Raw genomic sequence first — 144,179 nt, 5'->3', positions numbered from 1 at the left:
TTGGTGACGTGTGTGGGCAGACAGGGCTACTTTTTGCCACTTCAACCGACTGAATACGGCCTGCGCATGGGACAGGAGCACATCTAGGCTAGCCATGCCCCCAAAGCAAGGCTGAGTCATATTTGTACGGTACTGACGCACTGCCTAGTTCACTTACCCAAGTCTCAGTATGCTTTCTTCTTTGGGTTTGGTGGCTGGATTTTTGTATGAACAACCAGTGCGCATGCAAGAAGTCTCCCTTTCAGCATGCACCCTCTAAGTCAAGGGACAGCAAACTTTCTGTAAAGAACCAGATAGTAAATATTTTAGGCTTTGTGGACCGTACATTTTCTGTAGCACCTACTCAACTGCTGGTATAGCGTATGGGGAAGCAGCCACATGTAGCGTGCAAACCAATGGGCTTGGCCTTGTTTTCAGGAAAAGTTTATTTGCAAAAACAGGTGGGCCTGCAGGCTATAGGTTGCCCACCCCTGCTCTGGAGTTGAAGAGGTGAGGAAATTCACTTTCCTGAGTGTGCCTTCCTTCACTCTTTTCGGGTGAGCCTGAGAATTATGTATTTGTTAATTTGTGTATCCAGGGACTTCCCTGGTCGTCCAGTTGTTAGGGTTCTGTGCTTCCACTGTAGGGAGCATGGGTTTGATCCCTGGTAGGGGAAATAGGATTCCACATTCCATACAACAGAGCCAAACCACCCGCCCCCCCCCCCCAAATTCATGCATCCATTTAGCAAATGCTTATTGACAGCCCACTGCTATGCCAGACTCCATTGTGTGAGCTTTGGATACAATGGAGAATAACATGTACAGAGCTCCCTGCCTCATAGAACTCAGATTGTAGCAAAGAGGGGCATGTTCTGGGGTGTGATGGAAGAAAAGGGTTTGAGGATGATAGTGGTGGGGATGAGGTCAGGGAGATAATGGGAACTGATCTTAATGCCTTATCTATCAGTTCAGTTCAGTTTAGTCAGTCAATCATGTCTGACTCTTTGCGACCCCATGGACCAGCATCACCAACTCCCGGAGTCTACTCAAACTCATGTCCACTGAGTCAGTGATGCCATCCAACCACCTCATCCTCTGTCGTCCCCTGTTCCTCCCACCTTCAATCTTTCCCAGCATCCGGGTCTTTTCAAATGAGTCAGTTTTTCACATCGGGTGGCCAAAGTATTGGAGTTTCAGCTTCAACATCAGTCCTTCCAATTTAGCTTTTCCTCTGTGTGAAATAAGGAACCAGTGGAGAATTTTGAACAGAGAAGCAACATGATCTAACTTAAACGTGTTGAAAATACATGTCAACTGTGTTGATGAGAGACTAAAGGATGGGTGCAGGGATACCTACCAGGAGGTTGTAACAGTCCTCCTGAAGCGAGGGTGTGGAAGCCTGAACCAGAGCACCACAGGAAAGGTGGCAAGAGGTGTTTAGATACATGGTATATTTTGAGGGTAGACCTGACATGATATCCTAACGTCTGCATGGTGTGTGTGAGATAAAGGAGTCAAGAATGTTTTTGGCAGTTGAAACATAGAGTTGCCACTAAATGGGATGGGGAATTCTCAGGGTGGAAGCAGTGTTAAACTTGTGAATTTGAAATTTCTCTTTGACGTCTAAGTGGATGCGTCCCAGCTTACCATTTAGAAGAAGTCTGAGCTGGAGATATATATTTGAGTGTTGTCAGCATAGGAAAAACGCATGGTATTTAAAGCTATGGATTGATGAAATCACCAAGGAAATGAGAATTTAGAGAAGAAAGGAGAACAAAGACCCTTGGGCAGTCAGGCATTGAGAAATTGGGGAAAGGAGGAGGAAACTTGAATTCAGGGTCCCAAATGACCTCACCACACTTGTCAGGAAAAGTATACATGAGAACATTGCATACTAAGTGACCATAATCTTTAAAAAATCTTGCTTTTTCATTCTATATCCAATGAACTGCTCTGACTCTTTTGACTTATTTGTATTTCTCAAGTTGGATTCAAGTAGGTTAGTGTTAGTAGTCTTACTATGTAGGGTTTGTTTTCTTTTTTCCTAAGTAAAGAAAATAGTTTGCTTGAGATTTTTTCAGACCACATTATAGATTCACCTAATTCAAGATTATTTAAGCAGACTGCTTTGCACATATGCCTCCCTCTCTTTGTGCTGTGTCCATTGTCTACAGTTGTTTACTAGTTTACTTTTTGCAAAATACAGTCTAATCCAGCCTCTACCTAGTAAGCAAACCTCAGGTACTTAATTCCTATGAATCAGTCTCTGCATTTTAGTTCCTGATTCTGACATTCAGAGAATGGTAGGTTGTTCAAGATCTAAGAGAATCTCCACCATCTTGTGCTTGGCTTAAGTTGCAAAAATAACTCTGGGAGTTTCTTATTTTGTATTTTACTTGAAAAATTTGGTTAACATCATTTTTTTTGTTTTGTTTTTCCATTTATTTTTATTAGTTGAAGGCTAATTACTTTACAATATTGTAGTGGTTTTTGTCATACATCGACATGAATCAGCCATGGATTTACAGGTTAACATCATTTTTAAAGTGAACAATCTTAAAGGTTTGTTTTCTTTAAAAAAAAAAAAAATCTGTAGAATGCATCCAATATCACAAAGGACTCGTGAAGCTTGTAACAATTCCCATCTTATTGTTGATGGATCTGAGCTTCGGATGAGAATGTCATGCAGTAAGAAGAGGCCTGGTCTCTTCCTTAGCTCAGTGCTCTTATCACAATGATACACCTTTTTCTAGAAGCATCATGACAGATTAAGGGCTCAGGCTAACATGCTAGCCAGATTGCTGTCTTAGCAAAGCCTATGTCCTGACTCTTCCAGTTGTTTGCTTTCTTTGACCCCATTTCAAGTAGGACTAATACCCAGAACATTAATTGGATCACCCTATGGTTGGTATAGGGCTTCCCAGATAGCACTATATGGTAAAGAAACTGCCTGCCAATGCAGAGACGCAGGAGACTTGGGTCTGATCCTTGGATCGGGAAGATCCCCTGGAGAAGGAAATGGCAACCCACTCCAGTATTCTTGCCTGGAAAATTCCATGGGCAGAGGACTCTAGTGGGCTACAGTCCATGGGGCCACAGAGTTTGACACAACTGAGTGACTGAGCGCACCATGGTTGGTATAGTTGAAGAAACACACAAATTAAACAGTCCTTTCACAGATATGGGTCTTTGGGCAAGTCAGATGCAAAATGTGATACAGCCTGGGCTCTCTTGAAAACCAGAGCTGTTAATCACTTTTAGGGTGCATAAGCGTGGGCTCTGCCATCCCTCCGTGCCCTGTTTATTGACCTAGCCTCTAGGCTATTAGTTTGCAAGGTGGAAATTATCTCTTCAACCTACACCTACTGTGGGCTTATGTAAAAAGTCAGATAATAAGCTACAGACACAAATTCAGTATTCACGGGAAAGGCTGGGAACATTTCACAGAGGACTGCTGGTTGCCTTGGCAACCTGACAGCCCCCTAGGACAAGGCTCCAAATAGGAGGCGTGGACACCAAGGCCAAGGTCTGTAGGAAGATGGCTTTGTGTGCTTACGGTCTCTGACAGCGTTTATCTCTGAAACACGAAAGCCCCAAGGCCTGTGCTCAGGAAGGCAGCCTGACAGTCAATAGGAGGCCAAGACTGATCTGATGTGATCTGCCTGAGTAGAAGAACACATCTTGTTTTCCCTTACACGGCTCCACAATTTGGATGACTCCGGAATAAAAAAAGCAAATGGAGGCATAGCTCTTGTCCAGTTAGTTTACTACCATCCTGAAAAGTATGATTTAGAAAATGGAAGGTGATCCTTTTTCAACATTTAAAGAAGTATTTAATTCATTTATTTATTTGACTGTGCCGGGGCTTGGCTGGGGCATGCGGGATCTTCAGTTGTGGCATGTGAACTCTTAATTGCAGCATGTGGGATGTAGTTCCTCGACCAGGGATGGAACCCAGGTCCCCCGCATTGGGAACACAGTCTTAACCCCTGAACCACCAGGGATGTCCCAGGAGATGACCTTTTTAACAAACACATAAGAATTTACCTATCCATATAATGATTTTCCTTCAATAGGGGAGAGCAAGGACACGACTGTTGCCTAAAATATTAGTGGTGCTGAATATGTTCCTTTTTAGAAAGTACCTTTGTGGACATTTGCTAAACATACAAGACAAGATCAATGTGATTAGCTTTGGGGAGGGGTCACACTTCAAGTCTGTTAGTTCTTGACTGGAAAATGAACTGTATATTGATATGTCACTCCCTATGAAAGGTTGTTGCTGAACGATAAGACGCTGGGGTTCTTGGCCTCCGGACGAGACGAATTCAATCCGGGGCCAGAGACGAGGCTGCATCGCTCAGAGCTTTTGTGTAATAAAGTTTTATTAAAGTATAGAGGAGATAGAGAAAGCTTCTGACATCGGTATCAGAAGGGGGCAGAAAGAGTGCCCCCTGCTAGTCTTCAGCTGGATATTATATAGTCACTAGCAGTCTGTTAGTGAAAAGAAAGGAATGTCTTAAAACTCAGAATGGCACCAGGGCCCTCATCCATAAATTGCATTTTGTGATAATCTTGGCACCAGATGATTCATCCCAGGCCATAAAACGATTGACTTGAATCTTATAGAAGGGAAGATTATCATACAAATAGTTTTGTTTACATAGATTAGGGGAACAATATCCAAGTATAACATACTGGTTTGTCAAGTAGGTTCTGAGCCATTTGTTGGAACTTGAAGACAGAGTCTGGGGTACATCAACGTAGCTTAAGACAAATATTTCCATAAGAAAAAATGTATTGGTTAACTCAAGGTTTGAGAATAGTTAGCTTCAGGTGAAACCAGGTGTCATGGCAACACAGCATTTTAAGATAAACCTCCTTTTAAATTTGTATAGAAAAGGAAAAAATATCGCCAGTTTGTTTCTTCCTGCTGCTTAAGAGAGAGAAAAATGTCTGGCACTTGCAACCTATTTCCTCCATTTGGAGACCCCTGGCCTTCCTGCCTGTTACCCTCTCCCCTATTGCCCAACACATACTGGTGGTGCATGAAATCTTTAATGAGTGTTGTTAATAATCCACCTCCATCCCTGGATTGCCCCCAGATCAAATCCATCTTTAAAGACTCACCAGCACCAGTAAGTCAAAAGGACGTTCAGCAGAGTCTAGCTGGGTTTCCAAAAAGGCGCTCCCAGAAAGCTGGGAACTTTGGATTTCCCAGGTGGGTAAAGAATCAGTGGTAAAGAATCCACCTGCCAGTGCAGGAGATATGGGTTTGATCCCTGATCTGGGAAGCTCCCCTGGAGAAGGAAATGGCAACCCAGCCCAGTATTCTTGCCTGAAAACTCCCCAAGGACAGAGGAGCCTGGAGGGCTACAGTTCATGGGGTCACAAAGAGTTGGACGTGACTGAGTGACTAAGAAACAACGACAGAAATCTGTGAGCGAGGATGATAGCCCTGGAGCGTGTAGATGGTATCCTTGTGAGACTCCTTTGAAGGAGGCAATAATCAGTTGGTGTTCACTTGAACGGGGGCAATAGTCACTGGGTGCAGTGATTTACAATGACGTATTAATTTTGGGTGAACAGCAAAGTGATTCAGTTATACATGTGTGTATGTGTGTGTGTGTGTATATATATACACACACACATTCTTTTTTATATTTTTTGCATTATGATTTATCATAGCTCCCTGTGCTGTACAGTACGACCTTGTTGTTTATCCATTCTATATATGCTAGTTTGCATTGGTGCAGTGGTTTTAAATCATGGCCACATATCCTTTGACACTTTGCCCATGAAAGATGGGGTTTGTGTTCTCTTGAAAGTGAGCAGTTTTATGACTTCTTTGACTAATAGGATTCAAGAAAGTGACACTGTGTGTGTGTGTGTGTGTCTTAATTGCCCAGTCATGTCCAGCTCTTTGCAACCCTATGGAATGTAGTTTTCCAGGCTCCTTTGCCTATGGAATTCTCCAGGCAAGAATACTGGAGTGGATAGACATTCCCTTCTCCATGGAATCTTCCCAACCCTGGGGTTGAGCCCAGGTCTCCCGCATTGAGGGCAGATTCTTTACCATCTAAGCCACCAGGGAAGCCCCAGAAGTGATACTATATGACTGCTAAGGCCAGGTCATAAAAGCTCATGCTGCTTCTGCCTTGTTAGCTGGGTATTCATTTTTAGAGTCTTGAGATGCCGCCTAAGAAAGCATGACTACCTTGATTCCACCCTGTTGTGGGCAAGCTCAATATCCATGGAGAGGTCAAATGTAGATGCACTAGTCAAGAGCCCAGGCTTTGAGGCATTCCAGCTCAGGCGTCAGACATATGAATGAAGACATCTGCAGATGATTCTAGTGCCCAGCTGTTCAAGCTGCTTCCGGCTATTTGAGTCTCCCCAGCTGAGGCCTGAGACATTGTGGAGCAGAGACAGGCAGTCCCCGCCACACTCTGTCTAAATTCCAGACCCAGAGAATTTGTGAGCACAACAAAATAGTGTGCTAACTTTAGGATGTCTTGTGTAAAACAGTAGGGAGCTAGAGCACTTGGCTTGACAAAACACTGAACAGCTATAAGTAAGTCATATTATTTTATTTTATTTTTTTCACATATGATAATTCACATGTTTCAATGCCTTTCTCCCATATCATCCCGCCCTCGCCTACCTTTTAAAATATTATTTTAAAAGCCTACCTCTGCTATCTGTTCTAGATAAACTGAACAAAGATTATAAGAATAGTTTGCTCGCTTTTACCATGATTGTACCAGATCGTGAATCTAAGTTTTAGATCTCATGGTATCGGTGTCTCCTGTTATGCCTGCCACGATTGAGGGGTGGGTCTTTCTGGGCCTTTGTTTCTTCATGTGCAAGGTGAGCAATGGGTAATCTCCAGTGATTTTATGGTTCTGAGGTTTCAGGCATGAACTGAGTGCAAAAAGTATTATTCCCACACCAGTGTTGATAGGAGCATTATTCACACTAACCAAACAAAGTAAGAGATAATGTGATGCAGACATATAACAGAACAGTATTTGGCCTGAAAAAGGAGTCAAGTACTGACATAAGCTACAATGTGGGCGAATCTTGAAAACATTACCTTTAGTGAAATAAGCTAGACACAGAAGGAAAACATTATATGACTCCACTTCAATGAGATACCTAGAACAGGCAAATTCACAGACAGAGAAAGTATTGGGTTGGTCAAAAATTGTGTTCAAGGTTTTCATATGACATTACAGAAAAACCTGAACAGACTTTTTGGGCAGCCCAATAGAGGGGAGGTTATTAGGGGCTGAGAGGAGAGGGGACAGGGGATTTAGTGTTTATTGGGTACGGAGTTTCAACATGGGAGGATGAAGCAGTCCTGGACATGGGGAATAGTGGTGGTTGAGCAATACTGAACATGGACTTAACACCACTGAATTATACATCGAAAAGTGTTTCAAATGCGAATTTCTATGTTGTGTGTATTTCACGACAGTAAAAACATTAAAAAAAAATTTTATTCCCATAACCTTTGGTGCTGAAGCCCTAAACCTCTCATCTCTATGAAGAATGAAGATGTGTGCTCCTGCTCACCTTCATATAGTTATCTCGGTGGGTTGGAAATATTCTCAGCCTTCTTTGTGGTCCCAGGATGCAACCCAGTCCTTCATGACATCAACAGAGATTTCTGAATGCTAAAAGGAGCCTCCACAATTCGGTGGCCCATCACCCTCACTTGACAAGTGAGGAAGAGGAACTAAACCTCAAGGAACCACCTTCTGTGGGAATAAAAGTAATCCAGCTAGATAGCTTCAGTTCAGTTCAGTTCAGTTCAGGGGCTTAGTCATGTCCGACTCTTTGCGACCCCATGAATTGCAGCACGCCAGGCTTCCCTGTCCATAGAGTCATAAATAAACTACATCTGGCCTTCTTCTGTCTAGGATAATAACTCTGCTTTTCTCTAAAAGTCCTATTTTTAACTTGTTTGTCGTTTTTGTATTCATCTCTAGGCCATGGAGGTTATAGAGCCCAGAACAGGACTCTAGTGAGATTATTCTCTTGAAGCTCTAATTTGAAATCTCCTTCTCAACCTAGTCATCCAAGCAGTCACCACGAATTCACTAGAGTTGGCTTGAAAGATGAAATCTATTTGCTGTTCCTGTTACAATGTGCTTTATGGTGACATGGTGGCAGGGGCACTGAACTTGAAGTCCAATGACCTGAATTTAAATCTAGATTCTGCCGTGACCTAGGGCAGTCATTAAACCTCTCTGTTCTTCAATTTGCTTCATCCATAAACAAAGCAATTGGAGGAGGTAAATCCTAAAATGCCCGTTAGCGTCTGTGACTCTGTAATTACCTGGTTATTCATTTGTTTTTGTTTGTGCTTTGAAAATTAGGAAGTGACCCAAATACTTGAAAGTTAAGCATCGATCACTTCTACTATGTTTTCCATGTGAAGATGGAAACTTGCGTGGGCTGGTGGGCAGTCTCATTGTAGTGGATGTTTTACTGCATTCCCCAGTCTTCACTCCAGACTGAAGGGCTTGTTCCACCAGCAGCAGGACTGGTGCCTGCAGACCGCTCTCTGGTGTCAGCCCCTCTCAGGCTCTTGCTCTTGACTGAACCCCACATTGCCTGATGCATCCTGCCTTCCTGGGTGCAGCCTGTACCCAGTGCCTGACTCATGTGCGTTACAGAGGTCTCTACCCCAACTTGGGACAACCCGGGAAAGGTTTGACAAGGTTCAGAACTCCTTGCAGGGTTGGCTGAGGCCTTTGAAGAAACTAAATCACAACATGGCATTTCCCTCTGTCCAGACTTTCTTCCTCGTCTTCCCTCACCTGAGTCAAATATATATACAAGCAAATCGCTTTGCTGTACACCCAAAACTAACCCAATATAGTAAATCAACTATATATCAATTAAAAATAAATTAATTTTAAAAGCAAAATAAGTTACCCCAGAGTTAGGAACCTAGGGAACAACAGAGCAGTCCTACCTCTGGTGGTGGTGGTTTAGTTGCTCAGTCATGTCCGACTGTTGCAACCCCATGGACTGTAGCCCATCAGGCTCCTCTGTCCATGGGATTCTCCAGGCAAGAATGCTGGAGGAGGTTGCCATTTCCTTCTCCAGGGGATCTTCCTGACCCAGGAATCAAACCCTGGTCTCCTGCATTGCAGGCAGATTCTTTACCAACTGAGCTAGAAGTGCTACCTCTAGCCCCTGCCCAATTCTGAAGACAGAAACGGGGACAAGACAGGAATCCCGTTGGCCTCCTACACGGGGAGAGAACAGGGCAACCCTTGTGGCACGAGGCAGACAGGAGAGTTCTCTCTCCACACGCCTGAATTGTCATTTGCAGTTCCTTCCTGGGTCAGGAAGATCCTCTGGAGAAGAGCATGGCAACCCATTCCAGCATTCTTGCCTGGAGAATTCTGTGGACAAAATAGCCTGGTGGGCTGCAGTCCATGGAGTCGCAAAGAGTCAGACACGACTGAGCAACTAATGCGCGCGCGCGTGCGCGTGTGCGCACGCACACACACACACACACACACACACACACACCAGTGTTGGGGCAGTGCCAAGCCTGGGACCGTGAGGGTTCCCAGTTGAGTCCTGTGCTGCCTGGACACTCTCTCCCCCGCTGTCTACCCGTACTGTTGTTCTCTGCCACTCGCAGAGACCATCAGCTGCAGAGAGGTTTTCTGTTCTGAGAGGGGATACACCTGATGATCCCCACATCCCAGGGAAGCCCATCAGAGTGGCCGTGTGGCGTGCGTCTGGGGTAATGACAGTAGACAAGGTTGTAGCTTCAGCTCCACTCCCGCCACACTCAGCCTCTTAGGGAAACTGCAGACCTCATTTTGCCTCCGTTTTCTCATCAGCCTGTTGAGAATGATAACATTTGTCCTTCCTTCATAGAAAGCAGTTGTGAAAAACAAATGTGATCATCATTATAATAGTATTGCTTGGAGGTTACAAGTGTACAATCCAAAACCTATTTTTACATCTTCTGGAAGCAGAAATAGAGAATTGAGATTGCTGTTTGTTAATTCTAAAATTAATTAAAAAATTTTTTTAATATCTCATATCCTTTTATTTCTTATCACAGGTGACTCAGAGCTTACCCATTTTGCTAAATGGCTTCATGTTTTTCTTCCTTGTGTGAGGTTTTGTTGTGGATCTGTATCAGCTTAATAGTTATCTAATCCCCAGTCCAAAGATCTCAGAATAAAGGTCAATCAAATATGTTCAGCTTGCAAATAGAATGAATTTTGACTCCCATAATGTTGTGGTTGTTTTTTAAACATGAATTAGCTGACAACACAAATCCAGGTTTCCAGCTTTGTTAAAAAAAAATATCAGAAGATCTGCCTTCTTTTCCACGTTGCAATGATGGCTGGTGCAGAATAGCAGCTGCTCCTTAGGCAGGTCACGTGAGCTCTGGTTTGCCAGTCTCCACCACTCCCTATTGCCAGTCCTGACCAATGCCCCCAAATGCACACTTTATTAGGTGATGTGGATTGGTGGAGACCTTGGTGTTCTCAACTGTTCAGGTTGGTTGAGGAACTGGGATTAGTGAGTCTAGAGGATTGATAGGGTATTTGCAGCTTTTACAGCTCAGATCTTAGACATCCTCAGATACACCTGGATGCACTGGTTGTTTCTGTTGGTTAATGGTGCCCTAACACATTCTTTATAGCCTTCCCCTGAATGTCTCTGAGACCAATTCCATCTTGGGATAATCTTTAAAGTCTTGTTCTGTTTCCTCATTCCTACTGCTATAATTAACACCTTTCATCTCATATTTATATTATAATTATATCACTATAATAATATTTACAGTGATATAAGGTATCTCAGCTTGTAAAGAATCCACCTGCAATGCAGGAGACCCTGGTTCAATTCCTGGGTTGGGAAGATCCCCTGGAGAAGGGATAGACTACCCACTCCAGTATTTTGAGCTTCCCTGGTGTTTCAGACAGTCAAGAATCCACCTGCAGTGTGGGAGACCTGGGTTCAATCCCTGGGTCAGAAAGGTCCCCTGGAGGAGGGCGTGGCATCCCACTCCAGTATTCTGGCCTGGAGAATCTGCATGGATGGAGGAGCCTGCTGGGCTACAGTCCATGGGGTCACAAAGAGTTGGACATGACTGAGCGACTAAGCACAGCATGTCTCACATTTACAATTATATCACCGGTCTTTTTGTCTCTTTCTTTCTTCTACAGTCTATTTGCTTTACTGGAACAGTTAATCTTCCAACACAACATATATAATCAGCTCTCTCCTTCGCTTATAAATCCTTACTGGTTCCTGCTTCCTGAAGGATAAAGTCCGAGCTCCTTCGGAAAGACCCTCCCCCGTCGAACCCTAAACCACTGCTCTGCCCCACCCCCCCACACACACTGCACTCCTCCCGTTCTCCGCATGCACCCTGACCTGTCCCCATAGAACAGCCTCTGCATTATCCGTCTCCTCAACTGGCACTTCATTACCCGCTCATCTCACATCTTAAAATTTCAAAGACCAGTACATTTTTTTAAAAGTGTGGGTAATGTGTGTTATTTTTATTTGGGTCAAATAAGAGATGCTTGAAGTCATAATGGTACACTTTGTTACCATCTTTATTTCATAAGAAAAAGAAAAACTGGCATATTTCAAAGATAGAAACAAACCAAAACTTCTTCAAATTGAGTATATCTAGCTTTTGGAAACATTTACCCTTATTTTTCTTATTTTCCTCAGACTGGTGATAAAATATATCACCAGCATCTGTCCAGGGCTTGCTTTTGAAACCCACTTCCCTACCCATCTTTTTCTCTCTAGAAAATTCCCACCCACCCTTCAAGATCAAGTCTGCAGGCTGCTTCTTAAGTCTTTCCTGACTCCCCAGGTCAGAGGTAGGCCCCGTCCTCTTGTTTATATCATTTTACGGTGTAAAATACATGAATTTTTAATGGCCACTTCTTTGGCCTGTGGAAGAGGGCTTTAACACCACAAACCACTAACACCCCTTAAAAACCTTCTGAAACATAAACCCCTTCTCCCAAATTTCCATACCCTATGGCAGCTATTCCCCCTCAGTCTCTCTTCCTCTTTTAATAATTTACTAAAAATAATTCTTAATCACAGTAAATTTGACATCTTATGTTAATTTTAGGTATACAACATAATGACAATATTTATATATATTGTGAAATAACCACCACAATGTTTAATTAACATCCATCGCCATGCACAGGTATACTTTTTTTCCTGTGATGAGAAATTTTAAGATCTACTCTTAGCAGCTTTCAAATGTACACTGTATATTATTAACTATCGTTATCATGCTGCACTTTATATTCCTGTTTTTTATTTTATAACTAGAAGTTTATACTTCTGATCATCTTCATCCCATTTCCCCGCCCCTGCCTCTGGCAACCATCAGTCTGTTCTCTATGAGCTGTTGTTTTTTTCCATAAATATCACATGTAAGTGATATCATATGGATTTGTCCCCTCAAATTCCACTTCACAAAAGCCCTCAAGGTCCATCCTCTGTCCATATTGCTGCAAATGGCAGGATTTCATCCTTTTTCTAATGGGTGACCTCAATCTCTCTTAAAGGTTCTCCTCCAGCCTCTCTAGGTCCACTCCTCCATCTCTATTACCTAAAGCAGCACTGGAACAGACTTCAGTAAAACCTAAATCTGTCTTCAGCCCAGAGATAAACCACTGTGCCTTAAGCATTCCTTTAATCCAGCTTGCCACTCATCCATGGACTTAAAGTCTTGTGGCCTCAAGTAAACTGGTAAACAGCACAGAAAGAAGTCACCTTTGCAGGCGGTGCCTCACGAGTGCACACACACACGTGCGCACATACATGCACACACATATACACAATGTGAAAAAATAAATCAATGAATGAATGAATGAGCGAATAAAAGTGCTATAGCCAGTATTGATACAGTAGATGCCACTATTCAGTTCTTAGGGATATCCCTGCCACCTTCTCCCATTTAACACAACATTTTCTGTTCCTATGAATCGTCTCCTTCTCTAGAATGAGGAATAAAGCATTTTAAGACACTAGGACACCAACATCTGGCAATCCAGCCATGATGGGAAGCATGCTGCAATATGGATAAATGCCATGCTGTCTCCTTTGTGCACTCAGTCACTCGGGGTGTCCGACTCTGCGACCCCATGGGCTCTTTGCTAGCCCACCAGGCTCCTCTGTCCATGGGATTCTCCAGGCAAGAATACTGGAGTGGATTGCCATTTCCTCCTCCAGGAGATCTTCCTCACCCAGGGATTGAACCCGTATCTCCTGTACTGACAGGCAGATTCTTTACCACTGAGCCACCAGGGAAGCCCTACTCTCGCCCAAGCCCCCTTCAAAGGCAAGGATTTGTAATGGTGGAACAGAATGGATATGAATGTGCTTGTAAATGTGTTCCCCACGCACCAGCTGAAATCAGCTGCATTCAGTACTTGTTCCTGTGACCCCTTTGGCCAACTTCCCGGCCCTGGCTGTCAGTTCAGTTTGAGAAGTCAGAGAGCAGAGGCTCCATGCTGGCATTGGTATGGGGACAAATTAACACAATAACTGTACCCTGGAGTTCTTAGAAACTGCCCGTGGCTCAGCCAGGACTGTGGGAAGGGTCTCATGCCAGCTACACAGATTGGCTAACAAGCAATGAAATTCTGGGACGAAATCACACCCTCTGTGCTCTTTCTGCTCTTACAAAACATGGGCATTGTTGGTTCCCTGGAGGCCCCTTTACTACGTCCCTTATCTGTCTGGGGAGAGGGCTGCCCAAGCCATGCTGGTGGCCCGGTGGCTAGATCAGCTGGGAGAAGTATACGTGTGGCATATCCGAAGGTTTCTGTTCATTTGGTCCTTCCTTGGGTGTCTTGCTGCTTATTGGCAATTCTTATGCAGAAGGCAGTCTGTTTTCAAGGTGCTTGAGAAAAGAAGTACATGTGCCCCCTTTTAAGGAATACATTATTTCTCCCCTCGGGCTGTTTGTTCAAATCCACATCATGTCATCATTCAAAAGAAATGACATGATAACCTGATGATGAAAACATGGAGGGCAAATGATGTCTTGTGAAGGTAGCATTCAGGTGGCAGCAACCTGGGTGACAGAAATGAGTATGTTAAAAGAGGCCTTTCTCCCTGCAGCAGAGTCTACATCAGACCTTTCATGTACCTTATTGCTATTATTGTGTTTTGCTTTTATTTGTATGCATAAGGGGGCATCCACAGAGCAGAAGGATGTTTATTTAGTTTTTTATCAAGATCATCCAGTTCAAAATTTAGCCCCTGAAAGATGCAGTATCCTTTTTCTAGCTTCTCTGAGAGTAAGAGAAAGGGCTTTACCATCTGGTGGCTCAGATGGTAAAGAATCCACCTGCAATCCCCGGGTTGGGAAGATCTAGAGGAGGGCCTAAGAACCCGCTCCAGTATTCTAGCCTGGAGAATCCCCAGGTGGGCTACAGTCCATGGGGTTGCAAAGGGTAGGACACGCCTGAGCAGCTAAGCATGCACACGCTGAAGATAAGGCAAAGTGTGGTAATAAAGACAGACACAGGCCTTTCACAAATAACCGTGCTGTCCCTCTGCGGCCCTGGTTATCTCTCAACCCTGGGTGTCCCTGGTCAGGCCTGCTTCCTCCTGACTCCTGAGCTGCTCACATGGGCCAGCCACCCATGACTTCTGGTGACCCTGCGTGTCCGTTCTCCTGTAACCTGCCCTGACTCTGCTGACTTGCCGCTACTTCAGCCTGTGGGAGGGTCCCTTCCACCTCTCCAGTCTAGCCTTTTTAGCAGGTTCCTTATCCCAGGAAAATCGTCCTTTGGTTGTTAATTCTTTACAAGTACTCTCCTTCCTGGGGTGCCTGGGTCCCACTTTCGGGGTGAATCAGGGCACATCACCCACAACCCTGAGAGACTCAAAGACCCGGGCCCATCCTGCTGCTGACTCTGGCTCTCCCACCCCTACTTCCTCAGCGGTGGGGGGTTAGTCTTCTAGGGACTCAGTGCTCAAACCTCAGGTCTGTCAAGCCCCACGGAGCCCATCCAACTTTTCTGCACATGCGCTGGGATCCCAGCTTTGGCCAGGATAAAAGTTCCTTCCCATGGAGCTTCTGACAGATCAAGACTGGGGCTGGATGGTCTCTCAAGTGCCCTTTGACATCCCTTGATTTTAAGGAGCTTGGCCTGGCCCCGGCAACTGGACTGTCTCTGCATCTCCCCCATATCGGGGTATCTGAGTCTTTGGCACAATCAAAACTCTGTTGCCAGAGTTTCTGTGTTCATGTAACAGAAGAAACTGCCACCCTCTCTTTTTACATGAAATGGCTCTGGAGTCCTGAGACCCTCCTAGGGGAGGAGAAAGCAGACATTACAGGGGAATAACGTCTTTTGTGATTCCAACAAGAGATTCCTCAGAAGAACATCAGAAACCCAGCTCTTTTCCATTGAGGGATGGAGACCACCAGCTTCAAGAGCAGAGTGAGGGCTTTGTTAATTGAGGAGCTCCTCAGAACGGGTTCAGCTCTGCTGTGTCCGGGAAGAAGAATCGCTTGTCACTGAGAGGTGTATTTGTCTTACTAGATCAGCTAGAAGAACCCCTCCAGGCCTGTGGCCCTCCTGGCGCGCTGAGTGTGGAGAAGCACCCACCAGCGAGGGCGCACCCTGTGGGCAGGAGCGGAGTTGTTCAGAGGATGGGATGAATTTTTTAAACCGAGACAACACAGCAGACACTGGGGGCTGTGTTGGAATGAAGGGAGCAAGGGGGTGCAAACTGAGGATGAGATAGCCAGGTTTGCAGGGGCAGGAAGGGCCCTGGGCACCCCCCAGGGGAGACTAGGTCGCTGGGTGGGGCCAGGAGGGGGACTGTCTGTAGGTGGAACCTGAGCCCTCACTCTCTTACATTGTAATTCTTCTTTTTTTTTTTTCCCCAAAACTTTTTTTTTTGGTAATAAAATATATGTAACATAAAATTTGCCATGTTAACCCTTTTTAAGTATAGGATTCGGTGGCATTAAGTATATTCACGATGCTCTGCAGCCATCACTGCTACCTACTGTCTTTCCAAAGCATTTCATGATCCCAAAGAGAAATTTTGTACCCATTAAACAGCACTTCCCCTTCCCCAACCCCTGGGAACCACTGTTCTACTGTCTGTCTGTATGAATTTGCCTATTTCAGGGATCTCACACAAACGGAATCATGCAGTATTTGTCCTTTTGTGTCTGGCTTCTTTCTCTTGGGGCTTCCCTAGTAGCTCAATTGGTAAAGAATCTGCCTGCAATACGAGAGACCCGGTTTCAATCCCTGGGTCAGGAAGATCCCCTGTAGAAGGGAATGGCAGCTGCCTCCAGTACTATTGCCTGGAGAATTCCATGGACAGAGGACCTGGTGGGCTACATTCCATGGGGTCACAAAGAGTCAGACATGACTGTGTGACTAACTTTCCCTTCCCTTCCTTCCCTTAGCGTAATGTCTTCGAGGTTCATGTAGGTTGTAGCCTGTATCAGAACTTCCAATCCTTTCGAAGGCTAAATAGTATTCCATTGTGTATATATGCCACTTTTGTTTACCCATTCATCTGTTGATGGACATCTGTGTTGTTTGCACCTTTGGCTGTTATAAACAGTGCTGCTATGAACATCGGTAAGTCCTTGTAATTCCTTTTTACACTTGCCCCCACCTTGCAGTCTGGCGTGCTACTTTGGGGGAGATGAAAAGGGTCAGGTGGCAAAGGGGAGGCCATAGCCCTCTATCCTCACCTAGAACTTCTGCCCAGTTTCCTGCAGGAGGGACCACAGCCCGAGTCCCCACTCAGCAACACGGGCAATGGCGGAAGCCAGCGGTGGCAGAGGAGCATCCAGCAGGGACACGTGTGGGACAGAAAGTGTGGCCGATTTCCAATTACTTCTTTATGTAAAGAACACTGCAGAAATTGGCTACACTTTATCTCCCACAAAAGTCCCTGCTAGATGCCACCCGGGGAGGGGATGGGGGCCCATCCCACATCTATTTGGTGACTGCGTTTATGGTACATAATCTGGAAGGATATGAACCAAAATGTTTGCAGTGCTTATTTTGGAGGATGGAGTTATTGGTGATATTTACTTTCATACTAGACAAAAATAGAGCTATGTCTATTTTTAAAAAATGAATGTCACGTTGACTTACTCGGATTAAAAAAAATATCAAAATATTCTATTTTAGGGCTCACTTTCAAAATGCATTGTCAACAGTCCAATTCAACTGTCACTTCTAGCTCTGTCTAGCAGGAGGTGTTTCTACATTAGAATTGTCACCAATTTTATTGTTTCTTTTAAATGTCTATTTTAAAGACTCAATTTGTGGCATCAGCTGAGCATCCATTGCATGCATAGTGTGCTGTGTTAGGAAACTAAAAATAAGACAGATAAATATTTATACTCTTGAATTGTAATAAATCTATGTAACATGCATAAAAATATAAGATCTAAAATCAAATTTCTACCAACCTCAATGCATGCATGCATGCTAAGCCACTTCAGTCATGTCCAACTCTATGCGACCCTATGGGCTAGCCTGCTAGGTTCCCCTGTCCACGGGATTCTCCAGGCAAGAATGCTGGAGTAGGTTGCCATGCCCTCCTCGAGGGGATCTTCCCGACCCAGGGATTGAACTCATGTCTCTTATGTCTCCTGCTTTGGCAGGCGGGTTCTTTACCACTAGCACTACTTGGGAAGCCCAGTAGAACTGCTTTTATCATATGCTGTATGCATTTGGAAGGTAGAAAGCTTTATGTGCATCCACAGGGCCAGTGTGCTTAGGGTGTAGTTTTAGGGGATCCAGATGACCCAGCTACTCCTTCTAATCCCTGCAGCCTTGGGGACCACTGCCCCAAAGAGAACAGGAACATGTTGTAACCTCAGATGCTTCCATGGCAGAAACTTGGGTGGGTAAAGCAGGCGGGGTATAGGTGGTGACCGTGTCATTGATCTTCCAGATACAAACACTCTGAAAGGTGAAGAGAGCTATTAGTAACTGTGCAGAGATGATCGGCATCATCTGGACCATGCAGGCAAATCAGGATATTATGCTCCCCGATGGATAGAAGGCACATGGAATGAGGGACCTCCTGCTCCAGCTACAGCTGGTCCTTATCTGGAGGCAGGGAGGTACAGCAGTCTTTAAAACAGGCTCAGACCAAACACACAGCCACTGATTTACGACATCTGAGAGCGGATCCATCCTTAGCAGTCCCCTCGAGGAGCTCAGAGCAGGGGGTCCAGGCACACACCTCCTTTGAGATACGCCACAGCAGCTCAATCAGTGACACACATACACACCACTCTCCCTTATGTTACACTCTACCCTGAACACAACTGAAATGTTCAATAATGTGAACTGATTGGAGAAACCATGGTCCATTTGTATGAGCCTTTACTGATACTGTCCTTAAAGGTTTTTTTCAGTAAGATGGACAAAAACCTCATGTTTATAATGTTGAATCCAAAAAAGACTACAGGACACCATATATAATACAAACCCAATTATGTGATATATATATACACACACACACACACACATATATATACACACACATATATATATGTATATATATTCATATATATAACAAAGCAGGAAAGAGATATATAAAAGTGCAATATGCCCCTGGGAGGTAGGTGAGGTATGATTTTTGTTTTCTAAATTTTCCATGAGTTCTTTTTTCTTTTTTTTAAACAGTAAGTATATATTGCAAAGAACTTCCCAGGTGGCTCAGATAATAAAATATCTGCCTACAATGCAGAAGACCCAGGTTTGATCCCTAGGTTGGGAAAATCCCCTGAAGAAAAGAATGGCTACTCAGTCCAGTATTCTTGCCTGGAGAATCCCCATGGATGGAGGAACCTGGCGGGCTACAATCCATGGGGTCACAAAAAGTCAGACATGACTGAGAGACTTACGTGTCCACATCATATATTGCAAAATTGGGAAAAAGCACTTTATATGTGTGTGTTAAAGCTGAATATATATGTAGGCAGGTGTCTACTGATACTATTTCCTCATGTGATCTGTCCAGCACCAGTCCATCTGACCAGAAAATCCCACATCATCTTCTTACACCCGCCCCTCGATGGTACCCTATGTCAGGATTGTGCAGGGCCCATGGGAGAGTCGAAAAGGATCCTCAGAAAATATCTGCTCCCTAAATTTTCTGCCCAACCTGGTGCCAGGAAGGTGAAAGGGTAGAATCTCATTAAATATTTGCAGGAGTGACTGTGTACATATTTGTGGTGAAAATTTTAACCTATTCTTACACAATCTTTAAAAATGGGCTTTCCTGTGTGCAATCTGTTTTATCAATATCTCCTCTCTGCCCCACACCACCCCACAGAAAGGAAGGTTGTTGTTTGTTGGTGAAGCTGGATTCCACTGCCTGGCCATGAAAGGAGACCTAATCAAGACCCCTGTCCCTCATGTTCCACAGGCAAGGACGTGGGTCAGAGGGCTGTCAACACACAGTCTGGGAACAGAACCCTACTTTCTCTGTTTTGCTACCGATTCTTCAGATTAAAAAATATCACAGAAGCTGGCAAAGTTGCCGTGTTTTCCTCTTTGGATTCAATAGCAGGATATTGTATCTTCATGTGCAGTTTGTACTTCATTAGAAAGGCTTGGAGATGGCATAACAGCATTCATATTCTTAGGTTAGATTTCATTTATGAGTCTGTATTTATAATTTAGAGTTTATACTTCAATAAAAATTTTCAAATGAAGGAAAGAAATCAGTGAAGTGAAGTGAAAGTAGCTAAGTCATGTCCAACTCTTTGCAAACCCATGGACTATACAGTCCATGGAATTCTCCAGGCCAGAATACTGGAGTGGGTAGCCTTTCCCTTCTCCAGGGGATCTTCCCAACCCAGGAATCAAATCCAGGTCTCCCACATTGCAGGCGGATTCTTTACCAGCTGAGCCACAAGGGAAGCCCAAGAATACTGGGGTGGGTAGCCCATCCCTTCTCCAGGGGATCTTCCTGACCCAGGAATTGAACTGGGGTCTTCTGCATTGCAGATGGATTCTTTACCAACTGAGCTATCAGGGAAGCCCAAGAAGTCAGAGCAAAGGGGAAGTAAAAGTAGAGGAGCAGAAGACTGTATGGGAAATTCGTGCACAGGACACCTATGATGTGGTCACGCTGAATTACAGAGGTTGCATGGGAGGCTTGTCTGTCAGTCCAGTGGTTAAAACTCAGCCTTCCAATGCAGGGGGCATGGGTTGGATTCCTGGTCAGGGAACTGAGGTCCCACATGCTGCATAGTGTGGCCAAAAATTAAAAAAAAAAAAAAGTTTGGGTGGGACACTCAGCCACTGAGGCCCTAATGGTTAAAGAGAATCTCAACCCAAGAGTTGCCTTATAACTGATTCAGTGAAGAGAGGACTGTGGAGCAGTCTTCTTTATGGTTCTGATCGTTTTATAGCACTATCAACAGGGAGCTGTTACTGTGTGAAATATGGTGGTAAGGATGGCAGAGCTAAAAGATGGAAAAGAGACTTAAGACCTGAGTCACCTCCTGCAGAAAAGACGTCCACCTACCAGGAATTTATAGTCAACATTTGGGAGTTTGTGTGTTACAACAGTTAACCTGCCCTAACACACCCAAGAGGAGAAAATGTTATCGATTCATGTCATTGCCTTTTTATATGTTTGAGTCCCTTCTCTTAAGCCTTAAGTTCCTTTGGAACCTGCCCGTATTTTTTTTAATTAAAAAATTTTTTTATATTCCCTGAGAGTCTAGCATAGAGCTGTGCACACAATGAGTCTTCAGTACCTGCCGAATGATAGATTCAACAAGCTCCTAATGGGCTGAAAACTGAGCCTTTGCCGTGTGTTTCCTGTAGTACTTGGGACAGGATTATGTGCCCTTTGTGTTCATGCTCAGTTGCTCAGCCCTGTCTGACTCTTTGAAACCCCGTGGACTGTAGCTGCCAGGCTCCTCTGTGCATGGAATTTTCTAGGCAAAAATAGTGGAGCAGGTTGCCATTTCCTCCTCCAGAGGATCTTTCCAACTTAGCGATCGAATCCACGTCTCTTCATTTCCTGCATTGGTCTTACTGTTAAGAGACTTGAGACCCAATATTCTCATAAAGACTAGAGATCTAGAGGAAAGAGATAAAATGGATATGCCCCAAAATCCATTTGGAATTTCTCTGAGAGATGTTTATCTTTTTAAACCCTGCAGTTATTGAATGTAATGGAAGCTTCAATAGGACTTTAACAGGCCTGTGAGTCAGGCTTGAAGTCTCTTGGCTCAGCTCCACTACAAACTGTAACCTTCAGTTTCCTTGTCTGTAAGAGGAAAAGTGGTCCCCAAGGGAAATTCTATAGATTAAAGGAACACTGGCTGCCATTCAGTTATACATTTGTGTCTATATGTCTATATATTCTCCACAGGATATTGATGCACAATCAGGTATGTGAACCACTGGACAAGGTGATCTTAACCTATGAGTCTGTCTTTTATAACATGGCAACACAAATTCACATTCCTGACCTAAGGTTGTAGAAGTTAGAACTGCCAAGAGATAAAGGACTGAATTAATCCATCTCTTTGGGGGAAAAGAAATGAACAGTAATAACTGAAATGCACCTTTAGCTAGTCCAAAGATGAAATGGAAAAATAAACATGTTTTAAGATGATATGATAGAAGAAATATTTTCTTTGACAGGATATTAGAGAATTCGTCAAAAATTATTAAACAAGAAAGTCAAAGGTTCCATTGTAGGAACTTAATAAATATTTGTTGATTGACCAGTTGATGTGCTAATTCAAGCAGAGAAGGAATTTTGTTGCTGTTACAAAGCCAGAGTTTCTAATTGCCCATTCAGGGGGAAGATAAAAACCAAAACTCTGTGTTGCCCTTAGCAACCTAAAGGCTTTCCAGGTAGCTCAGAGGTCAAGAATCAGCCTACCAGCGCAGGAGACTCAGGCAACTCTGGTTCGATCTCTGGGTGGGAAAGATCCCCTGGAGGAGGAAACAGCAACCCACTCCAGTATTCTTGCCTGGAGAATCCCATGGACAGAGGAGCACGGGGGCCTGCAGTCCATGGGGTGGCAGAGTCCGACAGGACTGAGCACACAGGCAAGCAATTTAAACTATCTATGCCATTCATTCCAACAAACACCAAAGAGGATTTAATGTATCCTTTAGCAAAGGAAGCTAGAACTTCCACTCAAGCTTCTCTAAGACAGATATTCTTAGTCACTTTTAGTTATGAAGGAATGTTAACATGATCTATACCCTGTACTTGCTTCCGTGGTGGCTCAGACAGTAAGGTAAGGAATCCGCCTGCAATGCAGGTAACCTGGGTTCAATCCCTGGGTTGGGAAGATCCCCTGGAGAAGGAAATAGCTACCCACTTCATTATTATGGCCTGGAGAATTCCATGGGCAGAGGAGCCTGGTGGGCTACAGTTCATGGGATCTTAAAGAGGTGGACATGACTGAGTGACTTTTACATACCCTGTACTTGACAAAGTAGGTTTAAATGCTGAGTTCCCTCCAAGAATCTGAGGCAGAACACCTTACCCTTTAGGGGTAGCTTCATTCCCTGGCCCAGAAGAGAAGCCCAGATAATGAAGGCAGAGCTTTTCAAAACAGAAAGGATCCAAGGTCCTTTCAAAAGTACAGCAATCAGAAGAACTATTGATTCTGAAATTGAGCAATTTCCAGTGGAACCAAAGAATTGGCATATTATAGTAATTAGAGTATGTCTTCTATTCAACACATTCCAAATTATTTTCCATTCAAATATATTCAAAATGTACTTCATATTCAGCATGTTCCTTCTTCAAACAGTATCCCCCAATTAGCCTGCATCTCCCTTCCCCTCACTAGTTGTTCCCACCTTTATTCTATTTGGAGGGCTTAGCAGTCACTTGAATGCTCTTTGCTCCAAGTTGCTTTCCTTGAAACAATGCACTCAAATTTCATATAAATTTGAATTATGCAAATTTAAAACCATGCTGTGTAAAATAGTACTAAAATATCATGGAATGGGTGCCACTTGAAATCGTGAAAATTCTTTCCAGTTCTTATAACCGATCCAGAATGCCATAACAGATCCAGAGCACCAACTTAGGGAAGTTCACACCAGTCTGGTGGCCACCTCATGATACCAGTAAACAGAAACCCCCATGACCCTTGTCTTTGTGAATCAAGCACAGAGGGTTTTTGTGTGTGATTTTGGTGACTGTAGTGATGTTATTCTATCATTCATTGTTTTGATAGCCTGATATCTTTTCTACCCTGTGATAATGCCATCTAAATTCATATAAAATACTCTCGGTGAACATGTGCTGTAAATTACTATGTTCAGTTCAATTGCTCAGTTGTGTCCGACTCTTTGTGACCACATGAACTGCAGCACGCCAGGCCTCCCCGTCCATCACCAACTCCTGGAGTCCACCCAAACCCATTTCCATTGAGTCAGTGATGCCATCCAACCATCCCATCCTCTGATGTCCCCTTCTCCTCCTGCCCTCAATCTTTCCCAGCATCAGGGTCTTTTCATATGAGTCAGCTCTTCACATCAGGTGGCCAAAGTATTGGAGTTTCAGCTTCAACATCAGTCCTTCCAATGAACACCCAGGACTGATCTCCTTTAGATGGACTATGAAATGAAGTTAAATGCAAGAATTAGGGAAGACATTGGCCATGATCCACAGAGCTGTTAATATGGGAGAAAGGCTGCAAAATAAAAATGATACTGCCAAAACTTTTTTAAAAGCATCATTAAAGCAAAAATATGTTACTATTTATGTATCTGAGACCATACTCTCCACACCAATTTTGTGATTATAACTATAAGAAAATTATGCTTAAATTAGGCAAGTTTTGAATGATGTAGTTCTTCATGAATGCAGTTGTCTTTAAAACATTTTCCTGTGAATATAGATTATACTCCTCCTAGATTACAACCCTTTAAGAGGAAGCAAAAACCATCTGCTATTTGCATAGTCCATACTCCAACAACATAACAGTAATCATGGTAATGTTGTTTTAGAAGCTGTCTGTTTATAAAGCAAATTGTCTCCATTTGCCCTCATTCAAGGTGAGTTTTCTTATTCTCCCCATTTTACCAGAACCCAGGGGTATAGATTCCTTGATTTGCTCACTCAGCAAGGGATGGTAGGTAAAGGAACTGTCACTTTGAAATGGGACCTTAGGGGCATCCGGATGGACTTCTAACTTTGGCCTCACCTGATTCCTCCCTCTGAACATAGGTGTGTTCTAGCAACATGGAGGGTGAGAACACTCTGTTGGTTCATAAACTAGTCACTGTCCTCAAAGGAGAAGGAGAGGCTGAAGAAAGAGGCAGACACTCCAGACTGGGGGGTGACAGGTTTAACAGGCAAGGGAAGTGACATAGGGTTGTCTTGGGCCCCATAAGACAGTAGGTCTCCACACCCACCGCCAGATCTTTGGAGTTTATAGAGAGGCCTTCACTGGGTTCAGCACATATCTCATCCAGGTGGTCTCAACCACATCATCATCTCAAGGCTGTGTCCCTGGGGCAGCTTCTGGGAGCAGGGACGCAAGCTGAATGCTCGTTCTAAGGATGGGGACCTGGTGAGGAGCCTCCAGTCGCCCAGGGCCAGCTCTCGGGTCCACTGGCAGTCATTTTCCCTCTGAGACCTCCTCCCACAGGCCCCTGCGTCCTTCCTGCATCAGCTGTGACTGTGGGCCTGTTTCCATCCCCTGGAGAACCGCTTTTCAGGCAGTAGTTTTCTCTGGGGTCGGCTTGCCATGTGCATTGCTGTTCAATGTCTGAAGTGTGTCTCTAGGAGGGTGAGAAGGGCTGGGGCTCAAGCACGTCGGAGCAGGACTGTCAGAGCTTCGGGTCCCAGCGAGGGCCGCGGAGAGTGACAGGGGACTGTGCTGTTTCCAATCAGAGCTAGTCAGGAGATCTCAGGTCGGGCGCTCTCTGGGCCTTGATTTCCTCACCTGCAAAATAAGAGTAATACTTGTCCAAACTACTTTCAAGACTGCCGTGGACGAGGGGGGTGTTTTCCTTCTTACATAAGCCACCTAGAGCATGACAGACCCACGGGCATGTGTCCCCGCAGGTGGGAAGCGTTCCCAATGAGGCAACATGTCCACCTTCTAGCCCTCCACCTGCTCCCTACTGGGCACGGGCAGGATTTTGCTATTTGATTGTTTACTTTGAAAAAATAAACTCAGCTTCTCAAATTCAGAGAACAAGTAGCAGATATGATAGCTGGCCAAAGGAACAGAAATACATGTGTATAAGCAAACCTACATTGTTCATTTATACGGATTCGAAATTATGTCATCTTCTTCTGGTCTATAAATGAAAATCTGTAAAATTATTCAGGTGTTCAGAAGTAAAATCAGTTCAAAGTGTTTTATTGTGAAAATGCCCAGAATAGATCACTTCGATGCATTCTTGATGAATCCTCTCTCCTAGAGCTTGGCCACACCAAGGACCTGGGAGAGGACTTGTCTTGATAGATAGAAAGTGTCTTGTGGAGGTCACATGGAGGGCAGGAGGGGCCGGAAAACGCCTGAAGTTCCCAGGTGCGCAGCCCTGGGGAGGGCCCTGGACAGAAGAGTCTCTTCTTCCATACCTCCACTGAAAGGTTGCTGCTGAACAATAAGACCCCGGGGTTCTTGGCCTCCGGAGGAGATGAATCCAATCAGGGGCCAGAGACGAGGCTGGATCGCTCAGAGCTTTTGTGTAATAAAGTTTTATTAAAGTATAGAGGAGATAGAGAAAGCTTCTGACATCGGCATCAGAAGGGGGCAGAAAGGGTACCCCCCTGCTAGTCTTCAGCTGGATGTTATATAGTCACTAGCAGTCTGTTAATGGAAAGAAAGGAATGTCTTAAAACTCAGAATGGCACCAGGGCCCTCATCCATAAATTGCATTTTGTGATAATCTTGGCACCAGATGATTCATCCCAGGCCATAAAACGATTGACTTGAATCTTGTAGAAGGGCAGATTATCATACAAATAGTTTTGTTTACATAGATTAGGGGAACAATATCTGAGTATAACATACTGGTTTGTCAAATAGGTTCTGAGCCATTTGTTGGAACTTGAAGACAGAGTCTGGGGTACATTAATGTAGCTTAAGACACACATTTCCATAAGAAAAAATGTATTGGTTAACTCAAGGTTTGAGAATAGTTAGCTTCAGGTGAAACCAGGTGTCATGGCAACACAGCATTTTAAGATAAACCTCCTTTTAAATTTGTATAGAAAAGGAAAAAATATCGCCAGTTTGTTTCTTCCTGCCGCTTAAGAGAGAGAAAAATGTCTGGCACTTGCAACCTAGTTCCTCCATTTGGAGACCCCTGGCCTTCCTGCCTGTTACCCTCTCACCACCACGCAGGATCTTGCCCTTGGAGGCCAGCCTCTCTTTCCCCAGGCTGTCTCTAGCGTGCACAGATTTTACCTGAGTTCACAGATTTGTGGGGAGTGGTTGCACAGTGGGACTTGCTCCAGGGAAGGAGACCAGTGGGTTCTACCATGAGAATACTGCATTCTGCCTTGTGACTGACTGATCCAGCTACCTGGAGGGCCAAGTTAAAGATCAACCTTAGTATCATTTTTCTAGATTCCATGTATATATATGCTTATAACTGTTTCATGTTGCACAGAAGAAACCAACACAACATTATAAGCAATTATCCTCCAATTAAAAATAAAAATTAAAAAAAATGAGTCTCAGTCAAGACCTGGGTGGGGCAGAGAGTAATGAGCACCCATCCCTGTAGCTATATCACTTCTTCTGGGCCTCAGGCTCACTTAAGGATGGTCATGGCTGGCAGCCTATGGCAACTGAGCTTCTCTGTTTTATTTTAAACATACCAGAATTGGGCATAAAGCAAGGGTGTTATGTTAGAGTTCTTCATAGAAAAAGAATATATGCAGATAGATAGATAAAGAAATTTGTTCAAGAAATTGATTCGTGTGGTTATGGAGGCTGAGAATTATGGGTCAGCTGGTCCAAAGGTCCAAGAATTAGGAGCACCAGGGTCCAAGGGTGGGCGATGATGCCCCTGCTCAATCAGAGACAGCAAATATGCCCTTCCTGGTTTTGGTGGTGGTTGTTCTACTCAGGCCCTCAACAGAGTGGTTAATGCCCGTTAGTGAGGGAAATCATCTTTACTCAGACTACCTAGTCAAATGCTAGTCTTCTCTGGAGACACACTTGCAGAAGACACACACTTCTGTCACACCCAGAAATAGTGTTTTGCCAGCCATCTGGTCATCCCTAAGCCCAGTCAGATTGACACACAAATTTAACCATCACAATGTGCATTTGCCCATTGAGAACAAGGGCCTTTCATCTTATTCATGGTATAAATTAATTGTGCAAATGAGGAATTGGCAAAATCCTCAAATTGCAGAGGATCCAGGGGAGTTCTAAACACTCCCCCCATGCCTCCCCTATCTTGGCACTTTAATCTTTACCATTCTGAGTTTGAGGAGGGAGCTCTGGGAGACCACATGATTTGCCTGGGGCTACTTAGCCAATTAGCAGAAGAGCCTGGACTAGAACCCTTTCTCTGAACTCTCTGGTCTTGGGGCATGGCTTGAAGGACCTGGTTACCTGTCGGGTGGGAAAAAGATCAGGATCAGAACCTGGAACTAGTTGTCGCAACCCAAATGGGACAGGCACCTGGAACACACACATGGAAAGGCCTTGGCTTAGAGCAGGGACAGTCTGGGAAACAGAATGAGGTCTCTAAAGGCTGTGGCTACAGAAAGAGGTAGTATAACTAACGGACAGCTGTTGGCGCCCAAGAAGCTGGGAGCAGGTGCTGTTGGGAGACCTTTCAGGCAGGTGGTATTTGGTGCCCTAGTGGCAGTCAGCAGGACCTAGGCATGTTGCCCATTTCCAAGAACAGTTTTCCTGTCCCTGGGAGGGTCTCTGACACTTAGAAACTCAGTCCCATAAGGACTGAAGTGCTTGGCAAGACTCGTACATGGATATTTATACAGCCACTTGGTGCATGGATATTCAAGTTTAAGAAATAGGGCAGGAACCCACCAATCAAGTCCAAAATGGAGTCCACTTTGGGGGGTAAAGTGGGAGCACAGCAGACAGGGGCCAGGAGAAGGTGTTCGGGCCCCTAAACTCCGGACAGGATCGGCCCCGGAGGCCAGACTGAGGCTGAGTCTGCAGATTTAGGACATTTAAAGGGGGTGGTGCAAAGATAAGTTCTGCTGATCAGACAGAACTTGGCACTGACCTTCAGCCCAATGCCCCTTTGTACTGATTATTTATCTGTTAGGAGTTCTGCAGAGCTGGAGACTTCACCCTTTACCTAAAAAACAAATGAAAGGAAGGGTAAAGGAATATGAAGTTCCAATTAGCTCCTGCCAGTCTGGGGAAAGCAGCTGTATTTATGAAGATTTGGCAGTTGCATATTGGAGAACTCGAGCAAAGGAAAGCCACAGCCCCCCAAGAGTCTCCCATGGCTAGGCTTCGAGTTTTTCATGCTGACAGCTGACAAGTACTCAGTCGTGCCCATCTCTTTGCGACCCCATGGACTGTAACCCTCCAGCCTCCTCTGTCCATGGAATTCTCCAGGGCAAGAATACTGGACTGGATTGCCATTTCCTTCTTCAGGGGATCTTCCCAACGCAGGGGTCGAACCTGGGTGTCTGCAGCATTGGCAGGCAGATTCTTTGCCACTAGTGCCACAGAAAATGGGCACTTCACTAGTGTAATGTGTCATCCTTTGTAAAAAGCAGGGCATAAAATATGGGATCTGTCAATGAGGTGGGTGGTCACTGATGCTTGTCATGCGGGAAGAAGGGTTGAGGAGGATATCTGTGGCAGGATAGAGGTGCGGCAAGAACACTGGTCTTGGAGTTGGAAAACGTGGGTTCTGAGCAGAGCTCTGCCCTGGCGATTGCTCTGGGCTGTGTCCTCATCTCCAACCCGAGGACTAGATGCCTCGGAGATGGATGAGGAGCACGTGCCATCAAGTGCCCTGAAGGAAGTTGCAGAGAATCCTTCTCCTGGAATTTCAGTTCATAATCCCTTCCTTCTTTCTCCGCCATTCCGATACTCCTGGCTGGGTGAGAAGAGAGGACTCTACTTGACGTGGCCTCTGTAGACTGACCTCGGAACTACACCAGTATTCCACAGGAGCTTGGTGGCTGGTCCTCCTAGCAACGACTCCCCTTGTGTGTGATTGCACTCTCTCTGAGAGTAGGAGGGAGAGAGGCTCGAGTCCTCTCACTCTCCACACATCTGGGATGACTGGCATCACACTCTTTCAAACTCCCGGGGGAACAGGAGGCTGAGGTTCCCAGGGAGGCCACATAACTCCTTCATGACTCTCCTGTACCAACGCTCCCTTATCCCTAGTTTTCCCGGGGACACATCCATTGTCTCTGTCTGTGGGGCAGGTAACTCGTGCTGGACCCACTCCTGAGAGTCTTCCAGACCTTGCCCTCTGGAACTGGCCAAAGTCAGGAGGCAAGGGACTGAACATCCTAGAACTGGCATGGTCAGCCCAGGAATCAGAGAAGGGCCCCATGGGCCCTATCACGGCATATGGCATTCACTTCCTGGGCACACTGTCTATGTCTGGCACTGTGCTACCTGTGATCTATACATACCGAAGAGGTTGTCACTGTAGAGGTAAGATGAGGATGATAAAAGTTAAGCGGTTGCTCACTGTTGCAGCTAGCAGGGGGCAAAGCAGAATCCAAGCCCAGGTTGGCTAGAGAGCAAAGCCCTGCTATCTATATAATACCGCAAAAGCTCCTCCTCAGAGAGGTGCGAATTACCTGGGCTCAGGCGGTAGGGCTGGGCATGAGCCAGAGAATCAAAGGCTCACAGCGCACAAGAGCAAGCCCAGGGTCCAACAGTGACCACTGAGACCCTTCCCTCCCCTTTGCTTTACCCCTTCCCCTCCTCCCTCCTGTGCCTTTACTGGTGGCAGAGACCCCCAGAGAGGTGGAGGGAGCTTCAGCTGGGTCTAGAGGTACTCCCGGAGACCAAGGCTCTGCAAACCAAACCAGGGAACCAGAGCTGTGAATTCAGTCCCACAAGGACACGTCGAACATGTACCATGGGTGTTGGATACGGACAGCTAGCATCTTCATCAGGGAGCAGGACAGTCAGCCCCACATTGTTCTTGACAGTCGGGGCTGTGTCTGACTGGAGGCCAGGAGGGTGCCAGGCAGCGAGGGCTCAGTTGGCAGCTGAAAGCAGAGGTAAGCAGTGAGGATGCAGGGAAAGGCTCTCGAGAGACACAGGGCCCCCACTGCAGCCTGTGCAGTGACTGGCTTAGAGGGGTGCTTGTTGAATGAATAAATGAAATCTAAAGGGTGGTTTGAATTCAGACAGGAAGGAATGAATTGATGGCTCAGATGGTAAAGTGTCTGCCTGCAATGTGGGAGACCCAGGTTCGATCCCTGGGTCAGGAAGATTCCCCTGGAGAAGGAAATGGCAACCCACTCCTGTACCCTTGCTTGGAAACTCCCATGGACGGAGGAGCCTGGTGGGCTACAGTCCATGGGGTTGCAAAGTGTCGGACACGACTGAGCGACTTCACTTCTTCACTTCCAAAAATGAGGGAAAACACCGAAGAAGTCTTAGGGGCAGGGATAAGCAGGAAGAGGGAGGAATGAGTGGGGATGAAATTGGATAGAGGTGTGCGACCGAGGAACTCAGGGCTTCGAAGGCCTCAGAAGAGTCTGTCCCTGCCACAGTCACGTGCTACTCATGGGCACACTGGCGTCCCCTATGGATGGCTCATGGCCTCTCAGACTTTACTTGCTTCAAGCCAAGCTTTTGGTCTTTCTCAGCTACATCCCAGTTTTCACGTCTTAGACCTACCCTTCAACTCCCTCAGGCCAAAAATCTCGGAGTCATTCCGGGCCTCTCCCTTGCTCTCACAAACGACAGCCGGTCCACCAGGGAAGCAGACAGGCTCCACCTTCACTATCTCTAGATTCTAGAACGCAGCCCTGTCTCACCGTCTGCTCAGCGCCTCCTGCCGAAGGTCACCACAGTGGCTTCTGGGCTGATCCTCTTCCACCCACCCCTGCTGCCCTAATCTGTCCTCGGTGCAGCCGCCAAAGGCATTCTTTTAAAACTGCAGGTTAGATCATGTCACTCCCTTACTCAAAACCCATCCCTGGCTGCCGTCTGTCTCAGGGTGAAAGGCCAGCATACTTACAGAGTCCTATGAAGCCGATGATCCCATGCACTTCCCACCGCCCTCCACAGCCTGACCTCCTCCTGCCCGGGCCCCCTCACTCACTCTGTTCTGGCCGTGCTGGCTCCTTGCTGGTCCTCCGATGCTCCAACCTCAGGGCCATCATAACTGCTGTTCCTTCTGCCTCTAATGTTCTTCCCCCAGGCATCACCATGGCCTATTTGTACCTTTTCTATGTCTTTTTCCAGTGTCACCTCCTCAGGAAGCTCTTCCCTCATTATCTAACCAAAAATCACATTACTCCTCTGCTTTGGCACTCTTCTGTAATCTGACATATGTACTTCTATCTACAGCAACTAGAACTAAACTGTGTTACTGACTCCAAGCTTGCTCTGCTCGCCGCAGGATAGGTCAGTGAATCTGAGAGATGAGGTGTTGAGGCAACGGAGACACTTTAATCAGGGAGCCAGCAGACCTAGAAGATGGTAGGTTAGTGCCTCAAAATAACCATCATATTGGGGGTCTGGATGCCAGGTTCTTATATAGATTAGAAATGAAGGGAGGTGAGAAAGCAAAGTAAAAAGGCGATTAATCTTGCAAATATCCCCTAGAATGGCAAGCCTCAGGCAGGGGATGTGTTAATTTCTTCCTTCCTGCCATCCACAGGTGGACAGGGTTCTGAACAAAGACACTTTAACAGTCAGGCAGAGGGGCAGGATTCTCTGAGGCAGGCCATTCTGTATGATTATAATAACAAAAGCCAACAGAAAGCAAGTCAAAGAAACAGTTTTAACGTGGAGTCAGAATTGGCTTCCTCCCTGCAACCTGAGGATCAGAGTTATTGTCTGTTTTATTTATTGCTATGTAGCCCCTAGAAAAGCACCAAGCACATGGTGGAAATTCAATAAATCTATGATGATTCAGTGACTGAGTGATAGAAAACTTGGTCAGGGAGGGTGTTGGAAGCAGATAATAAGAACAACTAATAATAACAGCAAGGCTTTTCAGTTTCAGCTAGTATCTGCTTCTTTGTTTGAGCTCCATCTGGGTTGGTTTCTCTTGCTCCCTTCCCCTACTCTGCACTGCTTGCAGGATCTTAGTTCCCCGACCAGGGATTGGACCCGGCACCCCTGCAGTGGAAGCGCGGAGTCCTAACCACTGGACCACCAGGGAAGTCCTTCCATCTGGGTTTGGAAAGACTCTTTAGGTATCGTTACCTGTCTTCTCCCTGTTCAATCCCATTAGATGGTAGTTTCATAGTTCCGTTGACAGAGAAGAGGGATTAGATGGTATTGTGAGTTAAACTGTATTCCCCTCAAAAGAGATAGAATGTCCTAACCCCCAGGATGTCAGAATGTGACCTTATTTGAAAATAGGTCCTCTACAGAGGCAATCAAGTTAAAATAAAACATTAGGATGGATCCTATTGCAGTATAACTGATGTCTTTATAGACGTGGCAATTTGGACATGAGACAGACAGGCAGGGAGGGAAGATGACAGGAAGACACACAGCGGGAAGAGGCCTTGTGAAGATGGCAGCCGCTGGAAGCTGGGAGAGCGGCGTGGAACAGATTCTCATTGCAGACCCCAGAGGGAAGCAACCCACCACAACGGATCTGTCTTGGACTTCAGCCTCCAGAATTCTGAGACAACACATCTCCGTGGTTTGAAGCTGCCCCATTGGAAGTGCTGGAAAACAAGACGGATGGGATGCTTCCTCTTCACCAGGCAGTCAGCCTGATTTGGGCAGAAAACCCAGGCCTCATCTCACCCTCATGCTGACAGCTGGGTGTGAAGATGAATGGGGATAATTGCAGAGGGCATTTGCCTGAGGGGCGGAAGAACCTCGTAAAGATGGGCTGGGGCACCACAATCCAGGGTTTTGCTTCCCACCTTGGCCACGCCAGGTGCTACAGCAAACCACTCCACCTTCTGGGCCTCCACACCATTACCTGTAAAGTGAGCTTCAGGGAATGAATTCTGTCTACAGCTCCAGCCAGCTCTCCATATTCCACTGTTCTACGGCATTCTCAGGGAAACATCAGTGGAAGGCAAAAGGAAGAGAACATTTGATGAAATGGTGACCTTGAAAACATTTTCAAAGTAACTCTTAATTTTCAGCACATAGTTGAGCAGTTTTAAAAACTTTGTCCATTTCCAGTAGCTGGTTTTTCCTCAGCGTTTATTTCCAGCCTGGCCTGATGTCATTGATAAAATGAACAGGCGAGTCAGTGCCATCATGGTAACTCCTAAATTAAGCTAGCTGTACCCTCTAAAGTTCCATTTCAAAGCAGAAGTGAAAAAAAATCACGGAAAGGAAGAGGCCCAAAGGAAGATCATTTTTGGTCTGTGAGAGAATAGATTTGTACCAAGGGGCCTGAAATACTACATAATTGGCAAGCTTCTTGTCAACTCTGCTACTTTGGTCCCGACAGAATTATATGTCTGTTGTGTATACTGCTATAAATAATTATCAGTTTTGCAAAAATTACATCCAGGCAGAAGAGCGAATGTCATGTGGATCTACATCTCAGAAATATCCAGATTCGGAAACAGGATTAACTGCCTCCGAAACCCGCCGCCGCAGCCTGCAATCACTTGAGTATTCCAGCACACAAGTGCAAGCACTCCCCTCCCCTCTGAAAATGGGTGTTGGGGAGGGGAGACTGTGCCAAGTTGGTCTGGACCAGACACAGCTGCTGTCTAGCCAGAAATGGGGACTTTTAGAGGTTATCTAGGCCACCTCCAATTAAACTCAAACAATTAGAATCCAGTGGGATGAAAAGACTTTTCACTGACTCTTTCAACATATCCTTATCCCAGGGGCTAGACCCTAGAGATACAAAACAGGTATTGTTTCTGCTTTACAAAACTTATAATTTCACATAAAATATCTGGAAATTATAATAAGATCTGGGAAGGAAAGAGAAACTAACAAGGACATTTAACTTCGATAAGTGATCATTGAAAAGGTGAAATTGAGACCTGGCAGAAGGGGAAGAGCTGTTCAGGTGAAGATTGAGAGCAAGGCCACTCTAAGCAGAGGGAACAGTGTGCTCTAAGGTCCTGAGATGGGAAAATTCAGTTCAGTTCAGTCGCTCAGTCGTGTCCGACTCTTTGCGACCCCATGAACTGCAGCACGCCAGGCCTCCCTGTCCATCACCAGCAGCCAGAGTTTACTCAAACTTATGTCCATCGAGTTGGTTATGCCATCTAGCCATCTCATCCTCTGTCTTCCCCTTCTCCTCCTGCCCCCAATCCCTCCCAGCATCAGGGTCTTTTCCAATGAGTCAACTCTTCGCATGAGGTGGCCAAAGTATTGGGGTTTCAGCTTCAGCATCAGTCCTTCCAATGAACACCCAGGACTGATCTACTTTAAGATGGACTGGTTGGATTTCCTTGCAGTCCAAGGGACTCTCAAGAGTCTTCTCCAACACCACAGTTCAAAAGTATCAATTCTTTGGTGCTCAGCTTTTTTTATAGTCCAACTCTCACATCCACACATGACCACTGGAAAAACCATAGCCTTGACTAGACGGACCTTTGTTGACAAAGTAATGTTTCTGCATTATAATATGCTGTATAGGTTGGTCATAACTTTACTTCCAAGGAGTAAGCATCTTAATTTCATGGCTGCAATCACCATCTGCAGTGATTTTGGAGCCCAAAAAGTAGTCAGCCGCTGTTTCCACTGTTTCCCTATCTATTTGCCATGAAGTGATGGGACTGGATGCCATGATCTTAGTTTTCTAAATGTTGAGTTTTAAGCCAACTTTTTCACTCTCCTCTTTCACTTTCATCAAGAGGCTCTTTAGTTCTTCTTCACTTTCTGCCACAAGGGTGGTGTCATCTGCATATCTGAGGTTATTGATATTTCTCCTGGCAATCTTGATTCCAGCTTGTGCTTCATCCAGCCCAGCATTTCTCATGATGTACTCTGCATATAAGTTAAATAAGCAGGGTGACAATATACAGCTTTGACTTTTCCTTTTCCTTTTTGGAACCAGTCTGTTGTTCCATGTCCAGTTCTAACTGTTTCTTCCTGATCTGCATACAGGTTTCTCAAGCGGCAGGTCAGGTGGTCTGGTATTTCCATCTCTTTCAGAATTTTCCACAGTATGTTGTGATGCACACAGTCAAAGGCTTTGGCATAGTCAATAAAGCAGAAATAGATGTTTTTCTGGAACTATCTTGCTTTTTTGATGATCCAGCGGATGTTGGCAATTTGATCTCTGGTTCCTTTGCCTTTTCTAAAACCAACTTGAACATCTGGAACTTCACGGTTCGTGTATTGCTGAAGCCTGGCTTGGAGAATTTTGAGCACTACTTTACTAGTGTGTGCTGCTGCTGCTGCTAAATTGCTTCAGTCGTGCCCAACTCTGTGACCCCATAGACGGCAGCCCACCAGGCTCCGCCATCCCTGGGATTCTCCAGGCAAGAACAATGGAGTGGGTTGCCATTTCCTTCTCCAGAGAGTGAAAGTGAAGTCGCTCAGTCATGTCCGACTCTTCGCGACCCCATGGACTGCAGCCTACCAGGCTCCTCTGCCCATGGGATTTTCCAGGCAAGAGTACTGGAGTGGGGTGCCATTGCCTTCTCCCCCTACTACCATGTGAGATGACTGCAATTGTGTGGTAGTTTGAGCATTCTTTGGGATTGCCTTTCTTTGGGATTGGAATGAAAACTGACCTTTTCAAGTCCTGTGGCCACTGCTGAGTTTTCCAAATTTGCTGGCCTATTGAGTGCAGCACTTTCACAGCATCATCTTTCAGGATTTGAAATACCTCAACTGGAATTTCATCACCTCCACTAGCTTTGTTCGTAGTGATGTTTCCTAAGTTTCACTTGACTTCACATTCCAGGATGTCTGGCTCTAGGTGAGTGATCACAGCATCATGATTATCTGGGTCATGAAGATCTTTTTGTACAGTTCTTCTGTGTATTCTTGCCACCTCTTCTTAATATCTTATGCATCTGTTAAGTTCATGCCATTTCTGTCCTTTATTGAGCCCATCTTTGCATGAAATATTCCCTTGGTACCTCTAATTTTCTTGAAGAGATCTCCGGTCTCTCCCATTCTATTGTTTTCCTCTATTTCTTTGCACTGATCACTGAGGAAGACTTTCTTATCTCTGTTTGCTTTTCTTTGAAACTCTGCATTCAAATGGGTATATCTTTCCTTTTCTCCTTTGCTTTTCACTTCTCATCACAGCTATTTGTATGGCTTCCTCAGACAGCCATTTTGCTTTTTGGCATTTTTTTTTCTTGGAGATGGTCTTGATTCCTGTCTCCTGTACAATGTCATGAACCTCCGTCCATAGTTCATCAGGCACTCTAGCAGATCTAGTCCCTTAAATCTATTTCTCACTTCCACTCTATAATCATAAGGGATTTGATTTAGGTCATACCTGAATGGTCTAGTGGTTTTCCCCACTTTCTTCAATTTAAGTCTGAATTTGGCAATAAGGAGTTCATGATCTGAGCCACAGTCAGCTCCTAGTCTTGTTTTTTCTGACTGTATAGAGCTTCTCCATCTTTGGCTGCAAACAATATAATCAATCTGATTTTGGTGTTGACCATCTGGTGAAGTCCATGTGTAGAGTCTTCTCTTGTGTTGTTGGAAAAGGGTGTTTGCTCTGACCAGTGCATTCTCTTAGTAGAACTCTATTAGCCTTTGCCCTGCTTCATTCTGTACTCCAAGACCAAATTTGCCTGTTACTCCAGGCATTTCTTGACTTCTTATTTTTGTATTCCAGTCTGCTGTAATGAAAAGAACATCATTTTGGGGAGTTATTTCTAGAAGGTCTTGTAGGTCTTCATAGAACCGTTCAACTTCAGCTTCTTCAACGTTACTGGTTGGGGCATAGGCTTGGATTGCCGTGATATTGAATGGTTTGCCTTGGAAACGAGCAGAGATCATGCTGTCGTTTTTGAAACTGCATCCAAGTACTGCATTTTGGACTCTTTTGTTGACTATTATGGCTACTCCGTTTCTTCCTCTAAGAGATTCCTGCCCACAGTAGTAGATGTAATGGTCATCTGAGTTAAATTCATCCATTCCAGTCCATCTTAGTTCGCTGATTGCTAGAATGTTGACGTTCACTCTTGTCATCTCCTGTTTGACCACTTCCAATTTGCCTTGATTCATGGACCTAACATTCCAGGTTCCTATGCAATATTGCTCTTTACAGCATCAGGCCTTGCTTCTATCACCAGTCCCATCCACAGCTGGGTGTTGTTTTTTCTTCGGCTCCATCCCTTCATTCTTTCTGGAGTTATTTCTCCAATGATCTCCAGTAGCATATTGGGTACCTACTGACCCGGGGAGTTCATCTTTCAGTGTCCTATCTTTTTGCCTTTTCATACTGTTCATGGGGTTCACAAGGCAAGGATACTGAAGTGGTTTGCCATTCCCTTCTCCAGAGGACCACATTCTGTCAGACCTCTCCACCATGACCCATCAGTCTTGGGTGGCCCCACACAGCATGGCTTAGTTTCATTGAGTTAGACAAAGCTGTGGTCCATGTGATGATTGGCTAGTTGTCTGTGCTTGTGGTTTCAGTCTGTCTGCCCTCTGATGCTCTCTCTCAGCGCCTACCGTCTTACTTGAGTTTCTCTTACCTTGGACGTAGGGTATCTCTTCACGGCTGCTCCAGCAATGCGCAGCTGCTACTCCTTACCTTGGACGTGGGGTAGCTCCTCTCGGCTGCTCCTGTGCCGTCTCAGCCACCATAAAAGATCACTAAAATCCAGTAGCAAAGTTTACAATGACCATGATATTCATAAATATTTTCTCAATTATATTTCTTGTTGTTTCTAATAGGTATAATACATGCATGATTTCAAAGTCAAAGCAGTGTAACAAGGTGACTTTGTGAAGTGTCATTCCCACCTGGCCCCAGTTCCCCTGTCCCCCAAGCCCCATTTCCACCCTCTAGGTAGAGACTGATTTGTCTCGGACAGTCCCAAGCTGTACCTATTATCTTGGTGTAAGTGTTCATAGTGACCTCTTTCACCCTCAAAAATATCCCATTTAGGCAGAAAAAATAATTTGGTTACCCTAGCTGTTGTTAATCACTTTCACTACTTCCTTCAAGCTTTTCTTAATGCAAAATCAAACAAATAAGAAATATATGACTTATTTAACCATTCTGCTACTGATGGGCAGTTAACTTATTTCCTGTTGTTTGGTATTACAATCCATGTGGTAAGGCCATATCATTTACATATGTGGAGTTGTGTCTACAGGAAAGTACTTCAAGGCAGGATTGCTGGGTCAAATGGCACATGAATTTGTAATTTTGACAGAAATTGCCAAATTTCCCTCCATTGGGGTTGTGACCATCTGCAATCCTAAAACAAGGTATGAGAAATCCTTTATAGCCTTGCTCTCAAAATCACAGATTATATGACTTGATCCAAAATTAGCAGCTGTGACCTAGAGGGGAACATTATTGGTTAATCCCTTCCCCAGAACCCGACTTGGCTCCCTGGACCTGCCAAAGAAATACTCAGGTCAGTTCAGTTCAGTCGCTCAGGTGTATCTGACTTTTTGTGACCCCATGGACTGCAGAAGGCCAGGCTTCCCTGTCCATCACCAACTCCTGGAGCTTACTCAAACTCATGTCCATTGAGTCAATGTTGCCATCCAACCATCTCATCCTCTGCTGTCCCCTTCTCCTCCTGCCTTCAATCTTTCCCAGCATCAGGGTCTTTTCAAATGAGTCAGTTCTTCACATCAGGTGCCCAAAGTATTGGACTTTCAGCTTCAACATCAGTCCTTCCAATGAATATTCAGAACTGATCTCCTTTAGGATGGACTGGTTTGATCTCCTTGCAGTCCAAGGGACTCTCAAGAGTCTTCTCTAACACCACAGTTCAAAAGCATCAGTTCTTCAGCGCTCAGCCTTCTTTATAGTCCAACTCTCACATCCATACATTACTATTGGAAAAACCAAAGCTTTGATTAGACGGAACTTTGTTGGCAAAGTAATGTCTCTGCTTTTTAATTTGTTGTCTAGGTATGTCATAGCTTTTCTTCCAAGGAGCAAGCATCTTTTAATTTCATGGCTGCAATCACCATCTGCAGTGAATTTGGAACCCCCCAAAATAAAGTCTGTCACATTTCCATTGTTTCCTCATCTATTTGCCATGAAGTGATGGGACCAGATGCCATGATCTGAGTTTTCTGAATGTTGAGTTTTAAGCCAACTTTTTCACTCTCTTTCACTTTCATCAAGAGGCTCTTTAGTTTCTTCATCACTTTCTGCCATAAGGGTGGTGTCATATGCGTATCTGAGGTTATTGATATTTCTCCTGGCACTCTTGATTCCAGCTTGTGCTTCACCCAGCCTGGCATTTCGCATGATACACTCTGCATAGAAATTAAACAAGCAGGATGACAATATACAGCCTTGACGTACTCCTTTCCTAATTTAAATCAGTCTGTTGTTCCATGTCCAGTTCTAACTTGCTTCTTGACCTGCATACAGGTTTCTCAAGAGGCAGGTAAGGTGATCTGGTATTCCCATCTCTTAAAGAATTTTTCACAGTTTGTTGTGATCCACACAGTCAAAGGCTTTGGTATAGTCAATAAAGCAGAAGTAGATGTTTTCCTGGAACTCTCTTGCTTTTTCAGTGATCCAAAGAAATGCTAGGATAAATATTTTGTTCCAATAAAGTGATGTAAGTTAAAAAAAAAAAATCTTTATATTTTTTAGCCGATGAAAGCCGATCAAAGGCTTTCATCAATACTAGGAACTTTTGGTATTTTCCTATCTTTTATTCCTAATAATTGATAGTTTTTCTCTTAAATCTCCTAACAATATGATTCAAACTGGTGGTTTTTTTAGTCAGATGCATACTGATTTCTAAGAACTATGAAGATTGTTCTGTCAATAAATAGGAATATATTGAGGGTGCATAGTGATTTGGTGCATAGCACTTACACATCATCACAGTTTTCAAACCTTTGGACCAATGCAGAAAGTTGAATTAATTGCCTATATCCTACTGTTAGAGTGGCCTTGCTAGAATAAGGAAAATGAACCCAATTGGAAGCTGAAAATCAGGCTCATCAGTGAAGAGTTCCTCAAACTGTGGCCCTTGGGCCACCTACTTCTGAGTCATCTGGAGTGCTTATTCAAAGGGTAGATTCCTAGACTGGCTTTCTCTACTGAGTTTCTCTATTACAGGATTTTCACATCATTGTTCTAATCATTTACACTATCGTTTATAATTATCAACCAAAAGCCGTGTACAGGACACCATCAGTGCTCTGTAGAAATCTCCTAGCTCCCTTCACTGATTTTTATCTTATTCATTTATTTTGGCTGCACCACCCAGCTTGCAGGATCTTAGTTCCCTGACTAGGGATCAAATCTGTGGCCCCTGCCGTGGAAACATTGTATTTTAACCACTCCACACTCTGATTTTTAGAGAAACTTTGACTTCTGTTTTTTCCATTGTCTCATGATTTTTAAAAAGTATTTTGTTATGGAAAAATTTCAAATATAGGTGAAAGTTTAGTACACTGACCTTCATGTATCCCTGATCATTTTTAGCAATTATCAACTCATAGCTGATTCTGTTTCATCTCTATCCCTACCAGTGCCCCCCCCCCCCATCTCTAGAAGTCTTTATTGTTGTTCAGTTGCTCAGTCATGTCTGACTCTTTGTGACCCCATGGACTGCAGCACTCGAGGCTTTCCTGTCCTCCACCATCCTGGAGCTGCTCAACTTCATGTCCACTGAGTCACTGATGCCATCCAATCATCTCATCCTCTGTTGTCCCCTTCTCCTCCTGCCTTCAATCTTTTCCAGAATCAGGTCTTTCCCAATGAGTTGACTCTTCGCATCAGATGGCCAAAGTATTGGAGCTTCAGCATCAGTCCTTCCAATGAATATTCAGGACTGATTTCCTTTAGGATTGACTGGCTGGGTCTCCTTGCAGTCCAAGGGACTCTCAAGAGTCTTCTCCAACACCACAGTTCAAAAACATCAATTCTTCGGCACTCAGCCTTCTTTATGGTCCAACTCTCACATCTGTACAGGACTACTGGAAAAATCATAGTTTTGACTAGACAGACCTTTGTTGGCAAAGTAATGTCTCTGCTTTTTAATACACTGTCTAAGTTTGTCATAGCTTTCTTCCAAGGAGCAAGCATCTTTTAATTTCATGGCTGCAGTCACCATTTGCAGTGATTTTGGAGCCCAGGAAAATAAAATCTGTCACTGTTTCCATTGTTTCCCTATTCATTTGCCAGGAGGTGATGGGACCGGATGCCATGATCTTAGTTTTTTTAATGTTGAGTTTTAAGGCAGCTTTTTCACTCTCCTCTTTCACCTTCATCAAGAGGTTCTTTAGTTCCTCTTTGCTCTCTGCCAGAAGATGCCTAAGATCTGCATATCTTAGGTTATTGATATTTCTCCTGGCATATTTCATCTATGAATATATTTTTGTACATAACAAAAGTTCCTCCTGCTCCCATAGAGGAGCAGCCAATTGGAGAAGGGGCCAGAGAGGCCCCGGGTGTGGCGAGGAAGTGCCCTGGAGAGAGAGTGACCGAGCAGGGTGTCTGGTGGAGCGCCTCTGGGCTGGCTGGTAGCCTGCTATGAGGAGTCTGTCTGAGGTACATTCTGAGGTCCCCAGGCTCTAAAAGGCAGTCCTGTCCTGTCTGCTGAAGGGGCTGTTCCTGCTGGGCTGGTAGGGGTCAGACATGCCGGCACTCACTGAGGCCACGCGCTGGGCTGGGGAGAAGCCATCCTGACGTAGACACCACTGAGCATTGATGGCTAAGTGCGTTTTTGCTGTAAGCGAAGTGCTTTGGTGTGGCCTGAATAATATGCCACACCTCTCCCACACTTCAGTAGGCTTGCTTTCTGTATTTCATCAGCATTTTGTCTTCACTCCATTACCTTGCATTCACTTTCCTGCAGTCCTCAATATCCTATCTGAATTGGAAGTGAATTTTTCTCCCCTTTTAAAGAAAAAAATGGCCCTAGGCAATATAATAATTTCTGTTCCTTTAGAGAAAACCCAAGCACTTTCGTGATAGAATGCCGTTTTCTGCTTTTGGAGCCATGATCGACTCTCACTTGTAGTCCTCTAAAACCCCAAAGCCTTCATCCCACTGTGCTACTGACGGAGGCAGGGAACCCATAGCCTGCACCTCTCCGGTCAGTAACACAAGCAGCAAAAATGAACCACAAACCCAGACTGCAGGTGCTGCAAAAGAGATCTTTTTATCAATCTCGGAGTCATAACATTTCCTATGAAATCCTGAGAGTGGACATATGAAGACAAGGCTCTTGATTGACCTTTGTCCCCTAAACCAAAGAGCTTCTTGCTGTGTTGGAACTGCTTTTCACATCCTGCTTTCTACAGGGTTGTTTTTGTAATCCAACACATTCCCAATAGCAAAAACCTTTCATCATTAGATAAACTCTGTTTAAAAGAGAGATATTTCTTCATTCTTAAGACACCATTCTGTAATCTTGTGAAAGGCTGTGATTTTGATGCAAGATGAACACTTGGGACAGTCTCAGGTTTCTCAGCACTTTGCTATGTGAGCACTTCACTGCTCGGGGCACTTAGTAGAAGCTTGGGAGCCTGTTGGGCAGAATCAGCTTCTGTACAAGGCACCCTGGAACAAAGAAAAGGCACTTTATTCCATTTTCCTTCTTGCATCTTTAACAGCTTGGTAAATAGCACCTTAATAAAAGTCTGAAAAATGTAAGCTAAGAAATGTAGAAATAGAACAGTTAGCTACCTTTCCACCCATATAATTGAAAAATATTTCAAAAAATCCTAATGCCCTAAGTTAGGAATAATGTGGAAAAGGAGGTCACTGGTAATGGGAATTTAAGCTGGAATAACTCTTCTGAAGAGTCATTTGGCAATATCTATCAAAACCCCTTTCAGACACATGTCCTTTAAACTACTAATCTCCTTCCCAAGAAAATAATCAAACTGAGTTTGAAACTGTCTGCAACAGATGTTTCTGATTGGAGAAAATTTAGTGTCTAAGAACGAGGATTGGGATGAATTGTTATAAATTTGTAAAATGGAAATCTCTGAATTCCTAAAAACGAGGTGGAGCTGTATTTTTTGGCATGGAACTGTTCCACGGTACATTTTTTCTTTTGCGTATATTTCTGGTGTGTTTTATCCCCTCTGTTTGCAATGGTGGCTGCTACATCAGCAATGTGTGTGTGTGTCTGTGTTAGCTGTTCAGTCGTGTCCAACTCTTTGCAACCCCATGAACTATAGCTCACCAGGTTCCTCTGTCCATGGGATTCTCCAGGCAAGAGTACTGGATTGGGTAGCCACTCCCTTCTCCAAGGGATCTTCCCAACCCTGGGATTGAATCTGGGTCTCCTGCATTGCAGGCAGATTCTTTTCAGTCTGAACCACCAGAGAACCCCACCATCAGCAATAACTAACATCAATAAACAATCAAGTACTCTTCCATTGAAATCTAAATAGACATTAGAATTCTGGAAGGATGTGAGTATTGTTACAGTTTCATTAAAATAGTACAAGGAAACCTGCTGGTTCCTTTAATGAAATCAAGCTCAGAGGTCATCCGAGAGGTCAGACCTTTTGGGAGAAAGTAGCTGAACCGTGTAGTCACAACTCTTCTCAGATAATCACCTTCCATCATCATCCTTGGGGGAGACCATAGATGGAATATTTTCTTATCCCATACTTTTCTCAAAAAGATCTTGATGGAAAATGAAATTAGTGCAGCTGGAAAATTAGACATAAAGTGACAAAATGCTAATTTAATACTGAGGTAGGTAAAAATGAGGCGGGCTTTTATTATTTAAAAGCCTTTAAATCTAAAAGGTATGTTTCTAGACATTAATTTCAAAAGGACCAAAATGGAGAGCAACATCGAGGTGGGTAGAGAAAAGTGCTTAACACCAATTAGAAATTTGGTATGAATTCTCCCCAAACAATGCAAAGTTTATTTACAAGTCTACAGATTTATTCATTAAACATTTATCAAGTGCCTATTGTGTGGAAACTCAGATATACAAAGATGAGCAGGCTGTTCTCTTCTCCTCAGATAGCTCCCAGTCAGGCTGCCCTGGATTTGCTAGGGAATTAAACTATGTTCTAGTTCTGTTCTACATGGGCGAGCCTCTTTCTGCATAACCATCAGTGACCCATGCCATTCATGTTTCCCATAGTTAAATAACTAACGGGTTGTTTCAGTGTCACACATATCCCCATACTTTGGGGTGTCCTGGGGTTGGTCCTGTCTTGGTCCCTCTTCTTTGTACACATTCTTCCCCTGGGTGATCCCATCTAGTCTCATGGCTTTCAGTGGGTAAAAATCCACCTGCAATGCAGGAGACACAGAAGATGCAGGTTTGATCCTTGGGTCAGGAGGAAATGACAACCAACTCCAGCATCCTTGTCTGGGAAACCCCATGGACAGAGGAGCTCAGTGGGCTACCATCCATGGGGTCACAAATAATTGGACACGACTGAGCATGAGCACAGACGGATATGCTGACTTCAGATTGTCTCTTCAGCCCCTGCCTTTCCTGAGTTCCACAGTCAGACTTGCAGTAGCCTATATGACATCACACTTGGACATCTAACACACATCTCAGATCTCTCTGGGGACAGTGGCTCAGATCCTGTGCGCCCGTTGACCAGCCCAGCTGTAAGCAGGTGTGAAACTCTGCTGATGCTTTTGCTCCTCACAAGAGGAGAAAGGATGAGGGACCCATCTCTCTCTATTGTTCACTTGCTTCTTTCCTCAGTTACTTCTGCTCCTTGATCCCTTGACTCTGAGTTTGAAATTCTGCCAGGAGCTCTCCTGACCCCAAAGCTACCTTCTGTTTGTGTTCTGGATTAGGGTTTCCTCAGTTAATATGATCCCATCTGCTTTTTATCATTCATGAATTTCTCAAAGTTTTAAGGTTTCTGGTTGTGCTTATTTTATGTGTCTTTTTAATTCATTCTTTTAATGTTTTAAGGTATTTAAACCTTAAATGTGGGTGATTCGCACAAGGGTAAAACGTACACTCGGTTTTCCATCTCCATCCAATCAGTATCTGTTCTCTCTTTCTTGTAGATTCAGTGTTGTACTGAAGATAAGTCAGTTATTTTTTGAATTATTGTCCTGTGCTCCAGGACTAAAATACCTTCATGTGTGGTATGTGTGGCATGTGTGTGGCATGTGTGAGGCATGTGTGGCACTACTTTACCCACACACTAAGTGATACTCAGATGTTTGCGGATGACGTGGAGAGCAATCAGAGGTCTGGTGGATATTGTTTGCTTCGGCTATGAATTCTCACTTCCTTCTGTGTCTCTCTATTGTAACCAGTGGTCTTGTGTTTCATACAGTTGCCTCTCCTTTAGACAAAAAAAAAAATATGCATGTGCTTTATAGAAGCTTTTGCTTCTCAATACTGCCATCCCAGGGGGAAGATTTTTGTTTTTGCAATTACATTACATAAGAGAAAGTTCCCCAGATTATTCCTTTATAAATGTGTGATAGTCTACTATAATTTTTTAAGCCTTGAAACAAAGTAAAATCAAGTTTAAGCTGAGAGCCTGTGTTTGAAGATAGCAATATATAATTTACTTCTCAAATTGTTCTGTTATCTTCAGAGTATGGGGAGAAAGAAAAATTATGTTAATATCCTCTGATCTTAAAATGTAATATCCTGTACCTCGGTAGTTAGGCAAGAAGGTTGTGATTGTTAATTTCATATGTCAGCTTGACTGGGCCATGATGCCCAAATATTTGGCAGACATTAGTCTGGATGTTTCTGTGAAGATGTTTTTTTGTTTAGATTTACATCTGAATTTGTGGACTTTGTGTAAAGCAAACAGCTCTCCATAAGGTGGGTGTGTCTTATCCAACCAGCTGAAGGTCTTAATTGAACAAATACTAATCTCCCTCAAGTAGGAAGGAATTCTGCTAGCAGATGGATGGCCTTTTGAATTGAACTGCAGCATCAGCTCTTCCTGTGTCTCCAAGTTGCTGACCCATCCTGCGAATTTTGGACTTGCCAGTCTCCATAATAGTGTTAACTGATTCTTTAAAGTAAATCTCTTTATACATATATACATGTATATGTATATATATTTTTATATCTTTATACATGTAAATCTTTTTATATGTGTGTACACACACACACACACACAGACACACACACACACTTTGAACCCCCTAAATTGACTTGAAGCCATTATATATCCTCTCACTGGGGGCGGGGGGGCAGATGGTACAGAAATAAGAGTGAACACTACATATATTCATGTATCTCCTTTGAGACTAGGGGTCAAAATTCCTTCTCCAGAGACCTTTTGGGATCCACTTGCTTATTACTGCCTTTGTATACCCTCCTGGACTATGAACTCTGTTCGTCTACTAAAAACCACGATGGCAACCTTGCTTCTAATCCACTGAGCATTTTCTGGATGTTGGATTCAGCTCGGTTACCAGAATCACTATACATACCTTCATTCCTTCATTCTTACCTAGAATTTGCACTGCTTCTATCTCCCAGTCTTCTGGACTTCCCAGTCACTAGATTATGCCTTGTGTTCAGATAAATAACATTTGCTCATCTCATCATCAACTGGACTCCGGGTCCCAGCCAGGCCAGGTATTCTGCCCTGCTTCCAGACAGTAACCACACTGAGCACCACAGAACTTAGACTCTCTTTTCCTGATTGTCATGACAACCTTGAAAATTTATATTTATGTGTCCTTTGTTATGATTTCTAATTTAGTTCATGTATTTTAATGTTAGAGTCTATGATATAAAGTTCACCTTGATAAGAAGGTCAAAATTTTACAAATAGGAAAAGAAAACCATTTTTCAAAAATTCAATGCTAAGTATATCATCACAAACTAATGTTGAACTTGGAAAATTGAGACCTGAGAATGCCGATTAAAAAACTAATTGAGCAGTTCTAAGTCCTTTAACAGTACAGAACTAGATGTGCAGATTCTACTTGAATCAGTCCAGTCAAGTCAGGGGGTACGAATCACAGCAGTTATTTTAACAGACAAGTTAATATAAAGCATTATTAACTAGGTAACTACAATAGCTTCCTATTGCTACTGTTAACAAATTACCACAAGTTGAATGCCTTAGGACAACACATTTATTACCTTATAGTTTTGGAGGTCAGAAGTCCAAAATCAGTTTCACTGGACTAAAATCAAGGTGTCAGCAGAATTCTGTTTCTTCTGGAGGCTCTAGGGGACAATGTGTTTCTTTGTCTTTTCCAGCTTTGAGAGATCACCTGCATTTCTTGTCTCACTGGCCTTACATCACTCCAACCTCTGCTTTCTTTGTCATGACTCCTTCTCTGACTCTGACCTTCCTGCCTCTTTCTCGGATCAACCCTTGTGATTATATTACAGATGATAGTCCAGGATAATCTTCCCATCTCAAGGTCCTTAAATTAACTACAAAGTTCTTTTTGTTGAGTAAGGTAACATATTCACAGGTGTTGGGGACTAGGATGTGAATATCTTTGGGGGATTGTTATTCTACCCATCAAAGTAACCAACAAGGCAAAAATAGAAGAATAAGGTTTCACACTTCCCAAGACTGAATCAGCAAGTACAGGAAGCAGCAATTCTCCTAGGGCTCCAATGAAGGGACGATTTTAAAACTTGGATGCTTAGAAAAGGGGCCACAGAGCAGACGTCTGGGCTCTGAGGCCAGATACCTGGCGCCTAGTACTGGTGTGCCTGAAGGGGACCATGAGGCAGGTTCTTGAAATGTTAAGAGAGCTGCAAACTGTTGCATCTGAACAAAACACAGCTGCAGTGGAGAAGCAAGGCTTCTGATGCAGACCAGAACCGGAAGCAAACAGGAAGCCCACCGGAAGCTCCAGAAGGAGTAGATCCTTCTTCCCTCCCACCTGGCTTCCTCTAGGGCTCCTTACCGGCACCAAGAGGGAGCCAGCTGGGAAAAGAAAAATGTGTATGGAGTCCCAGCCCCACTATTACAAGACCAAATACAGAAAGTAAGCTGAAACTCAAGAGACAATAGCTTTAACAACTGGCAGAGGACTCAACTTGATGAAGAGCAAAGAGCATAAATCAACCAACTGTTTATATTACTTATCCTGGAATTATGACTTTCCCCCTCAGTTCGTTTGGTTTTTTTTGATATGTTATAGCTTCAGACAACCTTGAGACATATGTAAGGAAACTAGTGTTTTTAGATATACTTGAGATAATGCAAAGATTTCCAAAGTTTTTAGAAAGAGGACACTCTTGGATTGTTTAGTTTTACAGCATCCCACGGGATCTCCATTAATCCCTTCTGGTATATATTTGGTTTTTGATTAAACAAATTACAAGTGGTAATTCATTTGTTTGGGGATTTCATACCTTTCTTCAAGCCAATTCAAGATAGCTCAACACAAGGAGAGGGTTTCTGGATCAAATCAGTGGATGATTTCATCAAACCGTAGCATCGAAATTCACAAAAAGAAACCCATAGAGGAGACAGTGAGTCAGAAAGTGAGATTAAGAGAAATATATCCTATTTAGAGCGAAGTCTATGCATTTTCACTTACATTTTGGCTTCATATTTTATTGGCTTGTATGAACATTGAAGAGCCTCTTGATGAAAGTGAAAGAGAAGAGTGAAAAAGTTGGCTTAAAACTCAACATTCAGAAAACTAAAATCATGGCATCCGGTCCCATCACTTCATGGCAAATAGATGGGGAAACAATGGAAACCATGACAGACTTTATTTTCTTGGGCTCCAAAATCCCTGCAGATGGTGACTGCAGCCATGAAATTAAAAGATGCTTGCTCCTTGGAAGAAATCTATGACCAACCTAGACAGCATATTAAAAAGCAGAGACATTACTTTGTCAACAAAGGTCTGTCTAGTCAAAGCTATGGTTTTTCCAGTAGTCATGTATGGATGTGAGAGTTGGACTATAAAGAAAGCTGAGCACTGAAGAATTGATGTTTTTGAACCATGGTGTTGGAGAAGATTCTTGAAAGTCCCTTGGACTGCAAGGAGATCCAACCAGTCAATCCTAAAGGAAATCAGTCCTGAATATTCATTGGAAGGACTGATGCTGAAGCTGAAACTCCAATACTTTAGCCACCTGATGTGAAGAACTGACTCATTTGAAAAGACCCTGATGCTGGGAAAGATTGAAGGCAGGAGGAGAAGGGGATGACAGAGGATGAGATGATTGGATGGCATCACTGACCGATGGACATGAGTTTGAGTAAGCTCCGGGAGTTGGTGATGGACAGGGAAGCCTGGCATGCTGCAGTCCATGGGGTTGCAGAGTCAGACACAGTTGAGTGACTGAACTGATGAACACAGTCTTTCTAGACCTGGTTTTCAGTTTTCATATACCGGATTTGTGTTCTGCGGTACTATGTACCTAAAAATTTTGCATGCATTTAGTAACTTAGCCAAGAAACTTAGCCAAAAAATGTATGAGGCAAAAATTAACCTAACTGCTGGAAGAAATAGATAAATCTACAGCCATAGTGTGAAATTTTAACATACCTTTCTCATTAAGGAGAAGAAAAATATAGATTTGAACTGGAAATTAGCAAATTTGACCTAACTGATATGCAAAGGATATTTCCTCTAACACTGCAAATTTAATTTTTTGAAGTGTACTTGAAATATTTATAAAAATTACCAGATGTTGGGTTTTAATAAAGATCTCAACCCATATCAAAGGACTGAAATTACATAAAGTTTCCTGTCTGGCAGAAGTGGAATTACATTAGAAATAAATGCTAAAAAAGAGCATTTGAAGATCCCTCCATGTATAAAAATTAAGAATTATCCTTTAAATAACATTTTCCATCTTGTTTTCTGAGGCCAGTGTTATATTGATACCAAAACCTGTCAAGAACATTATAAGAAAGGAAAATTACAGGGAATACATTATGTTTTATAAAACATAATGTTTTATAAAATTGTAAAAAAAAACAAAATCAGCTATTAGCAAAACAAATCTAGTAATGTCTAGTGAATGCAATATGACTATATTGGACTACTTTAAGAATGCAAGAGTGGTTTAACATTCAGGATGCCCCCGCAGAATGGAGACAGGCCCTCTGGCTGGAACTATATATTACACCCTGATTTACTGTGACCCAGGAAAAGCTGCCAAGGATGGATGTCTTCATCAGAGGATGTGGGTTTGGTATAGTTGGATAGAACTGAGAGACAAGTTTTGTAACGGAGGGGACTTTTCTACTTCTGGTCATGCTTACACTGATGCAGGAAAAGCACCAGGAAAGCTAGAAACCAAATATAAGATCAGCAACTATGGACTTGTGTATGTGGGTGTGCTCAGTCGTGTCTGACTCTTGGCCATGTCATGTACTACAGCCCACCATGCTCTTTTGTGCGTGGGGTTTTCCCAGCAAGAATTCTGGAGTGGGGCTTCCTGAGTGGCTCAGTGCTAAAGAATCCACCTGCCAATGCAGGAGACACGGATTCAATCCCTGATCCGGGAAGATCCCACATGTTGAGGAGCAACTGTGCTCTAGAACGCAGGAGCCACAACTATTGAGTCCACGTGCTGCAGCTACTGAAATCCAGGCACCCTAGAGCCCAGATTCTGCAGCAAGGGGAGCCGCCACAATGAGAAGCCCACACACCACGACTAGAGAAAAAGCCCACATAGCAATGAAGACCCAGACAGCCTAAATAAATAAACAAATAAAATTATGCTTAAAATGTTTGTTAAGAATACTGGAGTGGGGTGCCATTTCCTTCGCCAGGGGATCTTCCCAGCCCAGGGGTTGACCCCTCATCTCCTGCATCTCCTGCATTGGCAGGCGCATTCTTTACCATTGAGCCACCTGGAAATCCTACCCATGGGCTTACTTACACTCTAAAATGAAAAATTTCTTGGGACAGAAACTTCTTTATAGAATAAGTTGGCTGAAGGGTTGAAACTGACTCTTGATACTATATTGTTATTGAACACGGGAAAGAAGAGTGAGAATTTGAAGGTCTCCTATCAATGGGATTGTTCTAGTTTTGACAGTAATGTTGACACAGATTTTTCTGAACCGTTTGTAACTTGGCTGTGTTAGTCTTTGAGGGCAGGCTTACTGACCATTAGATGAATTTCAACACAGTTTTGTCCAAACTGCTGCAGAATACTTTTGTCCTGGATTACAGGCTTCCAGTTACAATGAACCATGGCATTGAATTTGGAGATTCTATCCCCCAGAAGGTTAGAGGAAGATTGAAATGTCCCCGAACATCGCTTGGATGACTGGTGGTTAACAATACCCATTTTGACTGACAAATACAAAGTGATAAATACACTTTATCATCACTGATGAATACAAAGTGACATATATAAGTTTTTTTATCTGCTAAAATAAGTTTTTCCAGGCTGATTGGAATGAGTCATACTCAGACACTTTGCCCAGGAGTCAAATTGACCCGATCTGTTTGAATTGATGGGAGGAACTTCAAGATAGGAAGTCACAAGTTTGGGGTGGGATTTGAATTAATAAGCTTAATGTGGTTTTGAGTAATGTACCAGCTTTGTCCCTGGGAGTTAAGAGAAATGAACCCCAATGTGTCTTGGCCTTAAAATTCTTTTAGGAGCTTTGAAAAGTGTAAACTTTTTATTCTTCCAAAGAATTGTAATCTTGCCCATACCAAAGTGTAGAGATGGTAAGTCCATCCTAAGGGACGTGCTTGAAGGCGTACGTGGAAGCTGTCACATTGGTGCCACGTTTTAGTTCTGAAGTCTTATTTTGGGTGTGTTCCTCAGCATCAGTGTAGTGTGAGTGGTCCTCCAGTTTGGATATCACATGCTGCCCATCTCACACTTCTTCGTGACCTTTTAATACATTGGTCTCTGTGCTGTAGTGGAATCTTTGGTTTTGCATCAGAGGCAAATAAGTAAATCCACCACATTTGCCACCAAAAATTGAAAGAATGGTTTAATGCCTGAAAAAAATGTATAAAATAGATAACTGATGAGAACCTACTGTATGGCACAGTGAACTCTGAATGGGAAGGAAATCCCAAAAAGAGGGGATATGTGTATACATACAGCTGATTCACTTTGTTCTTCAGTAGAAACTAACACAACATTATAAAGCAACTATATCCCAATAAAATTTTTTTCTAAAAAAAGCAAATGTTAGTGACTTTGGATCACTGAGATGGATTATCAGGCAATTATTTCCGATTATTATCAGAATGATTTTGTTATTCTGATTGACTGTAGAGAGAAAATTAACTGTGGAGAGAAAATGTTTTGTTCCTAAGCAGAGATTTCTTTTCTTTTTTTAAGACTTTGTGTGTGAACCATTTTTAAAGACTTTATTGAGTTTGTTGCAACATTGCTTCTGATTTATGTTTCCGTTCAGTTGGCTGTGGTGCCTCGAGGATCTTAGCTTCCTGACCAAAGATTAAACCCACAACCCCTGCTTTGGAAGGTGAAGTCTTAACCACTGGATCGTCCTCTCTCCACTTCCAAATAATTGACCCTAAGTTTGTTCTTTCTCGTCTGATATGGCTGGGATTAGGGGATGGAGCTTGACTTGAATGAATAGAATTTACTTGATTTTCTTGATGATAATATCAAGAACCTCCCCACTCTTGCCTCCACCACCTTCTGCAATTCTTCTGTAACCTTTGGCCTAGGGATCTATTTTAGGCAGCACTTTCCACACTCTGTCGGAAATCTCTCTTCTTGTTGAACTAGATTTTGGAGATGTATGAACATCTGGTTTTTAGGCTATGAATTCCCTAAATGCTGATATCATGTTTAATTCTAGCTATTCAGTGAATGTTTAATTTATAAGTCTGTGATACATGAATAAAACCAGCTTTGATGGCTTCATTTTCATCTTTTTCTCAAGACAGATTTTGCTCTCTGTATTTTCCAAAAAAACCTGATTTTTTTCTTCTCCATTTCAATTCTTTTCATTTTTCTTTCCCCAAATCTCTAGTTATCAGTTGTTACCATTGAAAATTCCTTTTCTACTCTCTGTTCCTACTTGTTCATGTTCTAGCCACCCTGTCTAGGAAAAACTAGTGGTTTGGTGGTTAAAAAGCACAGGCTGTCTGAGTTCAAATTCTTTGTTAAAGAAAAATTAATTTAAATTAATTTATTTCTTTTTAATTGGAGGATTACTGATCCACAATATTGTGTTGGTTTCTGCCATACATCAACATGAATCGACCATCGGGATACGTATGTCCCCTCCCTCTTGAAACTCCTTGCCACCTCCCACCCCATCCCACCCTGTAGATTGTCACAGAGCCCTGGATTTGAGCTCCCTGCATCATACAGCAAATTCCCACTGGCTATGTTTCATATGGTAATATATATTCTTTTTTTTAAGTTTATTTATTTTAATTGCAGGCTAATTACTTTACAGTGACTTCCCTGGTGGCTCAGACGGTAAAGCATCTGCCTACAACTCAGGAGACCTGGGTTCAGTCCCTGGGTTGGGAAGATCTCCTGGAGAAGGAAATGGCAACCCACTCTAGTATTCTTGCCTGGAAAATCCCATGGACGGAGGAGCCTGATAGCTATAGTCCATGGGGTCACAAAGAGTCGGACACGACTGAGAGACTTCACTTTCACTTTTTACTTTACAATATTGTAGTGGCTTTTGCTATATCTCTCGATTCATCCCACCCTCTCCTTCCCCAGCAGTGTCCACAGAATTCTGATCCCACCACTGGTTTGTAACTTCTGTGGGCCTCCGTGACTTCATCTATAAACTGTGGCTGCTGAGAGAAACTGTGCTATAGAGTTGTTGGGGGAGGGGTCGGGAATGCAAAGCAGCTAGTGTGGAATCTGGCAACTGAAGAAGGGTTCAAGGACTGTTGACTGGTAGTGGTGTTGCCTGAATGGGTATAGGCAGTAACGCTATTTAGATAGACAGTCCTTCCTTCATGGCCTTTGTCCAACTCTGGACTTGATCCTATGAGGAGAGAATGGATCACTGGCAAGTGAGAGAAAACCTGGAAGAATGGGTTAGGGGCCCCAGGGAAGCAGTGACTGAGAAGGGCGACGGCTGCCACTTGCCCAGCGCCTTCCAGTTCCGGGAGCACTTCCTGCGCCCAGACCCTTGATGCCCCAGCATCTCCACCATCTGCACAGACTCATGAGATTCGGTGCCTCTGCTTATCAGCTGTATTAGTTCCTCCCTTAAAAGGAAGAAGCCGCAACCTAGAGACACAAATCATTTGCCAGGGGCGCACAACCAGTGAGTGATAAAGCTGAGCTGAGGTTCCAGGTCTTCAGAGGACAAGCCTAGGACCTTTGGGAGACCCAGGCTGCTGGGCCTGTTATTCGTGTTCTCCTGATCCACTGCATTTCCACATAATCTACCCTGCTTCCAGGAGCCTTGCCTTCTAATCTGCCCCAGTTACATCTTCTCATCCCCACCAGCCCTCGAGTCAGTCCTGGATGCCACAGATGCAAAATATGAGTGTCTCCACCCCTCCTCACATACCTAGGAGGCTTGAGGGTAAGCCACTAGTCCAGACTGGGTCCTGCAGCCTGGCCACAACTTCTTGGCTCAAGTGTCTCCCAGAAGGACCTTATATAAGACCTGGCAGCTTCCAGAAGCATCCAGAGTACTCACCTGTCTGAAGGCCTCTCTCCCTGCGCCCATCTCTAGCTAAGCATTCCCTCCTTGCATCTGATCTGTTGCTGTCTAGTCTCCAGGCCATGGGGAGGCCAGCCTCACTCAGAATCCCAGTTCAGTTGTCAGGGACCTTGGCACCCAGCCCGGCCCCATCTCTGGGTTTGAACTGACCCATAGTGCCATTTCCTGCCACAAACAGATGTCAGGGAACAGTGCTTTATCCTCTTGGCTCCTGAGCACGTGAAGGCTGCCTCATCCCCCAGTCCCAAGGCTTGCCCACCTGAATATAGATGCTTTCTTTACCCCTGATTCAGAAACCAGGACCCCCCCACCAATTCCTCTGTTCTTACTTCCTACCACCCATTTTGTCAAAGCCCTCATGATATTTTGCATCAAGTAGCCTCAATTTCAACACAACCATAGGATTGTTAATACCGCTTCATGGAGCAGAATTAGACTGTGACGTTGAACAAATCATTTTACTGCTTCAAGACTTTACTTTTTTTTAGTTTTCTAATGGGCATTAAATTAGATGGCCTTTCTAATATAACCTTTCTAATATAAAATTCTGTGTATTTGGAGCTGAAACATCTTTTCTATTACATGAGGACTCTAAGAGAGAAAACATGGTTATTGGTCTGATGACTTTAAGTAAATCCGTCTGCCTTCCAGGAGATTCTGTAATTTTCTCTGCCATAGACAAAGAGCTCTAGCTTTATTTCTAACTCATATCCTGCATGCTATTGCTTAAAAATGACCTTTTCTCTTTACATAACCAACATCATATTGGTCATTATTTTAACTTTCAAATCTACCTTTGACACTTGTGTAAAATATTCTCAACTTTCTGCATTGTTACTTGCATAAAAGCAGTAGTATCAGTTCATAAAGTTGGAAGGCTTAAATGAGGTATATTTAAACCTTCTACTAAAGTACTTGACATAATTAGTAGTATATAGTACTACTTCCATTGCTACTCAAACAGTGTTTAAGGCAGATAATGAAGGGAAAAACAGCTACCAATCTATTCCCTGGAGAGATGTAATGAGACAGCTTGGACTTCTTGGGATAAACTGAGACAGATATGAATTTATAAACATAGAAGAGATGAACCTATAGAACTTGGTGACTGATGTAAGGGACAAAGGAAAACAAAAGCCCCAAAGCACAAATTTAGGAGAATGTGAGTGTGCTAACATGGCCTGAAATTAGGAAGTGACAGAGGGAGTTAGTATTGATAGATAGAGGAGAAGGTAAATTTTGGCTGTTTTGAATTTAAAGTGATGATAATACATCAAAGACTGTGTAATACAAGCTTTGGTTAAAAGGTTGACTCTGAAAAAAAAAAAAGAAAAAAAAAGAAAAAAAAAAAAGGTTGACTCTGGAAAGGTAGATTTGGAGATTATTGCAATAAGTACGTTTATTTGAAAAGTAAAAATGAACAAGAGTTCAGTATAAAGACAGCAGACCAGAGGACTAGGATTGACACCTGGGGATCCCCATAGTTGACATGATATGGGAAAGGAGTCACTGAAAGATTTAAGGAGGGCTTCCCTGATGGCTCAGCAGTTAGGAATCTGCCTGCCACGCAGGAGACTAGCATTCAGTCCTGTGTCAGAAAGATCCCCTGGAGGAGGAAATGGCAACCCACTCCAGTATTCCTGCTGGCAAATCCCATGGACAGAGGAGCCTGGCTGGCTACAGTCCTTGGGGTCACAAAACAGTTGGACACTACTTAACAACTAAACAACAATAGAAACATTAACTAAACCAATGCTACAAAATGAACAAGAGACCAAAAAGACTCCTGGAGAGACATCATGACTTGAGGACAAAGGCGCCAAAATAAACAGGAGCTGAAAGGGAGAAAAGGGCGGAGCTGTCACTGATCCCTAAAACAAACAAAAAAAGAAAGATGAAAGGAAGGAGCAGAGACTCGAATGTAGGTCACGGAAGTCATGAATCAGGGAAGGGATTTTCTGAAAGGAAAGCAGGGTCCACTGTGCCCAGGGTTCCTGTGGGGAGAAAAGATTGAGGAGATTAGGAAAAGAATTCTGTAGTTGGTGCAGCGACAGCAAGGAACCCAGACTGGGAGGAACCAGGTGGGAATAGCACCTGCCCATTGATCTTAGACATAAATATACAGAGAGAACTAGGTTGTGGCTAGGGGTAGCAGGGCAAACAGAGGAGGTTATCATTTGTTCTTGGAGAGGCCAGTAGCACCAGTAATCCTCAGAGTGAGCTTCCATTCATCTCCAGCCCTTGCCACCGCTCATCTCTTCATGGACATGCTGCCTTGTCCCATCGGCACCGCCACCACCCTAGCCTGACCTCTATTAACTCTCATCATCTTCTCTAGATCTGGCTGTGGCTACCATGCTCATCAACCTCATCCACTGGAGCCCAGCCTCACCATTTCTGATGATGCCCTGGACCCTGTGACCGTTAACAAACACGTCTAAAGATCACTTCTCATTCAAAGGCATCATCAGGAATGAATGTTATTTTAGCTGATTTGTTTCTTCTGCTTTGACACAAGTATCTAAGAAATGATAACAATTGTTATTCAGATCACTCCTCTCAAGCACACTCAGAGTGCCCTTACCTTTTACACCCTAATCGCATCAAGAGCTGTATCCAGCTGTCTTTTGGAGCAGGCACTGGGGAGTAACCTCCCTGCCTAGCCCATTTTGTCAGTGATTCTTAGAATCCTATTTCCTCCACAAAGTCTCGCGGTTGGATTTCTCTAATTCCTGTCATGTTAAGCATAAGACTTCCACAATGATTTCCCATTTTTCCTCTTCCCAAAGATGCTACCTATATCCCATTTAGGTAACAAAAGTGTGTGCCAATGAATAATGAAGATACAGTAACTGAATCATATAAGTAATGTTTTATTTCCCTTCTGTTGTTGATTTTACCCAATAAGCTAGCCTGCTGCTGCTGCTGCCTGCATTAGCAGCATTTTGCACTACCCTACATCATACAGGTCAGAAGCCATGTCTAATCCAGCATGTGTAACTAAAGGCCATCCTCTATACTCCAGGATCCTTATAACATGAGAAATGGTACTTTACTGGTGCTTTTTGTTGATGAGTTGATAATCACTGTGACCCTATTCCTATTCTCTATGAGTTCATCTTTCATGGTGACAACCAGAGAGCCTCATTTTTCTTCAAGTTCTTTCGAACCCACAGTGTGTATATGTGCTCAGTTGCTCAGTTGTGTCCAGCTCTTTGAGACCTCATGGACTTTAGCCTGCCAGTTCGTGGAATTTTCCCGGCAAGAATACTGGAGTGGGTTGCCTTTTACTACTCCAGGGGATCTTCCTGACCCAGGGATTGAACCTGCATCTCCTACATTGGCAGGCAGATTCTTTACCACTGAGCCACTTGGGAAGCCCCCAGAAGCCACTATAGGCATCGTTAACGTTCTTGGTTGTCAGCAGCTCTGAGTCCCAGTCCTCCTCTCAGAGAGTTTCTCTCTTAATACTCTGTATCATAGTGTTTTTCTGCTTTCCTTGCATTCTGTTCTACCTTTGGGCAAGGACAACAATTATTTTCTGATTGGAAGTGTTCTCCACAGTCTAGCTTCTAGTTATATATGTTTCAAACTTCTTTTCTCCTCCACCACACATATGTTTTCATTCTAATTTTAGATGCCATAGGACACAGTCATATCACAGTATGACCTCTGGCCCTGGACTTAGGAGTATTCCTGGAAGTCATATCTACTTTGGGAAGCCCAGTAGTAACTATATGTCGAAGTTACTGAAAGCCACACCTATAAATTCCACTCCACCAAAACCAAGTGTATTCATAATTCACCTTCCCCTTAACAGAATCTCCAAAATGCTCATAATCATTCCAATGACACCTGACAAGTAGAAATATGATGGAGAGGAGGTTGAAGTGGAAGAGCACAGTAGATTTAACCAATTGCAGTTAAGCTATCTTCTCTCTGAAAATTTACAAAACCCTGTGAACACAGTTCTGGGACCCTTAAGGGCCTTGGGAGACGGTGTCAGTGCCAATGAGGGGCTCTGAAATTAAAACTTTGTTAAATCATGGCAAATCCACCTTTCTGCTCTTTCAGTTTTGCTTCCTCATCGGCAAAACAAGAACAGTAATAGCTTTGCCTATTTGAAAGGCTGTCATGATATATATAATAAAATCATCTGTGTTTTTTAAAAGTGCTTTTTATTACTATTTAATGCATCATTAGAGATTGTTCTCACATGTATTTTCTAAAATTGGCTATAACATCTCCCATCCAACATTCCCTTCTTATAAAAATTGCTGACACTCCTCTCATGGAGAGATGAATACTCTGTTCCCTCTCTTTTATTTTGCACCTATGCTCACAGCAGAAGTGATATTATGTCATAAAAGGTCATATGCCTTGCACCTGGCTCTACGGGGACATTTACTCTTGCAACACAATAGCTGTGAGGAAGCCCAAGCTGTAACGAAGTCCACATGAAGAAGAGACACCACCTCCCACCCTCCAGCCGCATGAGGGGGTCCTCATGAAAGCGGACCCCCCAGCCGCAGTGAAGCTGATATTGAGTAGAACAAAGACAAGCTATAGATTCATGATCAAAATAAATGGTGGTGGTTGTTTTAAGCCTTTAGGTTTCAGAGTGGTCTGACGTGAGGGAACTATCCATCTTGCCAATGAAATCCAGTGAAACCCATCTCCACTCACTCCAGACTGAACTTCTCTGCGTTCTATGGCTGCATTTCGCAGTGCCCTGCCCCGTGCCTCTCTCACACCATTACTTTCACGGGAATGTCTTCTTCCCTTTGAAATCTTACCTCTCCTTGATGGGTTCACTCAGCTGCTGTATGTTCTGTGAAGCTCCCCTCATTGCCCTAGTTGGTTGTGACATCTTTCTCCTCTCAAAGCTTGGAGAACTTTATTTCTACCACTTACATTTATTGCCACAATTAATATTCAGCACATTTCAGTCCTGCCCAGGCCAAGTGCTGATTGCTCAGAAGAGGGCCTCTTGTGTTATTTCTCCTGTGATCGGGTGACCCTCCACCTTGCAGCAAAGTTGATTGCGCATAGTCTTAGCTCCTGTATACACCTTCAGGGCAGAGTGCCTCATATATTTTTGTCAGTGTTTCCATCCCCCATGCAAAACACAGGGTCTTGCCTATAATATACTATACATATATATATTACTTTATGAATGTTTTGTTGAGACTTAAAAAATAGATCCCTGACTCATAAAAGAGGAAGTCCAGAGAGTATATCTTGGGGGAAAAGAGCTTAAAACTTTAAACTTTTAAATAACTTGAAAAATAAGATAAATTCTCTCAAATCAGGATCATGAAGCCATAGGATTTTTGATCTGAGAGCTTAGTGATCATCTAACGGGATCTCATACTCTGGTGTGCAAAAGAATGGCTTGAGGAGAACTAGTGGGTGTTGGTGGGGAAAGAATGCAGATTCTGCATTCCACTCCCAGACGTTCTGAATAAGTAGGTCTGGGTGCGACTGATGAAATCTCCTCCTTGGTGAGCTCTGCAGGTCACTCTGATGCTGGTGGTCCTTGGACCACACTGGCAGAAACCCTGGTTTAGTCAGCCCCCCTCTGTTGGTGTTGGGTTTATTTCTGTGCCCTTTGAGCTGCTCAAAGGCTGTTGGTTGCTACAGACTAGAAGAGGTAGCGTGGCTAGGAGAGAGACGTTGGGAAAGCCATCACTTCAGGGCTGTGTTTGAAGGAGAAATCACTGCCTTTGATCTTTGGGTGGTGGCAAAACCCTTCATGGAGATTAGCAGAGAAGCAAGTAGCCTGGTTGGGGAATCTTCTGTCTGGAGGTGTCCTCGGGTGGGTCACCCATTTCCTCATAGTTAAATAAATTGTTAATGATGTGAATCACTTGGTGCAGTTCAGTCTCCACCTTTGGCTACCTGATTGCTACCAGTCCAATGTCTAATTTCATTTACAGAGATAACATTAGAAGCCTGGATTCCAATATCAGATTATCTACTTCTCTGCCTTTTTTCTCAGAATAAAATCTATGCTATTCTGAATCCTTCAACTATTTGGAGATAAACCCACAGAATATTTTCAGCTTTTTCTTCCAGTTTCACTCTCCCCATCTTCTAGAATCCTTCACACAGTAAACAAGTCTGCCCTGGAATCTGAGTCTCCAGAGGAGGCCTCTGAGCCACCGCTTATGCCTGTGCTCTCACCCTGGGGGCTCTAAGAGATAGCGCTCAGCCTTTCAAATATCTATATTGCCCTAGGATAAAAATGCCAGATGACCTTTCACTCAAACAGCTTTTTTGTCCCCAGCATCTTCCTCATCTTAGATGGCAGAGAGGAAAGGAGGCAAGGAAGCAGTAGGCAGCTACTAGTGACTCACGGGGAGTTAGCCTCCACTGAGAATTACTCAGGAGCTGCAGAAAAGCCACCTTCTGTAAAATACTAGGCCTTTCTGAGAACACTCATCATCTTCCCCAATCTTTGTGCATTTTAAATTTTTCATAAATATCTGCCTAGAACATAGTCTAGAGACAGGCATCCATTAAGTGACGGAGACTCTGTTGAGCCTCCATACTGGGCTAGTGAGCTACGCTCCACAAACGTAACCACAAAGATGGGCAAGTCTCTCTCATTGCCACAGACTTTCCTTAGAGCAAAATTCCAGACTTCCTATCATTAGTCTTTAATGATTACGTGTTGTTGATTTTGCTATAACATGGACATTCAGCATTTGTATCAACATACAAAGCACTCTCTCCCACATGTGCTCATTTCATTTACCACAACCCTGCGAGACAGGTATTGGTTTAAATCAAGAAGCCCAGGCTCAGAGAGGCCCAGTGACTCCTCTAAGATCACAGAGCTAATAAGTGATGGTTGGGAACTTGACCTGGGACCTCAGCGCCAGTTCCAGGGACAGCCGCCCATGTCGTGTGGCGCTTGCTCCATGTATGAACCAACCAGGGCCCACACAGCTTGTTCATGACAGAAATTGGACCTGGGCCTGGAAGCAGTCACAAGGGTGCACCTCCCAGACCTCCAGTGACCGGGGGCATCGCTGGTCCGGGGTACCAGCTACTTCTCTGAAATCTCTCTCTGCCTTGGCTGAGGCCAACCACCCCACAGGCAGCTCCCCGCCAATAACTGAGGGTGGCGGTGGCCCTAGGAACAGGCCCTTCCTTGGAGACGTGGAGCTCCTCTGGCTGGCTGATGACTCTGTCTCAGGCTCCCTTTGACCTTGCCCAACGTTTCTTCATTGGAAGAATTCATCCCATCTTCCTTCTTCTCTTTTACTCAAGACTGACGGCAGGCCCACTTTCTCCAGCTCCTTGATCAGTCCCTGGCGGCCACTTCTCCAAGGACTGGGCTTATCACAGCCTGCCTCATTCCTTTGTGCTGGTGGCCCTTCGAGCCACATCTTCAGGTTTAGGAAGCTGGCAGGAGGGTGGTGGTGGAGGGGACGGTACGGAACTAGTGTTCAGATTCTAGTGAAACAGCAGATGAACCAAAAAGACAAAAAAAAAAAACAAAAAAACAAGCCTGGGTAATTTTCAACATGCTTGCCCACACTGGGCTGAATCTGTCCTGAGACATGGAATGTTCAGGGGAAAACTTAAGCAGGGAAATGGCCACTGCCTCCGGCATGTCTGCATGGGCAGCCTTCGGTCAGGAGAAGTGCTTTTCCTAAGCAGCAGTCCTCCCCATGAAGCCTGTCTCACTGTTCGAGCTTCAGCACCTCTCTTGGGTTTCAGAAGCTGCGATCCCGGAGAGTTGTTTCTATTGACCTTTGAACTGCATGTGATAGGGAAGAGGCAACCAGCTATGAGGCGTACTTATTAAAGAAATAGCTGTGTTGATACCTCCTGAGAGGAAGATGTCAGAGAAGTCATTAGTCTTTGCCTGTATCCGTCATTTGAAGAAAGACCGATTTCGAAACCATAATCCCACATGCTTTCATCGCCTGAGTCACAGAACAAGCTTACGGTTCCCGAGTTCACCTGCTGAACACACACTTTGCCCTGCCATGGCCATGTGCTGGGGTTCAGAGGAGAAATACCACCTAACGGAGTCACCACTGCGTGTCAGGGACACATGCCAAGGGAGATGGTCCACAGAGACTCTGGGGTTGAGATAGCTTGATTTACTGAAAACCGACTCTTTTTTTACCTTGCCAGGAAACATATTTACCATAAACTCAATGTTGCCATTTTTTTTGGCATTTTTTAAAATTTATTTTTAATTGGAGGATAATTGCTTTATAATGTTGTGTTGGGTTGACTTCTGCTATACAACAATGTGAATCAGCAATAAGTATACATACGTCCCCTCCCTCTTGAACCGTCGTCCTCCCCAGCCCATCCACCCTCTAGATTGTCACAGAGTACCCCGCTGACCTCCCTGTGTTACACAACAACTTCCCATTAGCTATCTATTTTACATATGATAATGTGTATGTTTCAATGCAACTCTCTCAATTCACTGTGTCCATGTCTATGTCTCCATTCCTGACCCGCAAATAGGTTCATCAGTACCATTTTTCTAGATTCCATATATACACGTTAATACATGATATTTGGTTTCTTTTCTGAATTACTTCACACGCTGCCATTTTAAAAGCACACAGCAATTATCCTCCAGTGGGTTACTAATTAATCTAGGTGTGGCTGGGGACAGCTGGATACCAGTATGTGGAATGATAGTACCAGTGTTATCAGAACGCCACTGCTGGCCCTTTGTTGTTTAGTTGCTCAGTCATGTCCAACTCTTTTGTGACCCTGTGGACCGTGGCCCACCAGGCTCCCGGGTCCCTGGGATTTTCCAGGCAGTAATACTGGAGTGGGTAGCCATTTCCTTCTCTAGGGGATCTTCCTGACCCAAGGATCGAATCTGTGCCTCCAGCAAGTCTCCTGCATTGCAGGCGAATTCCTCACTTTAGGCAGCATGAACTGATGGCTTTATTCAGGGGCCATGATCCTAAGAGGTTCCACTTTTTCTTTTTTTTTTTTTTTTGCTATTTTACAGCATCCTGGAGCTCCAGATGGTCCCAATGTCCTGAAATGATCAGTAGGCAGAAGGATGGGGTTTGCATATCAATGAGCAAAGGTATACAACACCCTCTAGATCTGAGCTGTCTGATAGCCACACGTGACTACTGAGTGCTTGAAACATGGTTAGTCTGAACTGAAATGAGCTGAATCTGTAAAATACACAATGGATTTTGAACACCTTAGTAAAATATCTCATTAATAATTCTGATATTGATTACGTGTTGAAATGATAACGCATGCTCAGCCACTCGGTCATGTCCAACTTTTTACAACCCCACGGACTGTAGCCTGCCAGGCTACAGTCTGTCCATGGGATTTTCCAAGCAAGAATACTGGAGTGGGTTGCCATTTCCTTGGGGACATATTGGATTAAATAACGTATATTATTAAAATCAATTTCTTCTATTTCTTTTTACATTTTTAAAGTGGCTACTAGAAAATGTACGCTTATGTAAGAAACTCAGATTACATTGCACAGCGCTGCTCTAGGTGTCACGTTCAGTGAAGGCAGTGATTCTATCTATTTTTGCTCATCTAATTACCATTGTAACCACAGAGTTCAGCACACTCTCTAGCATTGAAAAGGACTCAGATATTCAAGGAACAAATGAAAATATAAATTCACAAATAAACACTGGTTACTCATTTCTCTGAAGCCAAGAAAGATTTCCTCCCCCTCCTTACCTTAACCTAACACCTAAGGAAATTGGATATTTGCAAACTTTATTTTTCAGTTTTGAATCTCCTGTCCTGAACTCCCCTGAGTGTACATCTGACTGCCATAAAAGGGTAATAGACCTCTTAAACTTAACATCTCCAAAGTGGAATTCTTCTTCTTCTTCTTTATAACTTCTGGCTGCGCTGCTTAGCACAGGAGGATCTTTGTTCCCAGACCAGGGATTGAACCCTTGCCCCTGCGTTGGAAGTGTGGAGCCCTAACCACTGGACCGCCAGGGAAGTCCCCAAAGGATAATTCTTTCTTTCTTTATTTTTTCTGTCAAACTCATGTCTGCCAAAGTCCTTCCAGTCTCAATAAATGGAACCACAATCCCCCAGTTTTTTAGGGTGAAAAACCTCATCAATTTAAGTACTCTTATTTCCCCCACTAATAATAGCCCAACCCTATCCAACCAAGAAACAAGTCTTTATTGGTTCTACTGCAAAACATATTCCAGAAGCATCCACTTTCTCCACCACTGCTACCACTCTGGTGCAAGCCACCTTGGTCTCTCACTGGTTCTACTGTTCCTACTTGGACCACGTGTTGCTGCCCCTGCTCCCAGAAACTCTATGAACCATTGGTATCCTCCTGACAAAGACACAGGAATGCTTGCCCAACAAACTTGAATGTAAGAACATTTTAAAGGGCTTCCTAGGTGGCTCACTAGTAAAGAATCTGCCTGCCAATGCAGGAGACACAGGAGACAAGAATTCGATCCCTGGATAAGGAATATCCCCTGAAGGAGAAAATGGCAACCCATTCCAGTATTCTTTTGGGGGTGGGGGGGGGTGGCGGTGGTGGGGAGAAACACCACCATGGACAGAGGAGCCTGAAGGGCTACGGGCCGTGGGGTCGTGAAGGGCTGGACAAGACTGAGCACACACATGAGAACAATTGAATATGTATTTAACAAACGTGCTTCAATCTAGCAGACAAACTGGTGGATGGAAACAGGAGGGGCAGTCATCTAAATATGTACTTGCCTTCAGTTAGGCTAGTCCAGACAGAAACTGGCTCTATTTATAAAGCTCTCCACAGATGTGGGATCCAGAGACAGGCAGGCCAAGCCTTTGCCCCCGTTTCCCATTTTTCCCCAGCCTTCTCCCAGTGGTGGTACAATAGCCCTACAGCATCACTCTCCACCCCCGTGGTGTTGGGCTCACTTCACCATCCATGCTCCCCCGCTCAGAAGCAAGCAAAGCAGAACCCTCCCTTCCCACTTAGAACATCTAAGACATACAAATAACCTTCCATTGCTGGATCACAGATAAAATGAAGGGGAAATCAAACACTCGTGGAACTTAAGTGAAAGTGTTAGTCGCTCAGTGAGAGTCATGTCTGAATCTTTGCAACCGCATGGACTGTAGCCCACCAGGCTCCTCTGTCCATGGGATTCTCCAGGCAAGAATACTGAATGAATACATTCCCTTCTCCAGGGGATCTTTCTGACCCAGGGATCGAACTCAGATCTCCTGCACGGCAGGCTGATTCTTTATACCTTCTGAGCCACCAGGGAAGCCCTATGGAACTAAATCATAGGTTATTCATTGAGTTTGCACTGCTGCAGAATTGCAGAGAAAATTAGCTTAAGGGAAGAGGGACATGCCTAGCAGGAATCTTTAACAGGAATTTGGCTGTTCCCTTCCACAACAGGAGAATAGGAGCCTTCTGTGCTCATCTCTGCAATTAGACTAAGGCTCTCCATCTCCATGGCCTCCCTCCCCCAGACCCCAAATTTCACCTTCTCCTGTGGTGTGCGTGCTGTGTGCTAAGTCGATTCAGTTGTGTCCGACTCTGTGCATCTGGCTCTCTGCTCTAACTCGCTTTCACTTCCTCTCGGGGCCTTCCCTCCCAGCCTTTGTAGAGACCACCTTGCTCCTTCTGTCATTCTCAATCCCCAATTTTTAGTTTTCTGTTGTTTTAATTTTAATAGTCCATATTGCCACCTTACATTGCTATAACTGTTTCTTTCTTGTCGGCCCCTCCCTGTTAGGAATACAAGCTCTCAGATGGCGAACAAGACTTCTCTATTCACTGCTATTTCCCTGAAATCTACCTGGAGCAGCCAGTGCCCGACACAGAAAGCATTCAATAAATACCTGTCGAATAAATCAGTAAGTAGTTTAAATACCCTTTCCTAAAACCGAAGGCCTTTTATATGCATGCTCCAGTGTACCTTTAGAGTAACTAAGTCCTAGAACGTTAAAGGTAGAGTGGACCACATTAGACTTATCTTACCCACTCCAGTATTCTTGCCTGGAAAATCCCATGGACAGAGGAGCCTGGCTGGCCACAGTCCACGGGGTGGCAAATAGTCCGACTGACTGAGCGACTAAGCGCAGCACAGCAGAATCATCTTACACGTCCAGAGTGTCTTTAAAATAAGTATTCATTTATTTTTGACTGTGCTGGGTGTTTGTTGCTCTGCAGGCTTTTCTCTAGCTGTGGCAAGCGGGGGCTACTGTGGGTTGCAGCGCGCAGCCTTCTCCTTGCTGTGGCTTCTCTTGTTGGGAGCACAGCCTCTAGGGCACAAGGTCTCAGCAGCCGCAGCGCACGGGCTTAGTTGCTCCACAGGAATGTGACATCTTCCCAGATCAGGGATCAAAGTCGTGTCTCCTGAATTGACAGGTGGATTCTGTACTACTGAGCTACCAAGGAAGCCCCATCCAAAGCATTTTAAACTTGACACCAGTGAAGCCCAGACAGGTAAAGCCCAATCTGGAGGTCAAATCACACAGTTAATTGGTGAAAAAGCCAGAATTGAAAAGTTGGTCTCCCCAGGCCTATTCCAGGCTTACCTAACCCAAGCCAATTCCTGCCATCTGCCTTCCTCTTTTACTTTCTGAGTCTAAGAGGAATGGACATTTGAAACTCTGTTATTATACATTTAACACATGCATTTAACAGGTATTTGTAGATAACTCACCTGTTACCACCAGGCATACCATAGGGGCTTCATGTCATATAAAGTTGAATAAGACACAGTCTGTATGTGTTCATATTACACAGACATGTGATCACAACTGTGACAAGACCTATACCAGAAACATCATGAAGAGCTGTGGGAGCACCTCCAGAGGAAGGAAAGATTACTCCTAAGGGAACGAGAAGCAGTTCTACCAGAGGTGACTTATCAGTTCAATTATATAAACACGTATCAAGTGCCAGGCATGGGGCGGGAAGGTGTCTAGACACTGCGTATTTGCTGTCAAGGAGCTCCAAGCCAGGCCACAGGGCCAAAGGCATAGACAAACCTGCTACAGCAAAGGCCTGGAGTCTGAACCACAGGTAGTCTAGGAACAACAAATACTCTTGAACAATAAATGTGTTTGTGTGTGGGGGTGATTGTGTGTGTGTGGGTGTGTGTGTGTGTGCACATGCGCACATATGTCCTGAAGAAAGTGATGCCTCAGTTCGGTTTTTGGAGGATAAATAAGAATGTAAAGGTTGCAGGTGGAAAGAATAGATGCAAAGGTTTTTCCAAAGAAGCAAAAATACTAATAATTATAGAGGAGTATTCACTGGTGTCAAGCAGTATACTAAGTGCTTTGTAGACATTATGTCATAGACATAATGGTCCTTTTTTTAAACAACATAATTGTCCTTACTTGGATGCTTCCCTGATGGCTCAGAGGTAAAGAACCCACCTGCCAGTGTGGAAGATACAGGTTCAATTCCTGGATTAAGAAGATTCCCTGGAAAACGAAATGGCAACCCACTTCAGTATTCTTGCCTGGGAAATCCCATGGACAGAGGAGCCCAGTGGGCTACTGTCCACAGGATCGCAAAGAGTCAGACACAACTTAGCATAGGGCCTACCATACACCAAACACACCTATTCCATCTGTCCATCCATCCATATCTATTTATGTCTCATCATCTATATATCTATCCATCTCTCCAAGTGCTTATTCAAAAATCAGATATAGAATTTTCTTTTTTTCAGAAATTAAAGTTTTCTTCTAATAAGCAGAAAACACACTTTCAGAAGTATTGTTTTAAGTATTCCTCTATTAGGTTGACTGAGTGATCACTGAGAAAAGAGGGAGCACCATGTTTGGAAGACAGGGCTGTGATTCATATTTAAATACTTTGAAAGGAGCTCTCTTGGGGATACATTTCATTTTGTCACCCTACACTGACAGCAACGCTTACAGTGACATTCCAGGAGTTTGTGGTTTGTCCGAGCAGTAGTGGTTGTGCATGGGAGCTTTAGTTATTTAAACCCCGTGGACTCTTAAGTAAAGTTTATGTATGGCTGGAAGGCTCAAATGGTGAACCTGCCAGGAATGCGCCAGAGCAGAAACTCCTTAGGGAAAGCAGTGTATACCACTGTTGTCCATTGAACTGGACAGTCCTACATGTTTTCAGGTTGATCAAGGAACTGTTTCCTTGGCCAAACCCCACAGAAACATTATGTCTACTGTAAAAGCATTATTTCTCCTGTAAAAACAAAAGGACTGCAGGATTCATAATCTCCGAAGGAAATGGGCGATGAGGGGGAAGGCTTTATGAGTATCTACTGTTTAGAATGAAGACTATTTGACTTGCTTCAGTCATTAGAGTGAAGAGTGGAATTCCTTTCTCTTTCAATTGTAATATTTTCCAACTTTATCTGTTTGTTCTTGTACCTCTTTCCCTCCAGACCCAGAAACAAAAAAGTGTTTTCCTCTGCTAGAAGCTCTGTTTTCAAAAATATTTGCCTCCCATCTCTCTTCCAACATTGAGATCTAACTCTACCAGTAAACCCTGTTCCCTATTTTATTTTCAATCTCTTCCATTTTGCTGGCTTCTGACTTGAAGCTTATAGGTTTGTACGTGCTCAAATCTCTTCCATCTTTATAAATGAAAGCCACAAACAAAATAAACATTCCTAAACTCTATGTTCCCTTTCGTGAATGTTTCTTTTCTCCTTTAGGTTCTTAAATTGAGATATAATTGACATTAAACATTAGTTTCAGATGTACAACATAATTATTTGATATGTGTGTATTGTGAAATGGCCATCATGGTTCCCCTCCCTGTATCCATGCCCTTGGGTATTTTTTTCTCACGATTTTTGACATGGTTATGCTTTGGCCAATGGAACAGCAGCAAACATGATGTGAACAGAGGTTTGAAAAGCAACTGTCCCCTTTGTTGAGCTTAGAGAGCTTAGAACCTTGAGACCTCCAGTTGAACATGCTTGAATGACCTTACTGAAGCGGCCATGTGGAAGAGAACTAAGGCGCCCCCGTAAATAGCCTGATGATCATCAAACCTGTGAGCAAGACCATCCTCAGACCATCCAGCCCCAGTTTATCCACCAGCTGACCAGGTGCAGGAGAGAACCCAAGAGAAACCAACAGAGGAACTGCCCAGCTAAACCCAGCCCAAGTGACAACCCACAGAATCATAAGCTAACAAATGATTGTAGTTTAAGCCACTTTAAGGTGATGTGCTATAAAAGCTAATCAATATAGAATGCATCTTCCAATTGATAATGTCTTGCAGATAATGGGCAGCGTTTTTTTTTGTTTTTCAGGGATACATAAAGTAATGGCGCATCTTAACAACTGATTGTGATTTAGGTTGAACAAAATACAGTGTGTGAGTGCATGCTTAGTCGCTCAGTTGTGTCTGACTTTTTGTGACCCTTTGGACTGTAGCCCGCCAGGCTCCTCTGTCCATGGATTCTCCAGGCAAGAATAAGGGAGTGGGTTGCCACGCCCTCCTTCAGGGGATCTTCCCCACCCAAGGATTGAAGCCGTATATCCTGTGTCTCTTACCTTGCAGGTGGATTCTTTACCACTAGCACTACCTGGGAAGCCCACAAAATACAGCACCATACTCATTTGGCAGATAAGAAAGCCAGGGACAAGAGGGGTTTTTTGGCCCTTGATCTATAACCAGGAAATTGTGGAATTTGAATTTTAGCAGTCTGACTCCAAAACCTTTGCTCTTAACCTGCAAATAGTTCCATCCAGCTGGAGAGGGGAGTGGTCAGAGAGCTGGTTGGTGAGAAAACCAACCAGCATCTTATGAAAGGCATCTTAAAAGTTCTGATTAAAAAAAAGAGTTTGAATTTTACTAGCAGACAATGAGAAGCTAGTTGAATTGGAAGACTGGGATAGTTTTAATTTCTATCTGATGGACTAACAAAAACCTTCATCCCACCTCAGGAAACAAATTGTACTGTTGCGGGCAGTCTGGAACGGGCAGCACTGCAAAGCCAGGAGAAGGCCTGGAGACCAAGTCTAGGAGAGCTGGTGGGCCCTCACCCGGTAGGAAAGGGAGCACGCCCAGAGAGGTCCCTGCCTGCGCAGCTGTGGGCTAGCTCTTCCTCACAAAATTCACCAAGTTGGTGCTTCAAGTACATTTAAAAAATAAAAGGGATGTGGGAGAAGGGAGGGCTGGGGCTTATTTAGGGCCATCAAAGACCATGTGATAATCATCAGTAGCTGCAGAACAGTGTCCGTTTGGAGAGAGTATCCTCACTCCCTGTTGACGGAAGCCGGGGAGAGCTGCTCCAGCAAATCTGAGCAGCAGCACAGCAATGGTCCTACAAAAGTCCTGCCAAGAGTGAAGCCAACGGGGCTGAATTTCAGGGCCCCTCCCTTACAGGAGCCCCCTGAAAGACCTGGGAAGGGGCTCTAGCAACATGTTCACACAGTCCAGTATTTCTGCAGAATTTGCAAAACTAAGATAATTTAGCTGCAATCAGTTATCAACTGTTGCCACTCTCTAAGACCCCTCCCTCGGCAGTGCTAAAGTGGTCAAGTCGGTTTTAGCACCCAGCTAAGGGGAACTGGTGGTGCAGTTGGTAAAGGGTCCGCCCGCCAACATAGGAGTTGCAAGAGATGCGGATTGAAACCCTGGATCAGGAAGATTCCCCTAAAGTAGGAAGTAGCAACCCACCCCAATACTCTTGCCTAGAGAATCCCATGGACAGAGGAGCCTGACGGGCTACAGTCCATGGGGTTGCAGAGAATCGGACACGACTGAGTATACCAATATACACAAGGGGAAATGGAGTTTGGCATGTATTACTGTGGGTTTAGGGAGATATATAGGGATGTTCAGTCAGTTGCAAGTATAATACATTTATAATGCCCAAGTATAATAAAGCCTTAAGCACGATTCTCTCTGTCAACTCACCCAGCATCTTGGCAGAAAAGTTCAGGGTCAGCAGTCATATCTCCTTTTCAACCAGTCCTAAGGTTATGTGGCCAGAAGCTATGCTGCTGAAAATTCCTCAGATGTGTGCTCATTTGAAATGGAAAGCATTGGATTTGGTTCTCACCAACATCTAATCAGAACTATCACTTAAAAAAATTCTATCAACCACATAGAAGGAAAGAATGAACTTTCCTTCTATTATTTTAATAGAAAATTATATTATAAAACTGTTTTATGTGGCCTTCCTCCCCAAAATCTTACCCAAAATCCCAGGCTTACCATGACAAAAACTTCAGACAAATTCCAATAGAAGGATATATTACAAAATAAAAAAAGACCAGTATTTCTCAAAATTGTCAAGGTCAAAAACAAAGATTATCTGAGAAGCTGTCACAACCAAGAGGAGTCTAAGGAGTTGTAACTACAAAATGTAATATAGCGTCTGATTGGGAACAGAAAAAGGACATTAAGTAAAAACATAAGGAGATGTTAATGAAGTGCAAACTTTAGTTATAAAAAAAAAATCTATCAATGCTTGCTCATTAAAGTTAACAAATGTGCCAGATTAATGTTGCTGCTAAGTCGCTTCTGTCCTGTCCGACTCTTTGCAACCCCATGGACTGTAGTCCTTCAGGCTCCTCTGTCCATGGGATTCTCCAGGCAAGAATACTGGAGTGGGGCCATTTCCTTTTCCAAGACTAATGTTAGATGTTAATAATAGCAGAAATTGGGTGTGGGGTTTATGGAAATTCTGTAATTTTTTTGTAAATATAAAACTGTTCTGAAAAATAAACTGTAGGGAATTCTCTGGTGGTCCACTGGTTAGGACTCCATACTCTCATTGCAAAGGGACCAGGTTCGATACCTAATTGTGAAATGAAAACCCCACAAGCAGGGCATCAAGGCCAAAAAAAAAACTCATATAAAGAAACAATTAATGAGCATGAAGCCAAAATGTTAAGGGGAGAAACTTATTATAGAGGTAAGAAAAAATTACTAAAATGTTTAGATTTTCCCTAGTTTTTGTGAAAGGTATAATAATACATTTAAATTTCTAAATCTTGTGGCTAATTCCAGCTAGATCCAAATCTCAATCTGTCTAGAACTGATCTGTCCATTTTTCAGAGAAGCTAAAGAGAGTAATAAAATTTTAATTTTGAAATTTACTCTGGTTTTCATTTTCCGTCTAAAGAAACATTCTCTTTTGTATCCAACTTAGTAATTTTCTTAAGGAGGCCCTCTAAATTACATAAACTTCCAGCTCCACAAAACCTGGATCCACGCTTGGTTGATCACATATGAAGAGTTAGAAAAACATGTCCAATTTAACAACTGAGTACATACCGTGTGTAAATACTATGCTAGGACTTGCAGAGGCGTGTCGGAGATGATGGTTTATGAAGATTAATAGGATATGGAACTGGCTCTCCAGACACCTACAGTTTCAGGGGAAGACAGTTACATGCCTAACGAAGGTATAGCCTCCAAACAGACAGAGTGAGAAACACCCAGCCGCTGATGCCAACCCTTCCTGTAACCATCTCCCTCCCAAGGTCTGGAAGTAAAAGCACGTTGGCTATTGTTAATTGACATGGCTTAGTTCAGAGAACCATGCTCAAAAGCAATAAATGTAGACGATTAATAATCACCACAACTTCACAGGTGGCAACCATGAGAGTTCTGGAGACAAGGCCACTGTCACCCTGCCCCTCAGCTGGTCCCCAGAGGAGGACTTCGACTCTCTTTAGCTTCTCTAGAAAATGGATGGATCAGTTCTAGACAGATGAAGATTTGGATCTAGTTTGAATTAGCCACAAAATTCTAGTCAAGTCAAAATGCAGTGGGGGTGAGAACAACTGAAAAGACTCAAGCTTGTATTGGGAAATTTGTTCCACTGCTACATCCCGTTGGCTCTTGGTCACTTGACTAGAGCTATGTTTGGAAGAAAGTAGTAGAAAAGAAGTTTGAGATGGGAGTCCTACTTCTCCTTGAGTCACAAAATGGAGCTCCCAACCACGGAGTCCAGAACCTTCATTTAATGAAAAAAGAATGAAGCCATAGTCAGTCAGCCCTAGTGACATCCTTCTATGTAAGGTACCTGCTTTTAATCTTGTTTAACAGAGGTGGAATGGGGCTTCATGTAGGCTGGCCCAGCTCCAAAGCCTGTGTTCTCAACCTCTGTGCGATACTTCTGCCCATGGAGTCTCTAGCTGATGGTCACAGGACAACACCATAAACTGTTACACCTTTTGAAATGATTAGGGAGCAAAGGTTTTAAAAGTGTTAGTGCTGAAATGGGCCTGCAAACTTATTTCCTCTATCCCCCTTAATTCCAGAGGGAAAATCTGAACTTCTAGGGAATGAAGTTGCCTGCCAGCAGGCTAGGAATCGAGATGTAGTCCCCAGTTTTGTGAGGTCCTGATCTAGAGCTGTAAGTCACCTGCACGAAGGGCAAGAACTGAGGAACACACATGATGATTAGGAAAAAAGTGTTTGGGAGAGGAAAGGATAAGAGGAGAGTCCCAGTGACAACTGTGACATGTTATGGGTGGAAGTGAGAACCTCCCCCCCCATTATATGTTAATGTCTTAACCCCCAGGACCTCAGAATGTGACCTTACCTGGAGACAAAGTCTTTACAGAGGTTGTCATGTTAGAATGAAGTCATTATCATGGACCTTAATCCGGTTTGTGCATGTGTGCATGCTCAGTTGTGTATGACTCTTTGCAACTCCATGGACTGTAGCTTGCCAGGCTCCTCTGTCCATGGGATTCTCCAGGCAAGAGTACTGGAGTGGATGGCCATTTGCTCCTCCAGGGACTGTCCTGAGCCAGGGATCGAACCCATGTCTCCTGCTCTGCAGGTGAATTCTTCACTGCTGAGCCATCAGGGAAGCCCGTAATCCAGTTTGATTGATATCCTTCTTAGGAGAAATCTGAACACGGGCATTTATGGAGGGAAAACTATACAAGGAGACACAGGGAGAAGACAGCTATTCCCAAGGCAAAGAGAGAGGGCTGGAACAGATTCTCCCCACACAGCCTGCAGAGAGAACCAACCCAGCTAACACCTTGATCTTGAACATCTAGCCTCCAGAACTGTTGTTGGTATTCAGTTGCTCATTCGTGTCCGACTCTTTGCGACCTCATAGACTGCAGGATGCCAGGCTTCCCTGTCCTTCACCATCTCCCAGAATTTGCTCAAACTCATGTCCATTGAGTCAGTGATACCATCCAACCATCTTGTCCTGCCTTCAATCTTTCCCAGCATCAGGGTCTTTTTCAATGAGTTGGCTCTTTGCATCAGGCACCAAAGTATTGGAGCTTCAGCTTCAGCATCAGTCCTTCCAATGAATATTCAGGGTTGATTTCCTTTAGAATTGACTGGTTTGATCTTCTTGCAGTCCAAGGGACTCTCAGGAGTCTTCTCCAACACCACATCAATTCTTTGTTGCTCAGCTCTCTTTATAGTCCAACTCATACCCAAACATCACTACTGGAAAAACCATAGCTTTGACTCAGTTCAGTTCAGTCGATCAGTCATGTCTGACTCTTTGCCACCCCTATGGACTGCAGCACGCCAGGCCTCCCTGTCCATCACCAACTCTCAGAGTTTACTCAAACTCATGTCCATTGAGTCGGTGATGTCATCCAACCATCTCATCCTCTGTTGTCCCCTTCTCCTCCTGCCTTCAATCTTTCTGGGCATCAAGGTCTTTTTCAGTGAGTTGGCTTTTTGCATCAGGTGGCCAAAGCGTTGGAGTTTCAGCTTCAGCATCAGTCCTTCCAGTGAATATTCAGGACTGATTTCCTTTAGGATGGACTGGTTGGATCTCCTTGTAGTCCAAGAGACTCTCAAGAGTCTTCTCCAACAACACAGTTCAAAAGCATCAATTCTTCGGTGCTCAGCTTTCTTTATAGTCCAGCTCTCGCACCCATACATGACTACTGGAAAAACCATAGCTTTGACTAGATGGACTTTTGTTGGCAAAGTAATGTCTCTGTTTTTAATATGCTGTCTAGGTTTGTCATAGCTTTTCTCCCAAGGAGCAAGCATCTTCTAATTTCATAGCTGCAGGCACCATCTGCAGTGATTTTGGAGCCCAAGAAAATAAACTCTCACTGTTTCCATTGTTTCCCCATCTATTTGCCATGAAGTGATGGGACCGCATGCCAGGATCTTCACTTTTTGAATGTTGAGTTTTAAGCCAGCTTTTTCACTCTCCTCTTTCATCTTCATCAAGAGGCTCTTTAGTTCCTCTTTGCTTCCTGCCATAAGGGTGGTGTCATCTGCATATCTGAGGTTATTGATATTCTCCCAGCAATCTTGATTCCAGCTTGTGATTCTTCCAGCCTGGCATTTCACATGATGTACTCTGCATAGAAGTTAAATAAGCAGAGTGACAGTATGCAGTATCCTCCTTTCCCAATTTGGAACCAGTCCATTGTTCCATGTCCGTTTCTAACTGTTATGTCTTGATCTGCATACAGGTTTCTCACGAGGCAGGTAAGATGGCCTGGTAGTCCCATTTCTTTAACAATTTCCCACAGTTTGTTGTGATCTACACAGTCAAAGGCTTTGGCATAGTCAATGATGCAGAAGCAGGTGTTTTTCTGGAATTCTCTTGCTTTTTCGATGATCCATTGGATGTTGGCAATTTGATCTCTGGTTCCTCTGCCTTTTCTAAATCCAGCTTGAACATCTGGAAGTTCTCAGTTCACTTACTGTTGAAGCCTAGCTTGAAGGATTTTTGAGCATTACTGTGCTTGCCTGTGAGATGAGTGCAGTTGTGTGGTAGTTTGAGCATTCTTTGGCATTGCCTTTCTTTGGGATTAGAATGAAAACTGACCTTTTCCAGTCCTGTGGCTGCTGCTGAGTTTCCCAAATTTGCTGGCATATCAAGTGCAGCACTTTAACAGCATCATCTTTTAGGATTTGAAATAGCTCAGCTGGAATTTCATCACCTCCACTAACTTTGTTCACAGTGATACTTCTTAAGGCCCACTTGACTTTGCACTCAAGGATGTCTGGCTCTAGGTGAGTGATCACACCATCGTGGTTATCCTTGTCTTTAAGATCTTTTTTGTATAGTTCTTCTCCAGAGCTGTAAGATAGTACATTTCTGTTGTTTAAGTCACCCAGTTTGTGGCACTCGGTTGTGGCTGCCCCGGCAAACTAGTACACCACAGACCTTGGGAAGCATCTGAAGAGGCACTGGGCCTGGAGGACTGGCTGGAGACATCGGGGAGAAGAGAGGGACTGAAATGATGAAATCACAGGTAAGCAGAAGGAGACCTGGACAGAGATCTAAATCCAGAATTAGCCAGGTGGAAATAAAGAAAAATGAAAGTAGAGTCCACTGTTTGTTTTAAGTGGAGAGTCTAGAGCTAGCAGATCTAACAGGAGAAGAGAGCCTAGGAGAAGCAAGCTGTTGCCAAGGCCACTGGAGTGTGGGTTGCCTCACCATCACTGTACCACGTGCAGGAGATGAGTGCTGCTGCCACAGCAGGTGCTCTGAGCCAGTGAGAGGGGCCCGGGAGAAGTCCTTAGGGTATCATCATGGCCTCGACCTGAGTGCTTGAGGCCTCAGCCAGCACAAGTTCACCTGGGCAGAAGTACCTGTACACTTCCCCTGACTATTATGGATGCACTCTGGAAGCAGACTGCCTAAGTTCCCACATAATTTTGCCTTCCCTAGCATTCACCCTCTCTGGGCCTCATCTGTGAAAAAGGAATAGAGACTGCACCCACTTCATAAGGTTATGATGAAGATTCAATAAGATAATGCGTGTGAAATGTTTCAGTAGAGGTTATCTGTCATTATCAGAGGCGTTTATTATAATTCTTCTCATGCCTCCAATTCAAAGCAGTACTAGACGAGAGTCCTCCATCCACCACTGGGCACAAGAGCCACTGTAACTAGGACCCTGGTATTAGAGGATAAGGCTACTGGCAGGCCTTAGGAGCTAAGAGGAAAAATACCATTTGGACCAGAAGCCTGAAAAAAACTGCGCTGGGCTCTGGAAGACCCCAATGGACATCGCATGCACGCAGACAGAAGCCCTCAAAACCGCAGGGCCAGGGCTGAGCCGCGAACGGGCCCTAGAACTTGGCAGGTGGACACTGTCCTTGAATGGTGTCGAGCCTGCGCTCTGATCCAACTATCCTGGGGCTCATCTGTCCTGTTGGTCTCATGTCCAGCGCTCTGCAGAAGTCCAGAGCAGGGCCTTTCCAGGAAAGGCCAGGGACTGTGGCGAAACCGCGTGGGGGGGGTGGGGGGTGGGGGGGTGAAACCAGGTTAAAAGGATCACGCAAGTTCTCTGCCAAAGCCAATAGGAAAGGAAAGCCTCAGGACCCCCCACGGCTCCTCCCTGCAGATGCCCCCGCCCCAAGGAGTCAGACGGCGTGTGGTTGAAGGCGGAATAGGCGAAAGGGCATGTCCCGCCCCGCTTGGCACTGCAGACTTCTGGGCTGAGCCACCACAATTTACTCTTTGCCCTTCCTCGGACTCCTTGTGAAATCCAGGGCATTCCGGACTCCTGGAGTTGTGCGTTCGTCCCCCGCGGTGCCCCAAGCTTCTACCAGCCGGCGGGCACGCGCTCGACCGGACCGCAGGGCGGGCGCGCGGCGGCAGGGCCGCTGTGGGGGCGGGGCCCGAGTGGGGCCGGGGCGGGGCCGGGGGCGGGGCCCGAGGCGGGGCGGGCGGGGCCCGCGCTCTGGCCTCAGCCCGGCTCCTAGGCTGCAGCGAGCGGCTGGGGCGCAGCCAGCTCTCGGAAGCGGCGGCGGCGCCCTTAAATAGCATCGGGACCCGGCCGGGGCCGGCAGTGGGCTGCAGTGACAGCCGGCGGCGGACGGCCGGGCCTGCGGAGGAGGTGAGTGCTCCTTCTGGCTGGGGGGGAGCCGCATCCGTACCCGCTGCGGCGCCGCCCGGGTCTCTGCTGGGGCTCGGGTCTAAGGCTGCCCCGCCACCCGGAGCCCGGGAGGTGGCAGCCGCAGCGGAGACGCGAGAATCCGCCCTCGGATCGCAGCGACGTTCCGCTTTTCCGGCCTCTGCCTGGCGGCTCCCCGAGTTCCCTCCGCCGCGGAGGCCTCCAAGCCACCCGATCCACCGCCGCTTCCTGTGCAAGAGAACCGGCGATGCCCGCCCGCCTCTCCCCCCGGCGGCGCGGGCGCGGGGCTGGTGCACGGCGGGGTGCGGGTGACGCGCGCCGCGGACCTGCGTCCTTGTTTGTGTGGCGGCGAGGACCGCCCAGCGGGAAGCCGGACCCGGAGCTGCAGATTCGGGGCGATGATCGCCGCGGGGCCGTGTCGATGCTCTCTGGGTTGCGGCCTCCCTCTTGCCCCTCCGAGGCGGGTTGGGGGCATGCTCGGATCGCGCGTGGAAGCATCAGAGCCTCGGCGTAAAGGGTGGTCCCTGCGTACCGCGCCCGCGGGAGGGTCAAAGGCAGCACCCGAAGCCGGTGGCCACATGTGGAAATTCTCGCGGTGCCTGCAGAGGAGGTCCACAGCTGCTGTACATGGCCGTGATGGAGTCATTTTAAAGAGCCTGGCATGTTTTGAAATTAGGAAGTAAAAATCACGATATCTATCGCCTTGCAGCCTAGACGGAGCGTGGTGGTAGGTAACTTGAATGAACACGTGGACAAGAACACAGAGACAGGTGCTCCTCTTAATCAGTGTGTAGGCTAGAATTTGCAAACCCCTTCCCCACCCTATCCACTTTCAAGGTTATGGCACTTAATTAATACCGTTATAATAGTGCCCTTGCCTTTGAAAGTTCAAACATTTAAGCTTCTTGTTGGTGCAGGTGTATGTAAAGTGCCCCAACTTTAATATCCGTTTATTTTTTTCCTTTGCTTAGCATGAGAGAAATTGGTTAATTTCATAATTCTGACAAATAATTCATAATTCTGACAAATTTCACCTGTGATTATTATCTCCTAAACAATTATTTGCTTAACACTTACAAACTAAAAGCTAGTCGGTACCTTCAGCTTGATTCAGCTTTTTCAGACTGAGGTGGCAGGTTGAATTGGCTTAAAACTTAAGATTTGAGTTGATTGTCTGGTTGGATGGGCTTGAGAAGGTGGGACCTTTAAAGTAACCTTCCTTTCCCATCTGTGTGGAGCCAAGTCCTGGGTAATGTTCATTCTTGTTCCGATTCAACTGGGGGAATCCCTTCTCAGGCTGAAACTTGACTCCTCATGTGGGAAAAGGTGCATGAGACTAAAGTCTTTCAGAAACTAAAATTCTGTGACTGAAAAAAGCAAACCCTGAAGAGTAACCCACTTCATATCTCCCTCCCTCACTTCAGATAGACACATCATAGACCTTGTGTTATAGACCTGTTTTCAGCATTTGCTGTAAATTGAAAAGACTTTTTAAATCACCCTTCTCTCACAGTTATTAGCATGTTGACCTATTTCCTTCCTGTCTCTGTTAAGCATAGTTCGGCAGTATTTTTTATTATTGTGGGCAACCTGACTAAAAAGAATCTCTGGGCTTTTAAATTTGGGGCATTTAAGAGAGCGATACTTGTGACAAATGCAGGTAAAGAAAGGTCTCATTATTTATATCATACAGGTCAAGGTCTCATAACTATCACAGCTTTTGGTTGAGCTTGGGTATAGCTGACCATGTGCCCGCATGCCACAGTGTCCTGCTTGATGTCCAGGGCAGGCTGCGTCTTTGGTTTTGATGTAGCTGTCTCGTGGAAGTTTGGAGGAGGGGATGGGGAAAGATTATGTTGTTTTGTCATTACAGCTGGGGATGTCTTCTTTCTCCCTTCAAGTTTCCCTTCTCTGGAAAGAGCAAGACTGTAGGAATAAGTAGTCATTTCTAGCCTTGGAAGGATAGAATAACTTTTTAAGGTCAGTTTATGAATTTATTGTGCAAATTTGCCACCTATGTCCTTTTGCATTTACTCTCATAACCAAATTCTGTCAACGGTGACAGATTTAATCATGTTTCGTGAACAGATCTATTTGGATGATGCAATGGTTTAGGCTCCTGTGTTCGAAAATGCAAAGGAATATCCCTTAAGGCAGCTCAGAGCTGTAGGTACCCAAAATCTGCCTCAAGCCCTGCTCTTTGATAGGCCACGGCCAGTAAGGAGGGAGATCAGAGGTGCCCGTTTTTGTTGAAGGTTAACTATCCAACTTGGTGTTCAGACAAACACATTAGAGTCATTTTGCTTTGACACTCATTTCTGGAGATCAAGTCTCAGTGAACAGAGCTAATCTGAGCTTGAGTTTCAGTATTCTAGTCCTAACAGGAGCTTTGGGGAGCTTTTAAACAAATTCATAGCTGGATTTGATGAACTGGAAAGTGGAGGCAGGCTCACCAGTGCTTGTGTCCCCAGCTTGATGTCATTTCCTCTCCCATTCGTCACCTAAAATGCTGAATGCAAACCCTTTTAAGAATTCCTAGTTTGTGAAGCTTGAGGTGATACATAATTTGTACCACGTGACAGGAGAAACTGGTCACATAATCTGCGTCATCTTCATCTGTCTGCTTTTTCACACGCTAACATTTAGAAGTTCTTCACTGTGGGCTTCCCTGATAACTCAGTTGGTAAAGAATGCGCCTGCAATGCAGGAGACCCCAGTTCGATTCCTGGGTGGAGAAGATAGGCTGGAGAAGGGAAAAGCTACCCACGCCAGTATTCCGGCCTGGGTCACAAAGATTTGGATACAACGGAGTGACTTTCACTTTTCACTTTCACTGTGTTGGAGAGGACAGTAATTATTAGTGGTCACTTTTATAGAATCAAGAGGGGAGGGTGAAATAGGAAGAATCCTTTCCAGAAATTTGGCTAGCTTAGAGGGATGGCACATTCTTTGGCCAAAAGCTTAGCTGGAGGTGAGGACTTTGCTCCCATGTGCTTCCTCCTGCCAAAGAATACATTCAGTTGGAGGCCAGTTCTGTCCCCAGTATCTAAGATTTCGGGACTGGTAGCTCCATATAGTTGTCGAGATGTAAATAAAAATTTGAAAGCTGTCTAATATCTTATAACTCAAAAACCATTTGCCTCAGAAAACCTATATAAGTAAAATTGTGTGTTTATATAAATACAGTATGTAATTATGTGGTGTATAATTTATATAGCATATCCATTTAATATTAGAAATCTATACTTGTTGTGGAAAATTTAAAACTATATAAAATAAATCTAGGAGTTCCCTGGTGGTTTAGTGGTTTAGGATTCTGGCTTTCACTGCCATGGCCTGGGTTCAATCCCTGGTTGAGGAACTAGATCCTGCAGGCTGCTTTTGCTTTTGCATTGAAGATAATATTTTCGATCATTTGACTTTAATGACCTAAGTTATATTGTGGACACTTTCTTCATGTTGTTACATACTCTTGAAAAAAATGAGTTTTGAAGATGACTGTCTTATATAGTTTATGCAATATGCCATAAATTATTTATATTTCCCCTATTATTGGACATTTAGAACAGTTCATTAAATATCTTATATATTTCAGTATGTCTTTTTTTTTTTTTTTTTTAAGTTAGGGAATATTCTGCTTTAAAGGGGCTTCCCTGGTGGCTCAGATGGTGAAGAATCTGCCTGCTAATGCGAGAGACCTGGGTTTGATCCCTGAGTTGGGAAGATCCCCTGGAGAAGGGAAAGGCTACCCACTCCAGTATTCTAGCCTGGGAAATCCCATGGACAGAGGAGCCTGATGGGCTACAGTCCATGGGGTTGCAAACAGTTGGTCATGACTGAAGAACTAACACTTTCACTTTCGCTGCTTTAAAACTGTTGAAATTGACCATGATTTGGAAATTATTTTTTATTACTAGATGGTTTTAATGAACCATGGATTCATGTGTTTCAGTAAAAAACTGTTGAAATAAGGATTCATGCTTTGGAAAGATAAGTGGAAAGAAGTTAGGGCATCACAGGGGGAAGTGTGGGCTGCCTTTTAGACCATTTCCTCATTTGGAAGGGACTTCTGATAAATGTGTTATCTGTCCATTGCCACACTTTCTTGGCTGCTATAGAAATTGGCACTTTCCCCACAGGTTTTTTGTCCATATACATAAGGCCAAAATGCCCTGAGTACTATTTATTCTTTTGTTAACCAGAGTAAATTGAAAGTTGCTACAGGAGCTCCCTTCCCACCAGGCTCAGCTGTCAACTACGAAGCAGGGCAGTGTTAGCTGAGCGAACAGGATGAGGGGTCATACAGCCAATAGCACCAGGCACTGCTCTTGGCGCTTCAGAGCTGTTAACCCAGTTCATTGTCCTAGCTATCCTGTAAAGTAGTCATACGTATATCCATATCTGATGAAAGGTGGAAAGGAACAGACACAGAGATTAAGTCTCCCAGACCAGGGTTTGAACCTTGGCAGTCTGGTTTCAGGGCCAGAGCGCCTACTGACTTGGCTCTTCTTCTTGAACTTGAAGGGATCTTAGTCTAGCGGGGGGCTCCCTGGAAAGTTCCAGGTTATCAGCTGGTGGCAAGACTGAGGACAGAGCTGGTTCTTCCCTGGCCTTGCTCCTTGGCTGTCCCCTGTCCTGTTCACACATTGTCTTCACCATCAGCAGGCTGAAACAGCGACAGATTTTGATTCCGTTCCGTTCGGCCAGTGATAAGCTCACCTGCTACACAGCTGTGACTTTTTTAGAGAATTAGAGAGCAAAAGGCTTTGCCTGCCCTAGAAGTTGGTCCTGTTCTAGATTGTGCTGGAAACCTTTAAATATTTTGCAGAGCTTGAAGGCACAGAGATATTGTCTATCAGTTATGGCCTCCTTTCCCCAAGACAATTTTAGGCAGGACCTCAGTATATGAAATAAATAAAAGCAGGGCTGCTGTGGTTGAAAGAGGGCAGGGTGGGAGTCCCAGGTCACATAAACTGGAGATACAGTTGCTTCCTGGCCTCGGAGACACTCCAGCACCCCCCTGGCTCCCCAGGTCCCTGAGGGAGCCTAACTCACTCCTCACCTGACATAGTACCTGATGCCCAGGGGCAGAGTGACTTAGCAAGGTTATGTAAGCTGTGTCCCCCTCAGGCCATGACAGTGGAGGTTGTTCCTGGGCCCTGTGCCTATTGGAGGAATGGCTGAACCTTGGTGTCATCCTTGACTTGTGCCCTGAGACCCAGCCAGTCGGCGTTTTCTGTTATCCGTACCATACTGCCCAGCACTCGTGCGTTCCCTCCTTTCCATGTCCAGGTCGCCACCCTCATCCACAGTCTGTCATCTCTAGTTTAGAAAACAAGGGTGCTTAGTTTAAAAAAAAAAAAAAATGATGGTGACACTTCCTAACACAGAGTTCTGATCAGATCCCTCCTCTGCCCAGAAGCCTTCCAGGGTCCCTCTGGAAGGCCCCAAGTCTTCAGGTAGCTTGGCTCTTAGGGGCTTCTGGAGTCCAGTTCAAACCTGCTGTCTCCCGTGAGTCTGCCAAACGGCCACATGCTGGGACTTTTGGAAAGAGACTCTGGTGGCACAGGGTTGAACCAAGGCCTCTGCACCCATGACTCTGTAGGTGAGCTCTGTCTGTACCTGACCCACCTTCCTGTGTCCTGGGTGAGCCTCCCTGGCATGCCCCCTCTGCCCCCTGGCTGCAGTAACATCCTGGTCCTGGCCTTGTTGCTCATGGCCCTGCTTTTCAGAGGCCCTTTTCCTGGAGTGACCCTCACCGTCCTCAGACTCCACATCACTCACTGGAACCCTCAGCCGACAAGAGCTGGTGCTTAAAATGTTGAGACACTCGCATTCTGGTTAGAAAAGAGCTGCTACCCTGAGCACCCACCCCTCATTCAGACACCGAAGGGTTAATGCCTGGCCAGGGGAGACTCTCCTGAATCCGGTTCTGATGGTTGGCCTACTTCTGTTCCAGTTGTTTGGTGCCTAGGTGCACTGGTTCTTCAGTTTCTGAGTGGCACAGCCCCGCCCTCCCCCCACCCTTCCTTTGCCTCTTCATATGTGCTTAGCTCAGTCCCCCCAGATAGGCCCCCAGCCACATACTCAGCTCTGCATTTAGCAGACCTGGTCACTGTCATTTCTGTGTCTTCATCAGCATTTAACACAGGACCTGACTGCTTGTAAGTACTTAATATCATCTGATGACTGACTGAGGCCAGGAGACATTCAGATGGACCATTTTCCCATAGATGCTGTCACTGATAAGAATGTACCTTTCATTGTTCAAGGTTTGTATATTATAATCCCTGCAAGGCTCAGATCTTGCAGCTGACATCAAGCCGTTGAAAATCCCCAGACCAAAGCCTGTGCTTTCCCGGGGTTGAACTTGGCAAGCCAGAGGGCGTCTGAGGTCTCTCTGAGGGTAGTTTGTTATATTTGAGCAACAGGTGGCTATGGGCTTCACAGGAAGGAGATCAATGTCAAGTTCTAGACAACGTTACGTAACTGTACTGTAGCCTTCGTTTACCTGGTATTCCTACCAAAAATCCTGCCTTATTTATGTGCGACTGGTGAAATCATCAGATAGCTGTTTGTTCCTCCTCTAGGACAGTTAGCCACGTTGTGCTTCGGGCAAGCCTTGGAGGTGCCCCAGACGGAGCAGGGACCTTGCTATCAGGCAGTCCAGCCAACCGCCTCACGGGGGAGGGACCCGCGATCAGAGGGTGCGCCAGGCAGTTTGAGCAGCCTCGATGCCAGAGGCGGTGCTAGGCTGAGTATTCCCTCCTGACGTGAGTCAGAGACCAATGCCTCAGACTCCAGGGCCTCTTGGGAGGGCACGTAGGGACTCCAGCTGTGGGGTCTGGGACAGACCACCTCTGATGAGCCAGCCCCTTGGCCTGCCGGGGGCCTTGCCTGGAACGCTTGGCCTCCTCACTGACCTGGGTGCCCGTGACCCTCACTGTCCTGCCCTCCCCGACGTTCTTCTTTCCATCACGGGGCCTCACAGGGTATTTTTGTCTCCTTCCTGAATGGCAAGTCCATGGGCAGCCTGGGTGGGCACCATTAGCCCACATCCTGGGTGTGGCGGGCTTCTTTCTGCAGGTGCTCCAGTGAGCAGTTGCATTTATTGCTGCCCATAATCGGGAACTGACCGAGACTCTCGGCAGGCAGGTGACACAGAGGAGGAACACTGGTCTCCAAGATCGGGAGTACTGCCCACCTTCTGTTGTGGGGTAGACCATCTATTAGGGTGCAGGTGGATGTGTTACAGCTTACGTAGATGTTTATTTTTTAGCTTTCTTTTCAAATTCATAATTTTGTTTCATAACATCCAGAAAATATTTGTATAGTTTATAAATAAGTGCATCTACGTGTTAGGGGTACATTTATGTATGATTTCTGATGCATTATCAAAAGTTTCGAAAGCCAGAAAAGTAACTCCTTCTCTGCCAGCAGTGTGGCAAGATCCTTCCAAGTGCCATTTTTAAAATGAGAGAATTTGTTAGTGAAGGGAGACTAGACAGTGCTTTGTGACACTGGGTTGTGATTCATGTCAAATTGGTCTCTGACTTTAGGAGAGCCAGGTTAAGTCTGGAAGATGTTTTGCCCATGGATCCAGGACTTGACAGGGTAGAAAGAAGTGTCCTTAGGACAAGGATTTCATTTTGTTCACTCCTGTACCCCCTGCATCTGTGCTAAGTTGTTCAGTCGTGTCCGACTCTGTGCGACCCCGTGGACTGTAGCCCACTGGGCTCCTCTGTCCATGGGGATTCTCCAGGCAAGAATACAGGAGTGGGTTTCCAGGCCCTTCTCCAGGGGATCTTCCTGACCCGGGGGTGGAGACATCTCTTACATCTCCTGCATTGGCAGGCAGGTTCTTTCCCACTCCAGCTGCTGCTAAGTCGCTTCAGTCGCGTCCGACTCTGTGCGACCCCATAGGCGGCAGCCCACCAGGCTCCTCTGTTCCTGGGATTCTCCAGGCAAGAATCCTGGAGTGGGTTGCCATTTCCTTCTCCAACGCATGCATGCATGCTAAGTCGCTTCAGTCATGTCTGACTCTGTGTGACCCTATGGACAGCAGCCCACCAGGCTCCTCTATCCACAGGATTCTCTAGGCAAGAATACTGGAGTGGGTTTCCATTTCCTTCTCCTCCAGCTCCCTAAATATTCTCAGTGTGTATATATATGTACTTTTTTTTGCATGTCAGTTAAATATCATGCTGGATTGGCCACTTCAAGTCAGTATTTGTGTTGGCTTTCTTTGTTTAAACCTTTGGTCAGTGGCAGGTGGCTGTGTATGTGCCAGTCTTAGTCTTCTTAGAACCAAGTCCCCGAAGCTGTAGGATCATAGAGCTAACATGGGGCTCAGAAGTGTCACCTGAATGATAGGATGTTTGGGATTTGCTTTTGTTTTTTAAGAAACAGATATAGAATGAAACAACACTGACAAGGTATTGGTCGTTATTGAAACCGAAGCTGGGATTATTATGGGTACGTGGTGGCTTCTTGTACTACCCTATATACTTTTGAATAGATTTGGAAGTTTTCATAATAAAAATGTAAACAAAGCATAAGGGGGAAATAGAGACCCAAAACTAGCATTGCTTGTTCCAAGGAGGCCAGATTGGACAATCTCTTCCCCCCTCACCCCACCCCTTCCTTCTGTTAAACACTGGGGCATTATTCTATAACTCTCTGCAACTGGTTGGATCTGTTTTGTCTTTAGCTTCTCCGGGGTTAATTACCTTTTCTTATAGTTACCTGAACTCTGGGTGTAACCCTAGCTGCCAAGGCCTCCCTCATCTCTCCACCCACAATGAGCCAGATCCTGCTTAACCTTTTCTGTTGTCTTTCCCACTCCAGTACCACAGAGGGCATCGCCAGGGCTTAAATCTCTAAACGCTCAAAAGTGGATTTCTTCCAAGCTTGAGAGTAACTGGCCTCGCTCTGTCTCTGGGTCAAAATCTGACTTTTATTCAGTTTTCCACTCACCCCTGCTCTGTTAGCCATTTTTTGCGTTTATCCATCCCTCTGAAACCCTGCTCTATTTTGAGAGGTGTAAGTAACTCTACCCAACCATGTGTCCCCTTAGCCTTCTTCTCTAGGTCACTGCTATTTGATCCCCGCGACCTCTGGGGGCAGCAACGACTGGGCTGCTTCCTCTGTGGCTCTTGCAGCTAGCCGATGCCCAGCCTGCGGCCTGCCTGGGGTGCTGTCCCGGGAGAGGAGTGTCCAGGCCTCTGGTGTATGTCCCCAGCGTCTTTAACCCACGCGCCACCCCGCTGACTCCCAGCACAGGCAGGGCCTCGGGGTTTGCTCGCCCCGCCTGCCTTTACCTGTTCCTGCCTGGCTCCTGGCTCTCTGGACTGACGTTGCTCTGCGCTCCAGCCCATACACAGTGCTTTCTTGCCCGTCTGGCTCCTGGAGCCAGGACCCTGGATAATTTGGTTCACTCCTGCAGATGCGTTAACTCTTAAAGGTTAGGACAGATAGTGGGAGCTTAGACATGTCTTTCCTGGGAGGGGCTTTCACCCCATCTGTCACTCTGTGGGAAGGACAGTTTACCACCTGGGACCCTTTCTAAAGCAGGTGAGAAATGCATAAATAAAGGAAGAAAGGAACTGACCTGACCTAGTTATAGCTTCTTTATCTTGAGAAATTAAAAAAAAAAAAAAAAACACAGTACAAACAAAGTACAAAGAATAATAAAACCATAAAACATAGAATTGATGGTTTTTAACAGCGGGTTGTTTCCTTTATATATTTTCTTTAAATACGTCCCGCTGTCACCCAGAGTTTCTGGGTGGGTGGGATCCTGTTATTTGGTACTGAATGCCAGGACTGTGTGGCCAGCTTGGGCCTCTTCTAGCATCGTCTTGGAGATGCGCTGTGGTATGTTGGTGACAGAAGGGGTGAATCTTCCCTTGTTCCCCCTTTCTCACTGCACCAACCCCTGCCTGTCGCCCCAGCCCACTCTGGCAGCAGGGGGCATCGGCTCAGGGTTTTGCAGCTCACAGGGCATGGCCAGTCCCTGAACAGAGAGCTCTGTGCATGTGGGTCTAGCATTCTTTCCCGACTCTCTTCTGCCTCCTCACGTAGCCACTACCGGAAGTTATGTACTAGCTTTGGACGAGTGTCTGAGGGGACCCCAGGACTTTGGTGCCTTCTCTGTGTGTAGTGCCTCAAACAAATGGACCTCCTCCTCGCGGTCCTGAGGCCTTCAGAGGAGGGCCCTTGCCAGCTGGGTCCAGCCCTGGCCGTTGTGAAAGGACTTTGGTCCTGTTTCCTGTTCGATTGTTCTCGCCTTCTCTTGGGAGCCTCCTGCTTCAGGGTTTACTTGGTGGTTTCTTGCTGGCCAGGAAAGTGGAGAGGCTTTTCTTCTGGGTCGTTTCAATGGCCGGAGGAATTTTCCTTCTTCTCCCGCTGTGATCATAACAGGCTCTCCTTGTGTTGCCTGACCGCCCCAGACCACGGCATCATGGTCTGTGACATGTGGGGCCGCAGACGTGATGAGTGCCCTCCCCGTGTGCAGATCAGCTGAAACCACACGCCTGTCAGACCCACTCGCGAGCAGGGAGCTTGGCCCGCGGGAGCCTCTTCTGCCGTGGTTCTTGCAGAAGCCTTGGGTCAGCCTAACAGACAGCCTCCCGGTCTCTGGCCGCTGAAGCAGAGCCGACTGGCCGCAGGGCTGCGCTGTCTAGGGCTGCTCCCTTCTCTGACTCGTATCAGGAAATGCCCCTGTGCCCCGACGTGACACGTATCCAGATACTGCCTGACGGTCGTGAATCGCTGTTTAAAGACCAGGGGAAACATCTTGCTTCTCTGAGGACTTTTGTTTTGAATGGAAACATTTCCTCTTAGATCCATGCCAGCCTGGCTCCTACCCGGAGGCTCTGGGGTGACCTGGATGTCTTCCCCAGGCAGGGCCTGACTGTAATTACCACTTTCCCGAGGGTGTGCCTGACAGGTCTCTGTCTCGGTGTTGAAGAGAGGACGGAGGAGAGCTGTGGGCCTGGTGCTTTTTTCTCTCTGGGGAATGCTGAGCAGGCAGGTCCTGCTGTGAGCACTCCTTATGCCCCAGATGGCCACTCTGGGCGTTTCTGAGGGCTCCTCATGCCAGTCCCTGGGTGGCTTCTCCGGTTTGGAAGATTTGCTTTTCTGTCAGGGGAAACACACTTTCAGAAATTGGTGGCCAGCCCTGGGGTCAGGCTCTGGACTTAGACTTTCCTCTGGCATTGGCTGTTCTACTTAAGAGAGAGGCCTTTGTGTTCTTGCCTTCCCCATGGGCAGCCTTGATTTGTTTTACACTAACATACAAAGCAAGAGAATTCCACAAAAACATCTGCTTCATTGACTATGCCAAAGTCTTTGGCAGTGTGGATCACAACAAACTATGGAAAATTCTTCAAGAGATGGAAATACCAGACCACCTTTCCTACCTCCCGAACCGGTATGCAGGTCAAGAAGCAACAGTTAAAACCAGATGTGGAACAACAGACTGGTTCCTAATAGGGAAAGAAGTATGTCAAGGCTGTCTATTGTCACCCAGCTTATTTAACTTCTATGCAGAGTACATCATGCAAAATGCTGAGCTAGATGAAGCGCAAGCTGGAATCAAGATTGCTGGGAGAAATATCAATAACCTCAGATACACAGATGATGCCACTCTTATGGCAGAAAGTGAAGAGGAACTAAAAGGCCTCTTGATGAAGGTGAAAGAGGAGAGTGAAAAATCTAGCTTAAAACTCAGCATTCAAAAAATGAAGATCCTGGCATCCAGTCCCATCACTTCATGGCAAATAGATGGGGAAACAATGGAAACAGTGACAGATTTTATTTTACTGGGCTCCAGAATCACTGCAGATGGTGACTGCAGCCATGAAATTAGAAGATGCTTGCTCCTTGGAAAAAAAGCTATGACAAACCTAGACAGCATATTAAAAAGCAGAGACATTACTTTGCTGACCAAGGTCCATCTAGTCAGAACTATTGTTTTTCCAGTAGCCATGTATGGATGTGAGAGTTGAACCATAAAGAAGGCTGAATGCTGAAGAACTGATGCTTTTGAACTGTGTTGTTGGAGAAGACTCTTGAGAGTTCCTTGGACTGCAAGGAGATCAAACCAGTTAATCCTAAAGGAAATCAACCCTGAATATTCATTGGAAGGACCGATGCTGAAGCTGCAATACTTTGGCCACCTGATTTGAAGAGCCAACTCACTGGAAAAGACCCTGATGCTGGGAAAGATTGAAGGCTGGAGGAGAAAGGGACAACCAAGGATGAGATGGTTGGATGGCATCACCGACTCAACGGACATGAGTTTGAGCAAACTCTAGGAGATGGTGGAAGACAGGGAAACCTGGCGTGCTATAGTCCATGGGGTTGCCAAAAGTCAGACACGACTGAGCGACTGAACAATAATAGGACAATCACACTATTGTGTGAATGGATGTCTAAATTCCTGCGAAGGAGAAGTGAAAATGGTTGCCTTAGATACCCATGGGGTGACATCATGCATAAGTTTGAGTTGGGAAGGAGAATGCATTAAGGCCGCGTGTCAGGGGTGGCTTGCCCTCTTGTCTGTTTCTTTGTCTCCACGTCCCCTGGAAGGTGCTGCTTCCTCCCAGGGCCCCCACTCACACAAGCAGCGCGGGTGCTGAGAGAGGAGGCTGAAGTTTGAAAATACCCTGAACACCCCCTTTCTCTTTGGAGAATCACAGCTCTGTGTATATGATACGTCTTCTGGGGCTTGCAGCAGAGAACCAGGCAGAATCACAGAGTTGTCCGTGACTCAGGAAATGTGTAGGAAGTGCCTGTCCTGGACAGGGCACCGTGCGAGGGCATCTCGAGACAGGTGGGCTGGGGCGCCGCCCCACCGGGAGGGGAGCGTCTCCCCCCAAGGAGAGTGTACACCCACCAGAAGCACAAACCAGGTGCCCGGGACCACGCGAGGGCTGGAACTAAAGCATGCCGGGAGCTCAGAGGAAGGACTCACTGCTTCTGAGTGAGCGGGTTCTGTAAGAATTTTCTCAGGGAAGCAGCCTCTGGCCTATTTGAGTAGGAACTGGGCATCTTACAGCAGGACCAGGGAGCAGAGCTGTAGGTGAGGGGGGCCTTTGGAGGGGTTTCGAACCTTGGGTTTTGAGGTGTTGGGAGGGGAGGAGCTCAGAGGAGGAATAGAAGTGATGAGCACCATGACCCGTGCCTCTGTGTTGACCCTGAGGCTGGCAATCAGCAGGAGAGCCCAGAGGAGCATGCGGAAAGGATGGACCGTCCGTGGGGGGCCTGCAGACCCCCACAGCCGCCTCTCCACTACATGGTTCTACTATCATCCTCCAGGCTCAAAAACTCAGCCTTCTAATTCCTTCCCCCTCCCCCCCACCTTTTTTTTTCCTGTTTATATCCACTTAGTTACTAAATCCTGGTCAGTATTTTTGTAAGTGATTAAGATTTTTAAAAATTTCTGATAAAATATAATATATACCATTTTAAACCCCCGTCAAGTATGCAATGGAGAAGGCAATGGCACCCCACTCCAGTACTCTTGCCTGGAAAATCCCATGGACGGAGGAGCCTGGTAGGCTGCAGTCCATGGGGTCACTAAGGGTCGGACACGACTGAGCGACTTCACTTTCACTTTTCACTTTCATGCATTGGAGAAGGAAATGGCAACCCACTCCAGTGTTCTTGCCTGGAGAATCCCAGGGACGGGGGAGCCTGGTGGGCTGCTGTCTATGGGGTCGCACAGAGTCGGACACGACTGAAGCGACTGAAGCGACTTAGCAGCAGCAGCAAGTATGCAATTCGGTGGCATTAAGTACATTCCCAGTGTTGTGTAACCATTACCACGTTCTAGTTCCAGAATTTCTCATTGTCTGAAACAGACACTGTACCTGTGGAGCAGTTAACTCCCACCCACCCCACCCTGGGGTAGCCTCTATTTCTGTCTCTCTGAATTTGCCTATTTTCGGTCCCTTGTATAAGCAGGATCATACATTGTTTGTCCTTCTGTGTCTGACTTCTTTTACTTGACATAACCTTTTCAGGGTTTGCTCAGGTCTTGGCATGTATCAGAATCTCCTCCTTTTGTGAAGGCTGAAGAGTATTCTACTGTGCGCAAGCCCCGTGTGTCCCTTCACATTGGGAGTCGCACCCCAGCTTTTTGAGGCCCCGTGTGTCCCTTCACACTGGGAGTCACACCCCAGCTTTTTAAGGCCCTGTGTGTCCTGGCTGTTTATTGTCCTCTGTGTTGTGTCCCACCTTCGTCTGGCTTTGAATCTCGCCGCGTACACTTGCCTCTCCAGGTGCAGCGGCCTTGCCCTTGGCCCCGGCGCTAGTCCTGTTCTTGTGTGGAGCTGGGCGGGGACTTGAACGTCCCTGCGCTGTCTTCTGATCTTTGCATTGATGGCAATGACTCTGTGCAGTGAGGACTGTTAGGAGCCTTAAGCATGCTCTCACGGGTAACTGCTCAGCACCAGCCTGACACATGGCGCGTGCTTAGCTAACAGTGACCTCACAGACGTCGTAACCTCATGCTGATTTCCCCAAAGGTGTACCTTCCCTTCTCCTGTGTGACTCACCCCTGTCATTCGTTCCAGATTAACTTCCCCAAATCCTAGAGGTGAGGTGGGGAGGCACCTCTCATCGTCATGTTTCTGCCTGATTAGACCACACTTGCCTCTTGCCTCCGCACGCAGCTCCCCCAGAACCTGTGATCAAGTCTACCTTTTTTTTTTTTTTTTTGCTCTTACTTAAGCCACCTCATTATTCTCTATTTGGTATCTATACCGTTGTTATGGAGTTTACTTCAAGCTTTGTGAATGGGATTGCAAGATTTTGCAGTCTATACCCCCACGTGGATATTAAATCAGATCCCTGCCCAAAAGAAGGCGAGGTTTCCCCAAACTCTCTTTCAGTCCTCTTTTAGAATCTTACTAAGGCTTTCCCATTCCGGAGTGCTCTCTTGGATGCTGTTTTGAAAAATGTTAGTTGTGGAGGGGGTCACCCAATCTTGAAGCCAGCCCTGCCAATCCAAAGTCTTCAGTTAGTCAGTTCAGTCGCTCAGTGGTGTCCAACTCTTTGCGACCCCGTGGACTGCAGCAATCCAAGTTTTGGGTTCTCATAGAAGTCTAAGGCAAAGAAATTGAACACTGGCTAGGTAATTACTTCTGGGAGCTGGGCTTTACAAAGGCAAGTGTTGGATATTTTTGTAAAAAGCAGTGACGTGTGTGGTCTAGTTTTATGAATATGGACCCATAGGACAAAATTTTTTTTAACTGTCCTAACATAATACAAATTGTATTCCTGTAACTTAGGAGAATTTTTGCAGTAGTAGCTGAAGATAGAACTTCAGGAAATGCTTCCATGTAACCAGCTTAAATGGAAGAGAAAACTCTGAAGATATGCTATAGAAAACTTTAATCCTCAAAAAATGGCTTTGGGGTTTCCAGAGACCCTAATGGAAGAAGCATGTTCAAAGACTTTGAATAAAATATTCATGAAATGTGAATAGGAAAACAACAGATATTTATAAAGTAATGTATATTGTTGGATGACTTAAAAATATGTGTAATAGAGAGACTGTTATAAGTAGGCATTTGACCATTTCATCTAATCCCCCCAAAATATATCCGTTCAAGTTTGGCACATTATATTTGGAATTTCTTCACTTGGGGGCATATGTGGTAGTGGTGGCCTGTGGCCAATGTGAATGGGTGAGGCCTGGCCCTAATCTTATGGGTTAAATAAAATCAGTCTAGCCCTATACTTGCCTGGGAAAGCTATGTGTCCCACTCTTGGACAACTTTAAGGAGCTGAACAGAGAACAGTTGAGTATAGAATTATTCAACTTGCCTCAGCTATTTCATTAAATCAGCTTTCAAAACACAGAGCATCTCTGTTCCCTTTCTCCTTTTAAAATCTTTTTGGAAATTGACCTGGGAAGCCACGGAATCACTTTAGTGAGAATTCAGCGGGTTTAAAGTGTTCTTTGCTTCCTCGGGAGGGAAAGCCCCAAGGCAGTGGATGGGGATAAATTCCCGTGGAACTACTTGTTCCGTGTGCCCAGGGTCCCGCAGTGACCCGGGTGGTTTTTCTGTTGCTCATACTCAGGATGAGGATACGGTCCAAGGGCAGTGACCATGGTCAGGAATTCCCATGTGGAATGGGCCCGTGGACTTTGGCACTACTGTGGACCTTCTGTAGCTCCTCTCTCTATGGAGAGCCCGACTGCTCATTTAGTTCCAGAGGGGATGGTTTAAGCAAATCTAGCTTTAGGTACTTTGCCAGCCAGGGTTAAGGAGCAAGAATCCAGTGGGTCTGGAGAGGCCTGTTGAAAGAACAGCACACGGCCTGGCCGCTGCTCTCTTGTTGCTCCCAAGGCCCAGCTCTGCCCAGCTAGTGCCGGACAAAGAGGGTGCTTTCAGGGCTCTGTAAATAGCCTATTGTGCAGGGGAGGAGGTGGAGCAAGGACTGGCAGTGTCTTGCCAGCTCGGCCTGCTGCTTTAAGGCGAGATGTCAGGACTTCCTCGTTTGCTGCTGCCGGGGCAAGGGTGCTATTTATGTGGGTTTGTTGGAGGGCTGCATTCCTGGTGAAGTAGTCCGTCAAACTGGTGTTACTCAACTGGATGAAAGCTTGAGGACCTTTAGAAGGAGAGAAACATCCAACTCACCCATTTTGGGGGTTTATAAATGACACAAAGAAAATAAAATGCTAATGTAAGTATCTGTTTGCAGAATCACTGGAGCTGTGTGTGTGTGTGTGTGTGTGTGTGTGTGTGTGTGTCCTTAGAAAATGATGCTCTTGTGAGTCACACAGAAAGTGACCCTGAGCCACTCTTTTCCTGGTGCAAATAGAATGGTAAGAGGTGAACCTTTGTGTACAGTGGGTCTTGAACCCACATGCTCCAAGGCTGGGGTGAAGGGGGGAGATGTTAGCAGCTCTGTAGGACAGGGAGGGTGAGATGGATTTCAGATGCCGAGCTCTCCTGTTAATAATACCGTGGTGTGTGTGTGCTGGAGGGATCTGTAGAGGCTGCCTGCTGTCATGATTCCTAACCTGGGGCGTGGACTGCAGGGACCTTGTGAGCCCCAGGTGCACAGAAAGAGTATGCATGTCCTTAGTGGAGAGAGTCAGCTTCCCAGAAGAGGGTAAGAATGAATCTTGTCGAGGAAAAAGTGTGAATGTAGTTGGGTTGGTGTCCATGTCTTGGGAGATAACTTTGGGAAGCCTTGGAAATGTCCTGCCTCAGTTTCTTCATCAGATTTTATATTGTGATGTTTAGATAAGACACGCGAGGTGAAAACCTTTCCAAAACACAAAATTGATACTGTATTGTTTATCTCTTCTTCCCAAAGTTCAGGCAGGTGGATACTAGGACTTGTGTTTTCTGACAGTCATGCGGTGGGTTTTGATTCCCCTGCCTCTACATCTGTTTTCATCTATTTAAAGGCGTCCTTCACTCTGGTTCTTTGTGTTGAGCTCCTGCCAGGTTTTTCCCACCCTTGGGATGCTCCCTGTCGTCCGTAGTTTTAGACTCCAGCTCTATAGGAGATTCGGAAGACTCAGCTGAGTGAGCTCACATTCTGTAGGTGTGGGAGTAGCTTTAGAGAAGGAGAGGCAGGCTGTCACCAGTCCTGTGTTGTCAAGATATACTGGCTGCTTAAGCCTTTAAGCCGATTGAATCATGTTCTTAGCAAGCAGTACCATGATTATGTGCCTTGGCTATAAAAACTTCCTGAAATGATGATGTAGAAATTTGCTTTTGAAAAAAATTAGGGAAACTATTCCAGCTAAAGCACCATTGGAACGGTAATAAAATCTGGGTTTTATTTATTTTATTACCACATGTTGGCTAGTATGTGCGTCTTGTGATACTTCTAGAAGACCTGATGCAACTGTTTTAAAGCGTGGTGTTTGTGTTCACCTTGAGCATTTAAAGGCTGTTTGTTGCGGGCAATTTTCTTTGCTTGTAGGTCTGCCTCCATTTCTAAATAGCCCAAGAGCCTTTTCCTTAAAAGCAGTTAATCAGAAGGGAAATGATTTATAATGCCCCCCCCCCTCACATTTAAGAGTTGTTCCTTATGTGGTCCTGTATGAGATATTGCCTTTGTTCTTCATTGTGTGGACTTTAGTTTTCCCATGTACGACGTTAACCAGTTTGTTCAGCAGAGTTGATGTGCAGCTTTTTACCTGGCTGCCATCTAAGAAGTGTGAATTAAACTGATACTGAAGCTCCAATACTTTGGCCACCTGATGTGAAGAGCCAGCTCATTGGAAGAAGACCCGGATGCTGGGAAAGACTGAGGGCAAGAGAAGGGGGCGACAGAGGATGAGATGGTTGGATGACATCACCAACTCAATGGACATGAGTTTGAGCAAGCTCCGGGAGATGGTGAGGACAGTGAAGCCTGGTGTGATGCAGTTCATGGGGTCGCAAAGAGTCGGACATGACTTAAGTGATTGAACAGCAGTGATAAATTTGTTGTCGTCCCCCAGTAAAGATAAGAGTTTAGCTGAATTTAACTCCTTAGCTTTACAGATTAGTACCTAATAAAATGTGTTTGCAGGGATGCTACTGAATCAGCAATTTTCTGTTGTTGTTTTTTTTTAAGTTTTCTTTCCTAGACTTATTTCTAGAAATAGACTTATTTCTTTTTTAGTATAATGCTGTCTGCTTGTAGCTTGGCTATTACCTATGCTTAAGATAAAAAACAGTGGAAACAGTGGCTGACTTTATTTTTCTGGATCACTGCAGATGGTGACTGCAGCCATGAAATTAAAATACATTTACTCCTTGGAAGGAAATTTATGACCAACCTAGATAGCATATTAAAAAGCAGAGACATTACTTTGCCAACAAAGGTCCATCTAGTCAAGGCTGTGGTTTTTCCACTGATCATGTATGGATGTGAGAGTTGGACTGTGAGGAAAGCTGAGCACACCAAAGAATTAATGCTTTTGAACTATGGTGTTGGAGAAGACTCTTGAGAGTCCCTTGGCCTGCAAGGAGATCCAACCAGGCCATCCTAAAGGAGATCAGCCCTGGGTGTTCATTGGTAGGAATGATGTTGAAGCTGCAACTCCAGTACTTTGGCCACCTGATGCGAAGAGCTGACTCATTTGAAAAGACCCTGATGCTTGGAGGGATTGGGGGCAGGAGGAGAAGGGGACGACAGAGGATGAGATGGTTGGATGTCATCACTGACTGACTCGATGGACATGGGTTTGGGTGAACTCTGGGAATTGGTGATGGACAGGGGGGCCTGGCATGCTGTGGTTCATGGGGTCGCAAAGAGTCGGACACAACTGATGAATGAACTGAAGATAAAAAAGTTAATCACTTGTTTATGACAGTGTCTGTTTATGGGGGGATGATTTAATCTTCTCACACAAGGCTGTGAGTCTGTTGAACAACTCCTGTAAATTCACATGATCTAGGTTTTATGAAAATGATTTCAAGGACTTTGAGGAGACAGGAGGGAAGGGCAGGGATGTGTGTACTAAACTTGAAGTGCCATGGGTGATGAAGACAGCCAGAATGATTGGAGGGAAAAGGAAGTATGCACATTTTATGCATGTTTCCGTGCATCCGTGGAATTGCAATATTGTTTATGAAATCTAACCGCTTGGGGCTACTAGGACCTGGACTCTGTCTGCCTATCCTTAAAGTCTCGGTGTCAACACCCTCTCCTCAGAGGAGTCTTCCCTGATCACTGGATCTTAACAGTGCTAACACTTACCCCACCTGCAAACAGATAACTGCTTTTTTAAAGTTTGTATCTCCCTCACTTGAACGTGGGCAAACCTTGGGAGACGGTGAGGGACAGGGAAGCCTGGCATGCTGCAGTCCATGGGGTCATGAAGAGTTGGACACGACTTGGTGAGTGAACAACAGCAGTCTCCCCCAGTAGCTGGTTAACCCGTTGAGAGCCCCCACCAGGTCATGGGCACCGTCTTCCAGCCCTCAGCCTACACTAGATGCTCACATTTGGTGAATGGCTGGGTAGGTCAGTTTGAGCTATGAATTCATCTAGAAGAAATCTGCTGTCAGCGTACGGCTGACAATCAGTTCCTTTCTTGATCTGTCTCATGTCTGTTTGACATGACCAGCCAGCATCTGATCATTCATTTCAGTGTTTTGTTTTGTTTTTTAAATATGCCCATTGTCTCTCTTTACCGGGGAGGCAAGCAGAAAGAAACCAGTGTCTGTCTTCGGAACTGGCACCAGCAGTGACACTAACCGATGCCTGTCCCTGCCCATGGGTGGAGCAGTGGGGTGACTGCTCCCAGCTCCTCATTGGCCCACTCTCCACCGTCTGTTCTCCTGAGAAGTCACGTATGGATTTTGTCTGCTAGTTACCTTTAGCCCAGTGGGCAGCAGCGCAGGACCGGGCATGTGACGAATACCCGGAGAGACCTTGGCAGGCTGTGCAGGCAGCGGCTGAGCGCGGACACCCCCGGCCCCACCCCCGGCCCCGGCCCCACCCCTGTGTCCTGGTCCCTTTTTGGGGCTGGTGTGTCACCCAGCAGTCAGCTGTCGGTGGCACAGATGGTGAGTGGCTCTGTGAGTGCTTTCTCTCCACAGCTGTGACCTGAAGAAATGCACTTCACCCGCTTCTTCTCTGTTGTCGTGCTAAAGCTGGAAATTGTCTGTGTCTGTGTATGTGTGTGTGTGTTTTCTGTACGCCTGCCCTGGCCTGTGGGAGCACAGGCTGGATGTGACCTTGCCTTCTAGAAGTCCTGATGGCCAGTGAAAGCTCTTGATATTCTGCAACTCTGTAAAGCTATTTATACAATAATATAGATTTAAATTTGAAGAGGATATCTGTATCTGAGGGGGGGGGAGGAAACTATTTTCAGTCTTGGGACCTAGCTATTTAAAAGCACATGTAGTAAGGAGCTCAAACATACTATCTGAATTTATGATAAAGGTTACCACTTACTACATTACGGGGGAGTTTTTTGAGAAAAGTCTTTCAGATAGTTTACTAGGATTTCTTGCCATATGTATGCCAAACATACTTGAGAGTAGTTACTCATCAATCATTTTTTAATTAGAATTATTATTTCTTCTCTGTACTGCACATTAATTTTTTTATATCATTATATGTTTATAAATTGTCTATAATATTCAATTAGAGGCTTTTCTATATATATGTGTGTTTGTGTGTGTGTGTGTATGTGGCTGTTCATTTGATTTTCTTCTGTGTGTTTTGGCTTCTTAATTTTGCATGTAAACTCCTTGTAGATAAGTGTCAATTTTTATTACTGTATCTCTTATTGTTCCTCATGCAGGACAAATATACAATATTAGTAGAGGAAATAATAATAATGCCCAGCTTAATTGAACACATTGTGGTGCCTTGCACCATTCTAAGTTCTTTATGTGAATCATTTAGTACTTATAAAAGCCCTATGAGATAGGTGCTGTTTTTACTGATGAAGAGACTGAGGACAGAGAGGGGAGTGATTTGTCCCCAGTTATTCAGCGAATGAACCGGGGAGGCAGGATTTGGCTCTAGAATCTGGGATCTTAAGTACTGTTTTACACTTTCTTTCAAAGACTATTCTGTAATCTCTCTAGATATTTGCTGAATGAATATCTCTAGATACTTATGCACACCCTTTTATTATTTAGCTGTAATAGCTTGAGGAATATAAAAGACACTGTTTTATCAGGATAGCTGACTCCAGGTTCCCCTGCATCCACATGGCTGCTTTTATGCTACAAAGAGTGTGGGGAAGGTGAGAGACACTCCACACACGCCCCCAAACCCAGAGTGACCTGTTTCACCATCTGGGGAGCTTGTGCTGCGTTCTGTGAGAAAACTGATGGCCCTCGGGTGATTTGGGCTTGTGTCTGCCTCTCTGTCCTTCTCCCCATCTGCCTTGATATTGAGAGTTGAGTGTGTTTGATCAGGTGGAAGAGAACAGGGAGAGAATGTAAGACAAGAAAATGGTAACTCATGCCCCTTATATTAACATTTTACAGCAAGAATTCTGAGTGGCTAAATCTTTTGAATGTGGATAATGAGAACTTTACGCAAGCCGACAGAAGTAAAATGAATTCCTAAAGTGCTTTTAGAAAAGTGAGATTTGACAGCCAGGAGAAGGAGGCCTGAGCCATCAGCCCGTGGCTCTGAGCCAACCATCGATGCCCCAACTATCCAGTTGATGGTCGTCGGCCTTGGGGACTTTGGAACAGCATCCCTCCTCCCTGGAATGAACATGACCATTTTCTCTCCCACAGACTGTGGCTTAGGACGCTGACAACCCAGGACGATGCAAGCCCACGAGCTGTTCCGATACTTTCGGCTGCCAGAGCTGGTTGACTTCCGGCAGTACGTGCGCACCCTTCCAACCAACACGCTCATGGGCTTCGGCGCGTTTGCGGCGCTCACCACCTTCTGGTACGCCACGCGGCCACGGGCCCTGAAGCCGCCATGCGACCTGGCCATGCAGTCAGTGGAGGTGCCGGTAAGTGGGACCTGGCCACCCGCAGCTTTCCTGCCTCCCTCCCCAGTTTCTAGGCCCCATCATGGTGACATCCAGCAGGATCACAATCCCAAGCAAATATTTGTTTACCAGGGCACTTTGTAAACTGAAATGTGCTCCCCAGACAGACCTTCAGCTGCGATGAGAGGAAGAGGTCAAAATACAGGACAGAGGGATGCGTGTGGTGGTGCTGGTTAGGTGTCTGCCCACGTCACACAGAGCAGAGGCTCATCCCAAGCTGCACGGGGCTCCTGCCCAGCGCTGGGCGGTGTGCTTTGCCCAGAGGGCCCTGAGACAGGAGAAGGCAGGCACAGAGTCCCCTCCCTCAGCCAAGAAGAGGGTTGCCAGTTGTTAGAGAAAGAAGGATTTCACCTGTGGTTGTCTGATACTTGGAGAACATCGTGCAGAGGTTGAAAGGGACTCGGGCATTCCTACTAGTGATAGAATGAGGCCAGTCTAGGAGCCTTCAGGAATAATGGAGCCACAGAATTTAGGATGGGTGAGAAAAAACAAGGACATTCAAGAAGTTGAGTTCAGTACCGTGCTTGCGGTTTAACTTGGGCGAACGAAAGGTCATGTTCTCATTGTTATAAAAATCTAGGTGGTGAGTGATGTTCCATAATTAGGGCTTCCTGGGTGGGATGAGTGGGCAGTCTAAAGGTCCTTCCAGAAGGATTCTTTTCTACGTGTGACCGCTCTACCTTCGTCTCCTCGCACATCTCTTAAAAGCTCAGCAGCAAAGATGAAGCAGCCTGCTGGTCACAGATGCTTTGACTCTTCACCTGCTCTCTGCTTTGACGTTTCCTGCTTTCCTCTCCCCAAGTCAGATTTCATTTTCAGGACTTATGACTTGCAAAAGAAGAACATTGTGAAAGACAGAATCACCTCATTTACTTTTAGCTATGTGGTGAAAGGTCACCTCCCCACCCCACAACCCAGGCTGTTGGCCATGAGGGGGAGAGTGTGTCCTTCCAAATAAACCTGTGCCTGACTAATACCTTTCTACTATTTAAAGGGTTTCGCTTCTTTGTTTAATTTCAGACTGTCTCTTGGATTCATTAATGTGAAACTCTTAAAATATATAGACGATATCAGTCTAATTCATGCCAAAATGTAAAAATAGAGTGAACTACTGCTGAGGCAAGTTGACTTTGTACTTCATTTCTAGTTAGAAGATGAACTTGGTATTTCACAACAGCTAGTCGTATACCAATCGTGAGAAGAATTTAATTCTTCCTACTATGTGTGAAGTTTCTGGCATCTCTTCTCTTCTGGCAGAGGACCTGGTGTCTCATAGAAGCATTGCCATCACTATGAAAACAGTCCTTGGCAAGTGCAACTTTAAGATATTTATAATTTAGCAGTAACTGTAAAGAGTGAAAAAAGCCAAATTCTTATTGTATGAGAAATTGGAGAGGCAATGTGTTTTTTTAAGTTCCAGCTTAGTGTAATGTCAATGAGCCTTTTTAAAATAATCATACATCTTCTTTATAGAACGATTTAAAACTTCAGATGAACAGAAAGAAAATTAAAATCTCTAATTCTGCTACTTGGTATATGGTCTTCCTGATTTTTCTGTTTATAGGAATAGTAGATTTAGCTCTGATTTTCAGAACTTGTAGGTCTTAGGAAGAGGTACAAAATTTGCTTTGCATTTCTAAAAAAGAACTTAAAATATTGAACTTAAGATTAGCTTGGGAGTTATGATACTTAATAATTATAGATGCTTTTACATTACTAGCATTGTCTTATGGGCTTCCATGGCAGCAATAGGAGCTTAATTCATTAAGTATTAGTCCAGAGCCTGTCTATCTTAGACTGTCATAGGGGCTGATCACCAGATTAAAGTCTCCTTGCTTTGTTCCTACGTTGAAGTCAAGTAAGCACCATTTGCACAACCCCACTCTCAGACCCCCTCCCATTTCACATGAACAGTTTTTTCACCCTCCTCTTTCTGTAAACTTCACGTGGCTATTAACATGAGAAGAATCTGCCTTTTTGAGTTTGGCTGCATCTTATCATTATCCACACTGGCTGTTTCCCAGTTACACTTTTTTTTTTTTTTTAAGCAGCAGCATAGAAGTTCTGGATAAGTTAAAATTTCTAAAATTTCCTTTTACAAATCAGGATAATAAAGCAGATGTTAGCACCCGTGCTACAGACCTGTGCCAGAAAGAGGATGCAGATACGAGCTGCAGAATGGGTCAGAGAAGCTGGAGTTGGCCACAGAATCCCAAAAGTCTCTCTTAAATTTTGGAGCCTGGTTTGATCAGGACCCTGTTTAGAGAGCTGTTTCCTGTCTGGGGAGCAGCCCCCAGCTGCAACAGTGTGAGTCCAGGAAGAACTCTTCCACAGGTTTCTGTGCTGTTCCCCATAACTTTGAACAGAGCAGAGAAGCATGTTTTTCTGTGTATATCTGTTTTATTATTATTATTATTATTTTAATCACACTCGAGTGATGAGCAAGTTTTCTGGTTTTAATTGGTTTCAACCTGTTCTCTGGGCTTCCCAGGTGGCTCAGTGGTAAAGAATCTGCCTGCCGATGCAGGAGACTTGGGTTCGATCCCTGGGTGGGAAAGATATGCTGGAGGAGGAATGGCAAACCCACTCCAGTGTTCTTGCTTGGGAAATCCCACAGACAGAGGTGCCTGGCTGGCTACAGTCCCTGGGGTTGCAAAAGCCAGACACAACTTAGTGACTAAAACAACAGCCACAAACGTCTTCTCTGAAATTGAGGTCTCCATGTCCCCCCTCGTGAAAACAGTATTTTCTCGAGTGACCAGAAACCCAGGGGGACTGGTCAGGGCCCAGGCTGTGGTGGTTGCCGTTCCAGGGCACAGGAGAGTGTGTCGGAGCCGGAAAGGACCAGAGAAGCAGGGGGATGTGGCTGAGGCTCACCCGGTCTGCTCTGCTGGGGCCAGGTAGCCTTGGGCAGGCTCACCCAGCCTGACCTTCAGATTCCCCATCTGGAGAGTAGAAATGACCAGGCCTTCCCTCCCACCATGTTGAGAGGCCGCGTAGATACAGGCAGCATCCAGCTGAGCCCAAGAGAAGTGTTCAGGAAATGTTGAGTTCCTTTTTCCCTAAAGCTCTTCTCTTTGAACCCTCGCATTCTAGAGATGAGAGAACAACAGGATCCCACACAGGTGAAATTATACCACATAGTAAGAGGAAGGTCTGAAACTCTGTTATGCTGCCTCCTAACAGTGGTTGAAAGTTATGTATTTGAACTAGGATTCTTTGTTCGGGGGTGGGAGGGTGGGTGCAGAGAGGATAAAGCTGGGTAAATAAGGAAGCTTTGGGTTCCTGTAGATAAATCTGATGAGCCAGTGGCTAGACCTTCTGAACCCAGGAGCAGACTCTTCTGAAAATGGATTTGCAGGCAAAGGTAGTGGCAGAAATGGAAGGTGGAAAAGGGGCAGGTCAGGTAAGAAATGGAGTCCAGGGTCCCCCACCCAAGTTGGATGTAGGATCAGAAACTATCAAGGACAGGGTGGAGGTGAGGACTGGGGGAGGGACAGAAGACTGGCAGAACCTGGACAGCAGCAGTCCAAGTGGGTCCTGGTAACTTCTGCCTTCCCTGAGCCAGGTCAGAGCAGAACTTGTTGCTGACGGGGTTGTGGGCCAACGTTTAAGGGGGTTAGGCAACAAACCCATTGCAAAGTATTGATGAGAACCATTGCCATTGCAGGAGGAGGTAGCAGAACCAGTCTGTGAATTCCTGCAATGTCCTATAGGCATTGAGATGGCTATCTTCTTAAATGGAGTCAGGAAGTTTTTTGAGGCCTGCCAGGAGATTGTAATACAGCGAAACGAAAGCCCAACTTACCTGTTTTGATTTGTCCTTAGATATTAGAGAAGGGAATAAGTCATAGCAAGTAAAAACTTTTTTATACCTTCCAGTCCTTAGCCTTTTAAAGGCTTCATTTGAAGAATATCAGAGCTTGTTTTAAAAATGTACCTCAAGGGAGACTTCCCTAGCGGTCCATTGGTTAGGACTCCACGTTTCCACTGCAGGGGCCTTGGGTTCAGTCCCTGGATGGGGAACTAAGATCCAGGAAGCCACAGAATGTGGCCAAAAATAGAACTGTACCTCTGGTAATAACTTAAGAGCCACTGTTTAAACTTGTTACAAGGCCTTGGCTTAGTGTGGGTTCATCTCTTCTAATAAGCAGAACAAGTTCACTGGGCATAACTCATCTTGTCTGCCTGTTGGATGATGTCACTCCAGATGACCTCATGACATCCAGGTCACTTGTTGGCTGGGTGACCCTTTCGTGTGAAAGGTTGAGATTTAAGCATTCACATGTTAGGGTTTGCATGGTGAGGAACTTGCCTTAGCATTTGAACCCTGTGCTGCTAAAAGTCAAGTATGGAGGCTGTGATCCTCTGGATTCGGTTCTCCCTGCTCACAGAGAGTAGGCATGAGGCTGGCATTCACTGGCATTCATTCAGCAAGTGCATGGGGCGTGCAGGACACAGGAGGTAGAGGCTGCTGCCCTTGCACACTGGGCAGTCCAGCAGGGAGGACCGCCGTGGAGAGGACCGCCATGGATAGGTCCTTCCCAAGAGTCACACAAGTGACTTATTTTCATGCCATAAATCTAGAACCACGGTTCTTCGTTGGAGAAGGACTTGAAGGAAGCCACCTAAATGGAGCACACCAGCCCCCCTGGAAGCCACACTCAGTAAATCGCAAGGCTTTAAAATTCAAAAGTTCCCATCCACTGAGGCCTTCTGGATGCCGTGGGTTATCCAGACAAACCTCAGGCCGGGGCCGCTGTGACCAGGGATGGCGCTCCAAGTCTGTGTGTACAGGTACCTGTGAGACTGTCGCTGAGTAGGATTTCCCCCGTGGCCCGTAGAATCACACTGTTGACACACAGGCATGGGTGTAAAGACCCACTTGCGAACTGGCGAAGCAGTTTCTGCACAAGAAGACAGCACTGTTTAAAAGTTTTTATGAAGTTCTCACTCTGGACTTACGGAGACAAAGGGGTGATGCCAGTGCCAAAAAAAGAAAGAAAGAGTTGAACTCCTAGAACCAGTGAGGAGAATGGTGGTTGTCGGGGCTTGAGGGTGGTGGTGGAGGACACAGGGAGAGATGGGGGAAAGGGTACACGCTGTCAGCTGTCAGAGGAATAAAGTCTGAGGATCTAACGTATGACAAGGTGAAGCTGATAACACTGTATCGCATAATTGAAATTTGCTGAGAGAGTAGAACTTAGGTGTCCCTACATTTAAAAGATTTTTAAATGGTAAATATGTCAATTACTGAACTCCCTGGTGCCTCAATTGGTAAAGAATCTGCCTGCAATGATGCAGGTTCGATCCCTGGGTCGGGAAGATCACCTGGAGAAGGAGCTTCTCCAGTAATGGCAAACGACTCCAGTATTCTTGCCTGGAGAGTTCCATGGACAGAGGAGCCTGGTGGGCTATAATTCCTGGGGTTGCAAAGAGTTGGATACAAGTTAGTGAATAAACCACCACCATGTCATTTATACCTTAACAAAGCTGAAAAAAAGCACATCAAGAATGGCGATGCCTTCTGGACCGGAGTGGAGGGGGCTTGAGCAGTTGTTGAGTTGGACAGGACGGGAGGCGGCCGAGTCGGGGCCAGCCTTCGGGGAAGCTGCAGGGGGAAGACTGTCCAGGAAGGGCAGGTGCGGCCAGATGGTGGGATCACTCACTCCACTGACACCAGCCCCGTGGGCTCGTGGAGGACTGGCAGGGCCATCTGCGAGGGGCATTATTAGCCTGACGAGTGTGAGCCAGGTCCTCGCCTGGGAGGAAGGGAGGGAGAACAGGGGCAGTCTCGTCCCTGAAGTCATTTGTACAGTAAATATGAACATGAATGTGAGCATCATTCTCACCTCCGGGAAGCCGGCTCGCAGGGTGTGTGAGACTTTGGAAGAATCTCTTGGTTTGAGGCTCTGGCTTTGTATCTGTCAGGAGTCATTGTGTCAACCTGTGTCCTTGCCTTCTGTGACTGCAGGCTCTAGTCCTTTTACCCCTCAGCTGGTTCTTGCCTTCTGCTGTGTGGCTGTGCGTGTGGTCAGGTGAAGAGCGGACAGAGATATAGCCTTCAGCTTCATCCCTGGCGGCTTTGCTGCTGTGGTTTTCAGAGAATTTTCATGCAAGTTTTCAGGAAACATCACAACATCTCAGTGTATTTTCCACCAGCTGTCCTAGCAGTTGGGGCACAGAGAGTGGGATGAAGAGACGGCTGGGAGGGAGTGGATTTGATGAGAAATGTTTTTCTGGGAGTGTTTTTATATAAACTGTAGTTAATCTCAGCATCGTTTCTAAAACTTAGTGGGCTTCTTACTAACAACTATGAAAAACCTTGCTAACTAGCACTTCTTAACTAAACTATTTAGTGGAAACCTAACTAGTTTCTAGTGTGGTTAGACTTGTGTGCTCGCTGGAGAGCGGCCTGTGATTTGAAGGAGGCATGGAAGCACCTGAGTTGGTCAGGGGGCCACAGTGTCTGGGTGGGGATGAGCTGTGAGGGGGAGGGGCAGAGGTCCCACAGAACTGAAGGCAGAGGGGCTCATCTTTGTGCCAACAATAGGCCTCTGGAGTATTAAGGAGCTGCCTTTAGGAATTCAAAGAAAGAAAGGTGATTACATCAGAAAAAATTTTTTTCTTTTTAATTTCCAGCTTCCCTTCAGCCAGGAAGAAAGGCTCAAGTTATTGTCTGAAAATACATATGATAAAACAAGCCCAAAGACACAATTTGATTTTGTACAGACGATGCTCACGGGCTTCGTGAAGCAGGGATCACATGTACACATACATGATGGAAATGTGTGCTGTAGTTTACTGAAGTTTAAAAATAGCCTCCCCCACAAGCGGGGTCCGCTCCCGTTGAGTGAAAAAAAAATGGCAGAGATAGGCCTTTGTGAGGCTCTCGGCAAAAACCCTGCCTTGATGGCAGCATCTAAAAGGCCAAGCAAGTAAGGGAACAGACGTGTTTCCTTCAGACTGTGAGCTAGTGCCTTGAACATTCCAAGTGGCAGGCACTCAGAGATGCCACAGGCAGGGAATTTGAATTTGTGACTCAGCTCTCTCCCCATCCACAGAGGTGGGAGGAGCTATTTTTCCCTTGAGGGATTGGCTGGTTTTCCCTGGTGAGGAGCTTGCCCTGCGTTTGTTGGCATAGAACTGGTTTGCTCAGTAACCCAGTCAGCCTCCCTCACCCCCCGGGGAAGGTCCTCCCATGGGGACGGGGGGTGGGGGTGGGGTGAACTCAGGAAGCTAGAAACTGGAGAACGAGCTTGGGAGGGAGGGTGGACAAGGAAGCGCCTTCTGAGGGTTAGAGGAGAGCAATGGAGAACCAGACCCCCAGTCGGCCCCCCGGGCTCCGGCCCTGATTCCTCCAAGATGGAGGCGGACTGTGTGTGGGCAACTCCCTCAGCCTGGTCTGAAGCTCGCTCCACTGCATTTTAGACGTGGGGCTGAGACAGGGAGGCCTCCGCACCGTCTGTCTGTCTGATTTCTCATCTGCAAAGTGAATACTCCCTTGCTTCCATCTCTCCTGTGCTCACATGTCAATACCTAGCCCCCTTTGTAATGGGTGCTTCTGCCCCTTCTTCACTCACTGGGTGTGGAGGACCTCGGGAAGATGGCTGGTTCAGTGGTGGAGCGTCGGTAGTGAACCTGAGGGTTCGTAGTTACGTGGTTGCATTTATGTTGGCATAGTGGAGGAGTCTAGCTATTAATACTTTTAAAACTCCCTGTTCATTGTCCTGAAAGATCTGGTTGGGAGCATCACCCGTTGGCTGGTCTTGAATAAAGACCTAGTTTGTTCTGTCAGAGATCCCATGTTACTGGAGGGGAGAGCCGACGGCCAGAGGGCGTCTAGGTCCCTGGATTGGAAAAGCCTCTTTGTGCCTGTTCATCAAAGGTAGTAGGTGATGGTGGCCTGGGTAGGTAAGATGCATGGGAAATCTACATGCTCGGGGCGGGGGCGGGGGAGAAAAAAGTCATTTCCCCCCCAGGGACCATGGTTCCACCTGCTGCTTTTCTCCCTAGAGATGAATGAGACATTTAAGCTCAGTTGTCTCTTTAGCTGTTATCGGCTCTCCCTGCCCCCTCTCTACTGTCTCTTCCTTTCCCTCCCCCTCACCCCCACTGTCAACCCTCCCCCATCCCTCTCCTTAGAGGGGATAAACGATAGTAGTAACATAGTGGGTGGTTGACTCTTAGCGCCTGTAGTTGTCTGTTTTCTAGATCGAGATAAATGGGACCACAATTTATAAAGCTGAGGCCTTTCTATCCTGGAGAAATTCTCAAGGATGTAATCATCTGCTTTTGCATTTAAATAAGGAAGTGACACAAAATGACTCTCCCTATCAAGGTGTTCCTTTTCCTCAAATACTGGCCAGAGTTCTATTCCTGGGAACCAGTGATTCACAGATGGTTCACTGTGGTCCTGTCCTTACTGCCCTCGAGGGGAACTTGAACTTTTATTTCCTAACTCAGCCACGTGGGGAGACTGACCTCTAGAGGAACCTTTGCTTGTATAGCCAAATAGCCTCATGACCGCTGATTTCACAGTAGTGTGGTCACTACACACTGACTCACACGGTCCTGTTTTTTTTTTTTTTAAACTGGGAAAACTGTAGAACCACATTAAAGAGGAAATAAAAGACCAATAGTCCTCCATGACTCAGTCTTACTGGTGATCTCCTGCACATCACATATGTCTGCATCCCTTTCCCTATTTCTTGAGCACAGCTAAAACCCACACCTCCACACCAGACCTGTAGGATATGTCAGAAGTCCAAAAGGGCCGGATTTGAAGTATTTCTTCATTTAAGTAGGAGTTCCTAGAAATAGCTGCGTGTACTTGGATAACCCAGTAGTTAAAGGCCCTGCCCTTGAAATGGCTCAATTTTGTAGCACACACAGACGTTTGAGCCCCCGCTGTTGTAGCTCTGCAAGCCCACACCTTTGCAGGCGTCACCAAGGTTGCCAGTGCTCAGTGTTTATGGACAGGACTTTAATTCAAGAAGAATGGTGGCACACGCGCATCAAAAATTATTTCTTATGGGCACGTGTGATCATCATCATCACCAGTCCATCCTAAAGGAGATCAGTCCTGAGTGTTCATTGGAAGGACTGATGTTGAAGCTGAAACTCCAATACTTTGGCCACCTGATGTGAAGAACTGACTCATCTGAAAATACCCTGATGCTGGGAAAGATTGAAGGCAGGAGGAGAAGGGGACGATAGAGGATGAGATGGTTGGATGGCATCACTGACTCAATGGACATGGGTTTGGGTAAACTCCGGGAGTTGGTGATGAACAGGGAAGCCTGGCGTGCTGCAGTCCATGGGGTCACAAAGAGTCGGATTCAACTGAGCGACTGAACTGAACTGATCATCACAGAGCAACAGTTTTCAAAACACAGACTTTATTGCTTGGTCTCCCCCACTCCCATTTCATTCACCCCTTTTCCTGAAATTACAGAGTATGCCTTACAGTCAATTGATAATGTGACCTGTCACCCAGTGTTTCACCAATACCTTTTTGGCATAGAATTCATTTACTGCTTCATCTCCAAACTTTTGCTACTTATTCTAATTCCTAATTAGAATAGTAATAAATATCTTGTCCTCGGGTTGCTTTGTGAAGAGGATGGCTGTACTTGGGATGTGATTAACTTCTTTAACTTTGATTTGACTGTTTTACCAAACAGTCCTGAAGACTTTACCTTCAAAGTCCTGAAGTTCTTGTGTCACCAGAATGGTAGTGTAACCAGAGTTATTTAGCAAAAGTTGTTATAAAATGATACTCAAGAGCAGTGATTCTCCAAGTAGGAACTGGAGAATTGACCTGCTGTCTTGAAGAGATAGGATCTGCATATATTCAAAGCTAAACTTAATCTGTTCTGGGTTTTCTGAATGGCTCAGCGGGTAAAGAATCCTCCTCCAGTGCAGAAGACACAGGAGACACAGGTTCAACCCCTGGGATGGAAAGATTCCCTGGAGGAAGAGAAGGAAATGGCAACCCATTCCAGTATTCTTGCCTGAAAAATCCCACGGACAGAGGAGCCTGGTGGGCTGCAGTCCAAAGGGTCGCAAGGAGTGAGACACAAACAACTGAACGACTAAGCACGCAAACTTAATCTCCTCTCTCAAACCTACCCCGAAGGCCTCGTGTGTGATTTTGGATAGAATGGAACTGCTGTTCTTGCAGGCCTCGACTCGCTCCTCTTGTCCTCGTGCTTCTAGTAACCTGCCAAATCCCAGTCATCAGCGCTTCCTGCCTCCAGCATCAGACTTGCCCTGCCCTCGTCAGGCCCACGTCAGCTGGTGTGTCTCCATCCCGTTCTGCACGCTGCTCGGCCTCCTTGTAGATTTCCTTCTAGGAATTACCCTGATCTTCACCACTTCCCTACTGGGAAGTGGTTGTTATTCAGTCACTCAGCCGTATCCAACTCTTTGCCACCCCCGTGGGCAGTATAGCACGCCAAGGCTCCTCTGTCCATAGGATTTCCCAGGCAGGAATATTGGAGTGGGTTGCCATTTCCTTCTCCAGGGAATCTTTCCAACCCAGGGATTGAACCTGGGTCCCCCAGGTCTCCTGCATTAGCAGGCAGATTCTTTACCACGGAGTCACCAGGGAAGGCTTAATTGGGGACCATAATGCATCCAAGTGGTGCACCGGATCCCTGAAGGGCTGGCTGAAAGGTGGACTGCTGGATCACACCCCCAGAGCTTCCAACTCAGTAGATCTGGTGAAGAGCTTGCTAACTGCTTTCTCCACGAGGCCCAGGTGTTCCCCTGACCATCCTCCGAGGACTTCGGCTCTGGGGCCAGCCAGTGCCCTGTAGATTCCAAGCTTCTCCTCTCTCTCCATTCCAGCTCCCTCGGTGCTCCTCTGCTCAGCCTGTACTCCGTGAGTCCCTCCGGTCATGTAGGGATGAGGAGTCTGTGCACATCCGTACATTTTATAGCTGATGATGGTAACTAGTAGATGCTACATGGGAAACTGAAGTTCATAACAGATTATAGGGTAGTTGGCAAAGAGGAAAAACAGTAGACATGATCTCCAAAAGAATATAGATAAGGTGATGGAAGTAAAACTGAACGGTATGTCATTTCCCTAAGACCGGACAGAATCAGTCCTTTATCTGCCAGTGGCTGTGGTTTGAGAATCATCACAGTTGTGTCCAGGGGTTTTGTTTCCAGTCCTCAGACTCCTCAGCCTCGTCTGACAAGACCATTGCTTATATGTCTGTGAGCCCCTTTGAGCCCCTTTTCCTTTCCCTCCGTCACTTCCTTTTCCCAGGGGTCCTGGATGGGCTTCCTGTGTAGCTTAGTCAGTAAAGCATCTGCCTGCAATGCGGGAGACCTCGGTTCAATTCCTGGGTCAGGAAGATCCCCTGGAGAAGGGAATGGCAACCCACTCCAGTATTCTTGCCTGGAGAATCCCATGGAAAGAGGAGCCTGGCAGGCTACAGTTCCGACAAGAGTCGGACACGACTTAGCACTATCTTTCTTTCTTCCTGGATGGACATGGGCCTGGCCTTGCTTCTCTGAAGCCGGCTCACCCCTACCAGGCTATGGAGGGGACTGAGGGCACGCATGGTAGACATTTTCTTTGTAATGCTTTCTTCTGACCTTCTGTCTGTCTGTCTTTCCCCAGGGCAGTGATGGTGCCCGGAGATCCACGCTCCTGGACAGTGACGAGCCCCTGGTGTATTTCTATGATGACGTCAGAACGTTATACGAAGGTTTCCAGAGGGGCATACAGGTGTCCAGTAAGCATCGGCCTGAATCTGTGCAACTAGTGCTTCAGGTTTTCCTTTCGACAGAGGGGTCTTTCTTCAAGAAGCCATATTTGCTCACAACTCTCTCCCAAGCAGTCTGGCTCCCAGCTTCCTGTCTCCTCCTGTAACTTCTGCAGAGCGAGTCCCCCAGCACACAGGTCCCATCAGGTGTGGTCCATGGTCAAGGCCCTTCTGAAGTCACATACGTCGTGTTTCATGGAGAGTCACACATCCATTAGCTCCGTACAGGCTCTGACATTTCCTGCATAAAAAGACCTATCTAACTGGGCCTGATCCAACATTTCTCAAGCTTGCTTAACCTGGAGACCTGTATTTTGAGAAATAAACATTGATACCCAAGGAAGCGGGGTTCTATCAGAGACACTTGGGGGAGATCAGCTCACGAGACCGCCATCACTGATGGTGATGGCACCATCTCTGACAGTGGCACCAGAGACCCCAGGTACCTGGCAGCTGCCCACCCTCCAGCCCATCTGCCTCCTGCCCCATGTGAGAAACAAAATAGAAATAAAGAAGCAAAACTCAGACCCAAACCCAGGGGGAAAATGCGTCCGATCTGAATTCATTGTTTCACACCTGAGGACCAGTTTGTGGAATGAAGGATACAAATGAGAACCTAGGAATATTTAGGCACGTTTAGCCCATCGTTTATTCTTTCATTTGTTTTCTTCTTTTAGATAATGGCCCATGTTTAGGCTCTCGGAAACCAGACCAACCCTATGAATGGCTTTCATACAAACAGGTGAGTTTTCCAGCTCTGTGGCCGCCTCATGTGAGTCATAGGGCGGGAACATGGCAGTTCTTGGAGCCTCTGAAGGTTGAGGTGTTAGGTTTCTACAGAGTGTGGATGCCGACCTGGCTCAGGGCTTTAGAATAGATGTGCAGCATCCCGAGATGTTAAACACACAGATTTGGGGAACACTAGATCAGTAACTGAACAGGTGATTCAAAGTAGTTTATCTTAGAACTACTGTGGGTGTGTTGTGGAGTGCAGTATAAATTTTAAAATAAAATGCTAGAGGATTCTCTGGCAGTCCAGAGATTAGGGCTCCAAGCTCTCACTGACAAGGGCCCAGGTTCAATCCCTGGTCAAGAAACTAAGATCACAGAAGCCGTGCAGTGCAGCCAAACAAATAAATAAAGTGCTAGAAATGTGCTTGAAGCAGATGACTCTTCTCCCAGACCCCACGGGAGGATAAGATTACTCCTTTCTGTCTTGAGCGATGCTGGACAAATTTAGATGCCTCAGTGTCGAGGAGCCCTCTCATTTTATAGATGAGAGAAAATGGGCCCCAGGCAGGGCTTGGACTCACCCCCGGTCACAGCTGAACCAGGGCCAGGAGGGAGGCCCACGCCATCTGTTGTAAGGAGTCTCCAAAGCATCGTACTGATCCTGGGGTGACCTTTAACCCGAGGGCAGCATGGAGAGCAACAGAGATGTTCAGAGATGACACCTGTGTAACCGAACAAACACAGAGGTGGCTGGGATCTGGGCTGTTTCACTCCTGTCACTCTGGTCCCAGCAGATCCATGGCTTTTAACTGTGTACATAGTAGTTTGCAGGTAGCAGAGCAGGAAGGCTTGCTCCTTTTTTTTGTTTGTATCGTGATTACAAGTCTAGTTGCTCCTGACTCTCCCCAGTTCAAGGCAGCACCCCAAGACACCCTGGAGCCAATGGGAGCATCCACTTTGTTGCCTTGTGCTTCCAGCGCAGCTGTCTAGAGGGGTCCCTGGAGTAGGGCCAGGATGCAGAGGACCAATCCCCCTTCTGTGGCTGGGCTCCGGGTAGTTGATGTGTCCTGGGAAGGGGCGGGGGTGTGTGAAGTGGGTTGTTGTTAGGATCTGCAAAACCAGCCTGTGGGAAAATACTTCCTGGTCCTCCCACATCTGAGGATCAATGAAATGCAAAAGGCAAGAGAGATAGAGGCAGAGATAAAGAGAGACAGACAAGACAGACAGCTTCGCGTTCCTTGCTTATAGGAATCATGAGCTGTAGGTCTGGTGAGCAGAGGGACTGCTGTTTTTATTTTCCCATAACAGAGCCAAATAGTAGTTTTCCATAGAAATAGTAGTTTTCAAAAAAAAAAGAAATAGTAGTTTTCAGATCCGTCATTTTTGCAAGTGGTATAAAAGCAGTTCATGTTTGCTGGAGATTTAACATTGCACAATGGTCTTCAGGGCCCACAGAATCTGCCAGTGCTTCTGGGTTACATCATCTTCTTGTCATGTTACTGTTTGTGTGGGTCTCAGCCTGTCAATAATCAGTATTGTGGCTGGGCCAGCCCTTGTAGTTCATAAGATGATTGCAAGACACACTTCAGCAATAAGTATAAGAAACTTGGAAAAAATAAAACTTTCTTACTACAAGACTTAGAAATTACACAGCACACCTGGGCCTCACAAGTGAGGTCCCCGATAGGGGGGGAGAGTGTTCACAGCATATTCTCCCGTGGGGCCTGGGCTCACTCTTATTGATGAATTTAAAGCACAAGAGCAGTAACTTAAAGCACAGGAAAAAGAAAAAACAAGTGGCCCAAATGGGCAGTTATCTGCATCAATCACGATCTCTTTAAAACAAAGGAGGCTCGTTCAGGAGGGGACCTGGCTCCTTATCTTTTTTGTGGCTGGCGCTGTATCAGCCTTGGAAGTGGATGCATCAGCTGTCAAAGCTTAAGGCAGGTGCTTGGACTACCAAAAAAGAGAAAACCAAACCCCTGGGCTTTGCACTACCCTTACTTACAGTAATATGTTCCTATATAGCTTCTGTTATATGTTGACTGCCAAAGGGAAAACAGGTCTGCTGCCAGCAGGATGTTTGAGGCAGGTTGAAAATCCCTGGGGTTTCAGAAGGTGTTTTGTACATTTCAGACAAAGACCAGTGAAGATAAAAAAGTAGACTGAAGCTGACTTTGGATTTGTGTATTGAAATGATTTTCCCCCCTAGCCCAATGATTCTGAGCTTTGGGGGTTAGGAATCCCTGTAAAGCTTTTCAAAGAAAGGTCTGGGTCGCCTTTCTAGAGACCCCAAGTGTGTGCATGGAACCCAGTAAGCTCTGCAGACCATCTAAACACTCACAGGTTCCCAGCCCTTACAAACAAGCAGGAGTTGTGAAGCAGCCCCTGGGGTATGGGAGAATAAGCATGTTAATGTCATCCTTGCTGTCACCCTTACTGCCATTGGCAGAGCAGGGATGGCACCATGTGCCCGAACCAACAGGCTTCTGGAGCAGCATCAGGCGTGGTTCTGTTCTCTGCAGGCGTGGGTGTGGGTTTAAAGTGCTCATGATAATTTACCGACCGAGAATAAAGAATTCCAAATTAACATTAAAGGAAAAAAAATTTTTTTAAAGTACACTTGGGATAGGAATGAGGAGAGGATGGGAAATTGCGGTAGGTAGATAGTCTCGCCTGTTTTTACTTAGTTGTAATTAATAGTGTACATTTTCTGTTCATTTATCTTAAAATTGTAACAGACACTCTTAAGTTTGATATGGTTTTCATAATTGTAGTGTTTACTAGCTGTAGAGCATTTTGTTAGATTTACCATCATTTACTTGATCATCCAGCCATTGGTCTTTTTTTTCCCTTAAACTTTTATGACTTTACATAATTTTGCAATATATGTATTTGCACCTAAAGTCTTTTCAAACCTCCCTTTAGGACTGGATTATTTCCTGAGAACTAATTCTCAAGAATAGAGTTGTAGAGCCTAATGGTTAGAGATCGTCCTTATATTTCAAAGGTCTCCCCCAAACTTGTCGTTTCTGTGTTTATAACAAAGGACAAGCTTCAGCTTCTTCATTGCTCTTTATAAACACAGGCACAAAATTCTGTGTCCCTGGATCGCTTTTATAAAACTAAAGTATAAAATAGGAACTCTGACATGGGTCGTGTGTGACCTGGCAGCTATTGGCGTGAGATTCATTTGCTTCGCAGAGGGAACTCTTTGATCATTCCCCTCACCACGAGTTCTGGGAAGTCAAACCCTGAACTTTACAAAAATTTGTAACTAAAGGGATACCTGTCTACCCCTGTTCTTTCTCTCTGGGCAGAACTGCTTCTTGGCAAAGATATTAGGCTCAGCTGTCACGGAAAGCTGTATTCCTTGAGTTGGACCTGATGCTGTTCCTGATTTTTTTTCCTCCTCCGTTGTAGGTTGAAGACATGTCAGAGTGTGTGGGCTCAGCACTGCTCCACAAGGGCTTCAAGGCAGCCCCAGACCAGTTCATCGGCATCTTGGCTCAGAACAGACCTGAGGTATTAACCGTTAGGCACGGAGCCAGCAGAGCTCAGAGAATCCCCGATACAAGAGTCAGTTAGGGTTCACACCTGCCTTTGCTTCAGACCAGATTCTGTGGTCTGATCGCCACTAACATACCTCTGTGTTGTGCCTTAGAGAGTTACATGTATGAAAACCCAAACCAGGTCCTTCTTAGCCTTTAGGTAGGGGGAAAATTTTTTTTTTTTTTTAGAAACCAGGTCCCCACACAGAAACTGCCAAAGAAAGTCTTTGCTATACAAAGACAAACAAATAAAAACAAATAACTAACAAAAATGTCTTCCCGCTTTAAGGACTGCCTCTGTGGTTAGAATAATAGCATTAATCAATGACAGAGAAACTTGAGTACGTTTTTGTCAGTAGCAAACTCACACCTTTTCTTTCTGAAAGGTCTAGGCTTTCCCCCTGCTCAGGTTGCAAAGTTTAGAATCTCAGGGGGCATGGGGAAGGAGCTTCAGCAGTAGCTGGGTGTGATTTAGACAGGCGGACTATTGTTTGGCCGTCCAAGCCTGTGCGTGGTCTTCTGTAAACCACTGTATTAAAGTACATTGAAATGAGAAGCCCCCTGGAGTTATCGTCTGCACTGTGAATAAACAAATTAGTGGCAGAGGTGGCACAGAAAAATTCAAGCACTGGACCTGAAGAAGCTACACTGACTCTTAGACCTGCTTGGATCCAAAGACATGCTGGTTTAACGTGCAACTCTTTTATAGTTTACAATGGTTTCTTAGCGTTTTGTGTACAGTTAAAGGAGGAACAGCATGTTCCACAGCTGGGCCACAATTAGGCTCATGGAATTTCATTTCTTTCATTTAAAGTGAAGCCCATTTGAATGAACACATCCAAAATTTTTGTTTCAGTGGAATATCATTAGTCATGAATCTATGACTGGGACATATATTCCTTACTTCATGGACAGAGTGGGCTTCTTATATTTATCAGTTAGTTCACCAGATGTTTATTGAGAACCTACTATATTGCCAGACACTGCCAGGCACCAAAATACCACAGTGGATCTTCTTCATGAGGTACTTGGAAGACAGCCCCATAAACCCACATTTTCTCTTAATGTGTTGTGTGGACACAAAGTAGAAGGATTATGGGAGCTCAGTCAAGGAGGACTTCCTGGAGGTGGCATCCCAAGTGGAGTCTTGATGGCTGTAAGGGTGGGGAGGCCAAGGGAATGTCAGGAACATGTTTGCCTGGAGCAGTGTGTCTGTTGGGAGATGAATCATTTCATTGTGGTGACGGGTGGAGTGGCAGGAAGAGAGAGAAAACAGCTCCAGGCCAAGTGAACATGAGTAGGTTGTGCTTCCCATGGCCCTGCGCCCTTATCCATGCTGTGTGTTCTGCAGGTGATGGGCACCACTGAGGTTATAAGGGAGAGAGTGACTTTGCTGCGTCTGCCTTGTAGGTGGGTCAGTTGCTATGTGACTGATGGGTTTAGAGGAAGATGACCAGAGACCCGTGTCACCTCTTTCCTTCCTCACTTTCCTGGAGAGACTTCCATGGACAGTTCTCCCGGTAGATGGCATGTCCCTCTTCCCACAGTCCTGGGCCTTACTGCACACCGTGGCCAGATTGCTCTTCCTCGGACCTCCAGTCGCTGTTTGATGGAGGAGCCCCAGAGGCAGTGTCTTGCCTAGTTCATAGATCCAGGCTCTTCTGTGACCTCAGGCTGGCTCCAGCCCTCTGTCAAGCCTAGCCGGTCCCCACAGCCCTACTGGGCCATCTCTGCCAGCCTCAGGGCTCACTGACATCCCTCCTCCCTGCTTGGACCTCATAGTCCCTTTCCTGGAGTCCCGTGCCTTTCTCTCCAACTGTCAAAATCATGCTGTTCTTGCCAAGGGCAAGCCTGGTTACCTCTGCCACCAAGGAGGCCCACTGTGGGCTCTCTCACCTCTGAGCTCATCACCTTATTGTGTTGTTCATTCTCCTTTTACCTATTTGCCCCAAATCTTTAGGCAGATTGCACTTTTTTTTTTTAGTAAGAACTGGGCAAGTGTTTTGCTCATTAGGAATCCCTCCAGTGCCTGACGCATGGTAGTAGATACACAGATGTTAGTTCTGGTACATCCAGTGTTTCCACGTTGAGTCTCTAGAGTCTTGTTTTTCCTGGAGGGCTTCCATGGTGACCTCTTATATTCTTACTCCGACATCTACTTTTTCTTCAGTGGGTGATCATTGAACAGGGATGCTTTGCTTACTCGATGGTGATTGTTCCCCTCTACGACACCCTTGGAACTGAAGCCATCACCTACATCATCAACAAGGGTATGTCTGCGGCCTTTGGGAGTATATTCCCCTAGTTATTGGGTAGATACAGCAGCTACATTTAATGATGACGTGATGGGATAGGGATTTTTCATTTAAATGTACACTTACCCTCCTATTCAAAGAAGGTAGTTCTTAAACCTGATCTCAGTTGTTAGTCAAGCTTTTAATATCCCAGAGCTGGTTCCTCACTGTGTCTCTTTACTTCCAGCCGAACTCTCTCTGGTTTTTGTGGACAAGCCAGAGAAGGCCAACCTCCTACTAGAAGGTGTAGAAAATAAATTAATACCATGCCTTGAAACTGTTGTTCTCATGAACTCCTACGGCAGTGATCTGCTGGAACGAGGCAAGAAGTGTGGGGTGGAGATCATCAGCATGAAGGCCTTGGAGGTGAGTCACCCTGCCCTGCCCGCTTCCCCAGACGGTTCCTCCGAGGTCATTTTGGCTCAAATGTGGTATCTCCCCAGTGTGACCACGAAGTCCCAACTCTCGCTGGTCCTGTAAAAGACAGAGAACAGATATCTGTCTCATTATTGGAAAGAAGAATTCTGCACCCATTTCCAGTGTTAATCCATCACATTCTGCCCAAGTGCTGTCATCTAGCAAGTTGCAGTGCTCACAGAGTCATTCTAGAGCACTGACAAGCCCTGCTAATAAATGCTGGAAATGAGAATTTCAGATTCAAGCGGAGATTTAAGCCTGTATGTCCTCTTTAAATGTTAATGCCTTTTACTTACTGATTTGTCTCTAAAACAGAGTCAGACATAGAAATCTGCCTTATTATTCTTTCTCCAAGTCTGCTTTTTTAGGCCTCTGGTGAATTTCCAGCATAGGTGCTTGATTTGATTTATTTTCATTTTAAGATTCAGATTAATCACAGTTATAAAGGTAACCAGTCTAGGAAAATGAGTGGGTCCATGTTTAAAATGGTTGTTCAACATTAGATCGTATTGGGTTGGCCAAAAGGTTCATTTCGGTTTTTTGTAAGATTTTACAGAAAAGCTTGAGTGAACTCTTTGGCCAAGCCAATACAAGAAGCTGATGAAGCTGGTTTCCCCGGTTGCTCTTGGGTTAAAGTTCCATCCACAACAGCAGGCAAGAGGAAGCTTCTGTTACATGCACATCGCGGGAAGTAATAGGTTCAATAGATAAGTCATTCTCTTTCTGAAAATGTTATAAATATTTTCCTGGAACTGTTATTAATAGGCTTTTGAATTTTATTTATAGTTGTCCTTCTACCGAGAATTTGAGCTCCAAGTAAGGATCTACAAAACCTTTTCTGGGGAACTTAGTAGTAGTCACAGGGAATCTGTCATTTGTTCTAGTAGAGCTTCTGCCACACATACACACAAACAATAGCATAGGACAGGAACCTGTAAGATCTAATAGGTGTGCTAATTGTTAAATGGTGTTTTTAGCTAGTTTTTCAGCTAGTGTTTCCCTATTTTTTTTTTTTTACTTGTAATCCCATTTCAAGATAACGTTATTTCTTTTTCTCCCATTTTTCCTCATCCCCCTACCCCTCCCCAGACACATACACAGGCATTTTTTTTTTTGGGGGGGGGTCTTTTTTTTTATTGCTATATGTGATAAAGAATTAGAGATCTTAAGTTATGTAGGAATTTTTTAAAGATGCATGGAAATTTGAATCTGATAAAAGATCATTTTGGGAAGAAATTGGTGGAATTATCATTACTTTAGCTCTTAGTTGACTTCTAGTTGAATATCAGTGTCCCTGTTTTTAATTAGTGGTCAATCATACACATAATTTAAAAGTGTGAATAGGGTGTAAAATTGTATACTGGGCCGCAACTCACTGAGCCCAGAGTGGAAGTGAAAGTGTTAGTTGCCCAGTAGTGTTTGATTCTTTGTGACCCCATGGACTATAGCCTGCCAGGGTCCTCTATGCATGGGGATTCTCCAGGCAAGAATACTGGAGTGGGTTGCCATTTCCTACTCAGGTGAGCCCAGAGCCCACCCATCTGATTTCCACTTAATTCTAGGCATGCTCGTTTCCTATGCTCACTCAAGCTGTTCAATAGGAAAATAACATAAATCGTTCATTCAAAAAATAATAGGTATTAAGGTGGCCGTGGAGACACCTTCATGCAGTAGCATCAGAATGAGCCCTGGGTATTAACAGAATTCTCCTTGAGATGCCACACCTCAGAATTGAATCTGTCATTTTTAACCCTCATGGCCATTTGACGGTGGTCCCGGAGCTTCTGTCATGGCCTGATCAGAGATGCCTCAGTCCTTTCTCCCCTCCACGTGGGGAACTGCAGATGTTTGAACCTTTCCAGAATGGTCAGCATTTAAATCTGGCGGAGACTGGTTTCTCTCTCCAGACTGAAGATGTCAGTTTTGTAGAACCAGTGATCACGGCTCAGTGCCGAGTTGTGGTTCTGGGAGGGCGCAGAGGAGCTGCGGTTCTCTGACTACTGTGAAGAGCTGGGCTTTGTTAAAGGCCGTGATAGGAATGGCAGTGGAAACTGGAATAGCAGGTAAGAGACTCAGTCCTGTTTCCAAGGCCAGTCCTAAGGCCATCGATATACTATTATATATACTTTTATATAAGAGAGAAGACAACCAGAAAACGGATTCTTAAAACAATGGGTAAGTATTTGGGTTCAGGTCAAATTGCTGTCGTTTATGTAATTTGAAATTTGTGCTGTCGTTGTGTCGGCTGTGAGGGAATCAATCTCACAGAAAAGTCAGCTTGAACTGACTTGACATGACTTAAATGTTTCCATTTCAATTTTTTTTTCTCTTCTTTTTAAGGACCTGGGAAGAGCCAACAGAAGGAAACCCAAGGTGAGCGCACCCTGTCCGACCAGCCCAGCCTCTGTCCAGCTTCCATGTCTAATCAGTTCAGACACTGGTAGAAATATTGGGTGATAACGACTTAGAGTTTTCTATTCTATTCTGATTTGTAGTGGCTTTTTTTTTTTTTTTTTTTGTCTGTGTGTGTGTTGTAGCCTCCAGCACCTGAAGATCTTGCAGTAATTTGCTTCACCAGTGGAACTACAGGTCAGTTTTGAAAAGAGATTGTTTGTAAGTGGTGCCTAGAAGTGTATATTTCCTGCTTCCTCTTGTGGATGACTTACTCGAATTGTAGATGGACTGGATGCAGAAGAGACAGAAGTGTTCAAGCCTGTCTTCCAGTAGCTCGATACAACGTCCCCAGAATCTGAGAGTATCCTCACACACTTACGTCACCCTTCTTTCTGGGATAAACTGTATCCATGGTTTCCAGAAATAAAATTCCTGGATTTTCGTCTCTTATTGCTATTACACACCCTCTAAGACTTGCCTATATTAGTAAAGATGGTTTAACACATTGTTGACCCAGGGGTTTTTCCAGAAACTAACGCCTGTGGCTGGCAATTTGTTATGTAAGTGAATGTTGAACTGTCTCAGTCAATAACGTTCAGGTAACAAAAGACATATTAATGCGTTTTAGGTCAACAAGTTGTTAAGATAATAAGCTTCACTTAAAGGATTACAGGCTGCTCAGGAAATTCAGTGTGACTCAGCGTTTGGCTTTCACGGGTGTACCTCACATGAGAGGCATCAGGGGCCCTAATGATGTGGGGTTTCTGGGCTTCTCTCACATCCGCCATTCTTGGATGGAATTTCTGTCTTCTGACTTTATTTCGCTCATATGTGTCCCCAGGCAACCCCAAAGGAGCAATGATCACCCATCGAAATGTAGTGAGCGATTGTTCAGCGTTTGTGAAAATGACAGAGGTAAACTTTTGGGAGAGGGCCATCTTTCCGTGTTTCCAGTGGTTGGCATCAGGCCTCAAGAATGAAGGTGGTCACGGCCCCACCATCATGTTAGGCCTGGACTGTATTAGAAGCAGTACCTGAAATATAGACAAGGTCTGAGCTTTCACAGGGTCTGAGGTCACTTCCTCTCAAATAGTTTTTCACTATGGACCTGATCTCCAACTCCTGCTGTGACCATTAACGTCAATTGACAGATCGAATTTATTACATCTTTTATATAGTAAAACTTCATTTGGATACTGCCTTATAAATGTTTTTGGAGAAGGAAATAGCAACCCATTCCAATATTCTTGCCTGGAGAATCCCATGGATGGAGGAACCTGGTGGGCTACAGTCCACAGGGTCACAAAGAGTCGGACACGACTGAGCGACTTCACTTTCACTTTATAAATGTTTTTAGGAAAGGACAGAGAAAACCTGACTCTCTTGTGATTTTATCCCCTGTTTCAGTGTGTGGAAAAGAATTCATTTCTTTAGGTGGACAAGGAAATGTTAAATGTTGCTGAACATTTTTTGAATTATTACTGTTTTTACTGTTTACTATGCTTAATTTGACTTCTACTTTATAAGAAGGATTAAATCCTTGAACTTTAGATCAAGTAACTTTATAGTTATTTCTAATACTTCTAAAATTTGCTGTATAAGTGTCTTAGTCTGTGTGGGCTGCCTTAACAAAATAGCACAGATTGGGTGGGTTGGCTTAAAGAATAGACATGCATTTTCTTACAGTGCTGGAGGCTAGAAGTCCATGATCAAGGTGTCAGCAAATTTGCTTGGTTCTGGTGAAGACTCTCTTCCTGGCTTGTAGCTGGCCAACTCCTCTCCATGCCGCCCCCCCCACCCCCCCCCCCCCACCCCCGCCCACTGCCCTGGCATCTGTGTGCACGTGGAGAACTGGAGAGAGGTTTCTGGTGACTCTTCCTGTCCTTACAAGGACACCAGCCTGATTGGATCAGGGCCCCACCCTTATGACTTCATTGAACCCGAATGACCTTCCCTGTCTCCAAATACAGTCATGTGGAGCGGGGTGGTTAGGGCTTTAAATACGACTTTGAGAGGGGTAGTTACAATCAGTCTATAGCACCAAAGATCTATTTCCAACTTGTCTTTTAAAAAAGTACGTATTGAATAATGTAATGAATACCTTTCCCTCGTATCCTTTGCACATTTCTTCATAATTTGCTTTTGCAAATTATGTGTCTCTGGAGGGGTTCTCTGGGGTCTGCTTTTTGTGGTAGGAGCCTGTGCTTAATGGTTTTGGGGAACGGGTATCTTCAGCGACTACATAAGTGTGTTCTTACACCTTCCTAGTCCTTTTGGTATATACTTTCTAAACAGAGTTCAACATTTAGTACTTTACCAAAGTGAGATTTTAATTTCCTCATTGGCCTTCAAAGAAAACTTAAAATGCATGAATCATTAAGGCAAATGATTACAGTTAATGTGAACATCATCGGGGGCATTCTCAACTTTGTAAAACTTCTAATTATGCAAATGTACATTATTTGTTTGACCTAAATCAGAAAATTGAAGAGTATAGATGTTATTGAGTCTGATTTCTCATTATGTAGCACTTTTCTACTGACAGGTACCAGTTGGGAAGCAGGAATAAAATTAATCTCAGATTATGGCATGATCAGGCTACATCACGTTTGATTGCTTTATTATGAAGGATGGCCCAGCCTTGGGGAGGGGAGAGCCCAACTCTAAGCTGGGCGCATCATCCCTAGGCAACTTGACAGAGCCTTGGTTTCTTAGTTGGTGGGGCAGCAGCTGCTGTTGGCAGCCCCTGTTTGGGCCAGAATTCTCTATATTAATAGCAAGAACATTCCATGCACATCCCTCACTGTGCCTGACCATAAATTAAGCTCATTCTTAGCCATGAAATGGAAACCAGATGTTACTTGAGATGCAGACCTGTCATGATCAGCATTTTATGGGAGAACAAATTCCCTGGGGCCAGTTCAGAGCTTGCATTAAACACATTGGGATTTTTTTTTTTATGGGGTTGAGTAGGGCTTTAAGGTAAAAATGTTGATCAAACTAAAATGCTCAAAATACATTTGTACTGTAAATAAAAGGAACATGGAAATCTCCAAGTTTCTCTTCTTTTCTCCTCTATGCCCTTGACAACAAAAGATGCTGGTCTTTTTCTGGAGTGAAGCTTATATTTCTTAAGGTGGAGTGGAGCTTGCTGGGCAATGAGGTTCTGTGGCTTTGAAAGTCTGGGTGCTTAGAGCACATGATATCTGACCATCCCAATGTGGGCCACATTTTCCTAATTGTGACTCAAGTTCTGCATGGATTTACTTTGTCATTAGGAATGACCTCTACTCTATTTGAATAACTTATTAAAGGATTGCTTAGCATTTTCTTTTTCAATGAGAAATAATTGCAGAACGTAAACTAATGCTGTTACTTCTTAGCCTTGAGGTATTATGTGCTCTGAAATTAATGGAGAATTCCTGCAAATTCTAATGCTTTTCTGCCCGCTGGTGTCTTTGCTTGCAGAATGCGTTCACTCCTACCTCAGATGACACTTTGATCTCTTTCTTGCCTCTGGCCCACATGTTTGAGAGAGTTGTAGAGGTAGGCACTGGGTTTTATTTTGCCTGCACGAGCGCATTTGTTTGTGTTCTAAGTTGTTGTGTTTTACAGAAAGCACTTGTGTTGAATGCCAGTGACATACACATTTCGTTTTTACCGCTTGCACACATGTATGAGCAGCTCCTGCTGGTAAGTTCAAGTGTGTATACCATCCTCCCCGTAGGCTGTTCTTTGCTCAGCCCCCGTTTTAGAAATTGAGCTAATTATTTAAGAGTATAATTTTTTCCTGGGTCCCTGTATTAAACTTTAATACTCATTTTAAAATTAGAAGCTCAAACTTTTGAAGGACAGAGATATGAATTCAGAAAGATGAGCTGTGAATGTAGAATTTTTATGAATAGCATCCTACAAAGCCTGGTGAGGCTTGAGTTCTGTAAGATGGCTCTCTCTCTCTCTCTCTTTTTTTTTTTTTTTGGCCGTGCTGAGCAGCTTGTGGGATCTTAGGTCCCTGACCAGGGGTCACACCTGTGGCCCCCTGCATTGGAAGCATGAAGTTCTAACCACTAGACTTCCAAGAAAGTTCCAGAAGTTTTATTTTTGAATGTGCTTATCTATAAGGCACAAGTTGATTCATTTTTTTTTCACCAGTATCCTGAGTGCCCTTGGCAAAGTGGATGACCTTAAGCCAAGTTCTCCTTGAGCTGCTCACACACAGCTGTGTGACTCATTTAAAAGCTGACCAAGAACCATCTGTTTTTCCTTCTTGGACAGTTTTGCTTTGTATGCTTATGGGAGAAACAGTGAGCACTGCTCATTCGTTTAATGACTATTCGTGAAGCACCAGCTGTGTTTCAGGCACTGGACAGGTACTGGGGGGCTAGGGGCTGATAAAGACTCTGCGCTTTGACTAGCTGCTGCGCTGGAGGATTTACTTCTTCCAAAGGACCAAGGATCTGCCAGCTGATACTTCTGTTTCCTGCATGCCTCGGGAGATGTTGCATGAGTACAGAGTGATCACAAATGTGTTGACAGTGGACTGTAGTTACCTCCCTAGTTTTCACAGTGCCCAGGAGTCAGTCCACACTGAACAAAGCCTCTGAGCTTTAATTTTTAAACAATGAACCGTGGTGTACCGTTCTAAAGTGGTTTCTGCTTTCAAGCCTGAGGTCGTTTGTACTTCCGTTGCATCATCCCTTGAATCTCTCTTTCTTTTTAAAATTTAAAACAGGCAGACTCGTTGTCAAGTGCCCATTACCTGCCAGTGCAGCTTGCATCAGACAGGAGGAAATTCAGGCACTAGGTTATAACCGAAGGCAGACTGCTCTGTGCAATCTCAATGGCAGTGTATTCTGATGACTCAGATTGTTTTTAGTTAGATACAAACAGGAAAAACGAGACTTTAAAAGCTTGGACTGGGGCTTCTCTGGTGGCTCAGTGGTAAGGAATTCGCGTGCCAATGCAGGAGACAGAGGTTTGATCCCTGATCTGGGAAGATCCCATGTGCTGTGGAGCAGCTAAGCCCGTGCCCTGCGACTACTGAGCCTGTGCTCCGCCAACAAGAGAAGCCACTGCAGTGAGAAACCCAAGCACCACAACTCGAGAAAAGCCCCCACTCACGACAGCTAGAGGAAAGCTGCATGGCAGTGAAGACCCAGCTCAGCCATAAATAAATAAACAAACATTATTTTAAAAACTTGAACTGTAGGCAAGTAGCTAAGTTTTTATTAGGGGATAAATTGGACCTAAATTTTCTGTAAGGCTAAAAATAACTTGGGTTATCTGATACCATGTCCTTCATTTGGCAAATACTGAAGCTAAAACAGCAGAACCTCTAAGATCATCACTAAAAACCCCATTCCCTGGTTGCCGATTAGCTAGCTCCTCTATCTTCAGGATGACCAGGAGTAGTGCAACAGCCCCCTGTTGTGCAAGGACCCCTAAAACACGAGAATGCTGTTTCATTTTTTATTTTGTTTTATTTTTGGCCATGCCACATGGCATGTGGGATCTTAGTTCCCTGACCAGGGATCCAACCTGCAGCCCCTGCATTGGAAGCTCAGGGTCTTAACCACTGGACCTCCAGGAGAATCCCAAGAACGTTGTTTTGAAAGCTCCCTACATTTAGGAACTTTATGATTTCTGAAAACTGGCCTGAAATGCTAAAACCAAAGCCTTGTGTGTCTGTGTGTGTTGTGTAACCCCCACTGCAATGATGACACATTAGATATTTCTGTTTACCTCTCTAGTCTGTGATGCTCTGTCATGGAGCTAAAATAGGATTTTTCCAAGGAGATATCAGGCTGCTTATGGATGATCTCAAGGCCCTTCAACCCACCGTCTTCCCTGTGGTCCCCAGACTGCTGAACCGGATGTTTGACCGAGTAAGTGCCAGGGGCAGAGAGTGGGATCTTGAACCCCAAATTCTCCATGAACACGGCAGCTGCTCTTAGACTCGTGGGACTGTGGTTTAGTCCGCTGTTAAACCAGAATCTGTTTACCTCCCAGAGCTGTGGGTGAGGATTATAAGAGAAAGCACTGTGAACGTGCCTTATAAATCAGAAGGCACAATACAGATGCGAGGTGGAGGTTGCTTTATTTTCACCATAAACTCTTTGAGCCTCCGTCTCCTCACCCTTACAATGGACTGTTACCTCCTCCTTCATCTCGTAAAGTTGCTAATTACATCACATGAAAATAATAGCTATCAAATTATTTTATTGGGCTTCCCAGGTGGCTCAGACGGTAAAGAGTCTGCCTGCAACGCTGGAGACCCAGATTTGATCCCTGGGTCAGGAAGATCCCCTGGAGGAGAAAATGGCAACCCACTCCAGTAATCTTGCCTGGAGAATCCCATGGAGAAAGGAGCCTGGCAGGCTACAGTCTATGGGGTCTCAAAAGAGTCAGACACGACTAAGAAACTAATGCTTCCACTTTCATACTATCGTCTAGCGTAATAAGAGAGTGGAAAAGCTGGCTTAACACTCAACAAACAAAAAATGAAAATAATGAAAATAATAACTATGAAATGATTTTATAAATTGTAAAGTTCCACCTGTGTGTAAAAATGCTACCTACTCAGTAGCCACGTTGGGAGACGTGACTAAGCCAAGCCCGGGACCAAGAGAAGGTGGTGGGCTATTGGAGCACGGGCCCACAGCCAGGGCAGGACCCCGTGTGGTGGGAGCAGTCTCCACGATGGGTTTGCATGGGACAGTTTTAATGCTCTTCATGTTGAAGCATGGCTTTTGTCATTTATGAGAACCTTCTCATTTTTTTACATTTTTGTTTTCCTGCCAGCTAATGCTCCCCAGTTTCCCAGGGAGACCTTAAGGTTTTAGCTTCTGTTAATCTTTTGTGGTGGTGGTGGTTTAGTCACTCCGTTGTGTCAGACTCTTTGCGACCCCATGGACCGTAGCCCGCCAGGCTCCTCTGTCCATGGGATTTCCCAGGTAAGAATACTGGAGTGGGTTGCCATGTCCTCCAGGGGATCTTCCCGACCCAGGTGTTGAACCCACGTCACCTGCATTGCAGGCATATTCTTCTTTCTCATTTTTTTTAAATGATTCTTTTTTTTTTTTAAGAAAGTCATAAGGCAGCCTTATTGAGATATAATTCACATTACATATGATTCACCCATTTAAGTGTTTTTAGTGCAATTCAAAGGTTTTTAGTGCAATTCAAAGGTTTTTAGTATGTTCACAGAGTTCTGAAATTATCATTAAAGTCCATTTTAGAACATTTGTATCACTTCAGAAAGAATGTGGTATCATCCTCCACCCCACTACCTCCCTCTACCCCATAAAATGAATCTACTTCCTAAACCTATAAATTTCCCTATGCTGGATTTTGATATGAGTGGGATCACGGAATATTCTTTTGTGACTGGCTTCTTCCACTTAAGTATGCTTTCCAGGTGCATACATGTCATAGCCTACATCCATACTTTGTTCCTTTTAATGTCCAAATAATATTCCACTGTGTGGATACAACATGTTTTATTTGTCTGTCCAGCCACTGATGGTCAGCGGGGTTGTTTCTTCTTCTTGGCTGTTGTGAATAATGCTGCTATGATGTTCACGCACAGGCAAGGGGCGCTATGGACGTGTGTTTTCATTATCTTAGGTGTGTGCCCAGGAGCAGAACTACTGGGTCATGACTAACTCTTGTGTTTAATTAAGGAACCGCCAGTCTGTTTTCTAAAGCAGCTGAACCGTTTTACATCCCTGCCAGCAAGGCGTGAAGGTTCCAGTTTCTCCATATCTTTGCCAACACTTGTTACCTGACGTTTTAATTCTTGCCATTCTGCTCATTGGGAAACCTTCTCATCTCTTGACTCATTAGATTTTCGGACAAGCAAACACCACGCTGAAGCGATGGCTGTTGGACTTTGCCTCCAAGAGGAAAGAGGCTGAACTTCGAAGTGGAATCATTAGAAACAACAGCCTCTGGGATAAACTGATCTTCCACAAAATACAGGTAGCACATTGGCTCTCAACTGTTGCTTGTCACCTAAACTAATTTGGCTTGCAAACTTTCTGTGAGGGCTGTTTTTTTTAATTGAAGAATACTTGATGTACAATTTTATATAAGTGACAGGCATACAATATAGTGATTCACAATTTTTAAAGATGATGTTCCATTTATTGTTATTATAAAATATTGGCTATATTCCCCCAATATATCCTTGTGCAATAAATCCTTGTAGCTTATTTTATACCTAGTCATTTGTACCTCTTAATCCCCTACCCCTTTATTGTGTGAGAGCTCTTTTTAAAAGAGAAGGTCAGAGAGAAAGAGAATTTCTGACACATTTCTTAAAACTAAGGACAAAGCCATTAGCAAAACGTCAGTGTCCAAGAAAAATCTGAACAGTGTTTCGCTATCTGGGGCAGAAAAGGGATCAGGTAGCATAGCCTTTCTGATTCTCCATCCCGTTTTACTTTTCTGGAACTCTTGAGGTTATTTTTTTAGACATAAGTGATAAAGAGTGGAATAATATGGAATAATAATAATAATATGGAATAATAGTGTGTTCCCCAAAATGTGATGGTTGCCACAAACTCACGACACTCTTGTTCTAATTCCTTAAAACACCTGTGAGTGTTGAGGTGTTGCTTTGCTGTCCACAGCCGTTGAGAGCGAGTGGCATGTTTTTGTGTGGAACCAAAGTCATCGGGTACCCCTTTTGGAGCGCCTGTGCGTGCTCATGTGGAGTGAGTTCTGTGCAGCCCGCCGACCAGGAGCTGGCGGGCTAAGGCATCAGGGTTCCAAGGAGGAGGAATCTTGGAGAAGCCCACCGCTTTCCAGCCACTTACCCTCACCCTCTCCCCTCTTCCTGCCTTCCAAGTCGAGCCTGGGAGGAAAAGTGAGGCTGATGATCACAGGAGCGGCGCCCGTGTCCGCCACCGTGCTCACCTTCCTGAGGGCCGCGCTGGGCTGCCAGGTGAGGGGCTCCCTGCCACTCGGGGTCTCAGACTGACTCACGCCCATGTGGCTGCTTTCCAGAAGGCTGTCTTCTTCTCCTGCACATGCCCCTTCTTTTCTTCGGACATGTTATTCCTGGGTGGCTTGGAGAAAGAAGTACATGCACAGCTTGGAGACGCTGCAGTTCCAGAGCAGTGCAGTAAAGCCAGTGTCACAGTAGAGCGAGTCTCCTGAACTCTTTGGTCTCCCAGGAAATATAAAAGCCCTGTCTACACCAGACTGTCGTCTATTAAGTGTGCAGTAGCATTACGTCCAAAAACAAGGCATTGTATATACCTTAATTTAAAAATACTTCATTGCTAAAAAACGCTAATCATCCTCTGACAACACAGCGTTGCCACCAACCTTCAATCTGTAAGACAGGCAGTCTCTGCAAAGCGCCATAAAACGAGGTGTGCGTGCATGTGTCTTTCACCTCTGGCAGAATATGTGTTGTGTCCACCACGGGTAATTTTCCCTGGGGTAAGGCACAAAAGATGCCTTTAGATCAGGCGTGAGGGCTTGGGGATGCGTCATAAACCACGCAGAGACCCCGGCTCACGTGGGGGGAGCACTAGAGACTGGGTGACAAGTGCCGTGAGCCCACAGAGCGAGTGCGTGCCTGGGTGGATCCTGTGAAGTCTGACCTGTGACGGCATTATCTCCTGTGTGTGTGAAGATGCCCGAGCTGTAATAGAGCATGTCGTCACGTGTGGGCTGAGGCTCCCAATCGAGCTGGAGGAGCTTAGTTACTGAGCACTTGCAGTGGGAGTGTGACTGTCCCCTCTCTTTCTGCCCCTTTGCCTGGGGACCCAGTTCTACGAAGGCTACGGACAGACCGAGTGCACCGCCGGCTGCTGCCTGACTGTTGCTGGGGACTGGACCGCAGGTACAGGGGCGGGGCTTTGCTCACGAGGGTCTTACTCTTCACATTGAAATTGGGTTAATTACCCAACTTAAACAAGTGCTGTGTCTCCAATGATTCGGCCTTGGGGCCAACCATCTTGTGAACCCGGGAGCCCTGTGGATGCTGTCTCCCGGGGCGCAGTGGTGATTTGGAGGCTCTGACTTGTCAGGCTGGGTGGGTGGCGATACAGAGTTACATGGGTCCTGGAGCTCACATCTGAAGACGCTGCCCTTTATGCCAGGTTCAGCGTGCTTGGCCCACCAGAGCTTTCCAGGAATTGCTTGGGGCCTGATTACTTGCTGGTGAATTTTAAACACATTTCCACTGTGTGCTGCAGTTGGTGTTGAGACCCCAGGCAGATATAAACACAAGTCCTTTTTCCTGAAAGGAAAGAACAGTGGAGGATAAACACAAGTACCTGTTCTGGATGGGGTTCTTTAGGTACTGAGGGATGCATATTCTGTGCATTTCATCCCAACAACATGCCTGTGAGGTCAGCCTCTGGGAGGACATGGTTGATTGTTGACTAAGAAACATAAAGTCTAAGAATTTATATAGCTTTATGCTTCGGAGCCAGGATTCCAGCCCAGGTCTGACCCCAAGACTTGTATGCCTCCTCTCTCCCATACCAGCAGTGTACTCTACACCATGATCAATAAATTCCCTGGTACATTTGCCGTTTTACATGTTTGAGTATCTAACGACACAGATTCTAACATCAGGCTCTCTCTGGGAACATCATTCTGTTGCAGTTGGCACTGACGGTCTATAAACCTTTTTCACAGTACTTATTTTTTAATCCCTGGTGTCTTACCAGCTAGAGAATTTGGAATAGTGACCACTTTAAGCTAAAATGATCAAAACATCCGAAGAATGATTTGTGACACTCTTAAAACTTAATCTGATTTCTGTTATTTTTTGTTTTGGGAAAATAACCCAGTCCTAGCTCCCTTTTGCAGGAGAGTAAAGTAAGCTGTAAAAAGAAGTCTTGTCCTGTCTTAATGAATTTACATATAAGACATATTCTTTCATAATCTAGGGGGAAAGGCCATATTGGTCAGAACCATCTGACCAATCAAGGTTTGTTCTCACAGAGAATGCAGATATTAATTACATCTGTATGAGGGAGAGCAGGGCCATCAGATCGTAGGAACCACATAAAAGTTTTAGAAAACTCACTTCCAGGTGTTCAAAGAAACCCTAAAATCAGCAGCCAAATAATTTACACTTTGAAAAGTAATTCGGAGCGTCAAACTTAGGAAAGGTCCCTAAGAGACTTTTGAATATTTCTTTCTCTTTTCTGAGAATAAACTCTCTAATTTGCTAGGGGGAGACAGGCTGTGTTTGTCAAAGCCAGAGGTTTGCACCAGCTGTTCTTAGCCTGAGAACAGGGCTTGTTTGGGATCAAAGCAATCTGGCCTAAGGATATTAGTCATCACATTAGGAGTAATCTTTCTTGTATTTGATACACAGGCCATGTTGGTGCCCCAATGCCTTGCAGCATTATCAAGCTTGTTGATGTGGAAGAAATGAATTACCTGGCTGCCAAGGGTGAGGGCGAGGTGAGTAAAACCCCACAGTCACCCCCTCAGGGCAATCGCCTCCAGTAACCAGCCACTTCTGTAACCAGCCACTTCTCAGCACCGTGGCAGGTGAAGCCACTAAGCTTGGTATTCCTGCTGATCCTGCAGTCACACAGACTTCTTTCTGAAGGTACATATGTCTAAGTCTCAGGGGGTGAGGGTGTGGAGGGCACCAGCACCGCCTTCTACCACTAGCACAATGGGGCCGGGGGCACAGGAGGGCAGAAAGGCTTCAGGGCCCGGAGTCCCTGGCCCCGGCTTCCTGTCTGCTGACCACCCTCACTGCCTGTTAGTGACCACCAGCTAGTGGAAGGTGTGCCCGACTCCTTTGTGACGGCATCCCCTTTGGGGCTTTCTGGCAGCTTGGAGCCAGAACCTAGGGTGATCGTGAGCCCTATGATTTGCAGCCGAAGACATTCAGGAAGGAACTGGGGGCATTGGAGGTACCAGCACGACGTCAGTGGTGGCTCCCTCTGGATCCTGGCATTCAGAGTCTGGCTAAAGGTTGAGGGAGACACACACACAGACACAGACAAACAGACACACACACTCACAGACACAGTTTTCTCTGGAGAAGTCCCAGTCAGTGCTCTTAACAGATCATCTTTTCTTCCCCCTCCCGTCTTACTGAGATAGAATTGACTCACATATATTGTGAAATGATCACGGCCGTGGGTTTCGTAACCATCCATCATCTCATACCAGTAACAAAAAGAAGAAAAGTGATTTTTTTTTTTCCCCCTTGTGATAAGAACTCTTAAGATCTCCTTTCTTAACAACTTGAAAATACATCCCACGCGGCCACGCTAAGTGTAGTTGCTGTGCTGTACGTGACATCCCCGGTCCTTACTTATCTTGTAGCTGGATGTTTGTACCTTTCACCCACTTCTTCCAATCCCCATGGCCAACTCCCTCGCCCTCTTTTTCCTTCAGGTGTGTGTGAAAGGGTCAAACGTTTTTCAAGGCTACTTGAAAGACCCAGTGAAGACAGCAGAAGCTCTGGATAAAGATGGCTGGTTGCACACAGGGGACATTGGCAAGTGGTTACCAGTAAGTGGTCCCCGCCCTTGTCGGGAAGACGAGCCCCCACACGGCCACGGCACCCTGACTCTCCCCTCTCTTTCTCCCTCCCTTCCTCTCCTGCAGGAAACAGGCTTATGTTTAGCATCCTTTACATTTTCGCTGTAACTGCAGCACATAGGTTTTGTTTTCATACCTGACATCCTTTCTGGTTGCTGCTTCTGGTTTGAAATCCAGAAACACTGTGACTGGCTTTTCCCATTTCAGTGCTGTGTCTTGAAGTTGAGGCCTTAGTTCATTTCGGGGTCGGGGGGAGGGCACTGTATAAAAGCTGCTGGGAATGGATGACAGGCCAGAATTTGTGAACACACACGTTTCTTAGCATTGTCATCTCAGTAAGAACAGGGTAAGTGTTTAGAGGTTGAGGCCAAGCCCTTTGAGTGTAGCCTCAGAACTGTTTACCGTAGAGAAATTCAGAGTCCATCTCAGGAGTCAAGATGCTGTTGCAAGAAGCCCACCCATAGGTGTCACCACTTTTGCTGTTGCGGTGACAACCATTGCTTTTTAAAGTCATTACTGATTTTCACTGCAAGCACTCAAATGGCTAGTGTAATGATTATTATTGTGTATTGTTCAAGTCTTACCGATTTAAGGTGCTTAATTTTTTTTTTTTGCCTGAGAAAATATCCCCACCCCAAATTAATTCAAATTTCAGAATACCCAGGCTATTTAGAAATAAATCAAGTCCCTCTTTTCAGACTCAGGAGGGATTAAGTATCCGTTCTAATTCTGACTCTGGCTCTGAGGAGCCCATCTCCTAATCTTCCTGGACCTTAGTCCGCTCCTTTTGGAAACGGGGGAGAACTGTTGCAGGCTGAGAGAACCCCGGGCGCTTTGCAGCAGATGACTCTGGGAAGTGAGAGAGTGACCCGGGGTGGGAATGGGGCCTTGGGTTACCAGAGGTGGGGAGGTAGGCACCACTGGTGTTTTTGAGTCTGGCCCAGAGATTCTCGCGTCACCACAGTCATCACGGGGGTGGGGCCAGCAGCCCCTACCCAGAAAGCCGAGAGCAGCCCCCTCCTGCCCCTGCCTGGATCAGGGACAGAGGGCCGTGAGCTGTCCTCTGCAGCCCCCGCCGCACACCAAGCATCGTGGGGAGGATGAGCGTGCCTCTCCTCGCGAGGACCTTGACCTCACCTCGGGCCCCTGTTACACAGAGTAAAGCTCACCAAGCTGAAGGGAGCAAGCAGGACGCTCTAGCTGGCTGGGAATAGGAAGTGGAGTGAGAGGGACTCCCTCATCCCTTCTCTATCTCACTACTCAGCCTGGGGAGGTTACATAATCGCTGTCAGCCTCAGTTTGTCTCTCTGTAAAATGGGTTAACAGCTGGCCCCTGCCAGACCTTATTAGGATTAAGTAATAGTGCACAGGAAATGCTCAGTACCCTGCGTGGCCACTGCTGGGGGGGAGGGGGAGGGAAACAGACCCTGGGACCTGCTCACAGCCCACACCTCCCCTCCACACCCCAAAACAGAATGGCACCTTGAAGATCATCGACAGGAAGAAGCACATCTTTAAACTGGCACAAGGGGAGTACATAGCTCCTGAGAAGATCGAAAACATCTACCAGCGAAGTGAACCTATCGCTCAGGTGTTTGTCCATGGAGAGAGCCTGCAGGTATGTGCTGCCCGAGCCAGAAGCTCTGTGGCCAGTGGGACACTGGCCTATAGCTGGTTCATATTCATTGCAAAAAGCATCACAGTATTCTAAGACGTCCAGGTACTTTCAGTGTAATGGGAAGTTTGCCACGTGTGTGAATTGACTTTCTGACTCTCTGACTGTGATGCCTGACTTGCTAGAACATAATCGACACGTTATTGGGTTTTGCTGCTTGGCATTTCTTTTCTTTTTTTCTGTTTTCTCCCCCCATCTATTTCGTAACTAGAAATTTGTACCTCTTACTCTTGGCAGTTCTTAGTCTGCTATACCAAGGGAAGTGGTGTAAAAATACTGGGGGATAGGTAAAATAAGCTTCTAATTTAATTATGAGGAGAAATATTGATATATGGGTTATAAGAAAGCTTAGAATTTTCAGACATATTAAACCTAACTTATTTATGGTATACCTTCTGCATCATTCTTGGGCAAATGATGGTTTGGAAGCCAGCATATCTTAAAATTGAAAACCAATGTCAGTATTGCAATGGAACCTCATTTGCCAAAATTCTGGACAGATGATGGAAAGGAAGAGAATGGGTTCTAGTTTTCTGAGGGTTAATATTTCTACAAATCAGAGGGGACACATGTATGCCTAGAGCTGGTTCATATTCATTGCAAAAAGCATCACAGTATTATAATTATCCTCCTATTTAAATAAATTTAAAAATATTTCTACAAATCTTGAAATTTTCAAATAATTGTGGCAGAATATTTTCTTATAAGAAAATACACCTATCTTTCTTCGAGAATGCACTGCATCTTCTTAGACCTGGAATCTTACTATGCCTTTGATTTTTATTTCATTTCATTGTCACTCAATTGTAAAGAATGAGGTGCTAGAGTTCTTTTTAAAGTGAATCTGTATATATTTTCTTTTTATAAAGCAGTTATCTGATATCGATCCCATTATTTGCTTATTTGACCCTATTTTATTTTTAAAAGTATATATAAAAATAAGTAAAAACTAGGGTTTTATTAGATTTTGATTTCCAGTGGTTCTTTTAAAACATTTATTGCAAAATTCCTGATGCTGTCTATATTTCAGAGGCAGGAATTGTTAACCTGGGCCCTGTGGACACCAGGGCTGGTAACATGCTCTGAAGAGAGGGTCTCTAACTCCCAGATTCTCCCAGGGGCCCACAAAGCAGATAATAGGGAACTACAATTTTAGAGCATCGGGACCAAACTGTGTAGTGACTCACTTGTCTCTGTTAAAGGCATTTCTCATAGCGATTGTGGTACCGGACGTTGAGACACTAGGTGCCTGGGCCCAGAAGAGAGGCATTGTGGGCTCCTTTGAAGAACTGTGCAGAAATAAGGTAGGTTCCAAAGTGTGCAGCTGTCCTCCTGAGCTTCTCTTTGCATTAAGTGCAAAGTACAGGGACCCCTGCCCCCTGCGGCCCCTGAACCCACCACAGGAATAAGGATCTTGTTTTTCTTACCTTATTAGGATGTCAAAAAAGCTATTCTAGAAGACATGGTGAGGCTCGGGAAGGAGTCTGGCCTAAAACCATTTGAACAGGTAAGACTCGCATCCAAGTGTATGAATCCCAAAAAACGGGTTTTTGACTTGAGGGTATTTTTTGTGAACAAGTTCTAGAAGAGGATGAGGTGATGTAAAGACATTGTGTGGAAGAGACAGTGGTGTGGTTTGGCTGGGGAGGGATTTCTATAGCCAGGAGGGTGTATCCGCTTCTTGGGGGGTGGGGGGGAGGCGGCTGCGGTCCCAATTCTGTCCTGACATCGGGCTGCTGTCTGCCCTGTGTTGAGACGGCGCAGCTGGGCCTGGCCTGTGAAGCTGGCTGGAATGGCCCAGAAGGGTCTTCATCCCTTCAGAAGCATCTGTCCTCCTTGCCTTCTTTGACTTCCTGGTCTCTTTACAGGTCAAAGGCATCTATCTCCACCCTGAACTCTTCTCTATCGACAATGGCCTTCTGACCCCAACCATGAAGGCTAAAAGGCCAGAGCTTCGGAATTACTTCAGGTCACAGATTGATGAGCTTTACTCCACCATCAAAGTCTAACGCGAGGGAGGAAGTGGAGGGGAGTTTGACAACGGCAGGATGGGAAGGCGCATCCTCCTCGGGTGCCTCGCGCGTCCAGATTCTCGTCATAGGAGCCTGGAGGGAACGGAACACTGCCTTACAGCCCCCTCACATCGCAGACTGTGTCCACGGTGATCCACAATTTCCAAAACGAGCCTTAAAAAATCATAGAGGGGAAACTGCAAACGTGCTAAGTTCTTTACCAATTCCTCAGTTACAAAGGCGGGTGAACACTTTGTCTCCCTGATCTGCTAACCAAAGGGTTAGGACTTTGCTCTTTCTGAGATGTCTGCTCCTCGCTGCAAATTCTGCAGATTTCTGCTGCTCAGAGTCCCGTGCACTGGAGGGAACCACCGTCCCCGACAAGCAAGACCTGTCTCGCCTGCAGGAGGTCGCAAGAGGACCAGAGGTTTTGATTTTTGTTTTTTAATCCCTGCCACCCTCCCTTCTGTGTGTCACACTTACCCTCACGAACCTTCTGATTAACCCCTGTCCTTCCTGTCGGAGCAGAGGTTCTCCGTGAAGCAAAGGGCAGACTCAGCTCAGAACAGCTCAGGTATCGAATCCTGGATGGACAGCCGCTCACCAGAGAGGATGGATTCTGGTGCCCATAGAGCAGAATATTCTCCAACCCTCTTCTCCAGACCCAACTTCCTGATTTCCTCCATCTGTTGCCTCCCAGGGGTTATAAAAAAGAAAAAGAAAAATCTGCCTTAGACTCTGCAGTGAAAACAAGCATTTCAACAAGGAAACAGTTACCTGGATCAACCATGTTCAACTGTGACGCCTAACTGTCCACTTTACCTTTGACGAACCGGTCACTCTGTCCCTGATGGATTTTAATGTGGTTTTCATATCAAAAGAGTATGTTGTGATCAAGTGGCTCCCCCCCCCCCCCCCCCCCCCCCAGAATATAAACTCTCAGGCCAGGCATGTCTTTGAAAATATTAAGGGAGTAGATACACTTGGGTACTTATTGAAATGGATGGTGATAAATAAATGCTCTTCTATCATAATGCTACTTGATTTCTATGAAATATATTTGACAAGCCAAAATTCTAGGACATAGGAATCTGGAGAACTCATTTCCTGGGATTAGATTCTCAAGGGTTTTTTTTTAAGTTAATTTGGGAAATTAGCAGCATTTCACTTTACTGCAAGTCTTTGCCACATGTGACTGAACTTAGTTTTCATTTGTACACTGAAAGCAGTTGTTTTGGGATAGAGGAGTACCTGTATCATACAAGCACAACGGGGTTTGCCCTAAAGAGCTGTCGTTGTTATAACACTATTTGGTAGCCTAACTTCATACGAGTACTCTTAATTGCCCAAAAAGTCAATAATTTGTCACATCGGGGTTTTGAATGTTTGCTTTAAGTGTCGGCTCTTTCTATGTTTTATAAACCAAAACAGAATTTCCAAAAACAATGAAGGAAACCAAAATAAATATTTCTGCATTTCAAGCGAGTTGAGTGACGCCTCCGTTTTTCATGTCAGCTGTCGCATTCGTGGGCGGCCTCGGATGAGCATGCGCGAAGCACGGGGCGGGCTCAGCCCCAGGCTCCTCCCTGCGTGTCCTCCCTGCTGGGGCTCCAACCCGTTCCCGGCAGCAGCCGTCCTGCTGTCTTTCAGAGAAGAAAGTCATGGTGTGAACGGCACAGGTGTTCTTGAAAACTCAAATTCTCACGGGGAAGCGACGATGCAGGAGGCATCGCTGCGGTGGGTGGTTCTGGGGGTTTTCATTCGGTGTGTCTTTAGTCATCCTCTTCCCATAACGCTGTCGGGGGAGATGGCTCGTTCATAGCGGCGGACTGTTTCTTTTCCCCTGTCGCTACCCTACGCTGTCATCTTAAAAGACTTGTCTTTTCCAGAAGTGTGATTAATCACCCCCTGGTTTCTTATGTAGCCTGTTGTGTTTAAATACGCCTTCATCCCCTGCTTCGGTGTCGGGTTTGGGGTGCTGAGGTCCGCTTTCTTCTTCTTTAGAGCTTAAGCCCTTTGCACAGTTCCCTGCTAAGACTCCTCATCCGGGCTGCCCTTTTATCTTGCTTTTCAAATTCTTTACCTTCTTCCTTCCCTGCCTTTCTCTTGCTCTCTCCCATCATTGGGAAACCCTGTGACCTTCCCGTCTCCTTCTTGAGCTTAGGACTTAGGAACTGGTGAGTGTTTGTTAGATAACTCTCATTTGAACAAATACTTGAAACTTTGAACCAAGCTTCTATAATGAGATTGATAAAAACATTGTCTTTTTTTTTTTTTTTAATTCTGGTAAGACACACCTAAGATTTCCCATCTTCATCATTTAAAAGCATATAGTTCAGTGGCATTTAGTGCATTCACACTTGTGTGGCCATCACCACCGTCCATCTCCAGAACTTTGTCACATTCCAAAACCGTAGCTCTGCCCATTAAGCGATAACCCTCGTCTCCTCCTCACCCAGTCCCTGGCCACCACCGTTCTGCTGTCTCTGGACTTCACTGCTCTAGGTACCTTATATGATGAGTCATACAGTGCGTGTCCTGGGTTTCGCTTATTTCACTTAGCATTATGCCCTCTGGGTCCGTCTGTGTCGTCACAAATGTCAAGATTCTCTCACTTTTATAGTTGAATTAATATTTGTATGATTACATCACATTGTGTTTATCCAGTCGTTTGTTGATGGACATTTGTTCCTACCCTCTAGCTTTTGAGAATATCCACTGTGAATGTCACTGTACAAATATCTTTCTGAGCCCCTGCTTTCAGTTCTTCTGGATAAACACCCAGAAGTGGAATTGCTGGGTCACCGGGTCATTCTGTGTCACTTCATTTTCTGGGGACCTGCCACACTGTTTTTCGCATCATTTTAGATTCTCAGGGGCAGTGCACAAGGGTTCCACCTTCTCCACCTCCTTGCTGTTACTTGCTGGTTTCTTTCTCTTCTTTTGATAATACCCACCCTTGTGGGTATGAAGTGGTACCCCACTGTGGCTTTGATTTGCATTTCTCTAATGATGATAAAGTTGAGCATCCTTTCGTGTGCTTATCGGTCACTTGTGTATCTGCTGGGCAGTCTGGCTCTGGACACTGAGCTTTCCACCTCACACTGTGGAGGCTGCTTCATGTCCGCCTGTGCCAGGAACCTCCCGACAGAGACGTGTCATTGGATTGTTTCTTGGTGCCAGTAGTTATGCCTCTGAGCTTTGGTCCAGATGGTTTTGATTCCTATCTAATGGTTTTTCTTTGCCACAGCACAGGCCAGAACCACTTGCCAGTGTCATTCTGGTTTATAGCTCATCATAAATGAGATACAGTTGCTCTCTGTGATGTTGGAAACCCCAAATCCATCAAGGATCAAAAGTCAGGTAGAACCAGCCACTCTATTTCAGGAGGAAAGTAGATGTAAAGCTGGGTCACAGTCATGTGGTAGGTTCGTGAGGTCCCTTGGACATCCCAGGAATCATCAGCTGTGGAGGTGATGACAGCCACAGGTGTTGTGGACTTGCTATGAGCGATGTGCTAGGCTGTGCTCAACTTACGTTCTCATTCAATCCTCACAAAACCCCCACGAAACTGCAGGTTACAGATCCGCAGCTCTCTGTCTAGCATCGGCTAAGTGCCAGGCACAGTTCTGAGCTGGGGGAACTCGGCAGTGAGTATAGCACACGGGATCCTTGCCCTGTAACTCTGCCAAAAAAGACGGACAGCAAGCAGACAAGTGAGTGAACAACGTCAGATGGCGATGGGGGCTTTGCAGACAACAGGTGGAGTCTCAGTAAGGGGACCACAAGGGCCTGTCTTCAGTGTTGTGGTCAGAGAAGCTCTCTTTGAGGACGTGACACTTGGAGTGTTAACCTGAAGACGGAGGAGGAAACCTGCAAAGCTTTGGAGAAAGAGTTTTCAAATAGAAGCAGCGTGTGCAAAGGCCCTGAGGTGGGAACCAGCTGGCTTTAGTCCCGGCACTGAAAGGAAGCTGGCACGGCCGCAGCATCATAGGGCGGGGAAGAGTCAGTTAGAGAAGCAGGAGGACCGGTTACCAGGCCCCGCAGCCCAGAAAGGAATCCGGGTTTTTTAAACCAGTAAAGGCTTTTGAGGCAAAGGAGTGACGTTCCCTGAATGACCCCTCCAGCCAGGTGCAGAAGGGTCAGAGGAGAGGCCGAGTGAGGGTGAGGACAGGCTCACCTGTGTAAGCGAGGCTGCCTGAACCACGTTGGTGGTGGTGGAGACAGAAGACAGTCAATTTAAAAGCAGTTGGCGGCCAAACCCCTGTGCGTGGGGAATGGAGAAGAGGGTGGGCTCGGGGGTGAGTGCTGCAGTGGATGGTAGAGCCGTACTTACTGGGATGGGAAGACCCTGCAGAAAGGAATCAAGAGGCCAGGTAGGGGCGGTTTCCATCTCAAGTTCCTGCTGGACAACTCAAAAGATAGATATCATCTGCCGCTCAGAAGACTGCTCGGGAGATGACAGATTGCAAAGTCAACAGCACAGAAAATGCAGGCTGAGGGGCTTTATCAGGCAGCCTGGGGAAGCGGGAAATGGGAGACCTGGAAGGAAGTAGAGCAGGCCCCAAGCGGAGCCCCTGGGGACCTCCACGGCGGGGGGCCTGAGGAAAGGGCCAGCCACGGGGATGGAGAGTCCCCTGCTGGGAGGAAGAGCATGGTGTCCCTGAAGCCCAGAGAAACAGTGTCAGGTGGGGAGGGAGGCGGTCGGTGTGACAGCCTGCTGTTGCAACAGGGAACAGGGCGGGGACGGAGGAGCTGGGTTTGGCAATAGCAGTGAACTTGGCAGTGAGTGTCTGGCAGAGCAGGGAGGCCAGAAGCCTGCTGGAGCGAGTTCCTGAGTCTTAGAGAGTCAGGACAGAAGGTGGCCGGCTCTGTCTTGAAGTTTTGTCCCATGAGTGGATGGATGGTAACTGGAGAACAGGGGTAAGTAGAGAGTCTTGTTTTTTTATTGTTGTTGTTGCTAGTGGTGGTGGTTTTGAAGATGAGAGATACAATGGTGATAATGACCCATCAACCCAGAAAGTGATGAAGCCCGGAACAAGGGGAGACAGCTGTCCTGAGAGGGGGTAGGTTAGAGCCCATAGTCAACTGCAGAGATCACCCATCAATGGGGTATTTCAATAGGATGTGGCTTCCATTGTAATAGGAGAATGTGGGGTAGATATAGGTAGATCCATGGTGACTGACCTAGAAAAATTAGGTGAATAGTTATCTGAATAGTTCTCTCTCTTTTTTTTTTCTTTCATTGAAGTATTACCTCCTTGTTATGGATGAGAAACATAAGGCTTGAAGAGATCGGCCAACTTGTCCTAGTAAGTGACTGAGCTGGATTTTCTGACTCCGGAGCCGCTCCGTGTCTGGGCCACCTCCCTTCTGTCCCTCCCCCCTGCATGGTATGATGCCTGGTGAGTGTCCTGAGCATCCCAAGGGCCCCACTGCTGTGTTGGATGAGCTTTTGTTTTTTTTTAAATTAGGCAGCCAGGGCCAGCTACGGTCTCCACTGCAGTTTGAGTCAGGCCACCAGGAAGAATCGGCATGCCAGGGACTCTCGACTTTACTTGTTGTACTTCATCCTCATTCCCAGGGATGGTTGCTTTTTACAGCAGACGAGAAGCTGCCAGCCTGCCCCCAGCCCCGGGCGGAGCAGTGGTCAGAGGAC

At 45.3% G+C, this 144,179-nt stretch overlaps 1 protein-coding gene across 4 annotated transcripts; it reads left to right on the top strand.

Annotated features, from left to right (window-relative positions):
* The first annotated feature begins 78,451 nt into the window (after positions 1–78,451).
* On the top strand, positions 78,452–140,001 carry ACSL1 (acyl-CoA synthetase long chain family member 1). Of its 4 annotated transcripts, none has more exons than XM_061134821.1 (22): positions 78,452–78,606; positions 100,860–101,086; positions 112,764–112,878; positions 113,586–113,650; positions 117,064–117,165; positions 119,362–119,461; positions 119,673–119,851; positions 122,243–122,275; positions 122,440–122,491; positions 123,138–123,211; positions 125,765–125,842; positions 125,912–125,989; positions 128,047–128,181; positions 130,142–130,276; positions 131,148–131,243; positions 132,080–132,152; positions 133,644–133,732; positions 134,687–134,803; positions 136,308–136,451; positions 137,711–137,812; positions 137,944–138,015; positions 138,377–140,001. In XM_061134821.1, the coding sequence occupies exons 2-22, from the start codon at positions 100,892–100,894 to the stop codon at positions 138,515–138,517; spliced, it is 2,175 nt and encodes a 724-aa protein (XP_060990804.1). In that variant the 5' UTR covers positions 78,452–78,606; positions 100,860–100,891; the 3' UTR covers positions 138,518–140,001. The 4 variants fall into 4 exon arrangements, with proteins under 4 accessions (XP_060990804.1, XP_060990806.1, XP_060990807.1 ...); XM_061134822.1 differs by lacking the exon at positions 78,452–78,606 and adding an exon at positions 99,044–99,161; XM_061134823.1 differs by lacking the exon at positions 125,765–125,842.
* Positions 140,002–144,179: the final 4,178 nt, after the last annotated feature.

Source organism: Dama dama, chromosome 32 (assembly GCF_033118175.1).
Source record: "Dama dama isolate Ldn47 chromosome 32, ASM3311817v1, whole genome shotgun sequence".
In the NCBI taxonomy this organism is placed as follows: Eukaryota; Metazoa; Chordata; class Mammalia; order Artiodactyla; family Cervidae; genus Dama; species Dama dama.
Note: the sequence above shows the minus strand (reverse complement) of the source record. Positions and strands in the feature narration are given on the sequence as shown.

What these genes read in the sequence shown, in the direction of transcription:
- ACSL1 (XM_061134821.1), top strand. Translation starts at nt 100,892, where the DNA reads ATGCAAGCCCACGAGCTGTTCCGATACTTTCGGCTGCCAGAGCTGGTT. An exon ending in TCAGCATGAAGGCCTTGGAG is followed by an intron (nt 119,852 to 122,242) that starts GTGAGTCACCCT and finishes CTTCTTTTTAAG; the next exon opens with GACCTGGGAAGAGCCAACAG. An exon ending in CTGCCAAGGGTGAGGGCGAG is followed by an intron (nt 133,733 to 134,686) that starts GTGAGTAAAACC and finishes TTTTTCCTTCAG; the next exon opens with GTGTGTGTGAAAGGGTCAAA.